We start from the raw sequence: 121896 nt of genomic DNA on the forward strand, positions 1-121896 counted from the left end.
ATCCGTCTGGAAGCAAGGGACTTTAGTAGAAATCAATGTTAGTTGAGGACATTATTTCCATAGGAATGAATGTAAATCCAATTAATTGGTTCTAGACGTTCCAAAAAAACACACCAAACCCCATTAAATAGAGAATAACTCTGGCCTTTAATACCAAAAACAATAACAATACTGAATGAATATGAAACACAACTGTAAAGAATAAATTAACATTTAACAGGTTTTTGGACATTTAGCATACAGTGCTTTGACATAGGACTGCAGGGACATCATTATAGCAGTACTTATCACTGTTATCTGTGCTTTAACATAGGACTGCAGGGACATCATTATAGCAGTACTTATCACTGTTATCTGTGCTTTGACATAGGCCTGCAGGGACATCATTATAGCAGTACGTATCACTGTGTTATCTGTGCTTTGACATAGCACTGCAGGGACACACCCCTTCACTTCCAGTTGCAGGGTGTGGTTCACTAGTGAGCAGGTGCTAGCAGCTCCAGGTCTCTCCCTCTTTCTCCTCCAGGGCCTGGGACTTTTTGCTCTCTCCTACCCAGGAGGGAGTGAGGTCCTGGGCTATGGCTAGAGGGAGGACCACTACCCCCACTCTCCGGAGCCAGCCGGTGGAGGATGGGGATGCTTCACAACCGGCTACCCAGGAGGGGCTGAGGAGATCTAGCAGGAGACGCAGCGATGTGTCTCCTGCACCCCTCCTGGAGACCACCCGAGGTGGCCGTCGGGCTAGCCAGGGTGAGGGACGGCGGCCCTCCGGGACCTCGGCTGCTGGGACTTCCAGCAAAGGCCCTCCTGGAGCCAGGCCAGGTACTCCTGGGGGAAACCCCAGTCCTACCATCGAGCACTGGGGGACACTGCGGCCTAGGGAGGATGTAACCGTCTTTGCTGCCAGGCTCGCTTCAAGGACCCAGGAGTACCGTGAGGCCGGTGGCACCATCAGAAGGCTTCAGGAGGAGTTAAAGGCAGCCAGGTCCCTGGCCAACAATTCAGGTGGGTCAAGGAGGGCCCAATACAACCAGGCCGTCCAGGAATTGAAAAGCGAGATCCTCACCCTGGTTGAGAGGAGGGCGGACATCTTAAGGGGTGCAGGTCCGTTCGCAGAGAAGTTGGTGAATGGTGACCGGTTTGAAGGGTCTCAGCCGGCTCTGGCTGGGGTCTGTGAGGATATGAAGGGCCTAGTGTCCAAGATGGAGCAGGCCCCTGCTGGAGAACTGCAGACAGCGGATAGTCAGCAGTCCCTGTGCAGTGACCTTCCAGCTGGGCAAGCTACTATTATTTCAAGCTCAGACTCCTCTGGGGAAGAGGGCGAGGACAGCGGCCCGGGGGGGGGGGGGGGGCAACTAATGGCGTACATAAGTCACCTGGAATCCCCTGGAGGCCTGGAGGGTCTCTATTTTGGCAATGACCTTCCTGAGCGAGACCCCCAGGCTAAAAAGAAGAAAAGTGGCAAAAAGATCACCCAGGTGGAGTACAGGTACGTCAGCCTCCCTGGGCAAGCCTCTGAACCAGGGGAGGGGGGTAGCTGCATGGGTAGCCCCCGGGTCCGACCCAGCCTGGACTCTGCTAATGTGGGTTCAGTGCAAAGGAAGGGGGAGAGTACTAGGCATCCTGATCCAAACACCCCCCCGGTTCGTAATAAAAGGAGGGGTGACGGGCAGAAGCTGGTGTCTGACAGTGAGATTCCTAAGAGTGGGGGTCATCCGGCGTCGGATGATCCAGGTAAAATGTCAAAAAAGGCTGCGAAGGTGGGGGGTCATCCGGCATCGGATGATCCACATACAATGACAAAAAAGGTTGCGGAGGTGGGGGGTGCACCGGCATCAGGTGGCCCCCAGAAAGGCCCTGCAGCGGGCCTAAGTAAGGGGGGTCTCCCGGCGTTGGGTGATCCCAAGAGTTCAGGGAAGGTGGAGGAAAAGATGGGGGGTCATCCGGCGTCAGCTGGCCCCCCGAAGGGCCCTGCGGTGGGCCTGGATAAAGGGGGTTGCCCGGCGTTGGGTGGCCACCAGAAAGGCCCTGTGGTGGGCCTAAGTAAGGGGGGTCTCCCAGCGTCGGGTGATCCCAAGAGTTCAGGGAAGGTGGAGGAAAACATGGGGGGTCATCCGGCGTCGGCTGGCCCCCAGAAAGGCCCTGCGGTGGGCCTGGATAAAGGGGATTGCCCGGCGTCGGGTGATCCCAAACATCCTGGGAGTTTGGGGGGCCATCCGGCGTCGGGTGGCCCCAATAAGGGCCCTGCGGTGGACCCAAAAAAAAGTGGAGACCCAAAACGCCGGAATTCCTTTGCCGGGGTTACGCGAAATATGGCAGGAGGCGGAGCCAAAGGTCGTGAATGCGTGGCTGGAAGTCCCTTTCCCCCCAGTGCTAAGGGGGGTGGGTCTGGAGGCTCGGAGGGGACTATATTTAAGAAACCCACCCTGGGTTGCTCCCCTGCAGGCAAGGGGGGAGCGGCTGGGAAACCTCCGAGCCGCCAGGTGCCCCTTACTCTTCCGGCCAAGAGAGAAGCCATTACCGGTCTGGTCGCAAAGAATAGGGAGAATGATGAGCGTGAGAGTATGGAAGGCATGGAGGTGTGTGAAAGGGATGAAGGGAGCAACATCATGGTGAGAGGTGTGCGTGAGGGAGAGTCCAGGGGTGTGGGGAATCTAAATACAAGATTAAATGTTGGGGTGTCTGCTGGTGGAGGAGTGTCGGAGGGAGGTACAGGTAAATTTACAAAAGTCACAAGTGAGGGTGGAGTGTCTGGTGGTTTGGGGAGGAGTGGGGGCCCTGGTCCAGCTGCCGCCCCGGCGGTGACTGCTCCTAGAAGCTACGCTAGTGTTGCCGCCGGGGTAAGTGGGGGACCTTCACCTCCCGGCTTCAGGGACCCCAGGTCACACGAGCTATTCCTATCCGCCTTAAAGAGGGGAGAGAGGTCGGTCACTATAGAGGGTGAAAAGCGCGACCTATCCTTTTGGATAGATAGGTTTGGCACAGGGGCCTTCCGAGAGCAAAGGCAGGGAGAAGAGGCATGGTCGCTTCCTACAGCCGGGCAGGGGGGGTCCAGAAGGAATGTGGTTCGTCTCCGATGGGGAGGCAGTGAAGCCTGCCCTAACCGTGCTAGGGTGGTGGAGCTTCTCCTCGGGATGGAATTCAGGGTGAGTGACATCTTTGCCCTGATCCACCCCTTTGGGACCTCCCTGTTTGATGTTAGCTTCGTGAGACCAGAGGGGCTCGAGCTCTTCTGGTCAAAATACGAGCTGGCTCAGACGGAGCCCGAGTGGCGGGATTTTGCAGTTCAAGCAATTACCCGCCAGAATGACACTAAGAGAGTGACCGTTCTGACTAGTAACGAGTCTCTCTCTTATGTTGACATCATGACCTGGATGGGCAGGTATGGGGAGATTCTCCATCCTCCCCAGAAAAACAGGGATGCACACGGTATCTGGTCAGGGGCCTGGACTTTCATGGTAAAGTTGAAACGTGCAGGTAATTCCGTTACCCACATCCCTTCTTCTGCGTTCCTGGGAAGGGACAGGATTCTGGTTTTCTACCAGGGGCAGCCGAAGGTCTGCCACAGGTGCGGGGACCCCACACATTTCAGCGCACAGTGTAAGGTGCTGGTGTGTGCGCTGTGTGGGGGCAGAGACCACCCATCCTCCTCCTGTGGCAGCATTCGGTGTAACCTGTGTGGTGCTTTAGGGCACCCATTCAGTCGTTGTCCCTTATCCTGTGCCAACATCGGCCGAGCCCAGTCAGAGGGCCAGCGGGCCCGACGCTCCGGGGGCGAAGCTGGTGGCAGCAGGGAGGAGGAAGAGCTACGGGGTCTCGGCGGGGTGCCTGGCCAGCCAGGGCAGGAGGGGAGTCGAGCTGCTGAGGCCCCAAGGGATAGCGATGTGGATGAGGAAACCAGAAGGATGGAGAGAGAGGAGGTGGCTGCCAGTTCTGCCGGATCCTCCCGTGAAGAAAGTGCGGACGAGGAAAGCGAGAAATGGCAAAAGCAGAAAAAAAAGGGTAAGGGAAGAACAAGAAAGAAAAATAGGGGTTCTTCCTCTCTAGAGTGGGATGACTCGGTCCCACTCACTCTGGTGCAGATACCAAAGGAAGGCCCCATCAGTTCCCTTACGGTCGACCTCTCTAACCGGTACCAAGCTCTCAATAACACCTCCTCTTCCCTGCCAGGGGGAGAGGCTGGGGGTGAGGTACCGGAGGTGGTGGCGGAGATAATTGAGGAAGGAACCCCGGGGGACGCTGGGTCTCTTTCTGTGGGGGACCCGGTTTCTTCCGGGAAGGGGGCCACCCTGAAGCCGGAAGGTGAAGGTAAGGATGAGAGTGGTGATATGGATGTTTCAATTTCATTAAAAAGAAATAAAGGAGAGACCTCTTCTTCCGACAGGGAGGAGGGGGAGAGTAAGAGGAAAGCCATCCAGCTCGATCACCAATGATGGCGGCACTCACCCTGTTGACGCTGGCATCCATTAATGTTGCCAGCATTAAGTCAGATGCGGCTAGGTTTGCGGCCTTTGATTTTCTCAGCCGAGTTGAAGCTGACATTTTATTTTTGCAAGAGACCAGGCTGACAGATTTGTCGGTCATGAACAAAGCCAAGCGTGAATGGAGGTGCGGAGCCTCCTATTGGTCTCTTGCGGCCGAGCCGTATAGCGGGGTGGCGGTCCTTTTTAAGACCGCACAGGTAGAATGCAGACGGGTTATCGAGCTGGAAATGGGGAGGTGCCTGATCTTGGATATTCTCATGGGAGGTCAAGAGTTGCGTCTTATTAACATCTATGGACCCCAGTCAAAGGAGGGGCGCAAAGACCTCTTTATGAGAATTAAGCCTTTCCTTTTTACAAGCCGGCAAGTGGTCTTTGGAGGAGACTTTAATAATGTCACGAGGCTCTGTGATAGAGGAGGTTCCAATAACCAGCCAGGCTATGATAGCGTCGCGTTAAATAGAGTAGTTAGTGAGGCACGCCTTGTGGATGTCCACGTTCGGCACACCCCAGGGCGCACGGGATTCACTTGGTTCAGAGGTAGTTATTGCAGGTCTAGGATAGATAGGTTTTATTTAAAGGAGGAAGCCGTCTCCTCACCGTTATCGGTGGTGGAGGTGGAGTTCTCCGACCACTGTATGATTCTTTTTTCTCTGAATGTCACAGAGACCCCTCGGATGGGCAAAGGTTTATGGAAGTTGAATTCGTCACTCCTGGAAGAAGCGGAAATAAGACGGTCCTTTGAGGATTTTCTTCAGAGCCAGGAACCGCTACTGGGCCTATGCAGCAGTAAGTCAGAGTGGTGGGAGATGTTCAAACATCGGGTAAGAAGGTTCTTCCGACAGATCTCCAACCTCAGAAGCCTGAACAGAAAGCGTATGTATCAGAGCCTGAGGAGGAAACTCGAGCGTTTGGTCTCGACTGGAGGTAGCCGCGAGGAGATCTCCAGAGTGAAATCCTTGCTCAAGAGATGTCAGTATGATAGGCACGCATCTTTGGTTCTTGAGAGGGACTTTGGGAAGTACCGCTCGCCTGACCCCTACAAGAACTGTAAGATGTCAGTGAGTTGTAAATTGGTTACGGGTCTGCTAGACAGTACGGGCTCCCTGAAAAGGTCCAGATCAGGGATCCTGGAGGTCGTCAGATCCTTCTACTCACATCTCTTGGGTGGGAAAGAACTTAATCGGGACGGAATCTCGACTTTCTTGGCAGAAACCGTTCCCGAACCAGGAGTAGACCCCTCTCTTGGCGTTTTGACAGAAGCAATTACGGAAGATGAAGTCGGACTGGCGATTGATGGGCTCCGGTCCAAAAAGTCGCCAGGCCCAGACGGCTTAACATCTGAGTTTTATAAAGCCTTTAAGGAAATTTTAGTTCCCCTCTTGACCGAGGTTTTTAATGAATGTCTATCCTTGGGCGTTCTGCCGGAGTCGATGAGGAAGTCGGCCCTAATTATTCTGTCAAAGGGTAAAGATCCGCTCCGTATTGAGAATTGGCGTCCCATAGCGCTCCTCAATACGGACAGAAAGATTCTGGCAAAAGTGCTGTTCAGTAGGTTGGTGAAATTTGCACCCCAGCTCCTTTCTGGGGCTCAGCACTGCTCTGTTCCCGGTCGAAGCACGTTTAGCGCCGTGCTGAGTGTCCGGGAGGCTGTGGAACGGGGCAGGGCGGGTCTCTGGAAGGGGTTTTTACTTTCCCTGGATCAGGCCAAAGCTTTTGATCGAGTAAACCACGAGTACCTTTGGTCTGTCCTTTTGAGATACGGTCTGCCGGTGGGGTTCGTAAAATGGTTAAAAGCATTGTATTCAGGGGCTGAGAGTTTCCCGCTCGTGAACGGTTGGGTTGGCCGTCCTTTTGTAGTCAGGTCTGGAGTTCGTCAGGGATGCCCTCTGAGCCCCTTGCTTTACGCGTTCGCTGTCGATCCCTTCCTCAGAAGGGTAGATGGGGGACCGTTGGCGGGGGTGAGGATGGACCCGGGGGTCCCGGACCTGGCCTTGAGGACAGTGGCGTACGCTGATGACGTTACTATCTTTGTCTCCTCTCAGGAGGAGGCGGGGTGGGTGATGTCGGAAGTTGTCCGCTACTCGGAGGTCTCCGGGTCAAAGATCAATCGGGAAAAGTGTGAGAGTCTCTGGCTGGGAGGGGGAGATCCTGCTTTTGATCTTCCGGACGCTCTCCCAGAACCCCAAGATTCCGCTAAAATTTTAGGCATCGATTTCGACCAAGGGAATTATCCCGAGAAAAACTGGGAAGGCAGATTGAGGAATGCCGCTCAAAAGGTGGATCAATGGAAAGGGTGGTCTTTGACCCTGAGAGAAAGGGTTTGCTTGATCAAGACTTACCTGCTCCCTTTGTTAATGTACCTGGGAAGTGTTTGCATTTTGCCAGAACCTCTTTGGTCACGGGTCTACAGCCTGTTCTTCCAGCTGTTATGGGGGAATAAGTTGAACCCAGTCAAGAGGGAGGTTACTTACCGTACGAGGAGACTAGGCGGGTTGGGTATGGTCAACCCAGTGGTATTCCTTGTGAATACCTTTTTGAAAGCTAATATCGCAAACCTCTGGAAAGAGAGCGCTCCTCCGTGGGTATCCTCCTGTAAGGGATGGTTTCGGCCGTTCTTCCAGGATTGGGAGACAGGAGGGCGTGTGAAGGACTTTCGTACACCGCACGGACATCTTCCGGCTTACGTTGCACCGGTTCTGAAGGTTTTACGCCAATGGGGGCTGACCGTGGGGGAAGTCAGGACGCTGGCCAGGCGTGTGCTGGACCAGAGGGTCTTGGCAACCCACTTTCAGAATCCATTGGCCCTCAGAGACTGCCCAGGTGGGGATTTGAGGGTGGGTTTGTCTCTTTTAAATTCGGTAAGAATCCCCTCAAAGTATTGGGACTTGACCTGGCGCTGCTTCCATGGTAAGCTATATGTGGGGGACAACTTGAAGCACAAGAACACCGAGGACAGAGGTTGTCCCCGGGAGGCATGTGGCAACACTCTGGAGAGCATGGACCACTTCCTGCTTCATTGTCCCTTCAATATAGAGGTATACAAGAGGGTAGGGGCTTCCATCGGTTGGCCTCGGCTGGCTGACCTTACCTACGCTGAGTGGTGTTATGGAGCATTCAGAGATCTGGGTGGCAGGGACCGCTGCACTTTATTTTTAGTAAGTCTAGTGGTTAGGTATCACACGTGGAGCGCACGGTGTGTAGTATCGACGCAGCATAAAATCCTCCTCGAGGACGAGGTAAGTAGGAATATTCTTGGTGACCTGGTGAAGGTGCGTTCTCTGGAGTTTGAAAGGTTGGGTAGGCCTCGAGCAGCCTTCCTTTGGAGGGGTTTTTGCTTTGGGGTTCCCTAGCCTGGAGAACTGTTTCCCGGTGGGGGGCTGGATTCTTTCACCCTAGCTTTTTGTTTTGTTTTAAGTTAAAAGTTGACTAAAAGGCTTACGGGACCCGAACCAGGGCTGGAGGTAATGGTTATATTTTTGTTATTTATATATTTTTCTGTATATTTAGGCTGTGGATTATTATGCATTATATGGGTTTGTGGGTGGTATTATATGTTTGTTTGTTTGTTTTTTTTTTCGTGGGTGGTTTCATGTTTCATGGGTGGTATTATGTGTTTTCGCGGGTGGTATCTTTATGGGTGGTATTATGAGTTTTTGTGGGGGGTTAGTATTACGTTCTGTGTATTTACAAAAAAAAAAAAAAAAAAAAAAAAAAAAAAATGTATGTGTATATGTATATATAGGTATGTATGTGTATATGTATGTATATGTTCATAAGCATGATTGGCAGGTATTGGCAGCGGACCAGGGGATGGGTAGAGGGTAATGTGTGTGTAGTTTAGAGGGGAGGGGGGGAATAAATAATAATAAAAAATAAATAAATAAATAAAAAATTAAAAAAATAAAAAAAAATAAAAAATTAAAAAATTAAAAAAATAAATAAAAAAAACAACAAAGAAAAAACAAAAAAAAAACAAAAAACATTTATATATATTCTTGTTTTACTAATGTGTGTTTTTTTTTTTTTTTTTTTTTCTCTATTTATTAGGTTGGAATATGCAGCACCACGGGATTATGGAATAGGTTGTCTAGTTTTTGTTGTGATATGTTTTCTTTGTCAATTTTGTAGTGTAAATGGGATGTGTGAGATTGGGGATGCGGCCAGACCGGTAAATTTCACTCCTGTACAGTTTTTTGTAAAATTTTGTAAATATAAATGTTTGGCTATTATTTCTTGCAAATATTTCTGTTAATTTCTGTTATTTTTGCAAATATTTCAGTTTTGTAAATGTGTGTGTATATATATGCTTCTTGTGATTGTATTTGGCAAATTTTTCTGTTATTTTGCTATTTTTGTTATTACGCCCTGTAATGTTTTTTACTTTTATAATAAAAAGATTATCACTGTTATCTGTGCTTTAACATAGGACTGCAGGGACATCATTATAGCAGTACTTATCACTGTTATCTGTGCTTTGACATAGGCCTGCAGGGACATCATTATAGCAGTACGTATCACTGTGTTATCTGTGCTTTGACATAGCACTGCAGGGACACACCCCTTCACTTCCAGTTGCAGGGTGTGGTTCACTAGTGAGCAGGTGCTAGCAGCTCCAGGTCTCTCCCTCTTTCTCCTCCAGGGCCTGGGACTTTTTGCTCTCTCCTACCCAGGAGGGAGTGAGGTCCTGGGCTATGGCTAGAGGGAGGACCACTACCCCCACTCTCCGGAGCCAGCCGGTGGAGGATGGGGATGCTTCACAACCGGCTACCCAGGAGGGGCTGAGGAGATCTAGCAGGAGACGCAGCGATGTGTCTCCTGCACCCCTCCTGGAGACCACCCGAGGTGGCCGTCGGGCTAGCCAGGGTGAGGGACGGCGGCCCTCCGGGACCTCGGCTGCTGGGACTTCCAGCAAAGGCCCTCCTGGAGCCAGGCCAGGTACTCCTGGGGGAAACCCCAGTCCTACCATCGAGCACTGGGGGACACTGCGGCCTAGGGAGGATGTAACCGTCTTTGCTGCCAGGCTCGCTTCAAGGACCCAGGAGTACCGTGAGGCCGGTGGCACCATCAGAAGGCTTCAGGAGGAGTTAAAGGCAGCCAGGTCCCTGGCCAACAATTCAGGTGGGTCAAGGAGGGCCCAATACAACCAGGCCGTCCAGGAATTGAAAAGCGAGATCCTCACCCTGGTTGAGAGGAGGGCGGACATCTTAAGGGGTGCAGGTCCGTTCGCAGAGAAGTTGGTGAATGGTGACCGGTTTGAAGGGTCTCAGCCGGCTCTGGCTGGGGTCTGTGAGGATATGAAGGGCCTAGTGTCCAAGATGGAGCAGGCCCCTGCTGGAGAACTGCAGACAGCGGATAGTCAGCAGTCCCTGTGCAGTGACCTTCCAGCTGGGCAAGCTACTATTATTTCAAGCTCAGACTCCTCTGGGGAAGAGGGCGAGGACAGCGGCCCGGGGGGGGGGGGGGGGGGCAACTAATGGCGTACATAAGTCACCTGGAATCCCCTGGAGGCCTGGAGGGTCTCTATTTTGGCAATGACCTTCCTGAGCGAGACCCCCAGGCTAAAAAGAAGAAAAGTGGCAAAAAGATCACCCAGGTGGAGTACAGGTACGTCAGCCTCCCTGGGCAAGCCTCTGAACCAGGGGAGGGGGGTAGCTGCATGGGTAGCCCCCGGGTCCGACCCAGCCTGGACTCTGCTAATGTGGGTTCAGTGCAAAGGAAGGGGGAGAGTACTAGGCATCCTGATCCAAACACCCCCCCGGTTCGTAATAAAAGGAGGGGTGACGGGCAGAAGCTGGTGTCTGACAGTGAGATTCCTAAGAGTGGGGGTCATCCGGCGTCGGATGATCCAGGTAAAATGTCAAAAAAGGCTGCGAAGGTGGGGGGTCATCCGGCATCGGATGATCCACATACAATGACAAAAAAGGTTGCGGAGGTGGGGGGTGCACCGGCATCAGGTGGCCCCCAGAAAGGCCCTGCAGCGGGCCTAAGTAAGGGGGGTCTCCCGGCGTTGGGTGATCCCAAGAGTTCAGGGAAGGTGGAGGAAAAGATGGGGGGTCATCCGGCGTCAGCTGGCCCCCCGAAGGGCCCTGCGGTGGGCCTGGATAAAGGGGGTTGCCCGGCGTTGGGTGGCCACCAGAAAGGCCCTGTGGTGGGCCTAAGTAAGGGGGGTCTCCCAGCGTCGGGTGATCCCAAGAGTTCAGGGAAGGTGGAGGAAAACATGGGGGGTCATCCGGCGTCGGCTGGCCCCCAGAAAGGCCCTGCGGTGGGCCTGGATAAAGGGGATTGCCCGGCGTCGGGTGATCCCAAACATCCTGGGAGTTTGGGGGGCCATCCGGCGTCGGGTGGCCCCAATAAGGGCCCTGTGGTGGACCCTAAAAAAAGTGGAGACCCAAAACGCAGGAATTCTTTTGCTGGGGTTACACGAAATATGATGGCAGGAGGCGGAGCCAAAGGTCGTGAATACGTGGCTGGAAGTCCCTTTCCCCCCAGTGCTAAGGGGGGTGGGTCTGGAGGCTCGGAGGGGACTATATTTAAGAAACCCACCCTGGGTTGCTCCCCTGCAGGCAAGGGGGGAGCGGCTGGGAAACCTCCGAGCCGCCAGGTGCCCCTTACTCTTCCGGCCAAGAGAGAAGCCATTACCGGTCTGGTCGCAAAGAATAGGGAGAATGATGAGCGTGAGAGTATGGAAGGCATGGAGGTGTGTGAAAGGGATGAAGGGAGCAACATCATGGTGAGAGGTGTGCGTGAGGGAGAGTCCAGGGGTGTGGGGAATCTAAATAATACAAGATTAAATGTTGGGGTGTCTGCTGGTGGAGGAGTATCGGAGGGAGGTACAGGTAAATTTACAAAAGTCACAAGTGAGGGTGGAGTGACTGGTGGTTTGGGGAGGAGTGGGGGCCCTGGTCCAGCTGCCGCCCCGGCGGTGACTGCTCCTAGAAGCTACGCTAGTGTTGCCGCCGGGGTAAGTGGGGGACCTTCACCTCCCGGCTTCAGGGACCCCAGGTCACACGAGCTATTCCTATCCGCCTTAAAGAGGGGAGAGAGGTCGGTCACTATAGAGGGTGAAAAGCGCGACCTATCCTTTTGGATAGATAGGTTTGGCACAGGGGCCTTCCGAGAGCAAAGGCAGGGAGAAGAGGCATGGTCGCTTCCTACAGCCGGGCAGGGGGGGTCCAGAAGGAATGTGGTTCGTCTCCGATGGGGAGGCAGTGAAGCCTGCCCTAACCGTGCTAGGGTGGTGGAGCTTCTCCTCGGGATGGAATTCAGGGTGAGTGACATCTTTGCCCTGATCCACCCCTTTGGGACCTCCCTGTTTGATGTTAGCTTCGTGAGACCAGAGGGGCTCGAGCTCTTCTGGTCAAAATACGAGCTGGCTCAGACGGAGCCCGAGTGGCGGGATTTTGCAGTTCAAGCAATTACCCGCCAGAATGACACTAAGAGAGTGACCATTCTGACTAGTAACGAGTCTCTCTCTTATGTTGACATCATGACCTGGATGGGCAGGTATGGGGAGATTCTCCATCCTCCCCAGAAAAACAGGGACGCACACGGTATCTGGTCAGGGGCCTGGACTTTCATGGTAAAGTTGAAACGTGCAGGTAATTCCGTTACCCACATCCCTTCTTCTGCGTTCCTGGGAAGGGACAGGATTCTGGTTTTCTACCAGGGGCAGCCGAAGGTCTGCCACAGGTGCGGGGACCCCACACATTTCAGCGCACAGTGTAAGGTGCTGGTGTGTGCGCTGTGTGGGGGCAGAGACCACCCATCCTCCTCCTGTGGCAGCATTCGGTGTAACCTGTGTGGTGCTTTAGGGCACCCATTCAGTCGTTGTCCCTTATCCTGTGCCAACATCGGCCGAGCCCAGTCAGAGGGCCAGCGGGCCCGTCGCTCCGGGGGCGAAGCTGGTGGCAGCAGGGAGGAGGAAGAGCTACGGGGTCTCGGCCGGGTGCCTGGCCAGCCAGGGCAGGAGGGGAGTCGAGCTGCTGAGGCCCCAAGGGATAGCGATGTGGATGAGGAAACCAGAAGGATGGAGAGGGAGGAGGTGGCTGCCAGTTCTGCCGGATCCTCCCGTGAAGAAAGTGCGGACGAGGAAAGCGAGAAATGGCAAAAGCAGAAAAAAAAGGGTAAGGGAAGAACAAGAAAGAAAAATAGGGGTTCTTCCTCTCTAGAGTGGGATGACTCGGTCCCACTCACTCTGGTGCAGATACCAAAGGAAGGCCCCATCAGTTCCCTTACGGTCGACCTCTCTAACCGGTACCAAGCTCTCAATAACACCTCCTCTTCCCTGCCAGGGGGAGAGGCTGGGGGTGAGGTACCGGAGGTGGTGGCGGAGATAATTGAGGAAGGAACCCCGGGGGACGCTGGGTCTCTTTCTGTGGGGGACCCGGTTTCTTCCGGGAAGGGGGCCACCCTGAAGCCGGAAGGTGAAAGTAAGGAAGAGAGTGGTGATATGGATGTTTTAATTTCATTAAAAAGAAATAAAGGAGAGACCTCTTCTTCCGACAGGGAGGAGGGGGAGAGTAAGAGGAAAGCCATCCAGCTCGATCACCAATGATGGCGGCACTCACCCTGTTGATGCTGGCATCCATTAATGTTGCCAGCATTAAGTCAGATGCGGCTAGGTTTGCGGCCTTTGATTTTCTCAGCCGAGTTGAAGCTGACATTTTATTTTTGCAAGAGACCAGGCTGACAGATTTGTCGGTCATGAACAAAGCCAAGCGTGAGTGGAGGTGCGGAGCCTCCTATTGGTCTCTTGCGGCCGAGCCGTATAGCGGGGTGGCGGTCCTTTTTAAGACCGCACAGGTAGAATGCAGACGGGTTATCGAGCTGGAAATGGGGAGGTGCCTGATCTTGGATATTCTCATGGGAGGTCAAGAGTTGCGTCTTATTAACATCTATGGACCCCAGTCAAAGGAGGGGCGCAAAGACCTCTTTATGAGAATTAAGCCTTTCCTTTTTACAAGCCGGCAAGTGGTCTTTGGAGGAGACTTCAATAATGTCACGAGGCTCTGTGATAGAGGAGGTTCCAATAACCAGCCAGGCTATGATAGCGTCGCGTTAAATAGAGTAGTTAGTGAGGCACGCCTTGTGGATGTCCACGTTCGGCACACCCCAGGGCGCACGGGATTCACTTGGTTTAGAGGTAGTTATTGCAGGTCTAGGATAGATAGGTTTTATTTAAAGGAGGAAGCCGTCTCCTCACCGTTATCGGTGGTGGAGGTGGAGTTCTCCGACCACTGTATGATTCTTTTTTCTCTGAATGTCACAGAGACCCCTCGGATGGGCAAAGGTTTATGGAAGTTGAATTCGTCGCTCCTGGAAGAAGCGGAAATAAGACGGTCCTTTGAGGATTTTCTTCAGAGCCAGGAACCGCTACTGGGCCTATGCAGCAGTAAGTCAGAGTGGTGGGAGATGTTCAAACATCGGGTAAGAAGGTTCTTCCGACAGATCTCCAACCTCAGAAGCCTGAACAGAAAGCGTATGTATCAGAGCCTGAGGAGGAAACTCGAGCGTTTGGTCTCGACTGGAGGTAGCCGCGAGGAGATCTCCAGAGTGAAATCCTTGCTCAAGAGATGTCAGTATGATAGGCACGCATCTTTGGTTCTTGAGAGGGACTTTGGGAAGTACCGCTCGCCTGACCCCTACAAGAACTGTAAGATGTCAGTGAGTTGTAAATTGGTTACGGGTCTGCTAGACAGTACAGGCTCCCTGAAAAGGTCCAGATCAGGGATCCTGGAGGTCGTCAGATCCTTCTACTCACATCTCTTGGGCGGGAAAGAACTTAATCGGGACGGAATCTCGACTTTCCTGGCAGAAACCGTTCCCGAACCAGGAGTAGACCCCTCTCTTGGTGTTTTGACAGAAGCAATTACGGAAGATGAAGTCGGACTGGCGATTGATGGGCTCCGGTCCAAAAAGTTGCCAGGCCCAGACGGCTTAACATCTGAGTTTTATAAAGCCTTTAAGGAAATTTTAGTTCCCCTCTTGACCGAGGTTTTTAATGAATGTCTATCCTTGGGAGTTCTGCCGGAGTCGATGAGGAAGTCGGCCCTAATTATTCTGTCAAAGGGTAAAGATCCGCTCCGTATTGAGAATTGGCGTCCCATAGCGCTCCTCAATACGGACAGAAAGATTCTGGCAAAAGTGCTGTTCAGTAGGTTGGTGAAATTTGCACCCCAGCTCCTTTCTGGGGCTCAGCACTGCTCTGTTCCCGGTCGAAGCACGTTTAGCGCCGTGCTGAGTGTCCGGGAGGCTGTGGAATGGGGCAGGGCGGGTCTCTGGAAGGGGTGTTTACTTTCCCTGGATCAGGCTAAAGCTTTTGAACGAGTAAACCACGAGTACCTTTGGTCTGTCCTTTTGAGATACGGTCTGCCGGTGGGGTTCGTAAAATGGTTAAAAACATTGTATTCAGGGGCTGAGAGTTTCCCGCTCGTGAACGGTTGGGTTGGCCGTCCTTTTGTAGTCGGGTCTGGAGTTCGTCAGGGATGCCCTCTGAGCCCCTTGCTTTACGCGTTCGCTGTCGATCCCTTCCTCAGAAGGTCCCGGACCTGGCCTTGAGGACAGTGGCGTACGCTGATGACGTTACTATCTTTGTCTCCTCTCAGGAGGAGGCGGGGTGGGTGATGTCGGAAGTTGTCCGCTACTCGGAGGTCTCCGGGTCAAAGATCAATCGGGAAAAGTGTGAGAGTCTCTGGCTGGGAGGGGGAGATCCTGCTTTTGATCTTCCGGACGCTCTCCCAGAACCCCAAGATTCCGCTAAAATTTTAGGCATCGATTTCGACCAAGGGAATTATCCCGAGAAAAACTGGGAAGGCAGATTGAGGAATGCCGCTCAAAAGGTGGATCAATGGAAAGGGTGGTCTTTGACGCTGAGAGAAAGGGTTTGCTTGATCAAGACTTACCTGCTCCCTTTGTTAATGTACCTGGGAAGTGTTTGCATTTTGCCAGAACCTCTTTGGTCACGGGTCTACAGCCTGTTCTTCCAGCTGTTATGGGGGAATAGGTTGAACCCAGTCAAGAGGGAGGTTACTTACCGTACGAGGAGACTAGGCGGGTTGGGTATGGTCAACCCAGTGGTATTCCTCGTGAATACCTTTTTGAAAGCTAATATCGCAAACCTCTGGAAAGAGAGCGCTCCTCCGTGGGTATCCTCCTGTAAGGGATGGTTTCGGCCGTTCTTCCAGGAGTGGGAGACAGGAGGGCGTGTGAAGGACTTTCGTACACCGCACGGACATCTTCCGGCTTACGTTGCACCGGTTCTGAAGGTTTTACGCCAATGGGGGCTGACCGTGGGGGAAGTCAGGACGCTGGCCAGGCGTGTGCTGGACCAGAGGGTCTTGGCAACCCACTTTCAGAATCCATTGGCCCTCAGAGACTGCCCAGGTGGGGATTTGAGGGTGGGTTTGTCTCTTTTAAATTCGGTAAGAATCCCCTCAAAGTATTGGGACTTGACCTGGCGCTGCTTCCATGGTAAGCTATATGTGGGGGACAACTTGAAGCACAAGAACACCGAGGACAGAGGTTGTCCCCGGGAGGCATGTGGCAACACTTTGGAGAGCATGGACCACTTCCTGCTTCATTGTCCCTTCAATATAGAGGTATACAAGAGGGTAGGGGCTTCCATCGGTTGGCCTCGGCTGGCTGACCTTACCTACGCTGAGTGGTGTTATGGAGCATTCAGAGATCTGGGTGGCAGGGACCGCTGCACTTTATTTTTAGTAAGTCTAGTGGTTAGGTATCACACGTGGAGCGCACGGTGTGTAGTATCGACGCAGCATAAAATCCTCCTCGAGGACGAGGTAAGTAGGAATATTCTCGGTGACCTGGTGAAGGTGCGTTCTCTGGAGTTTGAAAGGTTGGGTAGGCCTCAAGCAGCCTTCCTTTGGAGGGGTTTTTGCTTTGGGGTTCCCTAGCCTGGAGAACTGTTTCCCGGTGGGGGGCTGGATTCTTTCACCCTAGCTTTTTGTTTTGTTTTAAGTTAAAAGTTGACTAAAAGGCTTACGGGACCCGAACCAGGGCTGGAGGTAATGGTTATATTTTTGTTATTTATATATTTTTCTGTATATTTAGGCTGTGGATTATTATGCATTATATGGGTTTGTGGGTGGTATTATGTTTGTTTGTTTGTTTTTTCGTGGGTGGTTTCATGTTTCATGGGTGGTATTATGTGTTTTCGCGGGTGGTATCTTTATGGGTGGCATTATGAGTTTTTGTGGGGGGTTAGTATTACGTTCTGTGTATTTACAAAAAAAAATAAATAAATAAATAAAAAAATTAAAAAAAAAAAATATATATATATATGTGTATATGTATATATAGGTATGTATGTGTATATGTATGTATATGTTCATAAGCATGATTGGCAGGTATTGGCAGCGGACCAGGGGATGGGTAGAGGGTAATGTGTGTGTAGTTTAGAGGGGAGGGGGGAATAAATAATAATAAAAAATAAATAAATAAATAAAAAATAAATAAATAAACAAAAAAAAAAAAAAAAAAGAAAAAAAAAAATTTATATATATTCTTGTTTTACTAATGTGTGGTTTTTTTTTCTCTATTTAGTAGGTTGGAATATGCAGCACCACGGGATTATGGAATAGGTTGTCTAGTTTTTGTTGTGATATGTTTTCTTATGTCAATTTTGTAGTGTAAATGGGACGTGTGAGATTGGGGATGCGGCCAGACCAGTAAATTTCACTCCTGTACAGTTTTTTGTAAAATTTTGTAAATATAAAGGTTTGGCTATTATTTCTTGCAAATATTTCTGTTAATTTCTGTTATTTTTGCAAATATTTCTGTTTTGTAAATGTGTGTGTATATATGCTTCTTGTGATTGTATTTGGCAAAGTTTTCTGTTATTTTGCTATTTTTGTTATTACGCCCTGTAATGTTTTTTACTTTTATAATAAAAAGATTATCACTGTGTTATCTGGGCTTTGACATAGGACTGCAGTATTTATTTGCAAACGTTTCTTTACTGTACTCATCTGTACAGTACTTACATTTTGCAGTGGCGATTCAGAGGCAGGCAGCATTCAGCCAGCACTTTGGGGATTCAGCTGCTGTACTGTGTCAGGAGGCAGGCAGACACAGCAACGTTCAGACGGCACTGTGCACTGTGAAGAGCGGCGGGGGAGAAGTAGGCGCGTGCTGATGCAGGAGAAGCAGGAAGTGACCGGCATCAGCTGTGCGTCGGCTCACTGAGCGGCGCCTGGGGTCATGGAGCGGTCGGTGCACTTATCTGAGGAATGCAGCTTTATTGGAGGGACTGCCGCTGCCCTGAAACATCGAATTAAGTTGAAAACAGTGTTACTTAAGAGCAATGCTACTCAAGGGTTTACTGTATTTGCCTCAGTAATAGATTTTCAGTGGATTCTATTTGGTGTCCTATCGAAAACCCCTATGAGGATTTTAATATTGTTTTTACCTCTACCCATAGAGACTCCAGTGCAAGCTTTAAACATGATTTTACGTACAAACAAACCCCTTCATGTTCCTATGACTCTTTCGGAACAGACTGGAACCCTGTAAGTAGACAGCACAGTCACAGCTGTCGTCCAGCCATGCCTCTGCTATTCCAACTATGTTATAGTTTTCTTCAGACATTACTACTTCCAATTCGTCAAACATATTGGTCAGACTGTTAAAATTAGTCACCATATAATTTAAAGGTTTGGGTTTTTTATATTAAGTGTATCCCTATCAACTGTTTTGCCAGTTCTAACTGTCCTAACCCATTCATTACTTATTCAATGATTCACTATTTACAATATCTTCCCTTCTATCTTTCTGTTAACCCTCCCCCCAGTCCCTAGTTTAAACACTCCTCCAACCTTCTAGCCACCTTCTCCCCTAGCACAGCTACAACCTCCCCATTGAGATGCAACGCATGTCTACAGTAGACCATCATCGAAAGCTTCCTGATAGAGAGGCATTTTGGATGCATATTTTGCAAACTATGAACCGCCGACTTGATTTTTTATTGCACTATTAGTTTTTTTTTATTCTGTTTCCTTGTGATTATTTTTTGCCCCTGGTGTCATGTGTTTTTGTTTCAAGCACCCCATTTACTATTTAACCTTTCATTCCCACCTCCAAGACTTCTCCAGAGCAGCACCAGTCGTCTGGAATGGACTACCCAAAAATATCCAGGCAATCCCTGACACACAAAACTTCAGGCATGCTATAAAAATGCACCTCTTCAGGGAGGCATACCATATCTCCTAAACCAAACCCCTCTTTACTCCACCTGAAAACATCCTCCCTGTCCTACTGACTACAATCCCTGCTAATGAAATATGGGAAGCAGAAAAAAGAAGGAGCAGCGCAAATCTATAAACCGATGTTTTTGTTTCAAAATTGTTTTTGTTTTGTTTTTCTCCTCCCTTTTTTAAGTATGGGAGTGAAATTGATAAATTCTAGATGAGTCTAAGAGGGTGCAGCTAGTCCACGAGACGTCAGACCTTCCAAGGGGACGTGCAAGTACATGAGATAAATGTAGAAAAAATTTGAGCGCAATTGGGATACACAGCCAGAAGTGGTATGTTCTGTTTGCAGAGAGAACCCACTACTGCTGGCTGTGTATTCCCAGCTAAAATACTGAGGAAGGGGCGCAACGGCCCCAAAAACGTGTCTATATGCTGGATTAATTTTCAATAAAAACAGGAGTCGAGCTCAAAAACACGCCTCATGCCTCTTTGAGTTAAATGGGATTATGCCCATAACCACAATTTTTCCTACATTTATCTTATGTACAATCCCTGCTAGTCACAATCAAACGCCCCCTGCAGTCATACTGATTTGGCCACAATACGGCTCAATTCAACCATTGTCTGTGTATAGCATTCCAAACCCTCCACCTTGCCATACCTTGCCCATCTCGAGCCCCTTTACCTTCTGCATCACTCCATTATTTGTAGTATGTAAGCTCAATGGAGCCCCTCACCCCTACTGTTTATTTCAATTGATTACTGCATGTAACCGTGGGTTTTGTTTTTGTTCCCTCTGTCTTGTAAACGCTGCGGAGCATCTTGGCGCTATATAAAGATTATTATTATTTAAGTGCTACATGTGCCTTGGTGTCTCTGATTAAGGGCAACATGCTTGCCTGGAACATGTAAGACGGTACATGCTTCTTGTTCCTCATATCTCTCTGGATTTTTCAATAATAAGAGTTTTTATCCTATGCTGGACCTACTCCCTTTTCCTGTGCATCTGTTGTGGTTTCTAACCAGTCCTTGCATGGGAGTGATTGCAGAGGAGCTGGTTCCCAGTTTGCATTTCTCTTGAATAATTAACAATATTACCCCCCCAGTATACCCCTCACTACAGTGTAATTACTCTTTAGGAAATAAAGAAACAATATAGCTACAATGTTATGGCTAAAATATTACTATGGCTTGATATAAAACGCAAATAAATAAATACAAATAAAATAGGGAGAGCTGCACTCAGCAATGTCCATAAATCAGAAGTCACACACTTAAGAAACTGCACACTTAGAATACAACACACACACTCAGCTCGCACACTTGCTTCTGTTTGCTTTATATAGCTGTTATATGTTATACCCCTGCTCCATCTCTGTTTAGAAAGGCATATGACATTACTTATCCTGTACTGATCCTGAGTTACAGCCTTTATTATACTCCAGAGCTGCACTCACTATTCTGCTGGTGGAGTCACTGTGTACATACATTACTTATCCTGTACTGTTCTGAAGTTACATCCTGTATTATACTCCAGAGCTGCACTCACTATTCTGCTGGTGGAGTCACCATGTACATACATTACTTATGCTGTACTCATCCTGAGTTACATCATGTATTATGCTGCAGAGCTGCACTCACTATTCTGCTAGTTGGTATTATATATACACTGGGGTTCAGCAGTCATGTTCGCTATAATTAATCATACCTCTATATGTCTCCAGCTGTCTCTCTCTGTCTCCCTTTTTCTGATGATGTTGTCAAGTTTTCTGCAATACAATATACGGATAGAGACGTTTGGAAACAGATGACACAACGCTGCCTGTCAATAGAGATTAATACTGAAAGTCCTTCTTCGTATCCAGCTTTTATGTTCCTCATATCATGCAGCATTCAAGGTCTCACGAGGGGTTTGCTGTGTTAGTTATTTCTAATCGCCCCCACAGTCACCTTCCCTCTGAGGGATAATAATTTACATTATAAGTAAAAGCTACTTGATGAGTTTAATAAGTTTACAACCAACAGATACAGATCAAGTCCCCCAGGGGCCCAACTGGAGAAGGCTGGGCCTCATAGCAAACTTTTGAATGTGCCCCGATCTTGTGAATGAACATTTACTTACAGTATGCATATATAGAACTTATGAATATACAGTAGTTTAAAAAAGTGTAAAAAAAAATAATATATATATATATATATAAATAAATTTGTATCTACCGTTATCATGACAGCGTCAGGGTTCTACTTTATTGACATAGCGCGCCGTTCCATTGCAATACAATTGGAAAAGCCTGCTGCATTATTGGTGTAATGCACCACTTGCCATGATTACAGCTTCTGGTAATAGTGGTTCCTTTGTGCTCCACCAGGTGATAGTGGTTCATTCGTTCCCCCCAAAGGGAAAACGCTCCCTCTGTGTTTCTCCCAGGTAATAGTGGTCCATCTGTGCTCTCTAACCCAAGGTGATAATAGTTCATCTGATCTCTCTCTCCCCCAAGTGATAGTGATTAGAGATGAGCGAGCATACTCGATAAGGCAAACTACTCGAGCGATTAGTGCCTTATTCGAGTACCTGCTTGCTCGTCTCTAAAGATTCGGGTGACGGCAGGGGGCGGGGAGCGGCGGGGGGAGCGGGGAGGAACGGAGGTGAGATCTCTCTTTCCCTCCCCCCCCCCCCCCCCGCTCCCCACTGCTCACCGCCGCAACTCACCTGTCACCCGCGCGAGTAGTTTGCCTTATCGAGTATGCTCGCTCATCTCTAATAGTGATCTCTTTGTGCGACTACCTCTGCCTTCACTTTTTTGATCTCTTGTTGTATACTTAGAATGGCGCTGGAGCATGGCCACGTGTAAATTCTTATCCTCTCTGCCATGGTACACTAAATAGAAAAAAGATGGTCAAATGCTCACGGGATCAAGTCTAGTAAGTGAAAGGAATAGGACTTACAATTGGAACGCTGCAGCTGCCCGTGTGAATAGACGAGAAAGCGCTAATTAAGATTGGGAATACATTGCAGCTATTCTTCTTTCATGCGACCTCTAGCCGCGATCAGTCAAGCATAAAAACATTTAGGCCTAAAACACTCACATGCAGTGAAAATGCTCCTGTACCACTTAAGTGAAGACAAGGCATAATGAAGTGCTGACAGCTTTCTGACACATTGATCACTGAATGCAAGAGGCTGATGGATGACTCCCTTGAAAATTTTCTTTGTTCCAGTATTAAATATTTTTTGAATAAAGTTTTTTGAACTGACGCTTTCGGGACAAGATCTTATTTCCTTCCAACTTGAAAGTCATTCCTGGGAGGTCTCCTGGAGAGACCTCCTCCAATTGTAAGTCCTATTCCTTTACTTACTAGGCTTGATCCCGCGAGCATTTGACCATCTTTTTTAATTTTGTGTCTTTATTTCTGGAGTGCTTTTTGTTGCTTTCTGGTATTATTTGGTTAGTCTGCTCTCCGCTTGAGGTGGGTTTTGGATATACTGGGATCTGTAGTACAAGATTAAGTATACGACCCTTTGTGATGCCTTCAAAGTTTGCGGTTGGCTCTCTACAGGGTCTAAACCGCAAACTGAAGGTGAGTTCCTCTCTTTTAGCGATACACTTTAATACAAGTGTTATTTCATAATGCTGTCCCTTTAATTTGTGTTTTCCACTCTGCCATGGTGGCAGTTGCACCACTGATGTCCTCATTTACTGTCATAAACTTGGTAGAATTTATATGATTATTTTTTGGCAATTTAGGGTTAGCACGGGTTGTGTCAAAAAGCAGTCTAACAGGCTTTCTAGTCTTCATCAGGAACCCCTGCACGTCAATATTGGTTAATGACCACCTTAACGTGGCTATTTGGAGATGGACAGATGACCGTTTGAAAAAGCTGTGCAAACTCAAGATCCAAGAGAATAGTTGAATAAAGTCACGGTCACAAGCTCAAGTCTGAAGATGTTTAACAGGTATCGGTCAAGGTTACAGGTTGAGAAACAAAGTCATAAGCCAAGGTGGTAAGGTATATGAATTGGCAATGCCAAGTACACATACAAGAGTGTTGGAATCAGGATGGGACCTAATACTCTACTAACAGTTGTTGATGAGAACAGGGTTTATGTAGACAGACCAATTGGATTTGGTGTCAGGTGATATCAAAGGGATGTCTTCATAAATGGAGCTAGTAACACTTTTCAACCTCTATAGTGAGCTCCAGCTTGTCGTAAAGCACCTGGTGCTCTGGTACTGAAAACAGCTTAAGGATGATGCCTGACAGGTGCTGGAACTGTCGAATACAGTACATTGGCGGTTGACGCAATTTAGTTAGAGACCACCTCCTAGGAGTGTGCTCTTAACATCCCAAAAAAGTTTCATTCGAGACCTGTATATGAAATTTCCTAAGAAGAAGCATCAGAGTATTTAACCCAAAAATGCTCTTTAGGGCTGTAGTTCTTTTAGTTGCAAAGAACATAAAGCATACCATTTAAAGTCCTAAATATTGTTAACCTTATATTCTTCTGGATATTCCACAGAGGTTTGGCTGGTTGGCTCTAGAGATGGAGAAAATCTGTTGTTGATCACAAAGTTTAATAGGGAGGCATAAAACACCATCAGATTTCATATACAAAGTGGTAAGTCCAACCAATAGGCTATCGAGCAGATAACCTGGGAAACTTGATATGGCCCAATGTACCTTGAGCATAATTCATGCTGGGGACTCTGAGGGAAAGCTTGACTTTGTCTCCCGGCTCCAATCTAGGAGCAACTTGTCTATTCTGATCTGCAAAGATCTTATGCTAGTGGAGGTCTTCTGAAGATTTCTCTTCACTTAAGACCAAAGGGAGGAAAAACTCAAAAGAAGGGGTTCTACTGCTGGGACTTCAGAAGAGTACATAACTGGGACTGTAGGAAGGAGAGAATGTTTTTCCATGAAATAAGGTTGACATGGAATAAGCCTATTTGTAATAGTTATTAAGGGGGAAGTCAGCCAATGGCAAAAGACTTATCTAACCATCTTGGATAGAAGAAATGTGCATTCTAAAAAGTGTCTCCAGATCCTGGTTTGCCCATTGGATTGTAGGTGATATGCCACAGAGCAGTTGAGTTTCACGTCCATAGTTTTGGTAGAATTGTAATGTGAATTGGCCACTTCAGTTGGATATGATCTCCTGAAGACATCCAGGGAGGTGAAACATATCTCTAATGATGCTGGTTGCTCCAACTAGGGCTGAGGGCAAACCCTTTGAAGCGTGTAAAATGTGCCATTTTATAAAAGTAATGAATTACTACCCTGATATATTTATGCTCTTTAGAAAATGGAAGATCAGTGATAAAAATCCATTGAAACATGGGCCCAAGTATAGTGGCCCGGAGCTAGTGGGGCCCATCTATAAGTATGAATGCATTTGTCTCGTGCTTATTGTATTGTCAGTGTCTTTGTGTTGTATGAATTTGACGTGTATTGCACCTCTGCTGCACTGAATGGGTTAATGTCTGAGTTATGTCTGAGAAAGTATCTTGTTGTCTGTCACGTGATCATGTTTGATATATATGTGTTTGCAAGGTGGATGCAGTGGAGAATGCCTGCGAGACCCGTGCAGCTAGGACATCCCAGCCTAGCCAGAGAGTTGGCTGAAGTTGGAATGTACCGCTTTTGAGTAGGAGAGACTTTGCTCAGCCCTTAGATGAACATCAGGATGTAAGAGGCCGAGCTGATGCCTTGTGAATGCCCTGGGCCCAATGTACCCAGACCTTTGTGTTAAAGGGGTTGTCCCGCGAAAGCAAGTGGGGTTCAGCACTTCTGTATGGCCATATTAATGCACTTTGTAATGTACATCGTGCATTAATTATGAGCCATACAGAAGTTATTCACTTACCTGTTCCGTTGCTAGCGTCCTCGTCTCCATGGTGCCGTCTAATTTCAGCGTCTAATCGCCCGATTAGACGCGATTGCGCAGTCTGGTCTTCTCCCTTCTGAATGGGGCCGCTCGTGCCGGAGAGCTGCTCCTCGTAGCTCCGCCCCGTCACGTGTGCCGATTCCAGCCAATCAGGAGGCTGGAATCGGCAATGGAACGCACAGAGCCCACGGTGCACCATGGGAGAAGACCTGCGGTCCACCGTGGGTGAAGATCCCGGCGGCCATCTTCGCAAGGTAAGTAAGAAGTCACCGGAGCGCGGGGATTCGGGTAAGTACTATCCGTTTTTTTTTTTAAACCCCTGCATCGGGTTTGTCTCGCGCCGAACGGGGGGGCTATTGAAAAAAAAAACCAGTTTCGGCGCGGGACAACCCCTTTAATGGATGGGAAGGACTCAGAGAAAATGAGGAGCCGCCATGCAGTGTACCTGCTTTCCAAATGTGAGTGATGACTGGTAGAGAGCTGGAGAGAGAAGGAGAGTGGCTGGGAACAGAACCCCACAGATAACTAGACTGTGCACTCATCTATAAACCTGTGAATCCTCCCTGTCCCACCACTTTGTGTCTTGTACTACTTCCTTGCTGGTGTGTATTGCTTAACTGTACAAAGTTATTTCCAGTAAACGAGCTTCATTGACCGTTCCCGGTTTGGCTCTGAAAGTTAAATCCCGGTGTGTTGACTTTTTGTATTGTTAACAACTGGATTCACCGCAGAGGACGGAACAGTGGCATCACAAATGACAAAAGGACTAAAGTAAACCACCAGTGGGTTAAGCTATTTAATAGCCTGCCTTCGGCCCCTTGGTCATGTTCCTGGTTACCCTCCTGGGTAGAGACGGTAGAGCCACCGTGACAAGGCCTAACTTTACCCTGCTGTCTCCTAGGCTGGGGCCTGCTCCTCAGACGTTGCACAAGGATTTCCCAGAATTGGAAAAGGGTACAATGAGCACATAAATATTTCAGTCATAAATGAAGTCTTTTACACCTCTAGGTAGAGTAAACCAATAACTGCTCATATATGACTGGAAAATAAAAGGTGTGGGCCCTAGTTGGGAGTATAGGCCTTGCCTAGAAATCATAATGGTTCTTCCAGGTGAGAGGGTTGGTGAGACTCAACGTTCTCTGGCAAAAATGATACTTTTGGGGTCAATAATAGTGATGAGCGAGCATACTCGCTAAGGGCAATTGCTCGAGCGAGCATTGCCCTTAGCGAGTACCTGCCCGCTCGAGAGGCAAGGTTCGGGTGACGGCGGACGCGCAGGGAGCTGAGGCGGAGAGCGGGGAGGAACGGAGGGGAGATCTCTCTCTTCCTCTCTCCCCCCCTGCTGACTGCCGCTACTCACCGCTCCCCCGCGCCGGCACCCGAACCTTGTCTCTTGAACGGGCAGGTACTCGCTAACGGCAATGCTTGCTCGATCAATTGCCCTTAGTGAGTATGCTCACTCATCTCTAGTCAATAACACTCTTGGGTTTATTGAGCTTTTGAGGTCTGAGACATCAAATTAATGGGAGTGGGCATCTACTTTGCTGTTTTTGGAACCTGGTAAGTGATAATTAGTTTGCAGTTGAAAAAGAATGGCAACTACCTGGCTTGATATGAGTTTAACTGATGAGCATCATGAACATACAATGCATCCTTAAGATCAGTAAAAATTCTTATGTCAGTGGAAAAATTACTCCTTCCAACAAATGCCTCCACTGTTCTAGGGCACGCTTGATTGTGAGAAGCTCGTTATCCCCCAATCTCATAATTCTTTTACATGGATGAGAATCTTTTGGAGGAGAAAATCTTTTAGAAAGAAATAAATCGTAGCAGTGAGAGCCTGTTGGGACTGGTTTACCCCTGCACAAGATCCAAAATAAAAATAAAAATAATCCAATGTAGCGCTTCACGGGATGAAGGAAAAAATCGAATATATATATCTACACCATAAGGTGGAATTTTATTGCAACGCGTTTCTGCCCACGGTAGGGCCTTTTTCAAGCATACAAAATAACAATATACAATCATTAATATAGATAAAAGAAGTGACTTATAATTAGGTGTCATTGCAGTCCTCATGGCAGTCGCCATGTTGTGGGAGGAGTCACCATGACGGCGTGATGACGTCAGTACGTTCGTATGATAAGCTATAACAGAGAGCATAATCCTCATAGTTAAAAGTGATTATAGGCAAGTTTGAAAACGAGCCTGAGTTAGAAGTGTAGTTACTTTAAATTTGTGCTTTTATCCAAGGGTCCGGATTACAGCCCCGGTCATGTGATGCGTGTGCGGAATGACGTCATCACGTATGACACGTACATGGGTCACCTGATAGCGGGGGGACGTTCTAATTCTCAGGAGAATATTTAGCTCTGTATACCAGGCTGTGTGAGCCGGTCACGTGATCTCTGTGCGTGATGACGTTCACGTGTATGAGGGAAAACTTTCAGAGGTCAAAGTTTACTGAATATCTAGTATAAGACATTGTTCACATATTAAATATACGTGAAGCTCTGATAACATTAGAGTGAAGGGTATATTATTTACAAAGGAATATATCTAAATTTAGAAAAAGATGCAATATATCTAATTATATGTTAAAAAGAAAGGAGGTTGAACTATTGGCTAAAGGCCTTTCGTTCTGCCCTACAACAGGATCAAAATTATTTGATCTATTTGTAGATTTGAACTCATTCATTAAAAAACTCACTTTAAACAGATACTATATCATCAAGGAGGGAGATAAAGAAATGCATAAAAAATTAACAACCACCTCAATAGACGAGACGTATAATGATGACGTTTTTTGTCTATATGATCCCGTTCCAACAGATCTGAAACCAAAAACCAAGTTCTATCCTATTGAAAGTAAAGGGGAGTACATAGAGCTGTTCTATCACAATGTATTGAAAGACCTAAGACATACGTGTGAAAAGAGTATGCCAGGAAAACCCAATCTAACTCACACTCGAAGAGCCACCCTAAAAGCACTACAACAGAGGAATGACATAGTCATCAGATCCGCAGATAAAGGGGGGGGGGGGGGGGGATAGTAGTGCTGGATTATCAACAGTACCATCAGGAATCTTTAAAAATCCTAGATGACAAAATGTACTATCGCAAACTAACAAAGGATCCTACCAAAGAAATTTTGGAAGAATTCTATAAACTGATGAAAGAGGCACTCTCCTCCAATAGCCTTACTAATACAGAATACAAATACATCTGTGAAATAACCCATGACAGCCCATATTTTTACCATATACCAAAAAGACATAAGAATCTGTTTAATCCCCCAGGTCGCCCTATCATAGCCGGAATGGGCTCCATTACCAACAAACTATCTGAATATGTAGACGCACAACTACAAAAGTATGTAATAACCTTGCCCTCATACGTAAGAGACTCAGGGCACATACTGGAAATATTGAAAGAAATGGATTGGGAACCGGATTATATATGGTGTACCCTAGACGTGGAGTCTCTATACTCAAACATCAACCACCAACAGGGGATCGAATCAATAGAAAAAATTCTTGACGAAGATCCATTAATGCCAGCTCAACAAAAAGTGTTTCTTATCAAAGCAATTTTATTTATACTACAAAATAATTATTTTTTATATAGGTCAACCTACTACATACAAACACTAGGGACCGCGATGGGCACGAAATGTGCCCCATCTTTCGTGAATTTGTTTTTGGGGGTCTTTGAACGAACCAGATTCACTGATCCACGTATCAAACTATTTAAGAGATATATTGACGATATCCTGATAATCTGGAAGGGCAACAAAGAAGATCTCACAGAATACATCACAGATCTAAATAAGAACCAATACAATCTAAAGTTTACCGACCACATCAGTAAAAACAATGTGGTTTTTCTAGATTTAGAATTGTCCACGACTAATGAGAACACAATTAATACGAAAACTCATTTTAAACGGGTGGACACAAACAGTTATCTTAGCTTTCACAGCTGCCATTATAAAAAATGGAAAATCAATGTGCCATATGGGCAATACAAAAGAGTCAGGCGTAACTGCACAAAAGATAACGATTTTGTAGATCAGGCAAAAGTTATCACCAGTAGGTTTCATGAAAAAGGCTACCCCAAAGCCATCATTGACTTCGCATATATAAAAAAGCGTTAAGTGAGCCAAGCGGTGTATCCACCAAAAATACTAGTGAAAAAGAGAACAACGGGAATAAAGATAAAAATGAAAATGAAAACAGAATTAACATGAAGATAAAGCCAGAGAAGAAATACCAGTCTGCTTTTATCACTAAATATAGTTCCCATTTTAGTTCCATCAAAGGAATCCTACGAAAAAATTGGTCCACTTTAAGGGAAGATCCCTACCTTAATAAAAGTTTGCCAAAAAACCCCACCTGCATATTCCGCAAAAATAAAACTTTGAAGAACCTACTGGCACCTTCCCGCCCAACGAAAGAAAAAGAAAAACAAGAGAGTAAAATCATTAAACAAGACAATGGAGTTTTCCGATGTGGCCTGCAAAAATGCAAGTGCTGCTTACATATAACACACCGAACCAAACAAATCAAGATAAATGAAGATGAGTACACCGACATTAAACAACGATTAACCTGTGGAACATCTTACGTAATCTATCTGTTAGAATGTCCATGTATGGAGAAATATGTAGGCCGCACCAGAAATACACTCAGAACAAGGATATCACAACACAAATGCAACATAAGAAAAGGTTATTTAAAACACAGTATATCTCGGCATTTCTACACAACACACAAATGTGATCCTTCAGGTTTAAAAGTGACTCCACTAGAGTACATATCCAATAAATCCATTTCGGACCTCCGAAAAAAAGAAATGTTTTGTATCTTCAAATTAAATACGCTCGTTCCAAGTGGTTTAAAAATTTGGAAAAAATTTGACACCACATATTACCCCCTGCTAGTATTTTTTTACGCATGCATAATATATCTACAGATAGCCTAATTTTTCTTATAAAACTTTTTATTATCAAGCAATTAATTCTTAAAAGACATAACAAGTTTTATATAAATGTTTTTATACAAATTTATATGGTTTTATATCTTTTATAATCTTATGTAACAATATGAGTTTTTTTTATATAATATATATACACATGTATTATATTTATAGATATCCTATTGTATATATATATTTAGTGGTATTAACCTCTAAGGTCATAATGCACATATAGTCCATTAACGATTTATAAGTCAACCTGCCAGTCTCAGTACTGGTAACATAGGAACAGGCATCAGTTGATTTAGGCCTCATGTCCACGGGGAAAATCAGATCCGCTGCAGATTCTACATGTAGAATCTGCAGCGGGTCCCTCCTGCCCCGCGGACATGAGGGCTGAAAATAGCAATTTAAAAGCATTTACCTTTCCGTAGCGGGCGGGGACGCTCTGCTGTTCCTCACGGCCGGATCTTCATTTTCGGCCGGCGGATGAATACCTGACGCCGGCGGCACGTCGCCGGCACGTCGTCGACGTGCCGCGCGCATGCGCCGGGCACATCCGCCGAGCCGAAGCAAGGGAGATGCGGCCGTGAGGAAGAGAAGACCTTCAGCGCCCGCTCCGGGTGAGTAATTCTTTTAAATTCCTATTTTTGGTCTCCCGCGGATCCGGACGGCTCCATAGGCTTCAATAGAAGCCCGCGGGAGCCGACCCCGCGGGAGACCCGCATGAAAATGGAGCATGGTCCAGATTTTTTCATGCTCCATTTTTTTTTTAATCTCTTTTATTGACGATCCGCGGGTATTTATCTACCCGCGGATGGTCAATGCATCCCTATGGGGTGCGGATCCGCGCGCGGGAGATCCGCTGCGGATTTTAAATCACATTTTGCCCGTGGACATGAGCCCTAACTTATGAAATATGCATTTAATGGAGTTGCATCTTTTTCTAAATTTAGATATATTCCTTTGTAAATAATACACCCTTCACTCTAATGTTATCAGAGCTTCACGTATATTTAATATGTGAACAATGTCTTATACTAGATATTCAGTAAACTTTGACCTCTGAAAGTTTTCCCTCATACACGTGAACGTCATCACGCACAGAGATCACGTGACCGGCTCACACAGCCTGGTATACAGAGCTAAATATTCTCCTGAGAATTAGAACGTCCCCCCGCTATCAGGTGACCCATGTACGTGTCATACGTGATGACATCATTCCGCACACGCATCACATGACCGGGGCTGTAATCCGGACCCTTGGATCAAAGCAGAAATTTAAAGTAACTACACTTCTAACTCAGGCTCGTTTTCAAACTTGCCTATAATCACTTTTAACTATGAGGATTATGCTCTCTGTTATAGCTTATCATACGAACGTACTGACGTCATCACGCCGTCATGGTGACTCCTCCCACAACATGGCGACTGCCATGAGGACTGCAATGACACCTAATTGTAAGTCACTTCTTTTATCTATATTAATGATTGTATATTGTTATTTTGTATGCTTGAAAAAGGCCCTACAGTGGGCAGAAACGCGTTGCAATAAAATTCCACTTTATGGTGTAGATATATATATTCGATTTTTTCCTTCATCCCGTGAAGCGCTACATTGGATAATTTTTATTTTTATTTTGGATCTTCATCTACACTGGGTTCCCTACCATTAGGGATCCCAGACATCCAAGCAGCTCTCCGGCCAGGATTGGGAAGAAGGATTGATTCATTTATTTACAGGCTATCCAGGAATTGGAGGTACTAGTGAGCTATCCCACAACCTGGGATACTCACTCAGTGCCGGGTAAGTCCTCAATTTTCATTTTACTTTATTGTCACATCACCATTCAACACTGAAGGAGCGCTATTTCTGATCCCGACACCATTGTCATTTTTACCCCTGCACAAGTGAGGATGTGTCTACCTCTATCAAGAAGGCAAAAAAGAGAGGTATCAAGTTGGCTAAAAATTTGGGACACATAAGAAGGATTTTTTTTTCCAACTGCTTAGAAACGTGAATAGCCCCTGGTGTCGAATGCTTGGCATCAGCCAACATCTGAGTGAGAACTGTAATAGGCACTTCTAGAGAACAGAATCCTTCACAGAGTGCCAATAATACTTAGCAAACTTAATAAATCATTGGCTAGCTTTGTCTGCTATAATGGGTGTAGTCCACACATAGCCTTAAATAGCACTACACACCAAGCAACACACGCACATACCATACATAACCTTTATTACCTGTGAATAAATAGCAGTGACTATCTTTTTTAACACATCCTTTAGGGTTTCATCAAATTGCTCCACAAAGCCCTCTTTTTGGGGGTGATACACAGAAGTACACACGTATGTGATTTTAAACAGCTTGCAGAGCTCTTACATTATCTTTGACATTAATAGTATACCTTTGCTCAATTAGGATTTCTATAGGGATCTCTGTTTAGGAAAAGATAAAACGACTCTTGTGCAATACTTTTAGAGACAGTGTTACTTAAAGGTGCATACATACAAACTAGTCGGACGGGGAGGGAAATAATCACAAGATACACACACAATATGTTACCCAAATCATAGCAATTCAATAATCAGTACCTTCCATTCACCCACATAATATGCACAATTAGCTTGGTGAATGGAAGCCTCATTACGTGACAGCACGTGTAACGCCATGTAAGTGGGAAACAGCATGACAGCAGATACGCCCTGAGGAAGATACCTAAAATGTACGTTAGGGTGATTCAGAACTCAGTCTTATGGATATGTGTGGAAATCAGTTTACTGTGTATTGATTAATGAATTGTTATTATTTGGGTAATATTTTACATGTGTATCTTCTGATTCCCTCCCCCATTTGACTTGTGTGTATGCATATTCTGTTATCCCTCCTTTTTTGTTGTGTCAGTATTATTATGCTTTGTGATTTCAATAAACTTTACTCTTTTAGGGCTCAGTAAGACGAGCGTTTTTTTTTTTTTTTGCATACCTCTCCACGCATTATCAAAATGTGTGTGACCGTAGCTCTGTGCCCATTGCTTTCAATGGGGCCAGCGCTTCTGCTGCCAGCCCCAATTAAAAAGCAATAGAATGCAGGCAACCCCCAAAGTGATTTTTAGGGAAGGGCTTGAAATATAAGTCCTTCCCTTAAAATCATTCCTAGGTGTAGAAAAAATAACAAACTTTACTCACCTAGTAGTGGTGTCCGGGCTTCAAGGCAACTTCTCTCTTGCATGCTGGTACTGATCTAAAGCACTTTCTTCTGGCCGGGGATTTAAAAATCCCCGCCTCTTAAAAGTGCTGGTCTGATTGGCTGAGCACTCAGCCAATCACAGGCAGCACTCAGCCATTCATTGAATGACACCTGAGCGCTGCCTGTGATAGGTCACAACGCTCAGTCAATCAAAGGCGGCGCTCAGCCATTCATTAATTCAACGAAGGACTGAGCACTGCCTGTGATAGTCTGAGGTCTGATAGTCACAGGCAGCGCTCACCATCAGGACGATATCACTGGTTACAAGATCTCACAAGCTAGGAGACCAACTATGATTAATCTCATTTAACGCAGAAAAGGCATTCAATAGGGTTGGGTGGGAATTCATGGAGGTGACATTGCAGAAAATAGGATTCGGACCCAGATTGATAGCCTTAATCATGTCGCTGTCAATGGGTAACTATCGTGCGCCTTCCAAATTAGGAATGGCATATGACAGGGTTGCCCATTGTCTTCCTATCTGTACCTATTAGTGATGGAGTCTCTGCCGAACATCATCAGAAACAACCCCTCCATTAGAGGGATTCATCTAAACAACCAGACTCAAAAACTAGCACTGTACGCAGACGACATGCTGCTCTATATCACATCTCTGAGGGTAGAAATTCCTGTCCTTCTAGAAGAGGTTTCTAGGTATAGTAGAATTAGTAACTTTAAAATTAACATTCAAAACCTGAAATATTAAATATAGCTATCCTGACGGGGGAAGTGAAACAACTCCAGGAAATCTTCCCCTTTAGGTGGAGGAACATGTCCATAAAATATTTAGGAATCCAACTTGCAGCCGATCCAAAACAGACCTTTGAACTAAATTAGAAATCCTTCATCTTGCTACTTTTAAAAATGGCAAACTATTACTTTCGTGGTTTGGTAGGATCAATGTTCTAAAAATGGAAATCCTGCCAACAATCCTATAAATCTTTCAAACAGTCCCTTGGAAAATACCCAGACTCTACTTTACAAAGCTCAAGGAAATAGTGACTAGATTTGTCTGGTGTAACGCCACACAGCTTATCGGCTATAAAATACTAACAAGACATAAATCTGGGGAGCGGGATTACCCAATTTGGAACTATATAACAAGTCCGCAATAGTTAACTGCATCATAGACATATGTTAACATTCTAGGATGAAGTTGTGGGTGGAAGTGGAGCAGGCCATAAACCCCTTTCAGATCAGGGGAGCATTCTGGATACCAGGGGGCCTGGATTGGAGGAGATTTGGTGCGTCAACTCTAATACAGGCTTTACTACATGCCTGGCATGGACGAACTAAAGGGAGTTTGATGATATCGGGACTGGGACCATTTACCCAACTGGTAGGGAACCCTGAACTGTCAGCTACAAGGTCACATATCTACATTTCGTTTATGCATGCAAGATGTCATGGGGCCAAGGCGGGGTGAGAACCCTCATAGAATTGAAAGGAGAACACAGTCTGCCAAGGGAATACTGGTTATTGTATTTTCAACTGCATAGCTATATTACCACGCTTGCGCCATACTCTGACCTGACAGTAAATTTCACATTATTTGAAAGACTATGCACAGCAGAGAAGGCACCCACGCACGTGATCTCACTTGTGTACGTGCTCCTGCTGGATGGTCAGACGATGAACTGTGACCCCAGTTGGAGCAGGAACTGGGAGGAGACATTGGGGAGACCTATTCCTCGAGAGCTTAGGTCTAAATCTTATGCCCTGTCAAGTAAAATGAACATATCACTCAGACTACAGGAACTCAACTTCAAAATACTCTCGCAGTGGTGTATAACGCTGGACAGACTGCATAAAATGTACCTCTCAGTTTCTGAACAGTGCTGGAGGTGTATGTTGGGCAGGGGCTCCATAATACACATATGTTGGGACTACCCTCTCATTGCCCCCTTGTGTCAAGATGTACCCAATTATACCAAGCTATGTGTGCATCTTCAATGTAGTTCAAAACGGAGCTAGCGCTCCTGTCTATCCTCCCGGGTCCAATCTCACAGCTAAAGAAGGGTCTGCTCAGGCATTTTATTATGGCAATGAGACTGATAATCCCCAGATATTGGAGACAGAGTATTGTGATTCCGAGAGTGGAGTGGCTGGAGGCTATGAACTCCTTGAAATATGCGGAGGAGCTTAGATGTAGCAACCTTGAAGCAGACTGCTCAAAATTTTATGCTACTTGGGCCGTCTTGGTGGACTTCCGTGACTCCCCCTCTGTAACATCCTGGTTGAGTAGTGGTTTGATGACATAAGAGATCCCAGAGGATTAGTTACGGAAACCAGTGAAATTTCATGAACAATATTGATCTATGGCCTCAGGGTATCTTCTCCTCCCTAAATTCCCCTACTAATCACTCTTTCTGATTTTCTTTGTTTTCTTATTCTCTTTGGCTTTCTTCTTTAAACTATCTATATACTTTCATATAATTCTGGACTAAATTGGTCAAGGGGGAGAGGGTGACGCTCCGAGAGCTCTCTTAGGAAGTCCATAGGGCCAGACGACAGAGAGATCTGCTGAATAAGAAGTCACCAGACAAGACACAGAAGAAAGGTGAAATTATCATTCGATACATAAATACATAGAAGGGACAGAAGAAGACAACAACCTAGTGATGTCAATTATATATGTAATATTGTCTCTCTATTTACAAACAGTCCAATTCTTACTTAATGTCGTGTTTTCAAATTCTAATTGTATTCTATATACGAAAGTTCAATAAAATCTTTTTTGAACAAAAACTGTTTCCTTTATTTGGTTACCTGTTTTTGATCCCACAGCTGCTAATTGAGAAAATCTCCTACTAATTTACTATCCCAAATTGTTCAATTAGGTGAGAAAGGCCTAGAGAATTAACCTCCCGTTTATTTGTAGGAGTAGAAGAAGAAAACTTTAGCCCTTTATACAAATATGTGATATCATTGTAAAACAGATAGTGTACTATTGGTGATGAAGAATACTAATACTACATAGAACTAAGACGTAGATGAGAGTTTTGAGATAATTTTGTTCCAGCGTTTCGTTTGACTGTTTGGATAATGTTTATTTGATTTAAAGAATAATGCACATTTTTGTGATTCTTCTTTGCCTGGAGCTCCAGTCCATATGTTTCACATTTTCCTATAGGTAAAATAATAGGACATCACATAGCAAGATCTCTTTATGACATCAAGGAGTGGAGTCTAGAAATGTGAGATTTGATATGAATGAGGTGCATATTCTGAAATGTACTCACAATAGGGACCTACTAATATAAATGTCTATAAAAGACCATATAAAAGCTGATATTTTCACACTAATGTTAGGAGTGTACATTTTCCTGCTCTGTATGGGGAGTAGGAAAACAGCAACCTGTGAGCAAATAGATCCATCTTAAGATGGAACCACATGGCAGCGCCATTGACTATAGGGGGGGGGGGGGGTCTGTTAAGCGTCTGTTGGCCATCCAACATTTTACAGGATAAAATAGTTCAGCGCTATTTCATCCTGTTTTTAGCGGAAATCAGCAGCAGAGGTAATGCGGATGTGAACGAACTCTAACACATCGCTTTTACTGGGAATTTGTGGCAAATTCAACAAAAATTTGCCCCCAAAGTTCTTTTTCTTTTCCAAACAACATCAGAAATCTAAAATTCTCCTTACTGGCTTGTACTAAGTTTGCATTGCGTATGTTTCACTTGGCTCAAATAATTACTAGAAGTGACACACTGCTAAGCTAAATTTGCACTGGTGTTGCCTATCCTGAGTGAACCCACTGATACTGGCTCCAATAATATCCATTTAATAAGAAAATAGGGCAGCACAAAGTGGAATTAATACTTCCTCGTACAAACTTTATTGTAGTTCCAGTGACACAAAGCAACTGTTATGGCTGCATTCTGTAGCCAGTGGCTTACCCTACCTTCTCCTGCCGGTTACAGCTATCAGTTGTCTTTCCACTTTCTATGCGGCACACGCCACAATATCCCTGCTTCTGTTTAATTTTGCCAGAGTGCACACATGGTTAATCCTGATCTTTCCCAGGTTATTTAAGGCACCCTCCATCTGTTAAGGATGCCTGAGGATTCTGCAAAGGTCCTATAGTTTCATGATTGACTCTTCGTTTTGAGCCATGCCTGTTCACCCAGGTTTCCTGTCTTCTTCTCTCCTGACCTCGGCTGGTACCTTGTCCATGATTTATCTGATTGCCACCTGCCTATCTGTCTATCTCTACATTTATGGAAGAAGTCCACCTGTTTTGGCCTCAGCCTGTGGAACAACTAGGTCTTGCAATGGTGCCTCTGACCTGTTTGTGTCTGCTGCCACTGCATGGAGACTACTCTCTGGGTAATGGCCCGGAGGGACCCTGATTTTTATAGGATGGCTAGCAGGACATACTTGAGACTAAATAGCAACAGGACCTTCTACAAGCTCCATCACCTTTTGTCTTTTGCATCACATTAGTAGCCAAGGCAGGGGTAGCATAAAGCACCCTCTACCCTTGGTCTCTAAAGTCCAACCAGATAGCTTTCATATAAATAATCATTAAATTGCACCTAAAAAGGATCCATTAAAGAATGTGTTGTTTCTTTTTAAAAATGCATAAATTGCATTCCCCATGGCATCCTCGGTGACCACCTACTCTGCCTATCCCTCTTTTTGGATATGCATTTTTAGAAGGTCTGGTTTCAACTTATATTAGTAGTAGATTTTTAAGCTTTAAGGCTCATGCACGCTATTGACCCATATGCACAGAACCTCACCAACATGGCAACATCTAAAAGCCATACGACTTTCCAGTATGAAGTGCGATAAACCATGCAACATTTTTAAAAAGTTGGTGGCATATAGAGGTACAGTAGAGGCCTCCTGCTCTTCTATGGAAGGCCTATCATAGCTCTGTACAATATACCTACCTAAGGGTGGCCTAAATCAGCCTTCTAGTCCTGTTAACACAAACTTAACACTAGACTTAATCACTGCTCTCCTAACATAGTTTTGGCCATAGAACCAATAGAACCTCTATTTGAGAATTCAGGCTCTTTTTGTGCCAAAGCTGCACTTTTCTTTGCTGCATTGTATAAGGTACTGGAAAGGAGATCATTTTTCTTTTAGTCATTAAGAATTTTTATTGAAAAATAAGATTTTAACTAAGAAATATTTTTGTAGAAAAGTCTAAAAACATTAGAATTAGCAATTGTTGACAGTTAATCAATCAAAGGAATACAACGATTAAAATGTACACCCTCTTATTGATGAAGAAAAAAAGGATAGTACAACAAATGAAATAGTGAAAACAAAATGAGAACAGGAGGTAGGATACAGGGACTAAATATCCAGAGAATAGTTCAAAGAGAGAAATATTGAATCCAAGGGTTCCACATCAAATAGTATGTATGGAGAGAGTTTTTACGAAGGGCACAGATTTTTTCATAAGAGCTGTGCTCCAATACAAGGGAGAGTAAGGCTGTAATAGAAGGAGACATGGAGGATGTCCAGTTTCTAGCTATCAACAGTTTTGCAGAGAGGAGTATTTGGCAAATCAGTTTCCTGAAAGGAGAGGGAATCGAGTTGGAGTCAAACAATAGGGGCACCATAGCAGGGTTATTAGAAATTGTCACTAAATTAACATTTCTAATCAAGGATAAAACTTCCTCCCAAAATGGAATCAAAACTTGACAGCTCCAAAAAAATGTAAACTACGGAGCTTGGGAGAACACAGTTTCTTCGGAAAAACATATAGCGATTTTAACTGGAGTGAAGTACCAGTTAGTCAGGAACGTATAGTGGACCTCTTTAAGAGAGGAGCTAAGGAAGAGTTAGTAATACGCTCCAATGCTGGAAACCATTGGTGAACAGAGATAATTAACATAAAAGCTTTATCAAAATGAACACATTTAACAATAAGTGAACTATTCCTTTTATTAGAATTCATGAATACAAGCAATGCAAAGATGTTAGTCTTGTAATGTGATAACATTGCACCCGTGAGTTTATCTTTATATTTACAAGTTACCAATAAATCTTATAAAAGTTACTTTAGTTATTATGAAACAGGGACTATTGTATCGGTGCAGTTAAGTGAAAGCCATCATTAAAGGCTTTCATCGGACTTGTACCTGTTGAAGTAGGCTAAGACCAATTCAAGTTCTTGGACAACCCTGGCAGCATGTTAAGTCAACGCACCCTTTTCTCTTGGGGCATCTTCTGCCAGTGGTTCCTCTATCTCAGAGCATATCACCTTTAGATTCTCCATCACGGTTGGTTACATACCGGTAAAGATGAGAATGACAGGTGTTTGATAATCTTTAAATTACTTTAGGCTTAATGGTCCTATAGAAAGGTTTGCGGGTAATCTGCATCCTCAAAAGCTTTATTCTGTTCCCCGGCACTTTCCATTGCTGCAACCGGTAAATCATTATCAGTTTCAGCCGTGGCTTCAGCCATGGTTTCAACTATAACTTTGTCATATTCAGCCGAGAGCTGTTTTTCTTTATCAGCTTTTCTTTTCCTTAGAGGAAATAAAGAGAAATTGTGATACATGCGTCAAATGACGATTATATGTATATGTATATATATACTTAGATTATTCAAGACATCAATTGACAAGGTGGTGGAAGAACCTGCCTCTTGGTTTAGATTGTGCACCAGTTAAATTCAACTAGCCTACAACCCAGCATCAAACCAGGTCATACATATTGTGGACGTAAGAGCTTATAAAGTGGTCATAATAGGCAAAGCCATGTTCAAGGAGCCGGTGATGAGGCATATAAAATCTTAACAGTTCTGTATAATGAGGGCATAGGCAGTTAGTGACCTGCCCTATAGTGCAGCATAGAATAACTCCATAACAGGACATGCTCCATCATATGCCATGATTTTTTTCTGTTAGATTCCTTATGAATCAGCCAAAAATGGTATGCCTCCATATGAAATGTGATTGTTCCCAGCAAGAGAAACCAAGTAATCTTGTAGATATGATACCTTTTAATGGCTAACAAAATACATGATGGAATTTTATTAGTTCTTGTTCGGTGTTGGTCCAGATGATTATGATGTCATCAATGTAGCGGAAGTAGGCCAATGGTTTGCTGGGGCAGGAGGCATTTATTTGTTTCTCTACTCATCCTGTTGTGGTATTCTTTTAAGTGTAAATTAATTACATTCATGTCTGTGCCTTGTCATAAGTATGTGTACCTCTTCGGATCTATTTCATTATGCCTGAGGAAGAACCCTGAGTAGGTTCAAAAGCTCACTATATCATCATTTATTTTTGTTAGCCATTAAAAGTTATCATATCTACAAGATTACTTGGTTTCTCTTGCTGGGATCAATCACATTTTGCTCTGCTGACTAACACGGTATTAAACTTTTTTCATTACTCCGTATGAAATCAGATGCAAATGAAGGTAGATAATGAACTCATAGACAGATATGGTTGTTATAATGGCTAAGTAATAAACCTATGTATGAGTTCTTAGTATAAGCAATCAAGATCTATGATTCCTATAAGTGTTAGTAGTATTTATAGTTTGTTTCTTGAACATGTATGTTAAACTGTATCTCCAACAAAAAATAAAAACTTAAAAAGTGCTTAGATCCTCATGTACAGAGCTTTTGTAGAGACGTTCTTTTTAAAGCTCAGCCTTTTGTGCCATAAACCTCCCCTTCTTCCTAATTCATAGCTGCTTCTATTTCCAGCCATGTTACAGATACAGTGGAGCTGCTTTCCAGCCATGGCCACTGTTTCTAGAAGCTTGTAGGCTCACATTACACCTTTTTTTCCTCTCCTTCTGAGACTACCTGCTCAAATTAGTGTACACTGATTTTGCCATCAATACAAGCCTTTATTAGCTATCACATTTGCTCTAAAGACACACGGACAGCTTGTAACGCCCTGTTTGTATATGATATTCAAGTTAATTTTAGCTATTTCACTCTCAGCTGGGAGGAAGTAAAGGGCTGTAGTAAATCAAGTGAACTTCTACTTTGCCAATATTAAAATGAATGGAGTCTGCATACACTGGTTATTTCTAGATTAAAAGCTTTGATTTACACTTTGAAGTTGATCTCCTAAAGCTGCCCATATTCATGGGATTAAAGTTTCCTGAAATTACTAATCTTGGCCATTTCAGGTGACCATTGTTTGAAAAAAATGTGATCTGCTAAAAATAGAATTGTATGGCATAAATGGCTCGATTTTGCCGATCATTCGCTACGTTGTACAAATTCCAATGTGCCTTTTTTTAACTTTTCTTTCTAAACTATGTCCCTTGTCGGCCAATTTAGTCTGACATGTTGCAGGCGAAATCATTCCTACACATGATCACCAAGATGAATGATAGGTCACCAATTAGTTTCACGTGTATGGGCAGCTTAAGAGGTTTTTATGGATGGTATGCTCCAGGAAAATTATTTTGAAAAGACAATAATTTTGAAGAAAGTGTCAGATGTCAAAATAAAGCATCTCCTTACTGATTCCAATATCAATACTGTAATATTTACCATGATCTTTACAACTTACTTTTTCTTGTCTCTTTGGCCAAGCACCAGTAAAACAACCAGAGCAATAACTATCAGCCCAGCCACTATACCAAAAACCACTAGCCACGCTGTGACAGATGATTCAGCAGGGGCAGATAATGTTGGTGGAATACCCAAAAATTCCAAGGAGTTTTCATCAAGTAGGAAAGCACTATTGATTCGTCCTTTTGACAACCTGTTCAAAACACAGATTCAGTTTTATCTTTAGACAATATTATATATAATATGTAGTCATTTTCTTTTAAACAAACCAGAGCCGGATTATGGGGAAGGAACACGGGCCCCAGTGGCCAGATGGTTGGTAGAAAGATTTCCAAGGAGGAAGATGGCTCCCTATGAAGTTTAAGGAAATCGTCAATTTGTCTATATCTATAGCTCCTAATGACTTCGGCAAAGAGAACCAAACAAACGTATAGCTATCTCTGTTATAAATGACCAAGATAGGAGGTCAGGCGGGGTCTGGATCCAAGAGGTGAGATGCTTAATCCGGCCCTGAAACTAGCTTTAAAGTTATCTCTTACCGAACTGCATCCTCCACTTCAGATTTTGGTATTATGTTTCCAATTTCCTTAGGCTTTGTAACGTAGAAATAGAAGGATATTCTTTTTGTTTCATTGAAAATATGGACATCCTCATTACTGTAGGAAATAAAAGAATTCAGGATATTTTGTCTCAAATGGCAATTTTCATATAATCCAAACTAGAAACCTTTCCCAATATGATTTAATTATCTTAATCAGCCCAAAGTGTTTACCGACACTAAAACATTGATGACATATCCTCAAGAAAGGTCATCAATATCAAATTGGTGAGTGTCCACCGCTTGGAACCCCCAACGATTACCTGTCTGAAGGTGCAGCAGCGTTCACGTGAGCGTCGCAGCCTCTTCTCAAGCATGTGACATCATGATCATTGATCACATGGCCTAAGAGCAATTCAGTCTCATTCAACTGAATGAGATTGAGTTGCTACAAGAGGCACAGCTGCTAAACAATGTACCCCGCTGTGTCTGGTATGGACTGAAGCAGCCGCTGTGCTCCAAGCACTGTGCCCACTTCAATCAGCTGATCGTCAGGGGTCCGAAGTGATGGAACCTCACCAATCTGATATTGATGACCTATCATGAGGAAGACCCCTTTAACATTAGAATTGTCCATAGTTTCCCTACAAAACTTTCAAACATTCACTGTTAGAATAGGGACCAATATAAATAGTAGTCTATAGTCTGAGGCAGAAATTTCAGATGTGACACTGTACTTCCATAGTGTGATCTGTGTGTTACATCTAGAATATGGACTGTGAAACAAGGGGCCAAAGAGCTGTTCCAATAAACACATTAGGACACATTTATTACCTTCTGCAAGTCAAATGAACCAAGCCTACATACTTTTATGCTGATTGAAGTTCATTTCATTTGAACTATGGGATGGTGTACTAACCAGGGGAGGTCCAACTGTTATGGTCTCATAAAGCAGTCTTAGTGAATTGACTCTGGAATATTGACTTTTTCACTTTACACATTGTATCCTTAACTTCTCAAGGACCAGAGTGTTGCAGTCCTAAAGGATCAGACACTTGGTGATTTTACATATGTGGTATTTATATGGCCACATTTGTTTTTTCTAGGGCTACCAAAATTATTTTTGCTGCCTTTTTTGACATATTAAGCTGTTTTTACTACATTTGTCACATACTTTTTCTCCTTTTTTTGTTTTATTCGGGTATTGTGTACAAAATGTTTTTAAAAAATTAACATTTATAGTTGTTTATTTTTAAATTTAGTATATTTAAGCTAAAATAAAGTACAGCAATGCTTTAGATGTTCTGATATATAATTGCATAGTCTTGGGTTACAGAATGGTCATGGCAATGATTTAGATTGGTGTAGGAGGTGAGTTGTTTCCTTTCTTTTTAAATATATTCGTATTTTCTTCTGTACATTTTTTTTACAGAAAACTAATTTTTTTTTTCTAACATTTATGTCCTCCATGACGTCATATAAGACCTCTGGGGGCATTCAAACTGTCAGTTTTCTACTGTAGCTGGGGTATCAATAAGAGTCCCAGTTACAGGGAAAAACATCCCCCTATAGCAGCAGTAGTCACTGGCAGAGCTGGGCTGGGGTCTGCTATGACGCAGTAGTTATACCATGTTGAGGATCACCATTGATCACTGGATTTAATAAAGGAAAGAGATCAACATTAGGGGTTAATAGGCTGAACTGGATGGACACGTGTCTTATTGACTTTACATGCTATGATACTTGCTGATCAGTGTGCGTCGCACAGCTCAGAACTATCACCAATCTCAAGATCGGGGGTCCTGTGTCTCCCATCCTCCTCACTGCGGGGTTACAGCACCCGCTCGGGTATTTCAAGCCCATTAAAATGAATGAAGTGCTGACCGCACATGCTCCGCCAGCGCTCCCCTCATGCTGACGTAACTGCGAGGGGAAAAAGTGATCCTGCAGTGACAGACAGAAAAAGGCTCAGGAGTCCCGTTCTGGAGATCGGCGAGGGTCTCAGCAGTGAGACCCCCTCCGATCAGCCAGTTACTCCCTATTCTAAGGATAGGTCATAACTTGCAATCTTGGTAAAACCCCTTTAAACACACGCCATATATTTACAATAAAACAGACATGAAAAATACTTACGAAAACTCTATGTCCTGCTTCTTCACAGTACTAAAGTACTTGGACATGGCATAAGCAATTGTTGACCTAAATAGGGTCATCTCACTGCTGTCCCAATGGTACTGTCAAGTTAAACAAAATCATTTTGGATGAGAAACATACATTTTTGGGGGCTCCACAAAGCAAGGATGTAGCTATAGGGGGTGCAGAGGTTGCAGTCACTCCTGGGCCCTAGTGCCTGAGGGAGCCCAAAGACCCTGCTGCTTCAGGATGAAACACAGTATTATAAATGGCACGAGGAAGGTGGGAGCCCGGCATTGGGATCCAGGAGCGCCTCTACCACAAAGTATACAGTAATGACACTTTAAGGCATGTTTTAGTCATGTCCAGAAAAGGGGCATCAAAGAAATAGGATGTGGCTTCCTGGCATAGATAGGGTCCATATCCTAAAGGTAACAGTGTGAACTAAACAAGCACCAAAATTTAATTGCAAAAACTGGTGTAAATTAAGCCAAATTATGGACGGTATGAAGTTAGACAAAGATCTGCTAGATGTATCACCGAGTCACTGTGATAAACTGGTACATTTCGAGACTTTCTAGTCTATGCTTGTACTGTCTAACTTTTAGCCAGTATTAGTAAACCTGTCTCATATCTATGCCCTTAGGCTGGGGTCACACGGGGCGGGTTCCCCCCGGAAATCCCGCGGTTTGACCGCAGCAAAAATCGCGAGATTTCCGCCGGAAGAACCGTTGCGGAAAAACCCACGGCTGCTTTGAAGCGGCTCGGCCACTCGCTCTTCCGCTGCGGCCGGCGCTCCCATAGAGGAGAGCGCGGCCGCAGCGGAAATAAAAAATAAATAGACATACTGCGTTCGACAAAGCCGCGGCTGCGGTCGCTGCAGCCGCGGTTTCTGCCTGATTTACCGCAGCAGATTGGCCGTCCCGTGTGGACGAGATTTCTGAGAAATCTCGTCCACATGGCAGGCTAATCCCGGGATTAGCGGCCGTAGGCAGATTTGCCGCGGCGAAATTCCGTGGCAAATCCACCCTGTGTGAACCCAGCCTTATACTCCTAGCTACAAAAAATACACATGAAACCACATTTTTAGACAAATTACTTCAAGTCATGCAGCAAAAAAAGTACACCAACAATAGTGAAACATTGCAAGATGCCATTCACTGGGAGTTAAAGGGTGCACAATTATACATTTTTCTAACTATAATCCTCATCTGTATCACCATCGCAGTACACTATATACTAAAGCACAGGTGTCAAACACAAGGCCCGCCGCCTCACTTTCTGTGGCCCGCCTGCTGTGCAGTAAGCTCCCTCAACTCCGTTCTGCTGTCAGTAGGCGATCTTCTATCGGCTTGTACTGTCTGGTGCAGACAGTAATAGAGGAGTGCCGATAGCAGACTGACAAGGGCCGCGGAGGAGGGAAGAAGACTGCAGAGAACATGATAGCCACGCTGAGGAGGAGCAGCTGCAGGGTGAGAGCCTGGTCAGCGCTGACCTCCCCTCACCGGCCCTCCCTCTCTTCATGGCTGCAGGCCTGGGAGACACCAGGGGCCCAAGAAGGACTGAGAGCAGCCGGTATACCTGCCAGTGGGACCATATTGGATGCAGGTAAGTATAAAAATGTGTATAAAAATGCAGAAGTGTCCTTGTGTGCATGTGTGTGCATTTGTGTGTGCATGTGTGCGTATGTGTGCGTATGTGTGAGTATGTGTATGCGTCTGTGCGCATGTGTGTGCGTCTGTGCGCATGTGTGTGCGTCTGTGCGCATGTGTGTGCGTCTGTGCGTATGTGTGTGCGTCTGTGCGTATGTGCGTGCGTCTGTGCGCGCGTCTGTGCGCATGTGTGCGTGTCTGTGCGCATGTGTGTGCGTCTGTGTGCATGTGTGCGTATGTGTGTGCGTCTGTGTTTTATAAAAAAAAATATATATATATATATTTTAGTGTGCGCCACTGGCCACTATGGGGGACCTTATTACCAATCGCGCCACTGTGGGGTTCAGTTTTACTATACTGTCTTACAATTAGAATCGGCCCTTTAAAGGGAAACATCAGCCTGATGTGACCCTCAGTGAAAATGAGTTTGACACCCCTGCACTAAAGCATAAAACCCCCAAAGTCCCAGATCATGTTCTTACAGCTAGACACGCTGTTCATCTTACCGCATTATCTCCCAGTCCAGCCTTGAGACTTATCCTCACTTTAATTGAATACTTTGAGTCTAAAGATTGAAAAGACAAAATATTATTTTACTAAGCCCTTTCAGTAGGTGTTAAAGGCAGATTGCACACTTAATGGGATTGTCCAGGACTTTTACTATTGTTGACCTAGCCTCAGAATAGGTCATGAATAGTTGAGTGGTGAAGTCTGCTGCTTGGGATCCTGCTGATCAGCTGATCGCTGCGTGCACTTACAGTGCAGACAATGCTGGAAGCAGAGGCTTGGGTTGGTACTGCAGGCACTGCTCCCGTTGAGTTCAATGGGATCTGTGCCTGTAGTACCAACCATGGCCACTGCATTGTAGATAGTGCTATCTGCTATCAGCACTGACAGCAGCCTTTACAATCAGATGATCAGCAGGGGTCTACAGTGGTGGCCCCTGCTACTGAGAGCCGTATTTACAGCTCATGCTGCCCTAGGTACTGAGCACAAATACACCTCTATAAAAGGCCTATTTACACTCGCCAATTATCACCCTGATTTGCTTGTTTCTGAGCAATCCTATTAATTGGGCAGTCTCAAAATTTGTTTTCATATGGCTTTTCCTTGATGCATGTAAGTCCTCTTTCACACAGGCATAGCGATTTTTGGCTGCCCACATCGCGGCCAAATATTGTATGAATAAAAGAAATCCGTGACCAAGTCGTGGCTAAAACTCGCGTTTTCTGGCCATTCAGACGGCCAGTCAATGGGTTCCACCAGACGTTGCCTGTAGAGATGAGCGAACCTACTCGGCCACACCCCTTTTCGCCGTACTCGGGCGAAAAGATTCGGGGGGCGCCGTGGGTGAGTGGGGGGTTGCAGTGGGTAGTGGGGGGGGAGAGGGAGAGAGAGAGGGCCCCCCCTGTTCCCCGCTGCTACCCCCCGCTCCGCCACGCCTCCCCCCGCCCCCTGAATCTTTTCACCCGAGTACGGAAGTACTTGAAAATCGCGGTGCTCGATCGAGTAATTACTCGAAACGAGTAGGTTCGCTCATCTCTAGTTGCTTGTTTCTATCATTTTGACAAATCCGGTGGCTGTTTTATTTTCATTCTTCTGTTCTGTAACGGGAATGTGAACAGAGCCCAAACTTCTAAAAATGCTGATTTAAATGAACAAAGTTGCAAAGAGTTGGTCACCGTTTAAAGGGAACCTGGGATAGTCATGCAAAGCGGGAACCTGGGATAGGTATGCAAAGCACGAACCTGGGATAGGTATGCAAAGCGGGAACCTGGGATAGGTATGCAAAGCACGAACCTGGGATAGGTATGCAAAGCACGAACCTGGGATAGGTATGCAAAGCACGAACATGGCATAGGTATGCAAAGCACGAACCTGGGATAGGTATACAAAGCACGAACCTGGGATAGGTATGCAAAGCACGAACCTGGGATAGGTATACAAAGCACGAACCTGGCATAGGTATGCAAAGCACGAACCTGGGATAGCCATGCAAAGCACGAACCTGGGATAGCCATGCAAAGCACGAACCTGGGATAGCCATGCAAAGCACGAACCTGGGATAGCCATGCAAAGCACGAACCTGGGATAGCCATGCAAAGCACGAACCTGGGATAGGTATGCAAAGCACGAACCTGGGATAGGTATGCAAAGCACGAACCTGGGATAGGTATGCAAAGCACGAACCAGGGATAGGTATGCAAGGCACGAACCTGGGATAGGTATGCAAAGCACGAACCTGGGATAGGTATGCAAAGCACGAACCTGGGATAGCCATGCAAAGCACGAACCTGGGATAGCCATGCAAAGCACGAACCTGGGATAGCCATGCAAAGCACGAACCTGGGATAGCCATGCAAAGCACGAACCTGGGATAGCCATGCAAAGCACGAACCTGGGATAGGTATGTCCATTGTGCCCGTGCGTATCTTATTCTGAAACACTGCGGCATTTCAGAATAAACACATTTTGAAGTTTGATTTGGTGCTTTGAGTTACAGGGGCTGCTGTGCTGTACTCTCCCCTGTACAGAAGCAGGGAAACTGTCCCTCCAGATGATGCGGGCGGGGAGACATCAATGCGGCGCTCGGAGTGCCATTCAGGATCAAACTTTAAAGTATGTTTACTCTGAAAAACATACATGGGCGCAATTTGTATAACTGTCCTGGGTTCATGCTGCCCATGGATTGACAGACATATGAGAGAGAGACAGATGGACAGACATATGAGAGAGAGATAGACATATCAGAAAGACAAACAGACATATGAGAGAAAGACATACAGACAATCTGTATGCAGCACAGACGCTGAACAGAGAGGTCAGCGGTCACAGACACAGCACTGCCACAATCAGACCGGAGCTGGAAGCTGGGTGAGTGGAATGCCTGTTAGGTTGCTGCATAGCAAGCCGGCCACATAAACTGAGATTTGGCACGCAGACCTTGTGTTTGACAAGTGTGCTGTGAAGGAATGTCTGATCTTTTAACCCAGACTGGAGCTGTGGGCCGGGTGAGTGGAATGTCTGTAGGGATGCTGCCCGGCCGGAGGCCAATAGGGGGGGGCCCTATTACTACTGGAGCCAATATATGGGAGACTATTATTATTGGAGACACTATTATGGGGCCAAGAATATATGGGCCACTACTGGTGCCACTATGGGGATCACTATTACTACTGGGAGCACTATGGGGGTCACTATTACTTCTTGGACCATAATGGGGTCACTATTACTATACAGTCTTATAATTGCAATTGGTCCTTTGAATGCAGCCATAAGGCTGATGTGGCCCTTGATGAAAATTATTTTGACACCCTAGATTTATAGGGACACTAGCTTTCAATAGATGGTGATGCCGGGATAGTACACCATCACCTATTTGCATACTTTATTTCCAAGAGGAGCATTGCATGGCCTTAGAAGACTCTTCATGCCCTCTTGGTGGTCTCTATAAGGAGGAACTGTACCCCTCCTGACCTTCATAAGAAATAAAACATGACTGTCACTTTCACAGCTGTACTGCTGCAAAGACTTTTTGATTTGCCCCAAACTCAATGTAGAAGATATATGGGGCAAGAATTAAAAAATACAAATGAACTTACATGTGTCCCAGTCTGTATTCCAACCAACCGTTCTATTTTTCGCTGTATTATTGTTTCGTAACCATGTATGCAACGGTTCAAAATAGTTGAGCAGAGGCTGGACATCTATCTTGGTTCCCCCTGTTATGCTCTTCAGAGCTTCAGTCCAAGGCTTTGAGTTTCCCAGTTCCAACATGGATCTGTGAAATACATTACTTGTGAATACATGAAGACACGTTTAGACAATCCTAACTTTTAACGATTTTTGTGAGTAGTGTAAAAGGTGCATCTGTTACGTACCGTAATTTGTCACCTGCAGCTGTAGAGTTAGTGATGTCGCAAGAGTAAAGTGGATTGGAGCGATTGGCAATTTTACAGAGTGCATCCTGGAACTGAAATTGGTATATAGTCCGTGTGTAATACCTGAGAGATAAGCACAGGGAAAACAAACTACATATCAATATATATGAGATCACAGTGACATGCTTTGAGTACTGAGCTGTAAAATGTCAACTCTCATGACTGATGAATGGCTGTCCTGTAATACGAGGCTTGAAGTTCAGCAGAGCGGGAGCTGCCCTTACAGAGCGACGCGACTCTGTTCTATCTCATATGGAAGGATCCCGTATTGGAGACCTTGCTCTATGACGTTCATATACCCTATTAGACCATATGACTAGGGGTTGTGTTCTTAGCAGAAATCCTATAACTCTACCAGTTATCAGTGGAGCTTTCTAAATAAGCAACTCAATATTTCATAGAGATGTAATCAGGATGTCAATGAAGAGGTGGATGTCCAACCTCCACCGTTCTTACTCGACTCACAGGTTACAAATGTGACCTGGGGTCCTTAGTCCCTACTTCTGGCTTGGGAATAGGATGAGCATGTGCTGTCCCTCTCCATAGACTTGAGTAGATCTTTTAAAAATAATACCTATTAGGTTGATACTCTGGGTAAAAGCTGGAAATACAACTATTGTCATGAATGGAGGCATTCATCCACGCCTCAATATTTCAGCTATGTGGTCGCCTCTGATCAGAGGATCTTGGGCAGTCTCTACTGATGCCTGCTTGGATACACCAGTCATAAGCAGCAGTTGTCCTGTCTCACCCAGGATCACTCATTGTAAAGTATGTTTGAATCTGCAGTGAGTTATTTTCTACATAGACTTCTCGGTAGGTCATGACAGTCGCAACAGTTGAAGTTCGTAGAGCGCATCGGATGCCCGCTTTAACCGCTCACCATAGGATTGCATCAGAACATCAAACATTGGTTTGATCCATGCCAGCATCAATACATCACCAAGAACTTCCATGCTGGTATTGTGAAAGTTCTTGGGTAGGTCAATTACTGCTCGGGATTTAGTATACAGGCTGGCTGCAGAAACAGACTGCCAAATAATACCCCTGGATCTCGCAATTGGCAGAAACTAAGTAGGTGAGACCTTGGGGCTGGAGTTGGTATTGGCAGTATTTTCAAACTTCAGCCCAGAGTAGCACTGCAAGCCTTCGGCTTTACCATCGCTTTATTACTTCTCTAATAATGGCAATTCCACCCATAATTGCAAATCACATCTAGTGTATATGATAGAGATGAGCGAGCATGCTCGGTTAAGGAAATTACTCGAGTGAGCATCGTCATTTTCGAGTAACTGCCAACTCGTCTGAAAAGATTCGGGGGGCGGCGGGAGAGAGCGGGGGGAACGTAGCGAAGATCTCTCCCCCCCCCCACTGCTCCCCCCTGTAGCCCCCCACTCACCCCCGCCACCCCCCGAATCTTTCCGGACGAGCAGGCAGTTACTCGAAAATGACGATGCTCACTAGAGTAATTTCCTTAACCGAGCATGCTCGCTCATCTCTAATATAGATCATTCAAATGAATACGTTTTTTTCATTAGGGAGGGTTGTCCTAAGTAAAGGACACAGGAGTTTAAAGTTAAAAGGAATCACAGTGGTATAGAAATCTATATATATATACTAAGTCGAGAGCCCTTCACAGATATAGATATAAAACTTAATGAATTTTATTAGATAAATATTAAAAACGTGGGCTAACATATAACACTCACAGACATAGGACTAACAAAAAGATATAAAAAGTATAAGGAGCCGACCCTGGTAGGTTGGTCGTACAGGGTAGCTAGTCCCTTATGAGATTCAGGGAAGCTACCACAATGAGGTTTGTTCACTTTAAGGTATTCTTGGAACGTTATAGTTCTACAAGTACGAAACTTAGAAGTACCGCTGTAAGGGACAGGTGATGAAAAATCTTGAATGATAGTCGGACCTTGATCTCGTCCAGTATCATCAAGATATTCACCCAATCTCAATACTGGGATTGTGGGTGTTAGTCTTTGAATAATTATGCGGTACAGTGGATGATGTGAAAGTACTCGATCATGTAAGGGTGCTTATTTGATCGTAAAAAAGTGCTCAACGCGTTTCCCTGTCCTGGTTGGGGACAGTTCTTCAGGAGCGGAGGCGATGATCACCACAAGCTAATGTGTTATAGTAGTACTACTAAACGTCGGTCACCAGGGTTTTAGTCACTAGAAAGATATTCAATAGTCCCTACTAGTTTTGCGGTGGGACCCAATAATGGGTAATACCACCTTCCTTTTACTTCTCGTGAATTTGAATTGCCACTTGGATATTCGATTTTTTCCAAGTGGTATCCAAGCTGTTAGAATCACACTCTAGTGCATGCACAACCTTCCGGAGAACTTAGTTAGTTATGAGCAATAACGCAATCGGCTCCAACAGTTTTGTGGATCGATGCAGTGGTTCCCCAAATAAATGGTATGGGGAGCCCCCCCCCCAGTCTACTGAGATAGTATTAGGGTACTGCGCTGTTACAGGTCACTTGGTGTAATACCCGGGTGACCTGGTTAGTGCTCAGTAGTACCTAGCTGGGGTATGCCAATACGGGCCTAAAAAGGCAATAAGATATGTGGCATAGCTCAGTATTCCCCTCGGTCTAAAGGTAGCAACCTCAGGATAGATTGGTAATTCGCCAATCTTTTTAAATCAGGGGATGGTGCCCCATACAATGCAGATGCCTGAGAGCGGATAGAGGATTGAGAGAGTAAAACCCCTTCAGTGTCTATCCATAGCTGGATTAGACCGGGATGTGCAAGGATAGGGAGGAAGAGAAGTAGTGCCTGCGGCTCTGATGGTGAGCGGCCGGCAATGAAGTCCTGGAGCTTCTGACAGGCGTTATAAGGGGTATTAGGCTCCTCCCTTGGAGGAGGTGTTCGACTATCTCACCAATCAGGAGCAGTGGAGGATGGTGCCCTGAGTGCCTTGTTGTGGCAATCAGAAGGGTTATCGCTTGATCAATCCCAATCACAGTTGAATACATATACTGTATTTGTCAATTGCTGAAATATTTTTTACATTTAAACTATTTTTTTTCACAATCGACTATGTATTTTATGGTCTACAAAGACAATTAGCTAATATTTAAGCACATATGTGCCAGACCATTTAATTTATTCCATGGACTATTATTACTATGTACCTGATGAAAGAATAATCATTTGCCACATGGAAAAGGGCTGCAGGATCACAGTATGATTCGTCATGACCAACAGGCTCTACTACACCAACCATCTCTCGCCTGTAGGAAACAACATCAGAAAAATAAAGAAATAGTACATTGCATTTAACAAGTTTAAGACAGTAAGTATGATGGCCTCCTAGTGCTTTCCACATATTCACTCCTCAGACTTCTGCATTTCATCCTATAAGTAATGGGGGAATCTTCTGATTGTGAGGTGCAAGGGAACTTATTGGGTATGAAGACCTCATCATCTACTGCAGAATTGAAGATTCATCTAACCTACCCTAGAAAAGTGTTGGGGAGCTTCAAGGGATTTTCTGGAAATTATTTTTCAAAAAGGTGTCCCCATGCTCTGTAGGCCCCCTGAAAAGCCCTCAAATATCTTCTCAGTCTTTGTTGTTTTCTTGAATTCTCTACTATATGCCTACATTGTTTACACCTGTGGCTTCCAGCCATGGCAGCTTCTGGTTCCCTTCTACTTCAATCTCCATGTTACCTTGCACTGGCTTCTCTGCCAGTGCAAAAACACGCGTCTCTGAATTGACTCTGCAGCATCTGGTCCCATCTATTTGCCTTACATCATCAATGATGTTAACATCACATGGATGGGCCAAGAAGAAGGCTTAGGAAGCCAATGAATATGATATCGACGGAAGAGCGAAATTTCAATGAGGGCGCACCATACGGCCTGCTCTGAAACGTGCCAATCTTTGTGGATAAGGTAATAACTGATATTCAATTGCTTCAGGACTCAAGGAAGCTGCAATAGAACTAACTTACAGAGATCCTGGAATACCCTTTTAAAGCTAAACTAAGAAGACAATAGTCAGATATGATATAGAGGTGATTATACCTTTTGAATTTTCAATCTTGGTTATGTTTGGACATGTAGTTAGGAAAGCGGATTATTCTTGATTATATTGGTTTAGCATTATTTTAGAACCAACACAGACAACATGATGAAACTGATCAGGTCTTATGACAGCTTACTTCATGTCCCACCAGGTCTGCATCCACTTGTCCTTTGGGATTTCACCGCTGAATACCCTCCATCTCCATAGCTCCAACATGTACGTGAAAGGCAATGTGCCGACAATAGTAAGTGCTTGTCTGAGCAGGAAGTTGATCTTAGTTTCTGCAAATAATGTCATAGATGGATTAGTCTTTTAGAATACTTCATATCGTTTTCTTGACTCAAAAGCAACAATCAGACAGCTATGTCTATGAAGATCTGCCCTGGAACCAATGAATCTAATGAACACATAAGAAAATAGCAGCATGCTGTTTATTGGAATACTTTTACAACTAGGAGGGTCTTGCCGTGTGCACGGAGCCTGTATGGCAGCTTTCTCATAAGTCTGTATTTTGAGTCACTATGGGGGGCATTTAGTATTTGGTTTGCACCAGTTTTGTAGCGTAAAAAGTCACATTTTGGTGCATGCCATGATTGTGCTAAAATTTGCAACTTTTCTCTGTACTTGCCACTTTTGAAAAGTTGAAAAGAAAGAAAAGAAGAGGATCCAAAGCACTGTTGTACCCACTATCACAAGTCTCAGTGCAGCAGGAATAGCGCGTTCTTCCAGGGAAGGTGGACAGATCAGCGCCGTAGAGCCTCCTCTTTCCTTTCTCTTCCTCTGTCATTGCAGAAGTTCTGCTCACTGGGTCATGTAAGGCAGTGTTTCTCAACTCCAGTCCTCAGGAACCCCCAACAGGTCAGATGTAATTATTGTCAGTGCCTCAGGTGTTCCTTCTATAGGATATCCTGAAAACATGACCTGTTGGGGGTCCATGAGGAGTGGAGTTGAGAAACACTGATCTAAGGGACCTTCCACACAGGATGGAATATTCCACAACAGCGTTGTGGAATATGTTCTAATGCGGAATATTCAGTCACAAAATCTGTACAGCTAACATGTGGATTTTGATCGAGTATTGAAGAAAGCACAATTCTACCAGCAATTCTATATCAAAATCCATATATTAGAAGGGCGGATTTTGAGCATTCGGGAGGAGGGCGACTCAGTTGAGGAAAATTATGTCCTATGTCATAGGTCCCCCAGAGAAGGCGGCAGCTGGTTACACGCCTTATATTATGTTGGGCTGGGAGTACGACGGATGCAGGTAATTTCCTAAAACTTCCTTCTAATCATCACCAGCATTGGTCCTTTTGCACGATGAAGCACTCTTTTGTTCTAATACAGTATTGCTAAAAAGTGTCCATTAACCCTTTTCAGTCCAATTTTGGATTCAGGGTTTCCTAAAATGCTTTTTCTTTTTGCTGTTATACAACAGTGCCATCTGCTGGCTCAAGCCAGTGTGTGTGCTTCAGAGAGGCTCCGATAGCGGAGTCGCTGGCAATAGATGGTAAGAATACCCTGTCGGACGTCTTCTGACATTGGAGCTGTACAAGCTTCAATCAGAATGTAGGAAGATGTCAGACAGTGGATTGGAAAGGGTTAAGAAAGCTGAACGTTCCAAAAAGTGTATCAAGTTTAAAGCCACAAAATGCGGCAGAAATCTATGATTACTCATAGCAGGCAGAAATTTCATTTTCTGACTTTAAGGGTGTATTCACACAGGTGAGTGCAATATAGCTTTGAGAAACTCAGACTGATATTGCACACGAAAACCAGCAATTTTTTCAGCAATTGTGATGTTTTGTGAGAAAAATGCATTGTATGGCATCACTGCAATTTTCACATACATTTTTAACGCACGTGAAAATCGCACATTGTTTCTATAATGAAAATAGGAAAATCGCACTCGCAGGTAGCAGGATGTGCTGCTGCTCCGTCAATCAGTGAGAGGGGATGGGTACACGAACAGTACTGCCTTTTATTTTTGGCCGGAGGCTTGTGCCTTCCGTGCAGCGGTCTCCCCAAAAAAGGCTCAGTTGTATGCAGGACGTCTGGAGAGGGCTGTGGATAGGGAAAAGAACTTTGGGGGTACTGTCAGCAAGGCCCCCCTCCCAACTGTAATCTGGACGCCCTAGGCAAAGGACCTTCAGTGCCTAGTGGCAAATATGGGCATGTACAGTAGTTTCATACCGCAAGATTTCGCCCACAGGACGTGCTACTTATGAAGTTCTCTAATATATTAAATTGGTTCACATTAGGAATAGGACGGCTAGTTCAATACCGATTCACAAATGGTAATTTAATTCCTGAAGTAGTTTACCTTCAGTTTCAATAAACGAAGAAGGCAGCAGCTGGAGAGATTTCAAGTGTTCAGGTGTTGCTGCAGACAGAGACATGATTTCCCCTACAGCTTCATGGAAACCTTCATTGGCGCCACTTCTTAACAACATAGGAAGATGGTGATATGCCATATCATACTGAATGTGCCCCATCTCATGGTGGACGGTGAGAAAGTCTTCCATGTTTACTTTAGAGCACATTTTTATTCTGTTGGGGAAAGAAATATTTTGGAATAAGTTGTTACTATTAGTGTTATCCATTGTTAAAGGGAACCTGTCACCCGTTGTTAGCACAATAAAATACTAATAGCGATGCAATATTTCTCACGCACTGCATGTAAATAAAGGCAAGTGGTCCAGTGGGCTGCACTTAGTCCGCCTCTCCAGTCCCTTGTGATGTGGATGATGTAGTTGCCATCTAAACTACCCGAGTCTGCCCACAAATGGGATGGCTTATCTGCATGCACACTGGGAGCCATACTCAGAGTGATGCGTGGATGATGCCAATTACGTCATCCATGTCACAGTGTACTTTTGGGCTTATTTAATATCTGAAGATTAGTGTCTAGTGAAGTGGTCATCAGGCAGTTGTAGACTGGTCTGCGACCTCTTTCCCACAGTGGGGTTGCCTTTTTTGGGGTGGATGCTCCGCTAGAGAGGACTGGCTTTGTTCAAGCTATTCTGGCTTATTTGTCCGTGAAGACCTTACTATATTCCGTCCTATTGTCATTAGTAGGTTCAAAAGACTTATATTACGTATTACCAGTTTTACTCTGTCTTAGTATCTGAAACGTGTCACCTCCAGTTGAAAACAAATGTCACGTCTGAATTAGCTTGTTTGCAGACAGATCTCTAGCAATTCAGCTCAGTTTCTCTAATATAGTGGACTAGTTACTTTTTTTCTAAATAACCAGTAAAAGCTCTGTGTAGGCTTATTGACTCGAGTATAAGCCTAGCTATACTCGAGTATATACTAGGTAAAGAAAAAGTGCAATACTCACCTCCCAGCTGGCGTCTGTGTACCTGACGCGATGGTCTTCCCAACGGTGCAGCAAGCTGCTTTAGACTTCTCCCCGCTCTCATCTCCCTTGGTCGGTTTTGAATTCCCCCACCATCAGCGCTGTGTAAGTAAGCACTGTGATTGGATCGAGCGCCAGTCAATCACAGCCAGCGCTTGATAAACCAATCGCAGCCAGTGATGTCATTCACTGAATGGCTGTAAATGATCGAGCGCTGGCTGTGATTGCCTGGCGTTCCATCCAATCACAGTGCTTACCGTAGGGTAATTCAAAGCTGAGCAGGGAGATGACAGCAGAGAGAATTCTCAAGCAGCTTGCTGCACCGCCGGGGACAGATGCAGGCTGGGAGGTGAGTATTGCAGGTTTTTTGTTGTTGTTTTTTTTTTTTTACCAAGGGGGGCTTTTTCAGCATAAAAAAATGTGCTGAAAAAGTAGGCTTATACTCGAGTATATATGGTAATAACTTTTAATTTTTGATACCTGAAATCGTTCATTCCCATATCCCAGGCTGTGGGGTGGCAGACCACTTTCCTGCCATCACTGGGTTCCTGAAGCATAGAATTATTCCAGAAGTTGTCATTGAGACGAAACAGGTTAACAGACTCAAAAAATTTCTCGGCTTCTTTGAACATTCTGTCCACAGTCCATTTCTGTAATTCAGAACACAGGGTATAAGTTATGCATCTTGTTTTAAAAATCATGACCTCCATTAAAGAAGAAGAAGGCGAAGAAGTATTTCTTGATTTCTCATTGACTTGGCTTGTGCTGTACTACACTGCATGTTTTCTGCAAGCAAATACGAAGTGGAAAATACATTGCATACACTATTGGTCAAATGGGTCATTTTTTTAGTTATTTTTGACATTAACAGAATTCAAGACCAGCAAAGAACATAAAATGGTTCAAAGGTCCAAAAGTAAGTTAAAAACATAAAAAAACCTGAAACACAACAATAATTTGAGTTTATAATTTTAACCAATGTTTCTTTTTCAGGGAACATAATGAGGACAGCTGTTCTGCAACGCAGAACGCAAATCATGGTTTGAAACTGGATGCGAACTATTCCTACAGATGTCTGAACCTTTGAGGGTTATTTTCAAACCCCTTGATTCTATATAACCAGTGTTGAAATAGACTACATTACACAATCTAGGCCAGGATTTGGACAGATTTGCTCTTCAGAACATAATGGAAAGAAACATGGAATTAATCAAAGAAGATGAAGCAGTACCTCCAGTGGATTAACCCTTTGTGCACCAGGTAAGTCCTATACAAACCACCATACTAATAAGTATTTTTCTAAAGCATGAGAGGCGCATTGAAAACTTTTATTATTTTAGTACCTCCAGTGGACTACTGAAGAGGGGAAGAAGGTCTTATGGACCAATGAATCAAAACTTAGTACATCACACAGGGTTTCTGTATGCTGTGAAATAGATGAAAGGAATGACCCCGAGTGTGTGGTACCAACTGTCAAATATGGAAGAGGAAGCGTCATGGTCAGGGGCTCTATTGCTGGATCCAGAGTTGGCAATTTGCACAGTATGACTGGCACACTGGACAAAAAGGGCTACCATAGCATTTTAATAGGCCATGCAATACCCTCTGGTGTACGCCTAGTTAGTCAGGCGTTCATATTACAGCAAGACAAGGATCCAAAACATACTTCTAGGTTATGTCAGAACTACTTGAGAAGACAAGAAGCTGCCATTAGGCTTGGAAGAATGTGATGGCCTGCACAGTCTCCAGACTTAATCCCCATGGAACTTGTTCAGGATGAACTGGACAGAAGTGTGAAAGCAAAGCAACCTACAAGTCCAGAACATTTGTGGGAACTTCTGCAACAGTGTTAGGAAGAAGAAACGTATGAACAATATCTGAATGCAATTGTAGAAAGAATGCCTCAATTGTGTAAAGCTGTTATATTAGCTAGAGCGGGCTACGTTGAGGAGTCAAAAATCTAGATTTAATTTGGTGAAACAAAGTTACTCCATTATTTTTATTCATCTTTACTTGTTTATTTCTTTTATGGTTTCATTTCAAAGTACATTTGAGATATTAAACTGTGTAAATATCAATACAAAGTGGAAAAATTGAGGTGTTTTAAAACTTTTGACCGGTAGTGTCTTTGCCTTATGTGAAAATACCCTAAGCTTCCATATGAAATAATGAGTTTCCTTTCATGGATCCATAGATCATAAAGCCTATAATATGGCCATGTGCATGAAGCCTTACTCTCTGTAACAAGACATACACATGATAAAGGCAGCCCATACACCTGTGATCGGGTCTATGGAGAGAGGGGGCCCAAACCAGGTTAGCTGCATTGTTAATTGCTATTACCTTTTACCTAAGTGTGGAAAATCCTGGAAAAGAGAGATGGGGGAAATAGGCAACAAGTCTTTCTGTACAAGGTGGTTAGGGGTGCATTCATAGCATTTATTTTATCAAATTATTTTGGGTGCCTTTTTATGTTTTTCATAATTTTGTGTCAGCAAATACATTGTAATTTTATCCTAGAGTAAAGTCTCTTAAAGGGGTTGTCCCGCGCCGAAACGGGTTTTTTTTTTTTTCAACCCCCCCCTGTTCGGCGCAAGACAACCCCGATGCAGGGACCTAAAGAAAGCTTACCGGAGCGCTTACCTTAATCCCCGCGCTCCGGTGACTTCTATACTTACCGGTGAAGATGGCCGCCGGGATCCTCTTCCTCCGTGGACCGCAGCTCTTCTGTGCGGTCCATTGCCGATTCCAGCCTCCTGATTGGCTGGAATCGGCACGTGACGGGGCGGAGCTACACGGAGCCGGCATCCTGCACTAGAGGCTCCATAGAAGAAAGCAGAAGACCCGGACTGCGCAAGCGCGGCTAATTTGGCCATCGGAGACCGAAAATTAGTCGGCACCATGGAGACGAGGACGCCAGCAACGGAGCAGGTAAGTATAAAACTTTTGATAACTTCTGTATGGCTCATAATTAATGCACAATGTACATTACAAAGTGCATTAATATGGCCATACAGAAGTGTATAGACCCACTTGCTGCCGCGGGACAACCCCTTTAAGTAATTATACAAAGTAATCGTTTTACTGCTGCTTTAAAGCTACGGTGAGAGGCAATGTTTGTAGGAAACCTGTCATGTTGTATATATTGTTATACCATCCAATATGTGGGTAGCATGGTATAGAGCAGAAGGAAATGAGCAGATTTGATATATAGGTTTGTGGGAAAACATTATGTATGAGTCTAGGAGGCGGTCCTATCAGTGATTGGCAGTTATCTCTGTATACATACTCATACTGGGAAGTCTTTCAATCAATGATAGGACCGCCCACTGGACTTCTAAGGATAGAATGAGCAGAAGTGTTCATGAATAAAGCACAAAGTATATTGTGCTTTTCCCATAAAACTATATATTAGTCCGCTCAGTTCTTCCTGCTCTATAAGGCCTGATGTCTACGGGCGGCTTTGATTTGCAGAATCCGTGCAGGTCACCTGCAAATCAAACTGCCTATAGGGATGCATGGGCATCCACAAATTAATTAAAGCATGCGGATTTGATTTGCAGACTGACGGCGCTGTCAGTACACTTGTCCTTGGCCATGGGCAGGTTCGGCTCCGGTGGCCGGAATCCAACCGGTTGTGAATATGAGGCCTTAGATTCCTCCTGCACATCACACACCACATTCAATCTGACAAGTTCCTTTTAAAGATTTTGTATATTTATTTATCACAATTTAGTTATAGCTTTTTACAATTTATTTGGAACCAAATGTGCTTTTATTGATATTATTGTATTTTTGGCAATAATGATGAATATATCACATATTAAAAAACCCTATAGTTACCAGTGTATAGCTTATCCATTAAATCTGAAGTCCTACCTCAGCAACCATTGTATCTGTAACATCAATGCTTTCTGTATTTGGATAGGGGACTACAAGAGGGTATAAATTTGTCCAAAATCTGCCCCACATGTCACCTAGGAAAGAAAGGAATCAGAATACTGTAAGTCAACTAGGAATAATAATTACATATATAAATAACTACTATAAGGCGAGTTTAAGATGAGCGTATAAAAACACGTATGTAAAACAGATCAATGTTACAGACGTGTTTCAAAAGACATTACATCTCCATGTCATAAATTTTTCATCCATTTTTGCCTTCGTATTTTTATTCATTTCTATTTGGCAAATACGGATCTGCATTTGCCCAATGGAAAATAGTACAAATAAGGAGGCAAAAACGCAAACAATTGATAATGCTGCGTTTTTGAAAAATGGCTGTAAGAAATATGGTCATGTGATTAGCCCTATACATTTAGGCCTCATGTCCACTGGTAAATTGTTATTGAAAATCCGCAGCGAGATCCGCGCGTGCCCATAGGGATGCATTGGACACCCGCAGGTAGTTAAATACCTGCGGATGTCATTTTCCCTTCAGGCGCGGATTGCCTTTGCAGGAAAACACCCGCAGCATGCTCCATTTTTAGTGCGGGTCTCCCGCGGTTACGGCTCCCGCAGGCTTCAATTGAAGCCTATGGAATCCGTCCGGATCCGCGGAACACCCATACCTGAATTTCTGCTCTCCGGCGCGGGAGAGCAGAAGTTCAAATAAAAATGGAGTGCCCGGCGCATGCGCGTGGCACGCTGCCGGCGTGCCGAGCACATCCGCTGGGCCGAAGAAAGAAGATTCGGCCGTGACGGAGGGAAGATCTGCAGCATCTGGACAGGTAAGTTTAATCTTATTTTTAGCCTCATGTCCGCGGGAAAGGAGGGACCCGCTGCAGGATTCTGCATGGAGAATCCGCGGCGGGCCTAATTTTCCCCGTGGACATGAGGCCTTACATTATGTCTGTATTACAGTCCCCTCAACACGGACTTAATACATAGTAAAAATACTCTTGTCTGAAAGTGGCCTCATAAGTATTAAGGAGAAGAAGAAGAAAATATACATGTAACATTGATGTATTAGTTTCTGAAAAAGTTTACCAAGTAAATGAGCGGGGAGACCTCCTTCAGAACTGATATAATCTGAACCATATTTTTCCTGCAACCTGCTTCTCACATATGCATGTAGGTCCTTGTAGAGCGGTAGAATCTGCAAATCAGACGGATAGAAGATACGCTATTTGATTTGTATGACATGTTTGTATTCCAATATTTATAGATTACTTTAATTACATACATTGCATTCCAACTTTTTTACCATGCCATTTCTGGCAAAAAGTGGCATATTTTGAGGAGCCAATAAGAAGGTTAAAACAGAAATAATACCTTATGTACAATGCAATTTTAAGTTGAAAACATTGTTATTTCACAAAAATAGGTCTAATAATGCTGAAATGGTAGAGTTAAAAAAATCTTCAGAAGGAGCACAAATACGTCACAGATGGGGTTCCCATTTCTGCTCTCATTCCAAATTGAAGGTCGAGACCACGCCATTAGATCCATATCTGAAGGTCAAGAGGCCCTATGCTGATCTAACATCGCATTTGATACCTCACTCGAGCAGAGATTCTCAACGACCAACAAGACTTTTGGAGACTCGAAGACAAAGAACCCCCTCTTCCACAACCAGTACCAGTGGTCTCGTTTAAGGAAAGATATGATTAGTATACTCTGAACAGGACTGAGTTTCTCTGTTACAGTTAGGAGGTTTGGCACTCTCATTGGTTGAAATATTTTTCCTCTACATCAAAATTTCTAAATATGTCATGCTTAAGATCATGACCACCAACATGGATACCCTGTTGTTCTGCTTTCAAGTACAACTTAGGCCTTAGTCAGACGGGCGTTTTTTTCGCGCGATTTGCGCATGCGCATGCATCCGGCGATTTTTTTTAAAACCATTGCTTTGCAATGGTATCGGACACATGAGCTCTTTTATGCGCTCGTCCGATAAATTATAGAACAGAAATCGCAGATCGCACCTATCTGCGATCTGCGATTCCTGTTCTCTTCTCTATATGCGCTCAATGGGGCCGGCGGCAGCAGCGCCGACCCCATTGAGAACATATAGAAGACAAATCCTTCTTCTCTGCCACAGCTGTAACAGCTGTGGCAGAGAAGAACGATGTTTGCCCATTGAATTCAATGGAGCCGGCAATACAGCCGCTCCATTGAAAGCAATGGGCTGCCGGCGTGCGCGGGGTGAATTGTCGGGAAGGGGTTAAATATATAAGCCCTTCCCTGCAATTCATCCAGAAATGTGTTAAAATAAAAAATATATATATACTCACCTTGTCCCGGCAGACGGAGTTCAGAGCGGCCGGCCTGCAGTGGGTGTGAAGGGGGTGTGAGTCATACCTGCCCCTGATTGGCTCAGAGGCAGCCAATCAGAGGCAGGTCTCACTCACACCCATTCATGAATTGTGCTGGAGAGCTGCTCCTCGTAGCTCCGCCCCATCACGTGTGCCGATTCCAACCAATCAGGAGGCTGGAATCGGCAATGGAACGCACAGAGCCCACGGTGCACCATGGGAGAAGACCTGCGGTCCACCGTGGGTGAAGATCCCGGCGGCCATCTTCGCAAGGTAAGTAAGAAGTCACCGGAGCGCGGGGATTCGGGTAAGTACTATGCGTTTTTTTTTTTAAACCCCTGCATCGGGTTTGTCTCGCGCCGAACGGGGGGGGCTATTGAAAAAAAAAAAAACCCGTTTCGGCGCGGGACAACCCCTTTAACTCCCTGATCAAGCGTTGGAAGGTTTTCCTTGACTATGAGAAGCACAGACTTGATATCATATGCATACAGCAGTTGCACTTCTCGCAAGACTCCCTCCCAAAATACTTTAATTCCTGGTACCAAACTCACTATCATTCTCTGTTCATCACAAAGAAAAAGGGAGTTTTGATATTTATTCGCAATTCCCTACCATATAACGTAACAAAGACCATAACAGATGAACAAGGACGCAACCTAATACTATTAGGAGACCTTTGCATAGTCAATACATACGCCCCTAACGTATCACCTATTTAATTCTTCCTGCTCATGTGTGATAATCTGACACCACTAAAATACTCCAGGCTGGTCTGGTGCGGGAATTTTAATTTCACCCCCAACCCCACTATCGACTCCAAATCCTATACCTCCCTGACCAGAACCAAAAAGCAAACTAAAGAATTGACCAAAGCATTCCAGACGATCACACTAGCAGACACCTGGTGAGAGTTTAGGCCTTGAAATAAAGGATATACGTATTATTCCCTGGCTTATAGGCACCACTCCAGGTTGGATTAGATCCTCACCAATTCTATATCATTACCTCTCCTATCCTTCTCTCGCCATAGAATATGTGCATGATCTGACCAGGATTTTCAACTCAATAGCCCTGAAACTACCTCCACAAATATTCGATGGCCAGCACACAAAACAGTGATCTGGGGTTTACTTATATCCACGGCCTCCCACATAAAAAAAGAAAGAACTCGGGCTCAGCTAAACTTAGAATATAAAATTACTAAACTTGAGCAAGCATACACACAGCATTCTTCACTTTATTTACACAAGGCCATCAAAGATCACTCAAGATTAGAACTTAACACCATCTTAACTCACACAACAGAAAAGGCGCTAGCCTGGACACAAGCCACTTACTATCAATGTGCTAATAAGCCGGATCCTTTACTAGTGCGTAAACTTAGGGAGAGGCAAACACTTAATGCTATACATGAAATTCAAACCCGACCATTAACCCTCACCTCTCACCCTGACAAAATATATTCCTCCTTACACCAATATTATCAAAAGCTCTATACAGCACCCCAGTCCAATTCCAACGCCCAAGCAAACCCTTTTCTTTCCCAACTTATTCTTCCACAACCTTTGGACACCGCCCTCTCAAGCCTTAATTTGCATGTTATGGTAGAAGAAGTTGATTGGGCGATTAAACGTCTTAAGAGAGGTAAAGCCCCTGGACTGGACTGTTACACCAGCCTTTACAAGAAATTTGCTCCTATTTTAATGCTCCACCTGGTAGAGTTATACAACCATATTCTGCAACAAGGTCAAATCTACCCTGACTTTTTACGGGCCCTTTTAATGACTATACTGAAACCCGGGAAAGATCTCACTGTCCCATCCAACTATAGGCCCATATCACTTCTAAATATTTACTTCAAATTCCTTACATCCATCATGGCCTCAAGACTTACTAGACTTCTCCTTTCCCTAGTGAACGAGATCAAGTGGGATTCATCCCAGGCAGACAGGCACCCGATAACGTTTGCAAAATACTGAATCTTATTCACATGGCAAACCTCAAAAAAACTCGATTAACAGTCCTCACCATTGATATTGAAAAAAGCAGCCGGTTCAGGAGGCGGGATTTTGAAATCCCGGTCAGGAAAAGAAGCTTCAGAAGAGTGCCGGGGAAGCCAGCGAGAAGATGCGCCGGAGCTGAACAGCGGCAGAGAAGTGATGTGTGTGTATATATATATATTTTTCTTTATAGCAGCTATGGATGATTTTCAGGGATGGGCTTATTTTTAAAGCCCTTCCCCGAAAATCAATGCAGGGGTTGCCGGCAGGCCATTGCTTTCAATGGGGCTGCCCCAGTGTGAGCAATGCTGCAGGGAGCTTCGTTCACGTGTGTTTTGGCACGTGCGTGCACGCGTGGATTTGTGCGCACCTATGCACGTGCAAATGCACACTTGTGTGAATGAGGCCTAAGGGCTTATTCATACATCAGTATTTGTAATCAGGAGTGGAACCTGCAGCACTATAAAAAGGCATATTAGCAGGTTTGAGGCCCCTTAAAATGGTAAAAAGGCATATTAGCGGTTATTAAAGGGGTTATCCATGGAAATACTATTGATGACTTATCATCAGGATAGGTCATTAATAGTTGACCAGCCGAGGTCCATTGCGTGGGACACCGACCAATCAGCTGTGCAGGCACATGCTGTCAGTGCTGCAATAACACAGAGGACAGAGCGGATGCCTCCACGCCGACCTCCCATGTAGTGGCCGACGCTTGTAACTGCAGGCACAGCTCTCATTGATTTCAATAGTCATCAATAGTATTTCCTTGGAAAACCCCTTTAAGTAGTTAAAATACCAGCTATTGCTGATGCTACCTTCTGGGGAACCCTGGACCAGGTTCCAAGGAATTCCTGTTAGGCGTTACTGGCTTGATGTGACAAAGTTAGAATAATTATCTTCTCAGTTACCTTATAGAATGTACTGTTCACATCATTCAACAAGTCATTTCCGTCGTAGCTATATTCAATGTCATTAGTCAAGGTTTTATAATTTCCTCTCCAATAATCTCCATAATCTTGGTAACCTAGAGAGCAAAACAAAAAAAACGTACTGAGTATCCCAGCATTATCCCAAAATTGTACAGAACGTGTCACATTGAGTAGCTGGTTTTAACCTTATCCACATTTAACCCTTTGCAATCCAATTTTAGATTCAGGGTTTCCTAGGGGGCTTTCTCTTTCTGCCATTATCCAATGGCGTCGTCTGCTGGCTAGAGACAGTACTGCAGTATGTGACATGCTGGAGAGGCCCCCCCAACAACAGAGTAATATACAGTAAGAATACCCCGCCGGACGTCTCCCGGCATCTGAGCTGTATAGCCTTCAATCAGAATGTCTTCAGACGTCAGACAGTGGATTGGAAAGGGTTAAAGGCCAGAGATGAGCGAGTATACTCGCTAAAGGCAATTGCTCGAGCGAGCATAGCCTTTAGCGAGTACCTGCCCGCTCGAGACAGAAGGTTTGGGTGCCGGCGCAGGGTAGCGGTGAGTAGCAGCAGTCAGCAGGAGGGAGCCGGGGGGAGAGAGGGAGAGAGAGATCTCCGTTCCGCCCCCTCTCCCCCGCAGCTCCCTGCCCGCCGCCAGCACCCGAACCTTCTGTCTCGAGTGGACAGGTACTCGCTAAAGGCAATGCTCGCTCGAGCAATTGCCTTTAGCGAGTATACTCGCTCATCTCTATTAAAGGCTTATCATCAATTATATCTGAAGGTAGTTTTTTAAGTTACTTCTCAACATAGAAAATATCTAAACAGTTTGGAGAGGCATCATTTGTAAAGGTGCATTCTTATCATTATGGTAACTGACATATCAGTAGTTGTGCCATGATTATAAGTTATCACCTATTCACAGAATAGAGAATAATTTGCAGATCGATGGAAATCTGATTGCTGGAACTCACGCCGATTCTGAGAATGGGGCCCCAGTATACAGTATATACATCTTAGCCTGATGTGGTGGGGTTTGTTATCAAAATAACTCTGCCCTCATGTGTAGGCATTATGTAACTACACACTATGCCTCACACTCACTCATCATCACCATAGCATCTACTACAAATTTCATACCTCACATCATCTACAGCCACAAAAAGGGCATGAAGCTACCTCTCTCAATCAAACACATAAGCTTATATGGTAACATGTACAATTTTTCATCAATCATCTGCTGAGGTTTCACAAAGTTGTAGAATCTTGCAAATCAGTTGCCGTCCAGGGACCGTCTTTCTACTAGTAACCCTAATATTAAAGGGGTTGTCCCGCGCCGAAACGGGGTTTTTTTTGCATAGGCCCCCCGTTTAGCGCAGGACAAACCCAAGGGATGTGTTGAAATTAAAAAAAAAAATGTACTTACCCGAATCCCCTCTCTGCATCTTCTTCTTTCTTTTCCTCCAAGATGGCCGCCGGGATCTTCACCCACGATGCACCGCGGGTCTTCTCCCATGGTGCACCGTGGGCTCTGTGCGGGCCACTGCCGATTCCAGCCTCCTGATTGGCTGGAATCGGCACACGTGATGGGGTGGAGCTACGCGATGGCGCGTAGAAGGGGGCGGAGCCAGAACGCCGCTCGTGCCCAGACCGACCAGAAGGGAGAAGACCCTTCTGCGCAAGTGTGTCTAATCGGGCGATTAGACGCTGAAATTAGACAGCACCATGGAGACGGGGACGCCAGCGCAGGGAAGGTAAGTGTATAACTTCTGTATGGCACATATTTCATGCACGATGTATATTACAAAGTGCATTAATATGGCCATACAGAAGTGTATAACCCCACTTGCTTTCGCGGGACAACCCCTTTAATGTAAAGCTTTAGACGAGAAACGAAAGTTCATATTTAAAATATAACACGCTGATGACGTGCAGCCACCACTAGGGTGAGTTTAGATGCTAACTGTATACTGATATACACTGAACTCAATAACACAATATAATTAAAGGGCTTTTCCAAAATGCAAAAAAAATTACAGGGAGCAGATAAGTGACTAAAAGAAAGAAAAAAAATGACCCCCAGCACCAGTGACACCATTCTAGTCCAATATCATGCTAGAGGTCAAGTGCCATTCATTGTTCACATGACTGCTCAGCCAAACATTGGCCTCAGCAGACATATGCCGTTAATGTAGACATGACCACTGAAGCCAGTGATTGGTTGAGTGGTCATGTGAACAACAAACAGGAAATGACCGTTGCAGCAGCTTCCAGCACTGGAGTAGAGCTGGGCAACATCTAAGAATCTATACCTGCTTTTTATTTTAGCAATTTATCTGCCCAAGTCCTTTTTTATGTTATGATGGGAAATCCCTTTAAGTGCTCTCTAGTGGTGTCTGTTGGCAGCCAAGATGCTATCCTGAATGTATACTTATGCAGGGAATTTGGAGCTTTGTATCAGAAATGACCTCTTTTCTATATAGTCCACAGTTTACCAGGTATTACTGTACTGGAATGTTACTCACCATTCAGTCTAGCTGCCTCGTTTTCCAAATCAACATATTCTTCATAAAGTTTTCTCATCTTTTTTCCAGCTTCTGCTCTCCATCCTTCCCAGGCCCAGAGCCGCTCCTCATAGTTTGTGCTGTCTAACATGATTTGGTCCAGACCTGTGATTGTTAGAAAGTTACCACAATTTAGTAGCACAGGACCGTTTGCTCTGACTTGCAGTATGTTGAGATGAGTCTGTATGTATTATTATTCCCATTGGATTTTCCATCTTCACCATCATAAATGCTTTAATAAAAACCTTTTGATGGCAGCATGTACTGCGCAATAATTGGTGAATCATGGGAGGTCATATTCCTGTGCAGGGGAAGAAGATTCTTCATCTGTCCCTCTCCCTGCTCATGCTCTCTATAGGTCTCTGATATATTACATTGACTCTATTTCATGGCAAGTAACCAATCACAGAATCTGTATCTGTAACTGAGTTTATGCTGCAGTGCTTCTATGCCTGAACGGTCTACAGCCACCCCTTCACTATCCTAGGCCTCCAGGGATTAAATTATTATCCCCTTCACTACCATAGACCACAATAAATGTTGACAGGTTTAAGCGCTGACAACAATGGTACGGTGGGGAAGGTAAGTAGAAAACTTACATCTCCACACTCAGCAGGTTAACTACTTTGAGCCCTAGCTTATAGGGCTCAAAGTAGCTGACAGAGTCTCTTTAAGGCCAGTTTCACATGAGTATATTACGGGCACATTTATGCTTCTGTAATATGGACAAGTGTCACGACTCAATCGCAGGTCCACTGACCCGAACTTAGAGTATCATAGGAATCTTTGGTGAATGGTAGAGTTGGAAGGGACCTCCAGGGTTATCGGGTCCAACCCCCTGCTCAGTGCAGGATCACTAAATCATCCCAGACAGATGTCTATCCAGCCTTTGTTCGAACACTTCTATTGAAGGAGAACTCGCCACCTCCCATGGTAACCTGTTCCACTCATTGATCACCCTCACTGTCAGAAAGTTTTTTCTAATATCTAATATGTGTCTCCTCTCTTTCAGTTTCATTTAATTGCTTCCAGTCTTTCCTTGTGCAAATGAGAATACTGGCCTACCATCAAGGCTACGGGTCACGTCTCTCTACACAATTTTTATTTATTTTTATGCCGCAAGCATTTAAAAGCAGGGCATTAGGCTAAGATTTGAATATCCTAAGCTCTTAGCGAAATACTATCTTTATGGCGATTGAGCCAATATCGCTGTGGGCCTTTACCTCTGAGTATCACTGAGCTTTGATCTCAGTCTTACCTAGAAGCTTATCTCAATAATTTGAGCTCCCAGTGATACATTATCACTGTGGTTGGGTCAACAATTGTGTGGGAGCCAATCCTCAAGCAGTACTGAGCTTTGAGCCCAGTCCTACTTAGGAGCCAACTGTTAATGCTTTAGTGTGACTGGACACCATCCAGTAACTTTAGCCAGAGATCAGTCTTTTCACTTGGTCAATGCAAAAAATGCCCTGAGTCTCCAAAGCTGAAAACCTTTGCAAATAGACTTTGAGAGCGTGCATTTTAATTGACGGATTATTTTTTCTGTCTATATAAGCACTAAGACTATATCAACTATGTGTAAGCCATCCAAACATCCTTATAGGTCATATCTAACTTGGAAATTAGCTCAAAAGTTCTTCTCCTGAAGATCCACACGCTTAATGTGCTGAAATGCCTCGAGAGCGATATATCTGATCAACTTAAGAGAGTGATTTATTTGAGAAACCGAAATAAGACTCTATTCAGTCTCTTTTACCACACAGCCCTGACCATTTAAATATGGGCTACGTTAGTGGTTTATCTGAGTAATTAAATGAGACTCCATTTAGTCTTTCTTCTCTCATAGCTTCGACCATCTTGTTGTAGGCTATAGGCCACAAAATCCATGGTGGTAGAAGTCGGTGATAAAACGACTGAGGCGTATATCAATAACTGAAGTCTAATAGCAATCAACCCCTGTCTTATTGGGTTTGAGGCTCATGTAAGGTCTTTCAGAGATACTCATCCAGGGTACCTTGTAATAATGTTGAATTCACTATAAAAAAAGACCTAAGTACATGCACCCATATTTAATCATATCTGTGAAATATGAAAATGTTTATCACTGACTTCATGAATTCATTTAGAAACTAAAAGGCCGAATTTATAATTGGTCTAAGTGACTAACCTTTTTGTTTAATGTGTGTTTGTCCCACTATTCTGACATGAAGTGGTATTTATGATCCCTGTCATGTAATGTCACCACACCCCTCATGCCAGTATCTGTTACACTTTTCATGTTAGTATCTGTGCCCTAAACATATTGGTTTTTAGGATTTAATAAGAAATAAAGATTAGTTTCTTTTAATAAAGTCTTCTCTGTGAAAAGGGCTTTAGTATCCTAGAATGTAATTCATCTGGACCTGGAGACTTTAATTCATTTAAGTTAGCTAAGTGTTCCCTTACCATCTCTCTGCTAATAGATAGCCTGCATTCTTTTATTCCCCCAATAGCACAGGGAAGATCAGATGATGTTACATCTACTTTCTGAGAGAAAACAGATACATAATAGTGTGATAGACATGATGATTGCTATTATAAAATGTCTATCGATTAATATAACCCAAATGTATTTTGCTGTTGTAATGACTTTTAGCTCAAGAGTTTAAAGGACACACACACAATCTAATCATGGTATTTGCTAGCCAATGGATGGGTGATGTATTTGCTCTAAGTACATAGAAGTTGCTCAACCAGTTTCTAAGAGTTAAAGGGCCATAGTGTCGTGTATATCCTGTGTTTAATACTGAGTGTTTACCTAGCTCCCTTCCACTCCTCATCCTGAAGCTAGGTAAACAATGATTCATCACTACAGGGAGATGACTTCAGCTAGGACAAAACTCCATGCTGCCTCAACACTTGGAAGGGGGTGGGCAGAGAGGTGGGGGATTCTATATGATCCAACAAATGAGAATCTTATATGTTACTGATGTAATCTGTTGCACGCCCATTGAAGGGCGGTTGTCATGTGTTATAATAAAAGGCTTGAGCCTCTACACATTGTAGAGACTCTCCCGGTTTTAGACAAGCATTTGTGTCTGATTCTGGTCGACGATGTGTGCACACGATACTCAATTCGGAAAGCGACAAAATACCCCAAAGCCTGCTGGAGAAATCATAATCCACATCAGTGGAGTCCCTGGGTGAGCGAGTGGATCTGTGAGGTCACAGCCTGGAACATACAGAGATCGGCAGATGGCACGCAGAACTCAGGGGCCCGAAAATCTACAGAACACGGTAAGATTGCTTTATGTAAATCTACCGATGTGAGCTGGGTTCTGACTGCTTTTCTGCCTGTTCCTGATCCAGACTGGACCTTCACTGAAAGACAGGTAATAACTCTAGTTCTGTCCACTCGGAAAACCACCACGTTACCTGTCTAGGGGTATTTTGTACGCTGTGTATGCTGTTGTGTCTGAGACGGTTAAAAATTGTTTATGCAAGACCAAGAGATAAATTCTGTGAGGGTTAATGTGTCAGAAGGGCGGACTCGGCTGTTTAAGTCTGAGGGAACACGCCAGTGACACGTGCTCCTAGGTAAACTAGTGTGAGGTTAGGAAGATTTATGATACGTATACTTACCTTTATGATTGAGCGTGTTATGTTCTCATATGTGAAAAGGTATATATGCGGGGAATATAGCCGTGGTGTGACGGCTGATTTCTCCAGAATATTATTGAGGTTTTGGTCATTGAAAATAATCGTCAGTCTCTGTGTATAGCTAAAATGTCCTGTCTAGGACGTGTACAGGAAGTGCTCTTCGGGATTGCTAGTAGACCTTGGGTTGATATAAAGGTAGATGAGATATATATATACCCTGAGCCGTTGTGGGTATTCTCCAGTAATCCCGTCTGTTTGGTACTATAGAAAGAATGTGCAGTGTTTATTGTTGGGGGGAGGGCTGCTGATAAGAGTGAACTGAAAGCTTTTTCCAATTAACCCTTTCTGTTTACTTTGTCGTTCCCTGTGTTTTGTAGAATTAATGTGCATTATAATTCTGAGTGGGAAAGAGAGGTTATATGGGAAGAATTTTAAGAAAGCAGATTTTACAAGAGAAACACTACTGTGCCTTCGAATAGAATAGAGTTGAGCAAAGTGAGCAAGGACAAAGGTCATAGAGCTTGTGATTTGGTTACTGAACAATGGGAAAGGACCAGGAAAAGTTGCAGAAAGAAATGTTAGGTCATGGACAGATAAGCAGAAATGAGTATGGACAGATAAGATAGGCTGTAGAAAGTTTACAGAAGATGAGCAGGAAGCCTAGCAGAAAGAAAGGTGTTTTTAGATTGCTAGGAGGAGGTATAACGTAGTTGAGAGATTGAAGAGGGGAAAGCATGTAGGGGGGTATGTGTATTGCTAATGAACAATGTAATGTCTTTGTGTTGACTACAGCCCCTCCCTGTAATGGCGGCCGTGCTTGCAATGTTTACAATCCAACATAGTGTGACTCTGCAGTAAATGTAGTGAGGCCTGCCCCCACCCTGAAGTTACTTCCCCCCATGTGCTCACTTTCAGGGTGTGTGATGTTACTTTCGGTCCCTCCCCATCCGGGACAGGACCTGGCCCCGCCCCTTCCTCCTCCAGCGGCCTTTTTGCCTCACCTGGGAGATTTGTAGCCCCGCCCCTTTCTGCCTCTGGCAGCCATTTTGCTGCACTTGGGAGGCCTATATTTCCCAATGCCACTGTATCCAGTGCTAACATCATGATTGTCTGAAGTAAAGTTTTGTTTGACCAGACTTTGTTACGCTCCAAGATGTGGCCACTTTGGATGTGTGATAAGTTCAGGGAAACAAACCTTTGTGGAGATGCAGCTTGGGACATAGTAGATGACTAAGCTGGTTTATAGTGCATGGAAGGTTGGAGTTGATGCATGGGGGGCAGAGACCAGGAATACATGACAGGGGACGCTCTCTCATGTTCCCAGGGGCTCTGTTTTCCACTGCCCGCTTCTCCAATGGATACTCAGACCGATGATGTTATGGAAGGCTCCTACAGATGAAATAATTTCCCTATAGTCACCCAGCAAACTTTTTCATGCAATTTGGTGAAGTAATTTTACTTTTTATGTGAAGAAAGAGGGACTGAATTGCCCAGAGTAGGAAGTTAATTGATCCGTATTCTTTAGTTTTTCTTTAAGTCTTTGGTATATTCTAGTGTCAATTTACACTGAAGCTATAATTATATTCTGACAGGAGAGTAAAAGCTAAACGCTGGCCATACCCTGAAATACTATTACACTGGGTGACGTAAAATTTGAATTGTGTGGCGCCCCCTTGTGGTAAAAAATGCTAACTGCGACCTGAAATAAAAAAAACAACATTTTTTTTTTTGTAAGGAGATTTTCGCTCAGACTTCGCTGTATACAATGTCACCTTGACCTACAAAGTGCTTGTTTTTGTGCCTCTTGGTTTACTAGTTTGAACGCAATGACTCTTTTTCCATTGAGTATTCCGCTTCAAAAGGGGGGAGGCAGAGGTGATCTGGGCCATAGATGATCTAGGTGTTGTAGATCAGCTATTGGGTTTGAAAAAAAAATAAATATAAATGGAATAAGATGACAAGATTCCGAGCCATGTGAAATAGAACATCAGCACGATTATTTAGTACTAATTCAGTAAGAAACTGCAGGTATGCAAACAGTTATCAGAACCTCTGTTGATAATGCATATGTTGAGCTTTTTGCAGATGGTACCAGGGTGAGGACTGATGACTCCACATCGGATATGCAGTGGTCACACAACAAGATGTCCTAGAAGCAGAAGCTCTGCCTCCGCATGTCACAGTACAAGAAGCGGAATTGAAGGCCCTCACTGAGGCGTGTAGAGTGGCGAGAGGTAAGACGGCAACCCTTTACACTGACTCCTGGTATGCATTTGGCATAGCTCATGATTACGGCCCAATATGGAAGGCCAGACAGTTTTTACCTCAACAGGACAACCAATTGAGAATGGTGCAGCGGTACAGAGTCGCATGGAGGCCCTGCTTCTACCTGACAGAGTTGAGAGTTCGCACCGATTCCTACACTGGAGAGGCGAGAGACGACACCCTCGCTGACAGCGCAGCAAAGGCAGCGGCCCTCAAGCCGTGGAAGAAAGAAGAAAGATACTGACAGCATGAGTCAGTGGTAAAAAACTTTGGACATTGACAAAAACTTTGGACTTTGATATGCTAAAAGACTTTTACAGTTACAAGCCAGCAAGGAAGAAAAGAATAAATGGACTAATATGGGAGCAGCAGAAACAGGACAGCGTGTGGTGAACGGTCAACAGCACTTGCCCACCACAGTTCCTGTATCCCATGATGGCCCAGCTGATGGACGCAAAGACCCACCTAGTAAAGCAGCACTGACGACGACGCTTGAAAGAAGTTGGGCGACTTCTGGGTTCTCTGTAGCTGCTGCATCATTTGTCCGGTTTAGCATGATCTATGCCATAGGTGAGTCAGGGCAGAAGTAAATTTGCCACATCACACTTGCCGGGACCACTCTACCCATTTCAGGGATCGCAAATTGACTACGTTCAGCTCCCACATGTTGGGAAGTATGACTACGTGCTTGTTGTTGTTGATGTCTTTGCAGGTTGGAGGCCGACCCTGTTACCAAGGTAAACAAGTAGGTAACCGCAAAGAAGCTCATGAATGAGGTAAACTGTGAATATGGGGTACCAGAAGTGATTCAGAGTCAGACAGAGGTATAAACTTCGCAGGTGAATGTAACATGTCATGTCTGCTCTGGGTGTATCCCAGGCCTTTTACATACTGTACCACCTTTAGTGTAGTGGAAAGGTGGAGAGACATAGTGGCACGCTAAAAAAGTAAGATACTTAAAAATGACGCCACTTTGGAAAGACTGTCATCCAATAGCCTTATACAGTGTTAGATATGAACCCAGGGGGGATTATACATTATCTCCCTACGAGATTGTTTGGGCTAGCCCCAAGGCTAGGTTGTTACTATCCTCAGTAGTTACAATTACAATCTGATGTGTTGACTAAGTATGTGATTTCCGTTGTTAAAGAACTAACCAAAGCCTATGCACAGGTGTTCTCTTCCAGACTCAGAGGCAGACACTGGGACACATATCTTGCAGCCTGGGGATTGGGTGTGCGTCAAGAAGTTCCTCAGGAAGCACCCTCTTGAGCCCCGATTTGATGGCCCCTACCAGGTGCTTCTGACTACTGCCACAGCTGTGAAACTAGCCGAAAGACTTACATGGATCCATGCTTTATACTGTAAGAAAGCTTCAGATCCGGGAGACCAATCTTAGTTGTGCCAAAGACATTACTCTGGTTAGGGCTAGTGAGAGAGGAGGGTGGCAACTGGAATCCTTAGTCGGAAGAATATGAGGGTATGGTTACCTTCTAGTATAACTCGTCCAATGCTCAAGTAGCCGCATATTCCTTCGACTATTGTACTGTGGTCCCGTGTCTAGGCACAAGATCCCACCGCAGGCCAGATTTAGCTCAGTCCAGCTGGTTATATGACTCATATACCCGGGGAATACAATATGTTCGTGCCACTGATAACGTCTGGGGAGAAGACTGCCGTTATTGGGGATTAGTGGGATGGAACGCAGGAACAGACTAGTCCTATAAACCGCGAAGTGCCTTAAATAAGAAAAATAAGAGCGGGAAATCCCTAATTAGTCGTATAACCCTCCTTGAGAATAATAAGGACAGCAGGTATTGGAAGGCTGAACTTAGTATGTTGCTTGGTTTTAATGCGGTTTTTACATTAACCATGGGAGATCCAAGCCCGGGGGACGGGGAGACTTATAGTCTGGGGACATACCGGTACGGGAGGACAGATCCCTTAGGGAAGTTTAAAATAAGGGGTATGGTAGATGCATCCGAATGGAAGCCTTCACTTAGTCCCGTGCCCATAATTAACCCCCTCCGCCGTAAGATAAAGACCTTGACGAACATGATGATCATAGCCAACCCTACCTTTTGAGGACACCTTGACAGTAGCGACTGGCTACTCTGACCAGAATCTCTGGTTGGAGATGATGAGGTACAATGCTAACAGGAGCAACAGGTCTAACTGTTGCGTGTGCGGTAGTGCCCGACTACACTCGGGGATGGTCCCCCTAAATCTCCCTGTAGATGCTGAAGAGTGGTTTGTTAGTCTCTTCACGAACATTTCCGCTAATTACACTGTCCGTGAGAAATGGAAGAAGGAATACTCTATAACTACTTAAGTGTTTTGCACCGGAGAGAGTATTACTGACTACCCTGGAAACTACACCTGCCAGGCAAATAGGCAGGGTGGAGGGAGATTTTTGGGGAACTCGCCAACGGGTATTGCTCCTCCTACAGTATGATAGGAGGGGAATAGATGCAGAATCAGGTCCAGTCCTTAGGAGACGTTTACTGACTTTGTGGAGACATGAGGTAGAGGACCCGCCTGGAGGGTAATTGGACAGGGGAGTGTGCCTTAGTAAAGCCCTTATGCTCCTCCACATCCTGTCAGACACTAACGTTTCCCTTGTTTGAAAAAGATGAAGAGCCAGTTCTGATAATGCCAACCACGTACGCTACCAAAGAAAAGGAGAAATGTACTAGTACTGTGCCTGCCCCGATCTCCTAAGATGGATTGTCAGTGGAATTCCCATTTGCCTAGGGATAGTGCAGAAGACCTTAGGTTCCGGCGAGGTCACACCCTGTGGGGTGTTAACTTGTACAGATAGAGGGTATGGATGCCCGGAAATGAGCCCAGGGAATCCATGGCCTCCCTCTGAGGTGAGGTAGGGATCCCCCCCCTCCTAGGAGTAGGGACTTACGGGCAGTGGGAAAACCCTGACGCAAGGGTGAGGCGACTTGGACGTGTTCACCATTAGGACTATCTCCAGGAGGGACATTGGTGTGGGTGAAGATTAGGGAGTCCCACACCGTGCGTACCTGTGCACGCTACTAGTATTGTAGCATTATGCTAGAGCGAGAAGAGAGACCCCTGGTGGTAGTTTTGATCTACACATGTACATTGACGTCATAGGATAGCCAAGGGGGATACCTGACAAGTTTTAAAAATTAGAGACCAAGTTAAAACTAGATTCGAGTCCATTTTCCTGGTCATTATGGTAAATAAATGTTGACTGGATTAATTATGTTTATTATAATTAGCAGTGGTTTATAAATTATACTAGAGACGCCTTATAGGGACTAGTCGACCAATAGGACCTACCTCGACTATGACTTTTTAAAAAAATAGAATGGCCTTAGAGACGACTTTAGCTAAAAAGGGGAGTGTCTGAAAGATGATAGGGGAGACTTGTCATACCTACATCCTAGACGACACGTGACCCGCGGGTAAAGACGCAGTTGCGATTAAGAAGCTGACCGCACTAACTAAAAAGAGCTAACTTTTGGGACCAGCACTCGCCATGGATGAGCGGGTGGTAAAGGATCCTGGCACAGACGGGCGTCGCTGTTGTATGTGAACTGATGGTTACCTTTTCTGTTCTAGTCTGCTGTGTTATCCCCTGTGTCAGAGAGACCTGTGAAACTGATGCTGGAAAAGCCGCTCCCACCATGAGTTTGCTGAATGCATCCCCAGAAGGAGTGGACAAGTCCTACACCCCCTTGAAGACCCTAAAACGAACCTTCAACGCGCTCCAGTTATAGGCTCATGCGCAGAAAACTGTGAAAATTAGATAGAGAATTAGAGGATAGACATTTTAAGGGGGGATTGTGATAGACATGATGATTGCTATTATAAAATGTCTATCGATTAATATAACCCAAATGTATTTTGCTGTTGTAATGACTTTTAGCTCAAGAGTTTAAAGGACACACACACAATCTAATCATGGTATTTGCTAGCCAATGGATGGGTGATGTATTTGCTCTAAGTACATAGAAGTTGCTCAACCAGTTTCTAAGAGTTAAAGGGCCATAGTGTCGTGTATATCCTGTGTTTAATACTGAGTGTTTACCTAGCCCCCTTCCACTCCTCATCCTGAAGCTAGGTAAACAATGATTCATCACTACAGGGAGATGACTTCAGCTAGGACAAAACTCCATGCTGCCTCAACACTTGGAAGGGGGTGGGCAGAGAGGTGGGGGATTCTATATGATCCAACAAATGAGAATCTTATATGTTACTGATGTAATCTGTTGCACGCCCATTGAAGGGCGGTTGTCATGTGTTATAATAAAAGGCTTGAGCCTCTACACATTGTAGAGACTCTCCCGGTTTTAGACAAGCATTTGTGTCTGATTCTGGTCGACGATGTGTGCACACGATACTCAATTCGGAAAGCGACAAAATACCCCAAAGCCTGCTGGAGAAATCATAATCCAGATCAATAGGAATTTAAAGGTTCGGCCTTCTCAACATCATTCTTAACCAATTCACCATTTTCATGCTGTAAGAATCCAATAGAATCTTTGACTTTTCTTTTGCTTTTGACATACCCCCCCCCCCCCCAAAAAAAAAAAATAGATATTCCACCCTCTTTCCATTTGATAAACATATTTTTCTTCCTTTTTAACATGTGTGCAAGTTTTGTGTTGTGGTCTCTTTAAATGATTCCCATTCTTCTTTCTTTTATGGATTGTTAATTATTGTGCTTTGAGAATCTCATTTTGCAATATTTCCCAACCTTCTTGGACATTTCTGTCTTTAAGAACATCCAGGCATTAGATTCTTCCTTTCCTCTTTCTGAGTTCATTCAAATCTGCTTTTCTGAAATCCAACCTTGAGGTCTGAGTCTTCTTAGGTCTTCCTCCTCTTTTTATACAAAATTCAAGGATAGCATGATCACTGTCTCCTAAGGTCCCATCCACCCTTACTTCCTCAACCATTCCCTCCCTGTTGGCATGAATTAGGTCCAAGATAGCAGATCCCCTTGTTTTTTCTTCTACCTTTTGAAAGATAAAGTCAGCAAGAGCGGATAATAATTTGTTGGATCCATTACTTTTACCTGAGAGAGATTCCCAACAAATGTCTGGATAGGTAAAATTTCCCATGATCACTATGTCATGCTTTTTTGAGAGCTTGGCCATCCGATGGATGTAGAAAGAGTTTATTAATATCTTCTGCTTGACCAGGTGGCCTATAGTAAATACCTACAATGGTGTACTTTCTGTTGTTCTCTCCTTGTATTCATACCCAAACAGTTTCTACAGAACTCCCATGCTCTGAAGCTTGAAGCTCAGTGAAGATTAATGTTTTCCTAACATAGAACGTAACATCTCCTTCCCTTTTTTTAGGTCTGTTTCTTATAAATAAGTTGTATTCTTCAAGCCTTGTATTCCAATCGTGTATCATTCCACCACGTTTCCGTGATGCCTATGACATCATATTTCTCTTCCTGTGTTAGGAGCTCTAATTCTCCTTGTTTGTTTGTTTCCCATGCTTTGTGCATTTGTGTAGAAAGATGTTAGTTTGTGATCGGTGTCTCTTGCTCCTCTACTTGCCTTCTGAATTTTTTGTCTTTGTTCTTTCTTTCCACTTCTAATAGCGAGGTTCTTAAATGTATTCATTAGCTGTATATTTTTACCTGCCCTTTCACTTCCCTTCCCATATTGTTCTAGTTTAACCCCTTCATGACATGGCCTATTTTGGGCTTAAGGACGCAACAATTTTTGGCGGATTTTCTTCTCCATTTATCAAAAGCCATAACCTTTTTATTTTACCGTCGATGCGGCCATGTAAGGGCTTGTTTTTTGCGTGGCGAACTGTAATTTTTATTGACGTCATTTTTGGGTACATTAACTATATTGTAAAACTTTTATTTTTTTTTTATGATAGCAGGGAGAGAAAACGCATCAATTCTGCCATAGATTTTTTTTTTGTTTTTTACAGCGTTAATCATGCAGCATAAATGAGACATTCTATTTTTTCTGCGGGTCGGTACGGTTACAACGATACCAAAATTCTTACATATTTTTTAGGTTTTTCCACTTTTCTGCAATAAAAACCCTTTTTATGGAAATCTCTTTTTTTTTCTAAATCACTGCATTCAAAGTCCTATAACTTTTTTATTTTTTGATGTACGGAGCTCTATGAGGGCTTATTTTTTGCGAGCCGAGCTGTAGTTTTTATTGGTACCATTTTCGGGTACATATGGCTTTTTTGATCACTTTTATTGCGTTTTTAGTGAGGCAAAATGCTAAAAATTAGCATTTTGCCTCAGTTTTTTAACGTTTTTTTTAAGCGCTTTTTTCCGTGCACAGGCTCTGCCATGCCTTATCGCTTATACAGTGAGAGCCAGCCAAAACACAGAGGGAGAGCGCTCCCTCTGTGAACTCTTTTCCTGCCGCGATCTACTTAGATCGCGGCAGGGAAGGGGTTAACAGCTGGGGGCGCATCTCCGATGCCGACTCCCGCTGCGGGATAGCACGGGATCATATGTGATCCCGCGCTATCCCCAGGACGTAAGTTTACGCCCTGTTGCGGGAAGTACCCCGCTCCCAAGACGTAAACTTACGCCCTGGAGCCAGAAGGGGTTAAAGCTCTCCTAATGAGTGAAACAAGGCGCCCACCAAATATATGCTTACCTGTTACCAGAACACTCATCCGTATTACAGGTGCATAACTGTGTCCGTAATTTGCTCATGTGAAACTGGCCTATATAGAGGTGGCCATAGCCTAAATTGGCCTGAGCCATTATTTTCATCAGAAGTTAATATACAAATAATCTTCTGTAAATTAATAAAGGTGCTGTGAAATAACAAACCTGGTTCAAAGGCCAAGCATCTGGTTCCATCCGGACTGCATACAGTTTGTGTGCTGTAAATTGTGCTCATCTCATTTAAAATTGCATTCAGCTGCAAATACATAATTTTGATAACATCTAAGAAATTACGGAAAACCTTACAGATTGCGCAAACTGATGAGTTAACTGAGAGATTAAAAAATATATGTATATAATGTAACATGTCTATGTGCTAAAGGGGTTTTCTGGGGCTAAACTATTACTGACCTGTCCTGAGGATAGATTATCAATAATTGGGGTCCAGCGCTCAGGATCCTCGCCAATCAGCTGATTGAAGAGGCTGTAGTGATAGGGTGAACACCACAGCATCTTCTCTGGCCTGTGATGTCATGTTCATTGGTCGCATGGCCTGAGAGCAGCTCAATGCATGGGACTGACCTACAATACTCGGCACAGCCAATATACAGGGTGGGCCACAGTAAAATATCCCGGCACTGCACTCTTATACAGGCTGTCTAATAGAAAATCTGTCTTTGTGTCCATAACAACCAATCACGGCACAGCTTTCATTTTACCTCTTTTGTATAGGAAATGAAAGCTGTGTGAAATGAAAGAGTGTGATGCCGGCTACTTTTCCATGGCCCGCCCTGTACAATGTAGGGTGCTGTACCTGGTATGGACTGAAGTGGTTGTGGCACTCACCCGAGTGCTGCTGTCAGTTCAATCAGCTGATTGGCAGGAATTCCAAGAAGTGGACCCCCACCGATCAACTATTGATGAACTATCCAGAGGATATGCCATCAATACATTATTCCCAGAATAACCCTTTAATGTAGATATAGATGAACATAGAAGTTTACACTGAATGGCTCATTTATTGGAGACATCTGCCTTTCACAATTGAAAATATGGAAATTAGACAAGTGACCCCGCAGTGGTAATTAGACACGTGATCCCACAATGCAGCATAAAGTCAGGAAGGGCTTGGTATTGCAAGTAAAGTTTCTGCTGAAATTAATAGGAATTTGCCTGCAATACCAAGCAGTAAGAACGAAGATGTCTACTTCTTGCAGAAATCAGTGCAGGGCACAAGCACGTCACCCCGGTGAACAACTGACTGGTGTTCTGTGTGAAAAACCAATAAAATTCTACAATTGATGCCCTATCCTGTGAATAGGCCATCATTAGATCCCAACTGGGCAACCACTTCACACCTTGAACTATGGAAGTATAATTTCCCAATTGCTATGGGCATATTACAAAGCACTGCAAACTATGGCAAGTAAAAATCAATGTTAGTGCCCCTCCTCACCCCCCCAAAGAAACAGTTTAATTTACTTATATAACCATTGATTTCCCAGTGTTCCAATTATCAGAAATATCTTCCTATGTATTTGCACAGTGACAAGAGGGCAAACTTTATTGGCTTTTCTTACAGATTTGTTCTTCTGTACAGTTTTTTCTGTGAATTCTAATTTAGTGCTTTCTTAAGCCTCTGTGAAACATATTACAAATTTGAAATGAAAAAAAGACCCCAATTGGGTATATTCACACTCGTAAAACCACAATTTTTCATTTGAGTGCGATGAAAATGCATCACATTGCTGCACCTGAGATTTTTGCAACGGTCTCAAAAGCACATGTTGTTCCAATAGTAAACAAATAAAATTTCATCCACACGCATGAAATTCGCATTTACATTTTTTTTTCTGTAGGGAAGAATGGCTGATTCTTGAACAGAACTTCCAAAAAACATAGGACATGCTGGGATTCTTCTAAAAACAAATGCCCGTATGAATTCACCCATTTAAAATGAGTTCTTTTCATGTGAGATTTCTGTGAAACTCATAGAAAACACACTTGAAAATCGCCTGCGCAAATTCACCCTTAGGCTACATTTACACGGGCGAGCGCAATATTGGGCCGAGAAACTCGGCCCGATATTACGCTTGCAAACGTGCGTTTTTCACATGGATGCGAGGCATATTTAATCAGAAATGGCATCACTTCTGCGAAATTGGGATCAAAGGATCGGAAGTGTTTCCCAATGATTTCTGTGGGAAACATCCCATCGTACTCGAATGCACATCGCAAGTACCATGTGATGTATTTTAAGGTCCCATTGAAAACAATGGGTGAGGCGTTCCAAGGGAACCCCCAAAGACAGAATGTGCAGAGATTTTCTTTTCCTCATTGCTGCGAGGAAATGTGAATAAATCCATTCAAAATGGATTTCGTATTCGTGTGAGTTTTATGTGTAATGCATAAAACTCGTGAAAGATTCTCGCCCGGGTGAATGCACCCTTGCTAAGATCACCAAAGATTGTGATGCGCAAGTTTAGAATTAGATACATTTGCTTTTGCCGTTCTACTTACTCTTGCGTATTTGTCATTTGGTAGAATGGCTGATCCCTTATTTCCCAGATAGATGAGCTGTAATTTCACCGTGTCGTTCGTGACGTCATCTATTGGATATTGTGCGGAGAGGTCACTGGCGTTCTTGTAAAATTCAGACCACGTTGCTGCAGCGGCATTCTAGAAAACAAAACATATATATATATATATATATAAACACTTTAAGGCCCCTTTCACACTGGACACTGAAAATCCCGGAAATGCTGGATGGAGTGCATGCTGGACAAGAACGGAACCAGATGGACTCCATTGACTATAACGGGGTCCATCTGGCTTCCAGCATTCTGCCAGAAAATTTCCTGGACAAAATAGCGCAGTATGCCGTACTATTTCTTCTGGGATTTCGTCATGGATCAGCCCTTTGAATGGAGCCTCCGATGCAGATGGGAATGGGCCGTAAACCAACATAAGTCAACACATCATAGAATGTGATAATATATTGAAATAAACTGCTTTATTGTAAAGATTGTGCCTAAAATGCAATAAATACAATGAATTGTACCATATCATGCTGGAAAGATCAGTAAAGTATTATACAGCAAGGATCCCGTGTAGAATCAGTAAGCTAAAAGATATCAAATTGTTGTTACTCATATTACAGATTACCTTCAGTACCACCTCCAAACACCACCCTAATCCAGACTACATCACTTCCTTTTTCTTTATCAGGTTGTCAAATTTACGCAGCAAATATATCTAGATTTGGATCAGACATACTCCTTTCCTTAGGATAGGCCATCAATATTAAAGTCCATTCACACCTCTATTAGGGCACCCGTCACATTTATGCCTCTCTGTTCTGTTTTTGTAGCAGAAAAATAGAATTAAACGTTTCAGTATTTTTCACCGTTGCTTATAATGAGGGTTAAAAAATGGATTGCGGTCAGTTTTCTTCCTCACAGACTACACTATTTATTCTGAAAAAAAGGGCAATTTAATTAAATGGAAGCAATGGAGATAAAAACGGAAATGTATCATTTTGTTTTTCTATTCCAAACATAGAACAGAATGACAGAATTGTGATGGAATGCCCTAACGCAGGGGTGAATGGGCCCTAGGGTTTTTTTTTAAACCTTTAAGGTGTAGTGGCCCAGAGGGTCCTGCAGAACACATGTCACACATGTCCATGTGCTTCCCTTGGGCATAGAAGGTACTGCAGGTTAGAGAAACCCTGTTTCTCCCCTTCCTAAGCTCAGAGCTTAGCATGGCAAATAGCTGGCTTCCTATTGGCTGTCTGTCACGCCTCCATTGATTGGTGGATGAGTCCCAGGCTGGAAACGATTACATGAGTGTTGCGTCCTTCGGACGTGCAACCTCAATAACATAAATCAAAGGCACAACTGTGCAAAGGAAACATAACACTATGGGGAATACTCTCCCTATAGTCCCCTAACCCGGGAGGGGGCCCTGCCTACTCGGCGGACCGATTGCTCTGACAAGTGCGAGCCCGCACGCGTGCCTGGGCCACTAACAAGCCCCTATCAGGGAGCCCTAGCACAAAATAGAAGCGAAACAGAACCAAACAAAACAGAAAAGAACTTAGCTTGCATGGAGAGCTTCCGCCAAGCTGTGTTGCTCCGTCGCTGTCCAAAATGCAACTGAAGTGATTGACCAGCACAGGAGATAGTTCTGGCCCTGTTTAAATAGGAGCCAGGCTACTCAGCACCAGGTGCTGACTGACCTTCCTCCTGCAGCTACCGCACACCTCACCTCCCGGAGAAGCAAGGGCACACCCAAAACCTGGTCTGGCCTGCAGATGAGGTGCAGGGCTCAACACGGCTGCAACAATGAGTCCTTATGCAGAGTGGGTGTGGAAGAGAGAAAGTGCAGGAATCTAGGGAGGAAGTGAAGGAGGAGTTAGTATGCAGTGCGAGAAGGAGTGAGGAGTTGGAGGAGAGAGGAGCATACAGAGAGGTAGAGCCAACCGAGTGAGCAGTATTCTTCTAAAGCCAGCAAGGGTGGCGAGGTCCCACCCGTGACAACCATCTTAAAAATCCAGTGGTCTCACCCACTTTGGCACGCCCAGCTGGGCCATTGCATACGCTGAGCCTTGGCATCACAAACAGAATAAAGCCGTCTCTGTGCCGCATACACATGGTTGCGGTAATGCAGCAAAACCAGAAGTGCAACCACCAATTTAAAAAATCTTTTTTTCAAAACTGCAAGTAATCCCCAATCAAAATGTCAGATAATGGAGATAACCCTGTTGGCATCCAGCCAGATGTTGCAGATGCTCCAGTAGTCCCTCCGGATTCACCAATTGTTGCACCGTCAGTTGTCATAGCGCTTGCAGATCCTGCCCCAGCATCTACTAGTCCTTCTAGTTGCGCGCCTTTAACAATGCCCTACAGTCTAAGGGAGCCCTGGTTACACAAATATGGTAGCGAGCGCCATACCCATTAGCAACGGAACAGAAAATAGAAATCCTTATGAGACAGTTAGAGGGAGCCGCTGCCAGGGAAGTTAAAACATGGCTGTGTGAGCATTAAAAGACGGTAGAGGACATCTTTGCGGGATTGCAGACCATTTTTGGTCCAAAATTAAAAAACGCTTCTTCAATAAGAAACCGAAGTTTGGGGAAACTTGAAGATAGTACGCATTGTCCTTACAGGAAGATATGAAGCCGTAGTGCGTGCCGAGCCTAAGGAGGCGCTGGTGCTGATCAGACCCTGAGAAGGCAATTCATTGATGGCTCATTAACTGAAACTCTTAGGTGTCAACTGAAGATGTTATCAGTACAGCACCCCGTCAACAAATTTCTTGAGTTTAAAGAGTTGTCCATAAATATTCTGGGTACAGAGTCTGAGACTGCTGAGGGGGAGGAGCCTAAACAGGGGATTAACCTTCTGTGTGATGATAATTGTCCCGCCCTCGTAAGCGAGACGTGAGCATACAGGCTGAACAACCTAGCAGTGACACTGAACCGTTACTGGAGATGTAGCGACAAATGACTGAACTGACTCGGGTTGCAGCCCTGTGCAAAAAAGTTAGTGAGATGGAAAGTCCACGCGCTACCCCCTAGCCATTACTACCTAAGCACAGGCTACCGCCTGGACTACCTATGCCGACCGGATGTTATCCACACCCCTTGCGGCCATTTTGTGAACATTGCCGCCAAACCGGACATGAAATTAACACATGCTTCCGTTTAAATGCACAACTCCTAGGAAGAAGGACTGTACCCCAGGAGGAAAAACAATAGGTCCCCATGCCCAAAGGGAGATATCTAAGTATGTCGACCTCCACCCGGAAGTAATGATTAATGTGGATGGGATACCATCCCCGCTCTGCTTGATACAGGTTTACAAGTGACCACTATCCAGAAATGTGATTTTGAGAAATACTGGTCCCCAGAAGTTCTCAGCTCATTAATGTCATAGTAAGTTGGTACAGATCATCTTCAGCACCTTAGAGAAGTACTCCAAGTTCTCATAGTTAATGGCCTAAAAATCAAACCTTCGCTACAAACCAGAGTGTGCTACCTTGGACATATTGTGAGTGCAGAAGGAGTTTACCCAGATCCAGGCAAAGTCACTGCAGTACAAAATTGGCCTACCCCCAAAACACTAAAAGATGTCAGGAGCTTCCTAGAATTCATGGGGTACTATAGACGATTCATTCCTAAATTTGCCCAAATTGCAGCCCCTCTTTTGCGAGGACATCCCAAAGACAGCCATAAAAGACCATTGCCCATCAACTGGGAAAAACAACAAGAACAAGCGTTTCAGACGTTAAAAGAAAAATTGACAACCCCTCCTATACTTGCTTACCCCGATGATACGCTCCCATTCAATCTATACATAAATGCCAGCTTCAAAGGTTTAAGTGCCGTACTCAGTCAAATGCAACAAGGGAAGGAAAGAGTCATTGCATATGCCAACTGTTCTCTAAAAGGCTCAGAAAGAAACAATCAGAACTACAGCTCTATCAAACTGGAGCTACTTGCACTAATCTGGGCAGTCACTGAACAATTTAAAGACTATCTAGCTGCTGCAACCTTCACTGCCTACACAGATAACAACCCAGACACCCATTTGAACTCAGCCAAACCAGGAACAAAGATGGCGCATTGGAGCAAAGATGGCTCTCCGGACTGGCCAACTTCAGGTTTAAAGTCGAAGACCGTACCGGAAAAAGCAACACAAATGCTGATGCTCTCTGTAGACTAACAGATTCAGTAGATCATTCCCCTGAAATTGACCTATTTGAAGATATTAAAATGCCAGACTTTACACCTCATCTACTCCAACAAAATTGTCAAGCTGTATTTACTAACTCTAATTCCTTATCAGAAGCTACAGGCACGCTGCAAAGATGGTTTCTCTTACAGCAAGATAGCAGGACCTTCAGAGATATGCAAGATTATTTAACGACAGGAATCATTCCCAAAGGAATCTTACATAAATGTATGGACTTAGAATTACAACGTCTGTAGAGACAAAGGAAAAGACTTTCTCGAAAAGAACCTAATCTTCAGAAGTTCCATCGACCCAGCCTCAGGAAATGGCTTACACCAAATACTAATTCCCTGCAGAGACGGCAATGAAGTCTTGCTTGCTTGTCACGACCAATCTGGACGTTTCGGAGTTCATAAAGCAGAAGCAATCATTAGACAACGTTTCTATTGGATAGGGATGCGAAATAACATTGAATGTACGGTACTATTGTGTCTTGTCACCACCGGAAGTAGTAGTGGAGACAAGTGACAAGCAGGTGACCACTGCCATCTGCTGTGGCGGGGCTGCTCCTGCCCCCACTCTGACTGTAGCCGCCGGCTGTGCCCTCCCAGCAGCCCTGCTGTGACTGCATCTCCCCTTACTGGCCCTGCTGTCACTCTCGATCCATCGGCGGCAGTCTCCCACCTCCACTCCCAGCGTGGCCAATGATTTATTACTGGGATGGAGGGTTAGGGTTAGTTTCTGTGTAAGGCTTACATTATTTGCTGTGAATACTTTGATGTTACTGCGGTTGTACAGCTAATAATGTAAGCCTAACACTGAAGCTAACCCTAACCCTCCAGCCAGCCATAACTACATCCCCATGCTGCTAGAACCTGCTAGGACCTTCCTGCCGGCAGCCAATGAGGACCTCAGAGGGTGCACCTTAGCCTTTAGCTCTCAATGTAGGTCTCCACCCTATTGTGGTGGTGACAAGATACAAAAGTACCGAATGTACTACTTGTGAAACTCGCAGGAGATCTAAAACTGATCAGAAAGCCCCTTTACACCCTATTGTTTCTACCAAACCACTTGAACTGTTAGCCATTGATCACTTGAAAATGGAAACTAGTAAGTCCGGGCTTAGTTACATACTCACTCTCATTGATCGCTATGCTAAGTTCACTGTTGCCATTCCAGTAAAAGATTTGACCACCAAAACTACAGCCGCCATTGTATGGAAACACTTTATACTAAACTATGGATGCTCCAATCAAATTCTATCTGACAGAGGACCCGCCTTTGAATCCCAACTATTCTAAGAATTATGTGACACCTATAATTGTAAGAAACTCAGAACGACCACATACCATCCTCAAGGAAATGGATTATGTGAAAAGTCAAATCAAACAATACAAGAATTATTAAGGACTATTCCACCCAAACAGAAAACCCCTTGGCCACCTTACTACCAGAACTCATCTACACCTACAATAACACCCCTCATTGTTCTACAGTATATACTCCCTACTAACTCATGTTTAGACGTCAAGGAAAATTGCCCGCAGAATTTTTCGACAACTTATCCAAAAACTATGGACAGCCAACATTTTCTACAGACACATAGGAAGCCCAGAATAAGTTATACAGATTATATGTGACACGTGTCACAGGTCAGATACTGATAAGAGCTCATTACCAGCATTCACTGTGAGCTATAAAATGATGATAATTACAGTCATAATAATCTGCTCAAGAACCACCAGCCTCAAAAAAAATTGCGGATGCATGTATTTCTTTTCATGGACACTGGAAAAAATCCCCTATTTTTACAGACTGCGCAGGAATTGGCAACCCTGACTGTATGGTCATTTACAGCAACAAAGATGTGTTTTAGAATATACTGTGTTTCCCCTGATAATAAGACCTCTCCCAATAATAAGACCTACCCCAATTTCTGGATGGGGGGCTTGAAATATAAGCACTTCCCTGAAAATAAGCCCTAGCTAGGCTACATGCAAAAAAAAAAACAATACTCACCTACCACCAGCGTTCTGGTCTTCCCGCTGGTCTCAGTCGCTGCTGCAGGCTGCTGTGTCCTCCTTCAACCCAACAGAGCATTTCTTCCTTGAAGCGGGGCTTGACTACCCCGCCTCCAGCAAGCTAATGCCCTGATTGGGTAATCCAATGAAAAAAGCAGTGAAAAAAAATGCAATTGCATTACGGTATAGCTTTTACAGCCCAAGATGTCAGCCTGTGTGACCCACCTTGGAGATACAGGGCAATCCATTGCTTTACCAGTAGGGTCGCACTTCTGTATAGTGTGGCACACCTATCTGTGGTTGGCGTTTTTGGTATCCGTTCCCATGTGCAGACTGTGTTTGTTTGCAGTCACTCCTCCCCAATCTGAGCTGGGTTGAGTTGAGTGACTGCACATTAGTCTGCACAGAACAAGTAGCTCCTCCATATCATAGTATGGCTCTCTGCATTCCACTAGGGTTTATGGCGATTGAGCCTGCCCTGCAGTCTATCCGGTGTTGTATTATTGGCTTCCTTTTTAGTGAATAATGTCTGTTTTTCTCTCACCTCAGTGATTTTATGTTTACCTTAGTTTAAAAAGTAAAGAAACGTTTTTTTTTTGTTTTTTTTTAAACAAGCCCACTCCATGCACCCTCCATAACTCAATGATACATATTTACGTGATGCAGGATGGGAGGGGCTAATATGAAGATGATGAAGGTAATTTGGGTTTGTTATTAATGAGAGCTTCATACCAATCAATCAGTGACAGTAAGTTTATACTTAGTGTTAAAAAGGAGGTTCTACAGAATCAGAGCTGTTCATTAGAAGGAATACTGTACCGCCTACTATAAGGCCTCCTTCACACGGGCGACACGGCATTGGCGTGAGAAAATCACAGCGATATCGCATCGCTGCACCGTGTAGCGCTACAAAGTTGCACGTGACGCTACAAAGTTGCGCGCCTTTGTAGCATCACATGTGAGGATTTTTTTTGGGGGGGGGGGGGCTTGAAATATAAGCCCTAACTGTAGCTGTAACTAAAGGAAAAAAATAGTATACATCACCTCTCCCGCGCTGTCCGGGGCGCCACAGCAGCTTCTCCCCAGGTCCCGGAACTGATTTTCTTCTTCATCTTCTGGGCGGGGATTGAAAAATCCTTGCCTGCTGGAAGCGCTGACTGTGATTGGCTTCCACTTAGCCAATCACAGCCAGTGCTCAAAGAATGGCTGTGATTGGTTCAATCACTGCTATTCATTGAGGACTTGCTGTAATTGGCTAAGCGTCACCCAATCACAGAGGTGGGGATTTTTGAATCCCCAGCCAGAAGAGAAAAAGAAGATCAGTGCCGGGACCTGGGGAGAAGCTGCTGTCGGGCTGGCAGCGCGTCTAAGGTGATGTATGTGTGGGGTTTTTTTTATGCATTTGCTACTGTCAAAGTTGCATCGCATTGCACAAAAGCCTCATTTTCGTGCGATGCAACAGAAAGGAAGGCTCCATAGGGAAACATGGGCTACAAAACCTCACGAGTCGCGGGCATATCGCCGGACCCTCAAGGTTTATGTGTAATTTTGTAGCATGAACTCAGTTGAAGCACTCGGCTCTTTCCAGTAGGTGATCGGAAACAGAGCGCTGGGTTTTACCATCCAGACCCACAAAATGCCAAGATGGGAATTCCACTTTATTGAATATTAGAAATCACCTAAGTGTTCTCCAACCTGTATAAGTCTCTGTGTTCACGGAACTCATTGGTGACTTCTTCTCCTGTACAGTAGGGATACATTACCCCATATTCAATGGCGCATTTAACATTGGGCTGTAATAACAAAATTTGTATGTTTTTTGCTTATACTTGTATAATAAGGCCATTTTCTACACTAAATAAATACTATTCAAGGAAAAGAATTGTGAACTTTTGGGCAACTCTTTATGTACCAGTAATATACTACATAACTATAGTCCACATAGTCCTATAATACACCATATAGCCATAGTTGACAGCACTGTAGACTTATTATAGATGTAGCAGCGCTAACCATTGGTTCTAATAGACAGGATCTTTTCACTCGCCTATAATGCGCTAAAATCACGCTTGTGTGAACGAGGCCTGAATGAGATTGTGCTGCTATGCCAGGCACCACTGCTATGCAATGTGTGGGCTGTGCCTAGTATACAATGGACAGACCACAGCACTCACTAGTGTGATATCTCTTTAAATAGCTGATCGGTGAGGATGTTAAGCATAGGTCATCAATATTAAAGTCCCGTAAAACCCCTTTAAGATGACTGTGGAGCACTTGTATCTAGGCTTGAGAGCAAAGTACCTTTATAACTCTGATAACTCGATGATGTCATTATTTGGAGATTTACAGCAGTGATTATACAGTTTCTAGATTCTGATTAGCCTTTACTATAGATGACACATTTCCATTGCAGTTTTATGAATACTCGTATTGGGTATTTCGGCCATAGAAGAAAGCAAATAATTTAAAGGGGTTATCTGCTTTGGATGATCACTTTTTGTAGGAGGAGTTCCCTGAAAGCCACCTGATTACAGGTTGTCCCACTGCTTGTACCCCCAGCAATCACCTGTAGACTTCATTGATACTTGTTAGCAAGTGTTAAAACCACCTACAACGCCACCACAGGGTTTTAGGAACCCTTCACAATTGTGGAATATTTCTGCAAGACACACTCAAAAGCGCAGAAAATTCCAAATGAAAAAACGGATATATGCATATGGGTAATAGAGTGGAAATCTGCAGCAGATTAGGGGCTTCTTCACACAACCATATTTGCGCATGTTTTTGCATGCGTAAAAAAGGATGACCTACTCTGTCTTTCTGAGTTTTGCACAGCAAAAGCCCCCATAGAAGTCTTTTAGAGGTCCGCAAATACTCAAGGGGAGGCGTGAAACACGGCGCAAAGCCCCGAAAAAAAGTACACATCTGGACCTCAGTAGGCTGAGGTGCAGACACACGATAAGGAAGTGAAGGTTTTACGGTCTCTGAATTAGTGTTGGGGGGGTCACCAGACCAGCAGACTTTTTAAAGATGTTTGTATTTCTGCGGTAGTATCCTTTTAAGAGCAAATTAATCACATCCATGTCTGTGCCTTGTCATAAGTATGTGTGTATAAATATGTATCTATTTCATTTTAGCGTGAAGCAGAACCCTGCGTTGGTTCGGAAGCTTACACTAACATCATGTTTTTTTTGTTCGCCGTTAAAAGGTATCATATCTACAAGATGACTTGGTTTCTCTTGCTGGGAACAATCTCATTTTGCCAAGCATATTGCACACACAATACATAATAAATAGCAACCACTGATTTCAATGGGTTCATTCACATGTTGGTATTTTGTGCTTGCAATTTGGTTGCATGAAGAAATACACAAGATGCTCTATTTTCTGCGCATTTGCGCAGCACAAGGGTCCATGGTAATCAATGGGTTTGCGCAAATGCGCCACGAACATGCAGGAAACCTGCGTAATTGCAAAGCATATAGGCACAAAATGAATGAGATTCGGGTCCTATATATTTGCGTGCGCAGTACATTTGCACACATAAAAAACACCTGAGCAATACGTCGGTGTAAATGCATTTCGGCTGTGGCATGTTTGTGTGGCTGAATCGTGCTCACACCCTTGTGAACCTGGCCTTAGGCTGGCTTCATCGGAGCGTATGTGTATTTGCACGCACATAAGTGTAGTGTTTTTGCAGCACTTTTTCTTAAAGGACTAACTTACATAAACCTAATTCAACCAAACCTAGTGAAAGAATCAGAGTTGCAATTCCAGGCACAGTCCACAGACTCAGTTAGCATTGTCTCTGAATGTCACCAGTTCTTTCTTACCTTATATAACCTCGGTAATGCTAGATTCTGCTTGAAGGGGTTGTCAGAGTATAAAAAAAATAACAAATGGCTCGGCCTGTGATAAAATAACACAAGAAATGGTACTTACCTCCCAGGAAACAGCAGAGCGGCTTTGGTGATGATCCAGCTGTTAGCACAGACCAGATGTTAGGTGGCCACTGCAGCCAATCAGACGCCACAGTGTTGCTTTTTTGAACTTCTGGCATCACGGCGCCTAGGATGAAAGCGCTGATGAAAGGAGAACGGGTGCTGATGCTGTGGCCTCTGATTGGCTGCAACTCCCAATTCTTATAAGAGTGTACAAAGTCATAGACCAAGCATCAAGGAATAAAATCCACAAACAAATATTGACCCATGGATAGTAAAAGGCGAGAGCCTGGAAATAGGCTACTCAGTAGGGAAGCACCCAACCACCCCTGAGATCCAAACCAGGATTTTTAACAATAAAACAAAACAACAACATGAACAGAGCAAGAGACCCAACGAGCAAGAAAACAGAGAGTGAATGAAAGGGGAGAAGAAAAAAAGAAAAAAGGGGAGGGGAGCTGACACGGTGTAATGCATGGGAAACTCCAAGCCAAGAAAAGGGTTAGCTCAACTGGATGAATCTTGAAGGAGGTCAGAATAATCTGCTGAGAGCTGGAATTCCAATAAACCAAGTTTAGAAATGCTCATAGAAATAATGCAGAGTAGATGTAAGATCTACCATGTACATAACATAATTCATTTTGAAGAGCCAAAGAGCCATGCCGGGGGCAGTCTACTTTTTCCGAAGTTAAGGGATGCAGGCTCTGGTTGTTATTCTGAAATAACACAGCAGGGAGCATTTGTATACCACCGAAGGAGTCTTGCAATGATGGAGAAGGAGGAGCACAGGTGGATCGAATGGCCCACAACCAATGTTTAACTTTTTGGACTCCCATAAGAGAGAAAGGACCCTGCATGACCAGAAAATGTGGAGAAAGGAGCCCTACTTGTTACCACACCTCCAACTTAGTGGGATTACTGCAGGCATAAGCACAAGGAGGCATGTCAGGACCCTGTACCAACGGGATAATATCTTACAATTGGTCTCTTCAAAGCAAAGACTAATAGCCAATTTTTGTGCTAAGATGCACAGTTGCTGATCAGAAGATAGGGACAATGCCAGATTAGTTTCCCACTGCAGTAAGAACATAGGAGGTAGTTGGTCTGGAGGGAATTGGAGAAGCGTGTGTGAGATAGATAGATCCTGGTGGACGGATCTGGTGCCCCGGCAAAGCTTCTCAAAAGCAGTCTTGGGACAAAGAAACGTGGGCCTGGGAGGCAAGGAGCACAAAAAAATGATGCAGCTGTAACTCTCTAGGGTCCCAATGGGAGAAAGTTAAACAAGGATGGTAATTCCTACATGGAAGGCTAGGCTGCTCACATATCACCCAAATTAAGAAGCCTAAATTCATTGGCCATAACTAGAGATGAGCGAACGTACTCGTCCGAGCTTGATACTCGTTCGAGTATTAGGGTGTTCGAGATGCTCGTTACTCGTGACGAGTACCACGCGATGTTCGAGTTACTTTCACTTTCATCTCTGAGACGTTAGCGCGCTTTTCTGGCCAATACAAAGACAGGGAAGGCATTACAACTTCCCCCTGCGACGTTCAAGCCCTATACCACCCCCCTGCAGTGAGTGGCTGGCGAGATCAGGTGTCACCCGAGTACAAAAATCGGCCCCTCCCGCGGCTCGCCACAGATGCATTCTGACATAGTTCAGGGACAGTGCTGCTGGTGCCGGAGCTGCTATAGGGAGAGTGTTAGGAGTATTTTAGGCTTCAAGAACCCCAACGGTCCTTCTTAGGGCCACATCTAACCGTGTGCAGTAGTGTGGAGGCTGCTTTTTGCTGTGTTGCCCATTTTTTTTTTTGGTATATCGGCCGTGCAGAGCATTGCGCCCTGCAGTAATACTCCAGGGCCAGAAGTGGTGGTTAGGCAGGGACAGAAGACATATTTATTGAATATAGGCAGTGGGCCTTTGCAAAAACATTTGGGGAAAAAAATCTATTTGGGCTGCCTGTGACTGTCCTCAGTGTTCTGGGTCTCTGCTGGGTGTAGTAGTCCTCCTAATTCATACGCAGCCAGCTAAGTGTTACAGCAGGCTTGCGCAAAATAATTTCCTGGCTCTGTGTTGGCTGTTAAATCACCGCTGTATTCCAGTCCACAGTGCAACACTCTGCAGTTATTTGACATACTCCAGGGCCAGTAGTGGTGACGCAGAGAGAGAACAGATATATTAATTGAATATAGGCAGTGGGCCTTTGCAAAAACATTTGGGGAAAAAAATCTATTTGGGCAGCCTGTGACTGTCCTCAGTGTTCTGGGTCTCTGCTGGGTGTAGTAGTCCTTCTAATTCATACGCAGCCAGCTAAGTGTTACAGCAGGCTTGCGCAAAATAATTTCCTGGCTCTGTGTTGGCTGTTAAATCACCGCTGTATTCCAGTCCACAGTGCAACACTCTGCAGTTATTTGACATACTCCAGGGCCACTAGCGGTGACGCAGAGAGAGAACAGATATATTAATTGAATATAGGCAGTGGGCCTTTGCAAAAACATTTGGGGAAAAAAATCTATTTGGACTGCCTGTGACTGTCCTCAGTGTTCTGGGTCTCTGCTGGGTGTAGTAGTCCTCCTAATTCTTACGCAGCCAGCTAAGTGTTACAGCAGGCTTGCGCAAAATTATTTCCTGGCGTTCTGTAAGCGAAGTCAGCCTCCAACCACAGGCCAATAAGCAGCACATTTAATTACAGCGTTCTGTTTCTGCACTACTGGTAATACACCATGCTGAAGGGTAGGGGTAGGCCTGGAGGACGTGGACGCGGGCGAGGACGCGGAGGCCCAAGTCAGGGTGTGGGCACAGGCCGAGCTCCTGATCCAGGTGTATTGCAACCGACTGCTGCGGGATTAGGAGAGAGGCACAATTAATGGGTCCACGCGGTAGACCTTTATTAGAAAATGAGCAGTGTGAGCAGGTCCTGTCGTGGATGGCAGAAAGTGCATCCAGCAATCTATCGTCCACCCAGAGTTCTGCGCCGTCCACTGCTACAACTCTGAATCCTCTGGCTGCTGCTTCTCCTTCCTCCCAGCCTCCTCACTCCATTACAATGACACATTCTGAGTAGCGGGCAGACTCCCAGGAACTGTTCTCGGGCCCCTGCTCAGATTGGGCAGCAATGGTTCCTCTCCCACCAGAGGAGTTTATCGTGACTGATGCCCAACCTTTGGAAAGTTCCCGGGGTCCGGGGGATGAGGCTGGGGACTTCCGGCAACTGTCTCAAGACCTTTCAGTGGGTGAGGAGGCCGATGAGACACAGTTGTCTATCAGTGAGGTAGTAGTAAGGGCAGTAAGTCCGAGGGAGAAGCGCACAGAGGATTCGGAGGAAGAGCAGCAGGACGATGAGGTGACTGACCCCACCTGGTTTGCTACGCCTACTGAGGACAGGTCTTCAGAGGGGGAGGCAAGGGCAGCAGCAGGGCAGGTTGCAAGAGGCAGTGCGGTGTCCAGGGGTAGAGGCAGGGCCAGACCGAATAATCCACCAACTATTTCCCAAAGCGCCCCCTCGCGCCATGCCACCCTGCAGAGGCCGAGGTGCTCAAAGGTCTGGCAGTTTTTCACTGAGAGTGCAGGCGACCGACGAACAGTGGTGTGCAACCTTTGTCATGCCAAGATCAGCCGGGGAGCCACCACCACCAGCCTCACCACCACCAGCATGCGCAGACATATGATGGCCAAGCACCCCACAAGGTGGGACGAAGGCCGTTCACCGCCTCCGGTTTGCACCGCTGCCTCTCCCCCTGTGCCCCAACCTGCCACTGAGATCCAACCCCCCTCTCAGGACACAGGCACTACCGTCTCCTGGTCTGCACCCACACGCTCACCTCCGCTGTCCTCGGCCCCATCCAGCAATGTCTCTCAGCGTACCGTCCAGCCGTCGCTAGCGCAAGTGTTGGAGCGGAAGCGCAAGTACGCCGCCACACACCCGCACGCTCAAGCGTTAAACGTGCACATAGCCAAATTTATCAGCCTGGAGGGTTGTGTCTTTCAAAAGTATGATGGCGGCGGCGGCCCCGCGCTGCTCAGTTCCTAGTCGCCACTACTTTTCCCGATGTGCCGTCCCAGCCCTGCACGACCACGTCTCCCGCAACATTGTACGCGCCCTCACCAACGCGGTTACTGGCAAGGTCCACTTAACAACGGACACGTAGACAAGCACAGGCGGGCAGGGCCACTATATCTCCCTGACGGCACATTGGGTGAATTTAGTGGAGGCTGGGACAGAGTCAGAGCCTGGCACCGCTCACGTCCTACCCACCCCCAGAATTGCGGGCCCCAGCTCGGTGGTGGTATCTGCGGCGGTGTATGCTTCCTCCACTAAACCACCCTCCTCCTCCTCCAACGCAACCTCTGTCTCGCAATCAAGATGTGTCAGCAGCAGCAAGTCGCCAGCAGTCGGTGTCGCGCGGCGTGGCAGCACAGCGGTGGGCAAGCGTCAGCAGGCCGTGCTGAAACTACTCAGCTTAGGAGATAAGAGGCACACGGCCCACGAACTGCTGCAGGGTCTGACAGAGCAGACTGACCGCTGGCTTGCGCCGCTGAGCCTCCAACCGGGCATGGTCGTGTGTGACAACGGCCGTAACCTGGTGGCGGCTCTGCAGCTCGGCAGCCTCACGCACGTGCCATGCCTGGCCCACGTCTTTAATTTGGTGGTTCAGCGCTTTCTGAAAAGCTACCCACGCTTGTCAGACCTGCTCGGAAAGGTGCGCCGGCTCTGCGCACATTTCCGCAAGTCCCACACGGACGCTGCCACCCTGCGCACCCTGCAACATCGGTTTCATCTGCCAGTGCACTGACTGCTGTTCGACGTGCCCACACGGTGGAACTCTACGCTCCACATGTTGGTCAGGCTCTATGAGCAGCGTAGAGCTATAGTGGAATACCAACTCCAACATGGGCGGCGCAGTGGGAGTCAGCCTCCTCAATTCTTTACAGAAGAGTGGGCCTGGTTGGCAGACATCTGCCAGGTCCTTGGAAACTTTGAGGAGTCTACCCAGATGGTGAGCGGCGATGCTGCAATCATTAGCGTCACCATTCCTCTGCTATGCCTCTTGAGAAGTTCCCTGCAAAGCATAAAGGCAGACGCTTTGCACTCGGAAACAGAGCCGGGGGAAGACAGTATGTCGCTGGATAGTCAGAGCACCCTCCTGTCTATATCTCAGCGCGTTGAGGAGGAGGAGGAGGAGCATGAGGAGGATGAGGAGGAGGGGGAAGAGACAGCTTGGCCCACTGCTGAGGGTACACATGCTGCTTGCCTGTCATCCTTTCAGCGTGTATGGCCTGAGGAGGAGGAGGAGGAGGAGGAGGATCCTGAAAGTGATCTTCCTAGTGAGGACAGCCATGTGTTGCGTACAGGTACCCTGGCACACATGGCTGACTTCATGTTAGGATGCCTTTCTCGTGACCCTCGCGTTACACGCATTCTGGCCACTACGGATTACTGGGTGTACACACTGCTCGACCCACGGTATAAGGAGACCCTTTCCACTCTCATACCCGAAGAGGAAAGGGGTTCGAGAGTGATGCTATACCACAGGACCCTGGCGGACAAACTGATGGTAAAATTTCCATCCGACAGCGCTAGTGGCCGAAGGCGCAGTTCCGAGGGCCAGGTAGCAGGGGAGGTGCGGAGATCAGGCAGCATGTACAGCACAGGCAGGGGAACACTCTCTAAGGCCTTTGACAGCTTTCTGGCTCCCCAGCAAGACTGTGTCACCGCTCCCCAGTCAAGGCTGAGTTGGCGGGAGCACTGTAAAAGGATGGTGAGGGAGTACGTAGCCGATCGCACGACCGTCCTCCGTGACGTCTCTGCCCCCTACAACTACTGGGTGTCGAAGCTGGACACGTGGCCTGAACTCGCGCTGTATGCCCTGGAGGTGCTTGCTTGTCCTGCGGCTAGCGTCTTGTCAGAGAGTGTGTTTAGTGTGGCTGGGGGAATCATCACAGATAAGCGTACCCGCCTGTCAACCGACAGTGCCGACAGGCTTACACTCATAAAGATGAACAAAGCCTGGATTTCCCCAGACTTCTCTTCTCCACCAGCGGACAGCAGCGATACCTAAACAATACGTAGGCTGCACCCGCGGATGGAAGCATTGTTCTCTATCACCATCAAAAACGTGGACCTTTTAGCTTCATCAATCTGTGTATAATATTCATCCTCCTCCTCCTGCGCCTCCTCCTGAAACCTCACATAATCACGCCGAACTGGCAATTTTTCTTAGGCCCACAAGGCTCAGACATATAATTTTTGTAAACAATTTTTCTACGTTTCAATGCTCATTAAAGCATTGAAACTAGCACCTGAACCAATTTTTATTTTAACTGGGCTGCCTCCAGGCCTAGTTACCAATTAAGCCACATTAACCAAAGCGATTAATGGGTTTCACCTGCCCTCTTGGTTGGGCATGGGCAATTTTTCTGAGGTACATTAGTACTGTTGGTACACCAATTTATGGGGGCCCTCGCCTACAGTGTAATCAAATTAATTTTTAGCCCACCTGCATTACAGCTGACGTTACATCAGCTGTGTTGGGCACTACAATGGGATATATTTATGTACCGCCGGTGGCTTCCTGGCACCCACCCATGCTGTCGGTCCACACGGAGTTGTAACTGCATGTGTTCACTTCTAAAGAACCCCAGTCTGACTGGGGCATGCAGTGTGGGGCGAAGCCTACCTGCATTAAGCACGACATTACCTCAGCTGTGATGGGCACTGCAATGGGATATATTTATGTACTGCTGGTGGGTTCCAGGGAGCCACCCATGCCATGGGTGCACACGGAATTCCCATTGCGGAGTTGTACCTGCCTGTGACTATTTATAAAAAAACGCAGTCTGACTGGGGCATGCAGACACCTTGACAGAATGAATAGTGTGTGGCACATAGGTTCCCCATTGCTATGCCCACGTGTGCAGCTCCTGATGGAGGTGGCACAGGATTGGATTTCTCATTGCTTCTGTACAGCATTGTGGGCTATCACCCCGCCCCTTTTAAAGAGGGTCGCTGCCTAGCCGTGCCAATCCTCTGCAGTGTGTGCCTGCGGTTCCTCCTCATGGCAGATGCACTTATAAATAGACATGAGTGGGGCAGGGACAGTTTGGTGTGCGCTGTGGACACTGGGTCATGCGGGGGGGGGGGGGTTCAGCATGTAACCCAGGAGAAGTGGCAGCCGAGTGTCATGCAGGCAGTGATTGTGCTTTGTTGGAGGTAGTGTGGTGCTTAGCTAAGGTATGCATTGCTAATGAGGGCTTTTCAGAAGTAAAAATTGTTGGGAGGGGGGGGCCCCACTCTTGCCGCTATTGTGGCTTAATAGTGGGACTCGGGAACTTGAGATGCAGCCCAACATGTAGCCCCTCGCCTGCCCTATCCGTTGCTGTGCCGTTCCCATCACTTTCTTGAATTGCCCAGATTTTCACAAATGGAAACCTTAGCGAGCATCGGCGATATACAAAAATGCTCGGGTCGCCCATTGACTTCAATGGGGTTCGTTACTCGAAACGAACCCTCGAGCATCGCGATAATTTCGTCCCGAGTAACGAGCACCCGAGCATTTTGGTGCTCGCTCATCTCTAGCCATAACCCATGCTCTGAACACTGGGTCCTCCATGCAAGTTGGGAATTTTGGGTTTCCAGAAGAGTGAGAATGTAACAATGTATAAGCTTGTTTGCACCGCAAAGAGCAGTTGCCCCAATAGTGGGATGTTGCTTCAAAGTGGTAAACAGAGTGGGATTAAACTTTGTTCTAACCTCACTAAGGGCTTCATAGCACTATGATGGCCCCAGTCGAGCACTGTAGACAGATGGACCACAAGGTAGTAGAATTTTGGATCCCGTAAAACCAAACCACCCTTCAGCTTTGATCTACAAAGAAATGAGCATGTGATTCTAGAAGGGTTTAAAATTTTGTCCAATACTTGGACAACCCCTTTAAGTCAAGTCAAACATATATTATACATTAGCATAATACATTATGTGATAATTCCCTAGCTGTCAGGGTAACACTTGCTACATTTGTACAGACATATTTTTAATGCTCTGTTAAAATAATTTTGCACATTGTAATGGGTAGTTTTGCTACATTTCATCATAGTGGTTCAGGCTAGGGCTACATGGTGGCATTGGTCATGCAAGCACAAAACTTGTGCGATTTGTCAAACTATTACATGTAAGACTACTCGTTATTGCAATTTGCAACATGACTGCATTCACATTAATTACTTTGCAACATCATAGGGCTATACTGAGAGTCGCCATGTAGCTCTAGCCTTAAGCTGAAGCTGATTACACAATATATAATCAATATTCCTCTAGATACATGTATCACACAGCATACATTGTATAAACGTATTATAAGTATAAAGCCCAAGTATTCCTCCTACACAACACAGCTATCTATACAGACATTTACATACCATTTTGTCGGCATTCTCAGTGGTGATATTTGTATTGTATTCCCATTGTGCTAGATTAGCTTGATAAGATCGAGGCTCTGCCTCTCTTTGATACTCCTCTAAAAATTTCTGGGCATCACTGGTTACATCTTGGGTTGAGGGGTCAATAAGGGCCAATGTATAGAGGAGCCACAAGAGACCCAACATCCTTCTTCTTGAGTCGAGATTCCCTCTATTGATTCAGGCTCCTTTAATCAGTATAGAAAATCTGTCTCTAGCCTTTGTACCAGGCTGTCAAAGGTTTCCTAAAGCAATTCAGGAAGTACTTGTCCTGTTAGGCTACAATGCTTTATTACTCTGATCACTGTCTTTCTTATCACTGGCTGATGGTAAGTAGTGCAGAATTTTATATTTCAGAAGGAAATTACCTACTAATGAAATAAAATGCTATCTATGAGAGGCTGCCTTGTATTTGCCTTGTAATAGTTGCACTTGATAGCAGTTAACTATTAAATAGGAACATTTTGTGGAAAGTTGGCAGCACAGACCAGCGGAGAGTAATACAATGAAGTAGTCTTTTGTATACTCTGCTGCACAATGAATCAGGTTTTCACTTCTATCCAAAATAATCATACCGGCTGCACATGTGTATTTATAACAGTTATTTCACGAAAGACTGCAATTTCCAGGAAAACAAAGTAACATTTTTCAGCTGTGAAACAGTCATGGAGTGTAGCCTGTCCTCATATAGCACTGCTGGACCAAAGCTATGCAAGATATGAGGTGTCAGGGTTACAAGACCGCCCCACTTACAGGCCCCTGCTCTATGCTCCAGGCGTACATGTTATCCAGTAAGCCAACTTTTTCTGGCAATGAGAAAGTTTTAAAAAAAAAAACCTTGTTACTTTATCTTGTTTTTTCACATTTATATACCTATTGTCTTCTATTTAAGTTTGCAGAAAGTATATTTTCTGTAACATTCGACTTGTGACTTTTCTTTTATGTAACATAGGGCATAAATGCATTGTGTCACTCACTTATTTAGTTTTGGGCTACTCCTAATGGCTGACCTAAGGGGAACTCTGGTTTGCACCCTTTAACCCTTAGCAATCCAATTTTGAATTCAGGGTTTCCTAGGGGGCTTTCTCTTTCTGTCATTATACAATGGCGCCATCTGCTGGCTAGAGCCAGTACTTTAGTATGTGACATGCTGAAGAGGTGTCGACAACTGAGCAGCCGGCAATATACAGTTAGAATACCCTGCCGGACGTCTTCCGATATCGGAGCTGTACAGGCTTCAATCAGAATGTTGGAAGACCTCAGACAGTGGATTGGAAAGGGTTAACCTGCTTTTGAGGGATCTGGTCTTTGTGGCAGGGAACCCCCAGGTCGCTTTCCTAGGAGTAGTTTCAGTGCGGTGACAGCTGATCCAAGTGGGTCCAAAGTGTGATAGCAAAGGGACAGGGAAAGCCAAAGTTAAGACAGTCAAAGTTCATGTTATATGGTTAATCGGGCGGATGGTCAGGGCAGACAGCAATCAGGCAAATCATAGTCAGGAAACAGGTTGAGGTCAGGACAGGCAGAGTTGGGGAAAGTTGAGCATAAAGGTAAAGATCAGAACCAAGAATCAAGCAGGATACACAGTCACAGAATTACTAGGAACCTATTGCTCAGGGGTCCTGCAGTGCGAGAGGGTACCTTAAATGAGCGAGGGAGCACCTGAATAGGCTTGGGAAAAGACACCTGGGTGCAGACTGGCCCTTTAAGTGTCAGGCTTAGCATATGCACATTCCCTACAGTCTGTGGAGACAGCCAGGGAAGTAGTATGACATCTCATGCACGAAAGGCTCAGAAGATGCTGAAGGCCATTACTGTCCGGAGTAGAAAGTGAGAATAAGCACTACTACCTGCAGCTGACGGTCATTACATGTTTTATGTTTATACATGTAATTATAGCTATTTCTGCGAAACCCTGCATTAAAAACTTTGCATTCCTAGCTCATAGGGTATATCTAGTCTGCCATCTGGATATTTCTAATATAGCTTACCACTGTATATCGCTTATGTACTAATACATGTAGGCAAAGAAAGCATAGGGGAGTGACTATGGGAGTAACATACACAAAACTAAAAGACACTGAGAGAGGTAAGAGAATGTTTGAGTATACTGTATATGTATTCAGCTGGCTGACCATGTGACCAGAAAACTCAGCTCTACATTTCCAAAATGGCTGGTGATGGTTGCCCATTGTGAAAATCAAAGTTTACATAGCGTAAAAAGACAGCTTTTAACCTTGGCCAAAGCAGACCTTGGGAATGTAATATTTGAGAGTCCAATCAATATTATACCTAAAACTGAATGTTGTGTTCTGTATTGATGATTAGACTTGAATTAATTTATTAGTCAAAATGTTTTATAAATCAGAATTTTGTAATATTTGATGAAGACTTGGGAATCGTATTTTTTGAAATGCATTAAACCCAGATGATCTATCAACCCAATGGCAAATACAGAAATATCATATGGGCCACAACAGTTAGACAAACACCATTATGTCTCTACAAAAATGCCCATTTGGAAAGCCAAATAATATACAACCATGATCCACAGCCAGCATTTACCTCATTGCTAAGAAAAAGTTGGACCGGTAGGAAGCAATGGGTGCCACTCCGAGACACCTAAAAAGGAAAAGGAATGAGAGGGCATTATCTGCGAAAACTGATATAAGCCAAGATATTGAGCAAGGGGAATACAGGGTGAGGGGTGAGTTACCCCACACTTTATCAAATGTTTTGACCAGTGTGGGTTTTTATATTACTGACGAGAATTGTCGAATTTACCAATGTCTTCCACATGGATAATGAGGGGTGTTTACTATCCATCCACCTGATAGTAATTGCCGTACTGGCCAAAAATAATATTTCCTTAAGGAATATCTTTATTTTAAGTCACCAAGATTCATCATCAAAGATACCAAATAAAAAGACTTCAGGACAATGGGAATGGACACAGTCTCGGATAGAAGACCCATGACTTCTCTCCAAAAGTCTGAAACAAATGGACATTCCCATATTATGTGCCAAAACTTGGCAACAGAACATGGACATCTATTACAATTGTCGGACTGCACTCTACTCATTTTGTATAACTTCAGGGGTATTAAATAGCATTAATGTATGATATGCAATTGTATTAGCTTGTTATTTACTGCAGGTGATCCAAATTAAGGTGATTCTAAAACCTCCTGAAAAGTGTCAACAGTTAAATTCAGAATCAATGTACCACTAGAGGAACTGCATGGACAGTTTTAGAGATTATCAGATGAGAGACTAAATGGGAGATTAGGCCACGAGAGCCCTGAGAAGGCAGTATAAAGTGTAGTGAGATATAATAGGCATAACAGAAAATAACTTTGATCTCAGGACAAGTCTAATTCGTAAGAATCCAAAAAACTGGGTATGAGGAACATCAAACTTCACTTGTATTTGGTCCAAAGAGGCAAAAGCATTAGAGATATATACATCCCACAAAAAACATATACCAAATTATTACCATGCATGAGCCTCTGGCAAGGAACACAATTCTGGAAGACTAACGTTATGCCAAAGAAACATATTAGCCACTATGCCACGGAAACTATCAATTAACTTGGAATGTCTCCACACCTGGGAAGCTAATCAATGGATAGGCTAAATTCTTCCAGAATAGAGCTGAAGAGTCTTAAGCGTTGACCACAGAGTAGTGAGGTTCAAATAATTCGGTAGATGCACTTCTGAGGTAAAGGGGCTGTCCAGTTACCGGACAACTACTCTTCAATAGGGCTGCCTGTGTTAAGATAATAAATTGAACTATACTTACCCTACTGCCACTGCCGGGATTCAGAGCTGCAGCCCCACTGTGGTCCCAATATTTGTGGTCATTGGAAGTCAGGTGACCACTGCAGCCAATCAGAGGCTGCAGCTTCATTGCTCATTTCCCTGGTATCAGCACTCACATCCTGAGTGCCATGATGCCAGGAGTTTGAGAATGGGATGCTGCAGCCTCTGATTGGCTGCAACAGTCACCCGACTTCCAATGATGGCAGCTATCACAACAAGGGCCGGGACCAAAGCTGGGCTGCAGAGCTGAATCCCAGCAGTGGTGGAGGGGTAAGTAAAGCTCAGTTTATTATTTTAATACAAGCAGCCCTATTGAAGGGGGTTGTCTAGTAACTGGATAACACCTTTAAGCTTCCAATCTTTATGATGCTATTTATTACACATTGTATCTACTTTCCTGTAATGACTGGATACATTATGCCAATTCTGCATTGTTCCTTTTGTTGACTTTAGATTTCACTTTGTGTCACGCTGACATAAAAAGACTATAAGTGTGCCAGTGACCCTATAAAGTCACAAACCCTGCTTAATCTGTTGCACGGCTTCATTTGGCACCATTATAGACACATTTTTATATTGACCATGTAGTTAGTCAGTGAGCCAACACCACCATATTTATAGGTATGTCTGAAAATACGATTTCGGAAATAAATGGATTCAGAATTAGGCGTATGCTCCTTCAGAAAAAAGGTCATGTGTATGCTTACTCATCAAGAATTCAATGGATAGGCATAACCAGGCATCCAAGATTAAACTTCGTACTGTCATCCAAGGTTAGATTCCTTCATACAGCCATCAAGGATCAGATGTATGATTGACTATTCATGCAGACATCGAGCACCAGGTACCTTTATACACACAAAGGAAGATGCGTTGCAGCTGATCCCTCTTCCTCCCTACCTTCTATCAACTGCTGCACATTCTAAAAATCCTTGGATGACTGCGAAGGGCCTGAATATCTACAGAAAACCAACACACAGACAGAGGAGAATTACAGCCTGGCTGAAGCTCTATAACCCAGATCAACTTATTGACACACACAAATGCATATATGGCTTCACTCCTAATGTACGGTGGATGTGCCGAGGACTTGTATGGAGGGGGCTCGGTAGCCAAGCCCGCACCATATGTGGCAGGTGCCAGGTCTGTGACACAGCTGACACTCGCCCGCAGTGGCCAGAGCAGAGATAACTCCAATTCTCGCCACTCAACCCCCAAATACTGTGTATTCACTGTCTATTTGTGCACCATGTCAATGAGCCTATCTGTGTTCTTTTGAGGTATGCAAATACACAGTGTATTTGCGCACATAAAACTAGCCGGAGCGTCTGAAAAGTGTGGGAATAAACAATTTTTGGTTGTGCAAATACACCGCATATTTTTACAACAGAAATGCGCTAATGCCCATGTAAACTGGCCCTAATAGTGGCTGCAGTAATAACAGTGACCCGCACAATGGCCCTAGTAGTAGTAATGAACTCCATAGTGGCCGTAGTAACAGTGTGCTTGAGTGGTCCCAGTAGTTACAGTGACCCCTATAGTAGCATTAGTAGTGATAATGACCCCCATAGTGATCTCAGTAATCATAATGACCCCTATAGTGTTCACAGTAGTAATAATGACCCCTATAGTAGCACCAGTAGTAATAATGACCCCCCTAGTGGTCTCAGTAGTCATAATGACCCCTATAGTGGTCACAGTAGTAATAATGACCGTTATAGTGGCCCCAGTAGTAAAAGTAACCCCCCCCCCATGGTGGAACAGTAGTAAAAGTGTCCCCCATATTGTCCCCAGAAGTAAGAGTGACTCCCGTTAGTAGTCCCAGCGATACTGCCTGGCCAAAGGCCAATAGCAACCCCCCTATTAGCCTCTGGTCTGACAGCATCCCTACAGGCTTTACACTCACCCAACCTGCAGCTCTGGGCCTGGCGGTGGCAGCTGATGCTGAGTCTGTGACCGCTGTTTTCTCACCTTGACGCATATATCAGCGGTCAGGAGAGGTCACAGACTCTGCACTGCATTGCTGGATTGGAGCTGCAGACGGGATGAGTAGAATTGGAAATCAATGGGAGCTACACTTGTAATTGCAGGCTGGATTACCATTGATTTCAATGACAGCTGCGCCTGCAAGTACAAACACTGGCCACTACACAGGGGTCAGAGAAGCACTTCTGTTCCGACCCCGGTGTATCCCAAGCTGCCTGGATAATCCCATTAAGGTTTAATACATAGACGATGGCCACATAAAATGAGGCGGTGGGCCAGATTTAGCCTGCAGGCCTTGTGTTTGACATGTGTGCTATGGATTATTGTAAATGTGATGGGCCTCATGCAGCCACATCCCCTAGGGCCAGTGTTAAGAGTTTATTTTTGTCAATTAAAAAAAATTCAAAGTGAATGAACAAAAGAAAAACCTCAATCACATCAGGATTTGGTGTGGCCGCTTCTAATTTTTCAAGCAATTCTTACTTTACAGCATTTTTTCTACATCTTCCTAAAACTTTTGCGCAGCACTGTATACCAGGAGATTAATTGGCTTTCAGTCAAATTGGCTCGTTTGTGTCATAGACTGGGAAATTAGACTGTAAGCATCTTCCGGGACCTAAGTGAGTGACTGCAAATTAAATTGGGCTAAACTTTAAAATAACCAAGATAATGAGGTTTACCTCATCATGTAGATTAGAGATAATTGTGTGCACAACTAATGGAGTTCCCAAGAGCCCCCCAGATGTAAGCACATGTATAAGACTAGTGTTTTAACACTTTAGGCTTCATTGACACGAGTGTATGTCAGCTGTGTTTTCACAGACGGCCGATGTACGCTACCCATCTGATAAATTGGTTTCCAAGGAATCCATTCAAATGGCTATTTTTGCGGTGCATTAAAACGGCCAGCTGGAAAAGATAGCGCATTCCAGCCGGCTGTTTTTACACCGGCCCAAAAACATAGTTCTGAAATTATCTTCTCTGTGGAATACTGTGGCAGGTCCCATAGACTCCTGTGGGAGCTGCCGAAAAAAGAAGGTGGGGGGGGAGTTTAGCAGCGTCTCTGCTAAATTCCCTACCCTTCCCTCCCACTCTCCGCCCCTTGCCACCTGTCAGCAAAGAGAGGGGGCGGGAGATTAACACATTAGCTACCCCCCACCTCATTGCAGACAGCCGGCAAGAGGCGGAGAAGGGGCGGAAGTTAAGAAAACTAGCTCGCACCACGTCCCACCACCTCCCATTGCAGACAGCTGGCAAGGGGCAGAGAGGGGGAGGGAGTTTAGCAGAGCTAAACTCTCTCCCTTCGCTCGACAACATTCTGGATGCAGCGCATACGCGTGGTCACAGCTACCACTCGCTCATGCGAGTTTGGGTCGCGCTGTAGCCCTAACATGGCTGGCTGATAATTGCAGCGACCGTGTGAAATAGCCCTATGGAACAGGGTGTTTTGACCCCTAAAGGACCAGGCACTTTTTAGGGATTTTACCCATGTGGTGGTTTTACTGCCCTATTTTTTTCTTCAGCTACCAAAATTATTTTTGCTGTGTTTTTTTTCGTGTGACATATAGGACTATTTTTTTCATATCTTTTTTTCCTGTTTTTTAGTTTTAATGTGGTTAAAAAGATAAATGTTTTTTTTTTACATTTACAGTTTAGTTTAAAAAAATAAAAAAGAGTATATTTATGTTAAAATAAGGGCTTATTTATACACTTCCATCTAAGCAGTTCACCCTTACCTCCCCCTCACCGGCTCTCTGCCTCTCTGCCTCTCTCCTCTACTCCAGTGTTTGCAATGGAAGGGGGTGGGATGGGGGCGGAGTAAAACTCTGCTCTGTCCCACCCACTCCCATTGGTGGCTATCAACAAAGGGCGGGAAGGGGGTGAGGGCTTAGTTCCCCCCGTCACGCCCACTCAAATCGCAAGGGAGGAGAGAGGCAGAAAGTCGGTGAGGGGGAGGGAAATGCTCAGAGGGAAGCATATATCGGCCGGCCATGAAAACGCCGGCTAATAGACGCTCCTGTAAATAAGCCATAAAGTATAGGAATGGGTTCCTCATTTTGTTTTAGACGTTTTGATATAGAATATGTATGGTTTCGTATTACAGAGCGCATATGTCGATGGTTTTGGGTGGCATCAGCTTTGGGTCATTTTCTATTTTATGTAAATATTTTTATTTTATTCTGTAATTTTTTTAAACTAGTTTTTGTAGCTATTTTTTGCCATCTAAGTCCCCCATGACATTATATAAGACTTCTGGGGAATATTCACATGGTCTTTTTGCTGTCACACGGGAGCTACTATTGCTGGCTCGTTCACAGAGCGGCCAGTAGGGCGACGGGGCGGGTGCAGGAGACTTAACATAGCGGCCGTTCAATACTGAACGGCCGCTATTTACACTGAGCGATCAGCGATCCGCTGATCGTCCATCGTTTATGGAGTATAAACGATGGACGATGAGCAGATCGCTTATCGTTCAGTGTGAATAGCAGCCATTCAGTACTAAACGTCCGCTATGTTAAGTCAATGGCGAGGGGGGGGGGGGGGGGAGAGTGAGGAGAGAAATCTCCTGCAGCCTCCCCAGTGTGAGTTAATGATACTTGATCCCGTGCAGCAGCATGGGAGCTAGCATGTGCGGGGACAAGTGTCGGGCATCGTTTGCCCGACATTCACCCCGTCTAAATGGAGCTTATGTTGGGCATATTTTCACTACAAGCAAAATGCAGAAGTACACCGTAAGCACAAAAGTTAGATGCTGCAATACTGAGTATAGAGAGCCCGAGTAAAGCAATTACACAGCTCCTTTCCCATATTTTAGTCAAACGTATTCGTAAGTTCCTGAACACTATGGGGTAGATTTACTAATTCTGTCTAACAGACAATGTAAACTCAGACTAGACAGTTTGAGGATGCACTGAATTTATTACAGTGCCTTATACTGGATGATCTTTAGATACTTTTGTCTAACTTTATATCACCTATTTACGGGCTTAGTTTGCTTCACAAATTTGGTGGAATTTTGGCACAAGTTGTTGCCTTTATAACAAACCCGTGAAGTGAGAAACGTAACATTATTTTTTTTTGCACAAATGAGTAGTAAATGTATCTAAATGAATTTGCCCCCCCAAAAAGGCTCAACTTACATCAAAATCCTGATGCAACACCAATACTAAATGTGCCCCACTGTATTATACATAGTGCAGGGTCTGAAAGACCGATGTATGACACAGGATATTCAGTTGTGTTTGAATGCTTGTATGCCCCACTATGGTCCTCCAGCCTACAGAACACAGCGTATAAGTTCTACTTGGAGTCTTCCTTTAACCCCTTCTTGACATGTGATGGGCTGTGTCATCAAGTTATGTTCATCCTGGTCCAACTCCAACATTATGAAATCAGTTAAGAAACGATTTATGGTTTTAAAGTGGAACATTACATTAGACGTTTCAAGCTGACAAGCCTCTGGTACGTAATGTACAATGAACTTTGGACACTGCAATTTGCATATCTCTGTCAGGAATTTTAATGATGGGTTGCATTCTGAAAGAAAATGTTTATTGTCTTGAGAAAACTGATCCATTGGTTAATTGTCAAAAAGTGAGGTCCTACAACTATATGTGCTACCAAACTAAACACAACCAATCTTGACATTTTGTTGGAAAACTGGTGGGACTAGAAATGTTTGCTCCATTATACATGTGAAAGGGTCCCAGAGGCCATCCTGGTCTGAGATCTAAAGTGGGATCCAAGCACCTGGAACTGATAATGAAGTGCTCATAGATTCAGTGATTGCATTGTTGTAACTGACCTTAGGCTACATTTACACTAGCGTTTTTTTCAACTTATCCAGTTATTTTAGTCAAAAATCAGAAAAAGGAAGTGAAATGGAAAGCATCTGTAATAGAGATGAGCGAGCATACTCGCTAAGGCAAACTACTCGAGTGAGTAGTGCCTTATTCGAGTACCTGCCCGCGCATCTCTAAAGATTTGGGTGCTGGTGGGGGGCAGAGAGCGGTGGGGAACAGGGTGGAGATCTCTCTCACTCTCTCCCCCCCGCTCCACCCTGCTTACTCCCGCAACTCACCGCTCTCCCCCGCTGGCACCCGAATCTTTTGAGACGAGCGGGCAGGTACTCGCATAAGGCACTACTCGCTCGAGTAGTTTGCCTGAGCGAGTACGCTCGCTCATCTCTAATCTGTAAACTTTCCACTTAGATTTGTTTTTAAGTGCATTAAGGTACTGGTGGTACCTCTTCAACAAATGTGGCTCAGTGGTTAGCACTGTTGTCTTGCAATATTGGGGTCTTTGGTTCAAATTTCATCAAGGGCAACATCAACTTTGAAAAATTCCATATAGATATCACCATTGAGCAGAATTGAGCCTAAAACTCCAGTACTACAAGGCAGCTGTGGTGTGCTAACCACTGAGCCACCACACTTGTTCTTTTACTACCAGAAAAATAGAAGAACAGGAAGAATAAATACAAAGAGAATATAAAAAGCCAATACTGATATCACCCTTGGCCAGATTTGAACCTACAACTCCAGAGCTGCAAGGCAGCAATGCTAATAACTGAGTTAGCATGCTGGAGAAGAATAAACACAATGAGAACATACAACCTCTATACAGATGTTGTCCATAGTCAGACGTGAAACTACAACCCCAGTGTTACAAGATGGGGTGGCTCAGTTGTTTACACTGCTGGAGTTCTAGGTTCATATCTAACCAAGGGTGGTGGCTGTATGGAGTTTTTCAAAGTTGATGTTATCCTTAATGAGATTTGAACCTAGGACCCCAGCAGTGTATGGGAACAGTGCTAACCACTGAGCCACATTCATTGAAGAGCCACCGCCATGTAGACGAAACTGGAAATGAGAAGGTTTCATCCACCTCCCATTGAGTAAAAAACAACTAGAAACACAAGCACACCAGACCTTCCACTTCAATACATTTCTATAAACTTGAAAACGGAAGCGACGGATCAGCAAAACGCTACTGTGAAAAGGCCCTTCGAGAAGAGAAACTTCCTTAACGTTCTGTTGAATTATAACTAGAGATGAGCGAACACCAAAATGTTCGGGTGTTCGTTATTCGTAACGAACTTCCCGTGATGCTCGAGGGTTCGTTTCGAACAACGAACCCCATTGAAGTCAATGGGCGACCAGAACATTTTTGTATTTCGCCGATGCTCGCTAAGGTTTTCATGTGTGAAAATCTGGGCAATTCAGGAAAGTGATGGGAATGACACAGTGACGGATAGGGCAGGCGAGGGGCTACATGTTGGGCTGCATCCTAAGTTCACAGGTCCCACTATTAAGCCACAATAGCGGCAAGAGTGGGCCCCCCCCCCTCCCAACAACTTTTACTTCTGAAAAGCGCTCATTAGCATGGCATACCTTTGCTAAGCACCACACTACCTCCAACAAAGCCCTCATGCCACACCACCCTCATGTCTATTTAGAAGTGCGTCTGCCACGACGAGGGACCGCAGGCACACACTGCACAGGGTTGGCACGGCTAGGTAGCGACCCTCTTTAATAGGGGCAGGGCGATAGCCCACAATGTTGTACAGAAGCAATGAGAAATACAATCCTGTGCCACCGCCATCAGGAGCTGCACACGTGGGCATAGCAATGGGGAACCTATGTGCCACACACTATTCATTCTGTCAAGGTGTCTGCATGCCCCAGTCAGACTGGTTATATGCACCTTAACAGTAACCGCGTTGGTGGTAATGTGGTGGTGACTGCGGACCTAGTACCACGGTTGTATTTTGTTGGTTTTCGGAATGTGGCCAGGATTAAGTGGGCCGTGGCGGGGGGATGGTGGGGGGGCTCTCTTGTAGTGTCGGTAAAGGTGAAATTCTTGGACTGCCACCAGACGAACCAATGCAAAGGCATTTGCCAACAATGTTTTCCCTGTTGGAGGAGGAGGGGGATGTTTTTGAGGCACTACGTGTCCTCTCCACGTGTCCGTGGTTATATGCACCTTAACAGTAACCGCGTTGGTGGTAATGTGGTGGTGACTGCGGACCTAGTACCACGGTTGTATTTTGTTGGTTTTCGGAATGTGGCCAGGATTAAGTGGGCCGTGGCGGGGGGATGGTGGGGGGGCTCTCTTGTAGTGTCGGTAAAGGTGAAATTCTTGGACTGCCACCAGACGAACCAATGCAAAGGCATTTGCCAACAATGTTTTCCCTGTTGGAGGAGGAGGGGGATGTTTTTGAGGCACTACGTGTCCTCTCCACGTGTCCGTGGTTATATGCACCTTAACAGTAACCGCGTTGGTGGTAATGTGGTGGTGACTGCGGACCTAGTACCACGGTTGTATTTTGTTGGTTTTCGGAATGTGGCCAGGATTAAGTGGGCCGTGGCGGGGGGATGGTGGGGGGGCTCTCTTGTAGTGTCGGTAAAGGTGAAATTCTTGGACTGCCACCAGACGAACCAATGCAAAGGCATTTGCCAACAATGTTTTCCCTGTTGGAGGAGGAGGGGGATGTTTTTGAGGCACTACGTGTCCTCTCCACGTGTCCGTGGTTATATGCACCTTAACAGTAACCGCGTTGGTGGTAATGTGGTGGTGACTGCGGACCTAGTACCACGGTTGTATTTTGTTGGTTTTCGGAATGTGGCCAGGATTAAGTGGGCCGTGGCGGGGGGATGGTGGGGGGGCTCTCTTGTAGTGTCGGTAAAGGTGAAATTCTTGGACTGCCACCAGACGAACCAATGCAAAGGCATTTGCCAACAATGTTTTCCCTGTTGGAGGAGGAGGGGGATGTTTTTGAGGCACTACGTGTCCTCTCCACGTGTCCGTTCCATGTAAGCAATAGTAGCACTCAAGACAGGCCCCAGTAACAATTCTGAAGCAGCAGTATAGCGGGAGCGCAGTCTTCGTTCCATGTAAGCAATAGTAGCACTCAAGACAGGCCCCAGTAACAATTCTGAAGCAGCAGTATAGCGGGAGCGCAGTCTTCGTTCCATGTAAGCAATAGTAGCACTCAAGACAGGCCCCAGTAACAATTCTGAAGCAGCAGTATAGCGGGAGCGCAGTCTTCGTTCCATGTAAGCAATAGTAGCACTCAAGACAGGCCCCAGTAACAATTCTGAAGCAGCAGTATAGCGGGAGCGCAGTCTTCGTTCCATGTAAGCAATAGTAGCACTCAAGACAGGCCCCAGTAACAATTCTGAAGCAGCAGTATAGCGGGAGCGCAGTCTTAGTTCCATTTCAGTAGCCTTAGTATAGCCAAGGCACAAGTGACATTTATGTAGCTAAAGTGTAGGCCAACCCCACACACCTTTCTGTACCATGAGTGCAGGCGAAGAACATAGAAATTACTATGATTACACTGTAGGTGAGGGCCCCAAAAAATTGGTGTACCAACAGTACTAATGTACCTCAGTAAAAATTGGCCATGCCCAACCAAGATGGCAGGTGAATCGCTTTGGTTAATGTGGCTTAAGTGGTAACTAGGCCTGGAGGCAGCCCAGTGTAACGAAAAATTGGTTCAAGTTAAAGTTCCAACGCTTTTAAGCTAATTGAAACTTATAAAAATTGTTCTGAAAAATTATTTGAGTGAGCCTTGTGGCCCTAAGAAAAATTGCCCGTTCAGCGTGATTACGTGAGGTTTCAGGAGGAGGAGCAGGAGGAGGAGGAGGAGGAATATTAGACACAGATTGATGAAGCAGAAATGTCCCCGTTTTGGATGGTGATAGAGAACGATGCTTCCATCCGCGGGTGCAGCCTACGTATTGCTTAGGTATCGCTGCTGTCCGCTGGTAGAGAACAGAAGTCTGGGGAAATCCAGCCTTTGTTCATCTTGATGAGTGTTAGCCTGTCGGCACTGTCGGTTGACAAGCGGCTACGCTTATCTGTGATGATTCCCCCAGCCGCACTAAACACCCTTTCCGACAAGACGCTAGCCGCAGGACAAGCAAGTACCTCAAGGGCATACAGGGCTAGTTCAGGCCACGTGTCCAGCTTCGACACCCAGTAGTTGTAGGGGGCAGAGGCGTCACCAAGGATGGTCGTGCGATCCGCTACGTACTCCCTCACCATCCTTTTGCAGTGCTCCCGCCGACTCAGCCGTGACTGGGGAGCGGTGACACAGTCTTGGTGGGGAGCCATAAAGCTGGCCAGGCCCTTAAAGACTGTTGCACTGCCTGGGATGTACATGCTGCTCGATCTACGCACATCCCCTGCAACATGGCCCTCGGAACTGCGCCTTCTGCCACTAGCGCTGTCGGCTGGGAATTTTACCATCAGCTTGTCCGCAAGGGTCCTGTGGTATAGCAACACTCTCGAACCCCTTTCCTCTTCGGGAATCAGAGTGGGCAGGTTCTCCTTATACCGTGGATCGAGCAGTGTGTACACCCAGTAATCCGTCGTGGCCAGAATGCGTGCAACGCGAGGGTCACGAGAAAGGCATCCTAACATGAAGTCAGCCATGTGTGCCAGGGTACCTGTACGCAACACATGGCTGTCTTCACTAGGAAGATCACTATCAGGATCCTCCTCCTCCTCCTCCTCCTCAGGCCATACACGCTGAAAGGATGACAGGCAATCAGCCGGTGTACCGTCAGCAGCGGCCCAAGCTGTCTCTTCCCCCTCCTCCTCATCCTCCTCATGCTCCTCCTCCTCCTCCTGTACGCGCTGAGAAATAGACAGGAGGGTGCCCTGACTATCCAGCGGCATACTGTCTTCCCCCGCCCCCGTTTCCGAGCGCAAAGCAGCTGCCTTTATGGTTTGCAGGGAATTTCTCAAGATGCATAGCAGAGGAATGGTGACGCTAATGATTGTAGCATCGCCGCTCACCACCTGGGTAGACTACTCAAAATTACCAAGGACATGGCAGATGTCTGCCAACCAGGCCCACTCTTCTGAAAGAAATATAACCAGATAGCGCCTCAGGATCGTTAGTCAGTGGAAAACGACACAATTCTGATCCTCCAACAAGGGGGAGAGCTGCGGAAATAATTGGGGTCTCTCATAAGAGAGTGGTCCCAAAAGGATAAAATATAGAATAGCTATCAGCAAAAAGAAAATTTTCTGCGCTCAATGAATGGTGCGTTTCCACAAATAGTGATTGTCAAGTACATATAGGAGTTACACTTACTGGGGAGGAGGGGGGTATGATGACCATGAGCCCCCTCCTTGAAGTGATGTCTCCTTTTCCTCCAAATGGATGTTTCCACACGCCAAAGATGTAGTAACAACACTTTTTATTTCCAAAATTCGCTACAGAGTGGGCAACGCGTTTCTGTGCTCAAAGGCACCTTTATCAAGCCATAGTGAGACAATATAACCATTACATATATATAGTGTAAACAATCACTTACATCACAAGTTCCTGATGTCTGCCGATGGTGGCGGCCATATTGGGGGCGTGTTTCAAATCGCCGGCGTCATCACGCCGATCACGTGGTCAGCGTCGTGTCGCTCCACCAATGCTAGTAAATCCCGGTGGTGGCGGCCATATTGGGGGCGTGTATCAAATCGCCGGCGTCATCACGCCGGTCACGTGGTCAGCGATATGGCCGCCACCACCGGGAGTTACTAGCATTGGTGGAGCGTCACGACGCTGACCACGTGACCGGCGTGATGACGCCGGCGATTTGATACACGCCCCCAATATGGCCGCCACCACCGGGATTTACTAGCATTGGTGGAGCGACACGACGCTGACCACGTGATCGGCGTGATGACGCCGGCGATTTGAAACACGCCCCCAATATGGCCGCCACCATCGGCAGACATCAGGAACTTGTGATGTAAGTGATTGTTTACACTATATATATGTAATGGTTATATTGTCTCACTATGGCTTGATAAAGGTGCCTTTGAGCACAGAAACGCGTTGCCCACTCTGTAGCGAATTTTGGAAATAAAAAGTGTTGTTACTACATCTTTGGCGTGTGGAAACATCCATTTGGAGGAAAAGGAGACATCACTTCAAGGAGGGGGCTCATGGTCATCATACCCCCCTCCTCCCCAGTAAGTGTAACTCCTATATGTACTTGACAATCACTATTTGTGGAAACGCACCATTCATTGAGCGCAGAAAATTTTCTTTTTGCTGATAGCTATTCTATATTTCACTCTTCTGAAAGGAATTGAGGAGGCTGACTCCCACTGCGCCGCCCATGTTGGAGTTGGTATTCGACTATAGCTCTACGCTGTTCATAGAGCCTGGCCAACATGTGGAGCGTAGAGTTCCACCGTGTGGGCACGTCGCACAGCAGTCGGTGCACTGGCAGCTTAAAGTGATGTTGCAGGGTGCGCAGGGTGGCAGCGTCCGTGTGGGACTTGCGGAAATGTGCGCAGAGCCGGCGCGCCTTTACGAGCAGGTCTGACAAGCATGGGTAGCTTTTCAGAAAGCGCTGAACCACCAAATTAAAGACGTGGGCCAGGCATGGCACGTGCGTGAGGCTGCCGAGCTGCAGAGCCGCCACCAGGTTACGCCCGTTGTCACACACGACCATGCCCGGTTGGAGGCTCAGCGGCGCAAGCCAGCGGTCGGTCTGCTGTGTCAGACCCTGCAGCAGTTCGTGGGCCGTGTGCCTCTTATCGCCTAAGCTGAGTAGTTTCAGCACGGCCTGCTGACGCTTGCCCACCGCTGTGCTGCCACACCGCGCGACACCGACTGCTGGCGACATGCTGCTGCTAACACATCTTGATTGTGAGACAGAGGAGGAGGAGGAGGAGGAGGGTGCTTTAGTGGAGGAAGCATACACCTCCGCAGATACCAGCACTGAGCTGGGGCCCGCAATTCTGGGGGTGGGTAGGACGTGAGCGGTCCCAGGCTCTGACTCTGTCCCAGCCTCCACTAAATTCACCCAATGTGCCGTCAGGGAGATGTAGTGGCCCTGCCCGCCTGTGCTTGTCCACGTGTCCGTAGTTAAGTGGACCGTGGCAGTAACCGCGTTGGTGAGGGCGCGCACAATGTTGCGGGAGACGTGGTCGTGCAGGGCTGGGACGGCACATCGGGAAAAGTAGTGGCGACTGGGAACTGAGTAGCGCGGGGCCGCCGCCTCCATGATACTTTTGAAGGACTCCGTTTCCACAACCCTATACGGCAGCATCTCAAGGCTGATGAATTTTGCGATGCGGACGGTTAACGTTTGAGCGTGCGGGTGCGTGGCGGCGTACTTGCGCTTGCGCTCGAACACTTGCGCAAGCGACGGCTGAACGGTGCGCTGAACTACACTGCTGGATGGGGCCGAGGACAGCGGAGATGAGGGTGTGGGTGCAGGCCATGAGGCGGTAGTGCCTGTGTCCTGAGAGGGGGGTTGCATCTCAGTGGCAGGTTGGGGCACAGGGGGAGAGGCAGGGGTGCAAACCGGAGGCGGTGAACGGCCTTTGTCCCACCTTGCGGGGTGCTTGGCCATCATATGTCTGCGCATGGTGGTGGTGGTGAGGCTGTTGGTGTTGGCTCCCCGGCTGAGCTTTGCGCGACAAAGGTTGCACACCACTGTTCGTCGGTCGTCAGGCGTCTCTGTGAAAAACTGCCAGACCTTAGAGCACCTCGGCCTCCGCAGGGTGGCATGGCGCGAGGGGGCGCTTTGGGAAACACTTGGTGGATTATTCGGTCTGGCCCTGCCTCTACCCCTGGCCACCGCACTGCCTCTTGCAACCTGCCCTGCTGATGCCCTTGACTCCCCCTCTGAAGACCTGTCCTCCTGAGTAAGCGTTGCACACCAGGTGGGGTCAGTCACCTCATCGTCCTGCTGCTCTTCCTCCGAATCCTCTGTGCGCTGCTCCCTGGGACTTACTGCCCTTACTACTACCTCACTGCAAGACAACTGTGTCTGATCGTCATCGTCCTCCTGACCCACAGAAAGTTGTTGAGACAGTTGGCGGAAGTCCCCAGCCTCTTCCCCCGGACCCCGGGAACTTTCGAATGGTTGGGCATCAGTGACGATAAACTCCTCTGGTGGGAGAGGAACCGCTGCTGCCCAATCTAAGCAGGGGCCCGAGAACAGTTCCTGGGAGTGCTCCCGCTCCTGAGCAGGTGTTATTGTAGTGGAGTGAGGAGGCTGGGAGGAAGGAGGAGCAGCAGACAGAGGATTCGGATTGGCAGCAGTGGACGGCGCAGAACTGCGGGTAGACGATAGGTTGCTCGAAGCACTTTCTGCCATCCAGGACAGGACCTGCTCACACTGCTCATTTTCTAATAACCGTCTCCCGCGTGGACCCATTAATTGGGCGATGAATGTGGGGACGCCAGAAACGTGCCTCTCTCCTAATCGCGCAGTAGTCGGCTGCGACACACCTGGATCAGGAGCTTGGCCTGTGCCCACACCCTGACTTGGCCCTCCGCGTCCTCGGCCGCGTCCACGTCCTCTAGGCCTACCCCTACCCCTCAGCATGCTGTATTACCAGTGATTTGATTTCACAGGCAGGAAATAAATTGGCGCAAGACTGCAGGCCAAATATAATTTTTGCCCTTTTTGGAAAACGAAAGGCCCCACTGCCTCTAGTGAATGAATTATCTAAGTTTAATAACTGTGCTGTGTCCCTGCTTATGTGTCACAGAACGTGAGGGTAGCAGAGTTATTATAACTCTGGCAGAGCAGGTATTTTTTTTCCCAATTAAGGAAAGCAAATGGCGAAGCCAGCAGTAAAGCGTAGCTGGGTGCGTATGATTTAGCACTGTTCTTCACGCAGCTCACACGTCTCCACCGCCCGTAAGGACGGACAGAGGCTGGACAAATAGATTTGTTTTCAGTTTTTTCCCACCAACAGGCAGCACTGCGTATATTCAATGAACATGAGAAGTTTAATAACTGTGCTGTGTCCCTGCTTATGTGTCACAGAACGTGAGGGTAGCAGAGTTATTATAACTCTGGCAGAGCAGGTATTTTTTTTCCCAATTAAGGAAAGCAAATGGCGAAGCCAGCAGTAAAGCGTAGCTGGGTGCGTATGATTTAGCAATGTTTTTCACGCAGCTCACACGTCTCCACAGGCGTAAGGACGGACAGAGGCTGGACAAATAGATTTGTTTTCAGTTTTTTCCCACCAACAGGCAGCACTGCGTATATTCTATGAATAATAACTGTGTTGTGGCCCTGCCTATACAATTCTTTCCCTGCAGTATCAATGGAGGGTGGAATGCTCTGCAGAGGCGATTTTGAGAAGCCCAAAAAAAATGCAGCACAGCTAACAGCAGCCTGGACAGTACTGCACACGGATAAATATGGCCCTAGAAAGGACCGTTGAGGTTCTTGAAGGCTACACTCACTCCTAACACTCTCCCTGCCTATGCAGCACTTCTGTCCCTAATGCCAGGTGCAACGGTCTGCAGAGGCGATTTTGAGAAGAAAAAAAAATCCCACTGCTAACAGCAGCCAACACACAGCTATCAGTGGCCCTAATAAGGACCTTTGGGGGGTCTTGAAGCCTACACTAACTACCAATTCTTTCCCTACAGCAGCTCCGGTATAAACAGCACTGTCCCTCATCTAACTCACACCGCATCTGAGGCGAGCCGCGGGAGGGGCCGACTTTTATATTAGGCGAACACCTGATCTCGCCAGCCACTCACAGCAGGGGGGTGGTATAGGGCTTAAACGTTGCAGGGGGAAGTTGTAATGCCTTCCCTGTCTTTCAATTGGCCAGAAAAGCGCGCTAACGTCTCAGGGAAGGAA

General features: G+C 45.3%; 1 protein-coding gene across 1 annotated transcript; it reads right to left on the minus strand.

The window, feature by feature from the left end:
* Positions 1 to 38992: 38992 nt before the first annotated feature.
* ACE2 (angiotensin converting enzyme 2) lies at positions 38993 to 102598 on the minus strand. Its single transcript, XM_066599466.1, has 18 exons — positions 102413 to 102598; positions 83818 to 83976; positions 81463 to 81553; positions 68706 to 68849; positions 66168 to 66283; positions 61986 to 62094; positions 60876 to 60973; positions 57477 to 57646; positions 55959 to 56185; positions 53772 to 53916; positions 52740 to 52838; positions 49520 to 49642; positions 49241 to 49419; positions 46145 to 46203; positions 43987 to 44087; positions 41855 to 41971; positions 41314 to 41508; positions 38993 to 39300 (listed from the first exon to the last, which is right to left on the minus strand). The coding sequence occupies exons 1-18, from the start codon at positions 102596 to 102598 to the stop codon at positions 39123 to 39125; spliced, it is 2496 nt and encodes an 831-aa protein (XP_066455563.1). The 3' UTR covers positions 38993 to 39122.
* Between the last annotated feature and the right edge of the window lie 19298 nt (positions 102599 to 121896).

Source organism: Eleutherodactylus coqui, chromosome 4 (genome assembly GCF_035609145.1).
Source record: "Eleutherodactylus coqui strain aEleCoq1 chromosome 4, aEleCoq1.hap1, whole genome shotgun sequence".
Taxonomy (NCBI): domain Eukaryota; kingdom Metazoa; phylum Chordata; class Amphibia; order Anura; family Eleutherodactylidae; genus Eleutherodactylus; species Eleutherodactylus coqui.

What these genes read in the sequence shown, in the direction of transcription:
- ACE2 (XM_066599466.1), bottom strand. Translation starts at nt 102,598, where the DNA reads ATGTTGGGTCTCTTGTGGCTCCTCTATACATTGGCCCTTATTGACCCC. An exon ending in CAGACCTGGTGGGACATGAA is followed by an intron (nt 52,839 to 53,771) that starts GTAAGCTGTCAT and finishes TGTTTCCTACAG; the next exon opens with GCGAGAGATGGTTGGTGTAG. An exon ending in GAATACAGACTGGGACACAT is followed by an intron (nt 46,204 to 49,240) that starts GTAAGTTCATTT and finishes TTCAATCTTTAG; the next exon opens with ACTCAAAGTATTCAATTAAA.